A 121,413-nucleotide genomic window follows, 5' to 3' on the forward strand; every position below is an offset into this window, starting at 1 on the left:
GAGCAAAACATTGGTATGAACATTAACGGAGAGTTAATTAACAATATACGATACGCTGATGACACGCTAATAGTAACAGATAACCTAGCAAATTTACAGTTTTTGATGGAAAACAAACACCCATACCAAAAAGTATGGTCTAAAACTGAACATCAAAAAGATTAAATTCATGATTGTAACAAAGAAGCTATACACCAATGTGAATTTAACCATAAATAATCAGCCAGTTGAAAGAGTTACGTCCTACAAATATTTAGGGGTTTGCTTCACTGATACTAATGACCAGACAAGAGAAACAAGAGGCGAATAGAGATAGCGAGACAATCGTTTGTCAAAATGAAAAAGTTCCTATGCAGCCGGGACATAAATATAAACTAAGAACGAGAATGTTAAGGTGCTATGTTTTCTCAGTTCTGCTGTACGGCATGGAAGCCTGGACACTGAAAAAGATAAACATCAAAATCATTGAGGCATTCGAGATGTGGTGTTACAGAAGAATGTGGAAAATACCATGGACAGAAAGAGTAACAAATCAAGATGTTCTGCTGAAGATGGGGAAGGAATGCGAAGTCATAAAAACTATACAAACGAAAAAACTGGAATATCTTGGCCACATAATGAGAGGAGAAAAGTACTCTCTGCTTAGACTCATAATCCAAGGAAAAATCTCGGGAAAGAGAAATGTGGGACGTGGGAGGATTTCCTGGTTGCGAAATTTAAGGGAGTGGTATGGGTGCAGTTCAATACAGTTGTTCAGAGCTGCAGCCAACAAAGTAAAGATTGCTGTGATGGTAGCCAACCTCCGATAGGAGACGGTACTGCAAAAAGAAGAAGGTGTCAATCAGCCAGTTACAACATGACTAACCCTTTCGATACTGTTGCCGTAAAAGTACGATTTTCAGCTTTGATGAGCGAGCGCCGTACTATTACGCAAATTAATCTCCATCGTTCAGGTTCTGTCACCATACATTTTTAAGTATTTACATCTTTTTACATCATAAAACGAATATAAACAAACTGCCAACAAACGAAAAACGAATTAACCACTTCAATATAAAGAATGTAAATTACTGAGTGGCTGTCTCCTTACTTGCCAAGATAGCCAAGGATATCTTGATTAGATTGAGGTGCGATACACAGTAGTGGAGAATTTTTCTTCGATCAATATTTATTTGTCAGATCTTGTTCATTTAATACTACTATATTTGAATATAGATTACTGTTGGTTCTGGATATTTTAAGAAGAAATTTGTCTGCAAGGAACTGCCTTGATGATTTAAATGAGGCTCAATAGCTTCTACATGAAGAGGTTCGACTGGGGTTGTTTTCATGGCACCAAGACATACAGGTAAGACTGAGTTCTGCAAGATATCTATTTTGTTTAAAATCTGTGAACTAGCAGAGTCGTACAAGATACATCCATAATCCAATATGGACCTGATATAGGCACGATAGAATAGTAAGGCGGTATTAACGCCAGCTCCCCACCAAGTCTTAAGCCCGCCACTCACGTTCCAACGGCGCAGTACGATTTTGTCGAATGCAATTGCAGTACAATAATGTTGAAAATCGGATGGGAACACACACGTACCGATTTTGCAGTATGAGTTTTACTTTCAAATCAGAAACATGTCAGATAACGATATACTTTTAGCGGCTTTTGCTTTTTGTAAAAACGAAAAAAATACAAGAAACGTAGGTGGTCGTACAAAGATTGGTTGCTGAAAAGTTATACATACTGTCACGTACATTTATTAGAAGAATTGTCATTATATCAAGATAATTTTAATTCCCTTTTGTAACATGTTAGAAAATTATTAATTTTCTTTTTTATCAACTCTTATCCGCTTTCACTTCTTAAAATTTAGCAATCAAAATATTCACAGTTTTTTTTCTAGCGGTTTTATCATGATATGATGTCGGTTTTATTTTCCAAATATACTTTGTTCTTTATAAATGTCAAAGAAATCTCTTAAAAACCTCTAGCTATAAGCCTTTTTCAAAATTTACCAGCAAATAATTTTTTACTTTTATTAATGGTGCAAATACACGATCAAATTACGTTCAATTTTGTAGCATTCCACAAAATCCGTACTGCGGCGTGAAACGTGAGTGGCGGGCATTAGTAACAATTTTTAAAAAATTTAAACCTTTTATACATCGGTCTAAAATGTAATTAGTATGCATTCTTCATGTCAATTTCCTATCAAGTACCATGCCAAGATATTTGACGGAGTCTTTAATGGAAAAATTATAAGAACCTAGGACAATGTGACTTAATTTAGGTATGTTGTGTCTACTGAAAACACAAACTTCAGACTTGGAGTAGAAAATCTGAAAACCATTTAATGTTAACCATTCATGAACAACACCAAAGATGTCTTTGAGAGAAGCCATAGTGGTATTAAATTTCTTATTTTCAGTATATATGCAGAGGTGATCTGCATACTGTACTATTTTAAACGGAAAGTGATTAAAACTTAATTGATGAAAATCAGCGGTATACAAATTAAAGAGAAAAGGGCTTAAAACTGAGCCTTGTGGAAGTCCGTTGTTGTTCTTTCTTGGACCTACAATTGTGTTATCAAAATTTCTTAAAAATATTTTTCTATTAGTATAGAATTTAATAGTCATGTTAACTACCTGATTTGAAATATGAAATAATTTCAACATCGTATCTCTTAAAATTGGGAGGCATATATTATCATACGCAGTTTCTACGGCTATAAAAAGCGCAGAAAGGTAATTGTTTCTTCCAAAATTATTGTTTATTTCTACCACAAGAGTACTAAGAGCATCTAGAGAACCAACCCATTTTTAAAAGAGAATTTATTTTGACAAGCTAATTTATTATAAGTTATCCACCATTCTAGTCTAACTTTGATAATTCTTTCCAAAGTCTTCAGAACACACGACATCAAAGAGGTTGGTCTATATGATTGTACCAAGATGAGATATTTATTTAGTTTAAGGATTGGTATGACAATAACAGTTCTTAATATATCAATTTCTGCATCTTTAAAAAGAATATCATTAAAAATATCAAGTAATAGGTTTTTGCTATATTTGGAAGTTTTTTAAGCATATGATATTTAATATTATCTTAGCCTGGAGCGGTGTTAGACCTATTAGTTAGCGCAAAGTCAAATTCTTCCCGTGTAAATGGATTTAGAAGAAAGTGACTTGAAGTTATAGGATTATTTTGAATTTCTATAGCAGTATTAACTGATAGAGGTGCTATTTTGTCAAAAAATTCTTCAATCAATTCATCATTAAAATGATTAATACTTGGAGTATACTTCCTTTCCATTTTCCTTGCTTCATTCCAAACATTTTTAATAGGCATATTTTTATTTAAGGATGAACACCAGTTTTTCCAACTTTCTTTGGCTTTTTGTTTTAGCCCTTACTTCCTGACATTGTATGTAATTAGAAACAACTTGTTCACATTCGACCTCCCACCACGGAGGAGGTGGTCGTTTAATAATTTTAAAGGGTTTATATGTCGAAATGGATTGAGAAGATGCATTATTAATACTTTCCATTAGGAAGTCATATTTCTCTGAGGTAAACAAGCTGTCCGAATAGTTAAGAAAATTTTGTTCAATCAGATCAAAATATTGGGTCCAATTAGCTTTATTAACATTTCATTTGGACTTTGGAAGAATGTATTCATTACGAAAATTAACAGAAGAAAGATTCATTTGAACTACATAAAAGACGTCCCAAATAATTTCTTTTGCTAAATCAGGAGAGCACAACGTAATATCAACACTAGATTGTGTCACATCCGGGCGGGTCAGACAGGTTGCTTTGCCATTATTAAAAACAACTAAATCAGAGTATCAATGGCATTAATAAGTTGGTGCCCAATGCCATCATTTTTAAGTGAACCCCACAAGCTGTTATGCGCATTCATATCACCACCACATATAATGCAAGGAAAATTAAATTGTTCCAATATTTTACACCAATCTGTGGAAGTCGATCGATTATCTGGAGGTCTATAAATTGAAGCAAAAGTAATATCAGAGTTATTATATTTTAAAGTGATTCCACAAACAAGAATATCGTTATTAAAATATTGTTTAATACAAATTTCTTCAAAATAATGAATAGATTTTATAAGTATAGCCACTCCCGCGTAACCATCACATCGGTCGCGACGAGCAATCTTATAAGCCTTAAAATTATATTGTTTATCTGGTTTAAACCATGTCTCACTCAACAAGGCAACATCAATATCCTTTTTATTTAAAAAATGTGTTAAACTGTTTTTGTTGGCGACAGCAGACCTACAATTCCATTACATGATTTTAAATCTATTTAAGAAAGAGAAAATTATATTGTTCTGAAGCTATTTTCTTGTGGCATTTTAAATTAATTTATATTTAAATGGGAATAAGCCACAATTAAAGGTTAAAATACGTTTATTGACGTTTCAATTTCCACTTCGGAAATCGTTCTCAAAATACAAACATTAGTAAATTTACTAATGTTTGTATTTTGAGAACGATTTCCGAAGTGGAAATTGAAACGTCAATAAACGTATTTTAACCTTTAATTGTGGCTTATTCCCATTTAAATATAAATTAGAGAAAATTATGTTACCTTTTTTGTACCCTCCAATACAGAAGTAATTTCATGATTTATTATTTCATTATTTAAAGATTTTAAATCATCCAATGTACATATATTTTTTTAAAAACTAATTACAAAGTTAGTCATAGCTCGAACAATATCTTGGTTCTTCCTTTCTCCACTGTGAGAAGCGGAACGGGGTGGATTAGCAGGTAGAGGTTGAGATGGTCCAAATCTAAAGTTAAACATGGGAGGTGGCTGAACAGAGTTAGAAGATACAGCAGGAGAAGAATTAGCTTTCCTCTTTTTGTTAGGAACTGAGTAATTGTTCGAGTTTTGGTGAAAAGTTGGATTAAAATTAGTACTCGTAGCTGCATTAGAAGTTGATTGTGCAGATGTTAGGGACATTTTATTTTGTGTAATATTAGGAAAATTTTTATCGTAGTTGGATAAAATTGAAAACTTATTTTGGCTTAGAGCCTCTGAATACGAGTTTTCATTAATTTCCTTGGCCTCTATAAAAGAAATTTTATTTTTAATCATAATATTTTTAATTTTTTGTTGTTTTTGGTAAGAAGGACAATTTTTTGAAACCGAAACATGTTCAGTACTCTTACAATTTACAATGAATGCAACTAATGTCTGAATTTTCGCAAGAGTGATTTTCATCTTTATTCTCTCCACATCGAATACATAGATTTTGAGAACTTCTACACTGTTTTGAAATGTGACCGTATCTCAAACACCTGTAACACTGAATAACCCTACCTACAAATTGTTCGACTTGATTTTTGTTTCGCTACTTTCAGCATATTTTCAAAAAAGAAATTATTTTTATTTTATAAGCACAATATTCACAATCACAAGATGCTTTGCCAGCTGGTAAAGGGAATTTAAAAACGAATTTAGTGTATAATACCTACCTGCATGTTGGCCCTATTCTTCTGATAAATAATTCCCAGATGGGTTTTCCCAAACAATAAAACTTGTAGATTTAGTAGATATTTGTAATGAAATTATTTCGTAGTTACCTTACCTAGTACCTGCTATGAATAATTTCAAGAAACTATTATCTAAATATGTATAGAAAACCATTTTATTTATGTGATATTTTCAAATATGTGGCAATATGCTCTTAATCAAGTAAATATGAATAGCATATGCATTTATAAAGAAATCCACAAATACGCTGCATATATATGCACCTGCATTTTGTATATAATCCAGTCTCTACTCATGACATAGCAGAATCTTTCAGTCAACATTTTTCGAATTCCGTAAAAAATTTAATTTGACTAATTCACCTGACTATAATCCTAAAAATCTTTCTTCGCCTACACACTTCCTTTTCCTTTATCCTGTTAGTGATGAAGAAATAAAAAGTATAATTAAATATTGGAAGGAAGGATATCTCAAAAAAATCCTCGGCTGGACCGGATAAGATCCCGTATTCTATGTTAACACATGTATCTCATAAAATATATAAACAATTAACATTTCTAGTAAACCTTTCATTTCAGGAAGGGATTTTTCAGAAGAGACAAATCAAAATTTGATAACTATCGAGGCCTATCAATTTTATCTGTGTTTTCAAAAATATATGAGAAGGTATTTCATACACGTCTCTCGTGTATTAACAAGCACAACATTATAGAAAAATCTCAATTTGGTTTCCGTGAAGGTATAAGTGTGCAAGATGCACTACTAGCGCTGTTCAATCATATTTTATCTAACTTTGATAGGGGTAATAAAGTTATTTGTTTGTTTTTTGACTTAGCACCAGCTTTTGAAACTGTAAATCATCCAATACTACTGGAAAAACTTTTCATAGTGGTGTTGGAGGAACTGCGTTAAAGTGGATCCACGCCTTTTTATCGAAAAAGTTTCAAAAAATTAAGGTCATGTGAATGGGAATATAATATTTTCTTCAGAAGAAAGTGTCCTCTCCGGAGTTCCACAGGGAAGTATCATACCTCTTTTATATTTTTGATTTTCGTCAATGATTTAAATCAACTGATAAACGATAGCTTAACATGTTTGGTTCGGAATCCATTAGATAATTTTTCTGATGCAATAAGTGTTCGAGTAGAAAACGTGGAACAGCAATCGGGCTATGTCACTCAATTTGCTGACGATACCAAAGTTGCACTAAATTCCAATAATTTTTTTCATGTAGTACAAAAAGCAAACTGTCTTGTAAAAAGTATGACTCATTACTGTTTAATAATGCCCTAATCTTAAATGGATCAAAGACCAATATGGTAACCTTTTCACCTTCTATTATGCAGATGAGTCCATTAGTAAAACTTGACAATGGATCAGTGGTAAATAGCCACTCCATTAAGTTGTTAGGTGTTTACCTGGATTCTAATTTGTCTTGGAGCTCTCACGTTGATTATGTAGTGGGAAGATTGTCTGTGCACTGTTATGTTCTATGGCAACTTAGGAATTTTATCTCCCTAGATATCTTAAAACTTTACTATTTTGCTCATGTATAGTCAATTTTGCAATATTGCTTAGTTTGTTGGGGAAATTGCTCGCGAATTAATGAGGTGCTTGTTCTTCAAAAAAAAAAAAAAATTATGCGTACCATGACGTTTAGAAGGCGCTTGGATTCCTATAGACCAGTTTTTAAACTGTTAAATATTTTACCTGTAATTTCGCTGTATATTTTCAGTTGTGTTGTTTATGTAAAGTCACATAGATGCAATTTTATTTGCAGAAATGATGTTTTCTTAATGAGTGGCTACAATTTTCGTTACAGAAATGATATGGTGACCCCTGTTCGTCACTTGACCGTTGTGGGCAAGGGTCCTTACCCAACATGCGTCCGTTTGTATAATAAATTACCTAATCATGTTAAATAGTCAAATATTTATGTATTTAAGAGAACAGTTAAAGACTTACTTCTGGTAAACACTTTCTATTCGTTAGAGGAATACTTGCAGACATCTTTTTAACAATTTGTACGTTTTTGTGTATAATCTGTTTTTATGTACTTAGTTTAGTTTTAGTTTTTACTGACCATAGATTGTATTTGACGCATTTCAATACTTGTAAAAGTTAGATGAAATAAAGAATATTGATTGATTGATTAAATCTAAACCAGTAATAGTCACTACTTATAATAATACAAAAGGGATGTAGACGTTGTAGATAAGATGTGCGCTAGTTATGCTCCCGGAATAGCAGATGATCCATGGTGATATTGTACACATTATTAAATATTGCAGGAATAAATACTGAGGTGATATTGGTTTATCCACATTTGAAAAGGAGGGCAGCTCTTAGAAATCTTTCGAGGACGCTGAAGCTGAGACATATGAAAGTAACTCGAAGTGATGCACCGGAAAATCAAGAAATGCCATTACCTGCCGAAAGTTTTTCCTGCTAAAAATGCAATGCATTTATGTGTTTAAAGATCACAGGTGTATGTCAGAACTGTCGGGAACTATAATAAAAGTATATCGTTTTGTTTTTTACAGCTCTTTGTTGCATTTATGTTTATTTAACATTTTTTAAGTATGTTTGTTGCGTTACGGTTTTTTTATAAGAAAAAATTAATACACATGACATTTTTTTTCAATAACTATTCAAATCATTGTTCTGTTTAGTGTAATAAAATTTAAATTATGTTTTTTACTAAAACGTCTTAATATATTTACTATTACTATAAATTCCTATAAAATAAAAAAAAAAAACACCTCATTTTCTATTTTTTAGACCCACCCGGTCTATGACACAGGGGGGACTAAACTTGTAAGAAACTATAATACAGCGCCACTACCCGAAGAACTTCATCACTTTCTATGAAAGATATGGTTAGCCTTTTTGGAATATTTACCTTGTTGAATCATCCTGCAGGCTTTCAAGTTTTATTTTTGTGATGTATGTATTCTGCTTTTTCTTTCTATCATAGGCCGACGCTGACGCCGGTCATCTTACATCCATAACTTGGGAAGGGTGTAACTCTCTGTTCGACAAAATATAATCTATCATCAATTTTTGCACTGGACTATTTTCAACATATATTTGTAATGTTCATTGTGAGGGAAAAAAGTATTTTTCTTCTCAGTTGGTCTCATACTACATAATGAAATCAATAGCAACCACATTTATAGGACATCTAATTTAATTTTGACGTTAACTGTATACTGGAGATATTATATTTCCGGTTTCTTGAGTTAAATAATTATTTGGCGAATAAATCAAAACCACAACAAAAAAATGTGTTTTAACCTAAAATATATATTTTTAAATGCTACAAATTATACATTCAGGCTGTACTCATTTATCATTAAATACTTATATAATAATTACATAAAAACTTCCACAAAGCAATACGTACAGGTTTTTAATTAATAATGTGCTACCATTATGTTGAAACTGAAGTGATTTCGTCATAATTAACTCTAAGATATACACATTTAATTAGTTACCTGTGGTAAGGCACATCAAAAAACTATTTAAATAGAAATACAATTAATTAAATGGATACAAGAAAAAAGCGTTACAGAATAAAGATATACTAAATCCTATACCAAAATGACAAAAAAATGCAGGATGGTAATGTAAAACACAAAAATATATTCTATAAGTTATTACCTCGTAAAATATTAAGTTGACAAAATAAAGATATTTTGAACGCTAAAAAAAACTTAAACTTACTAAAATATAATACATGTTTAAAACGTCTGCAGTTAAACTAAAGATTGTATTTTTATCGCTATCTCAAAGTTGTTGTTTTAGTTAATTTCCCGAAATAAACATGATTACCCATAAAACAGTTTATATATATATATATATATATATATATATATATATATATATATATATATATATATATATATACAACATAATAAATGTTCTTCCACATGAATCAGTATTCAGAACCAGCCTTTTCCATATCCTTATTAGCAGTATCTGTAGATCTGCTTCCACATCGTCCAGGAAGAGTTTTTTGTCTTGAGCGTTGTCTCCGCCTTACTGGTTGTACAAACACTGATTTTTAGATCGGGTCTTCATCTCTCATCCTTAGCGATATGCCACACCCACCTCAATATATTGATTTTAAATTAGGTCAATTAGAAAAAGAAACTACAAGAAGAATATACCAAGGCTGGCCTAGATATTAACCTTGCGAAAACAGAGTGAAGTGAAGAAGACATAGAAGATCTACAGATTGATGACAACGTATCAATCAAAGGAAAGGATAAATTCAAATATTTGGGGTTTATAATAACGAAAAAAGCAACAGCAGAGGAAGAAATTACACAAAGATTAGGACAAACAAGGACAGCAATTCGACAACTTAACTCAGTATGGTGGGATAGACACCTAAATATGAAGACAAAAACATTAGTGCGAAGTATTATGACATATTGGGCTGAAAATTGGATCATAAACAAGAAAAACAGCAGTAAGATAGTAGCAACAGAGATGGAATGCCTGCGAAGATGCTGCAGAATAACAAGAATGTATAGGAGAAGTAATGACGAAATAAAGCAAAGCACATCAATAGAAACAGACATACTATCATATATTGAACAAAAAAGACTAAAGTGGTATGGACATGTAAGAAGAACTAGCGACAGCAGATGGATAAAGAGAATAACCGAATGGAGCCCCATAGGAAGGAGAAAAAGAGAACGACCCCGAAAATCCTGGAGGAAAGAAGTAGACGACGCCATGAGTAAGAGAGGCCTAAACGATGGAGAATGGGACAACAGAGAGAGATGGAAACGGTTAAGCGAGGGAAGGCAGTGAATAGTGTAGAATCCCTGAATATATAGAAAAAGAAATTGTATACAGTTTTCTCAAAACAGCGTGATTAGGAACTACTTTCCGGTGATGCAGAAAATAGTAAACAGTGAATTATACAAAATGCTCGAATAGGATCTTGTAGAACTGTATACCCATCTAGTACTTCGTTTACCGATTGTTTTGGTTAAAAAGAGAATAAATACCAGTTTTCCATCGATTTTGTGGTGACGAGTACTTTCCTAGAGATACTTTTGCCTAGCTCCAGTTCTCATTTGTCCAGGCTTTCCAAATATTTTATCTACAAAGTATGCACATCTTTAATACAAAAATGTGTATGGTCACAACAGAATGATAGTTTATGCCAATCGGTCGTTATTCACTGTACAGAAAATAACTACAGATGAAAAATAACATGCAATAATAAAAATGAGATAATATCCAGTTACCGTTTTGTGGAAATTTTTTGTATCCTGATAAAACAGTTTTGGTATAAAAAAAGTTTTTTGTTAAGACACAATGAATGTCCACTTCAGAGACTTCGATGGGCTGGTCATGTAGTGAGAAGATTGCCAAAACGAGCCCTAGATAGTAAAATACAGAGCGTAAGACCAAAAGAAAAGTCACGGAACAGGTGGGAGGATGAAACGGCAGCGGACGCGCAAAAAATTAGCTAGACGTGAGAACCTGGACGAGAGAGATAGAGACATATATCTAAGATAATCCCTATCTAAGAGATATATAACTACATAACCATTAGTGAGCGTTACATGAATGCAGTAAAATCTGTAAAAGCTTTTCCGGTGCCGATGTTACGGTTAAGCTGAAGCTTAAAAGGATAAAACAACAGCGATCTTCTAACAAAGTGGATATGGATTTTATTAAAAACAACAGTCAGGTGATTGCAGACAATCTAGAGAGCAATATTGACAATAACGAACAACAAGAAACAAATCAAAATGATTATAAACAGGTTAACTTCGAACTTAAAAGCAACAGTTGATGAATGATGAGATTTTGAATCTAATGGACAAAAGACGTAAATTTACGAATCAAAACATTGAAATAAATAAACGAATTAATAAGGAGATAAAGAATAAATTAAATAAAAGAAGTATCGGTTCAGTACAAAAACCTGAAAATAACATCATTAATAGAGATGGCAAACTGATTATCACAAATATGGATAACATAGACAGATGGAAAGAGTACAATTGAGGAATTGTTTAAAGATGAAAAGACCGATCTTAAAATTAAAGAAGTAGAAAACACTCACAAATGTTATTGTTTTCAGTAAAACGATAATACAACCAGAAGCGGTAAAAGCTTATGGAGAACAACTGGAGAGAACCAACAGTATCACTTATCTTGGTTGTAATCTAAATGAGAACTGGGACATGAGCAAAGAAATTAGAATACGTATAGAAAGCCCGACCTGCATTTTCTAAGATGAAGAGAATCTTATGTGGAAACAATATTACTTTGAGACTGAAAATTAGATTAGTAAGATGTTGTATCCTCTATTCTTTTCTATGGTGTCGAAGATTGGACTTTACGGATACACTTCTAAGACAACTTGAAGCCTTTGAAATCTGGGTGTATCGGAGAATTCTGCGAATAAACTGGGTAGGTAGAGTTCGTAACGAGGTTGTTTTGCAGCGGACGGAAGGGGTCAGAACAGTTAAAAATCGTAAAGTGGAATATTTTGGCCATGTTATGTCTCACCCAGGGAGATATAATTTACTTAATTTAATAATACAAAGCAAGATAGACGGAAACGTCATGACGTAGAAGAGAAGGGAACAGGAAGAATAAAAAGAATATACTGAAAACTACCACAGAAAATGAGATCTAACTTCACCTAATCCAAATTTGAAAAGCGAGTTGATAATTCCTAATATGCTGAACGATTTGTGTCATCCATAATGGTAAAACTACTGCTCTACCATTAACACCAAAGAGATCGATGCCAAATTGTTGGTCTACCGTTATAAGGACATAAGACGCTGAAAAGTATGTAATAGCTGATTAAGGTTTAAACTCTCTATTTTCATTTAGACCGAGATTGGTTCTCAAGGACCCTGATACATCAAATGTGGTCGTTTGAATCTGTCGATTTCATAATTTATCATTATTATTACATTACCTTAACACAATAATAAATAACACAAAGTTTAAATCAACATAAAAAGGTGATAAGGTGAACTGCTTCAGTTACATATCTACCACCAAAAATGGTTGGTGGTTATAAAGGAAAAATAATTGAGGAAAAAAAATTGTCAGGAAAAGATTCCTATTGATAAGAAAATTGAATAAGCGTATAAGAAACTCATTAATACTAATGACATCAAATGCATGGAAAATATGGAAGAGTGTCAGATAATGCTTTCAGTATCCACTGAGATTATTATCTAAAAGGAAGACCACCACCGGTTAATAAACAATAATACATATATATATATATATATATATATATATATATATATATATATATATATATATATATATATATATATATATATATATATATATATATATATATATATATATATATATATACATCGTGCTATCATTTTAGCATCGACAAATTTTACGTTTTTTTCTATTTAGCATCGTCTTGCAAAGTAGCTATAGATGACACTTAATAAATTTACCTTAATAAGAAAAAATATCTAGGTTAAATAAATATAACAGCTGAATTAAGATAAAAAAAACTGTTGACCCCAATTAGGCGGCGCGACAGGTAGTCTCAATGTCGTGATTTGAACTTGACTCAAACCGATCAATATTTATGTATCGAAATATTACTATAACTATTAACATCGGCAACATCTATTGAAATACAGTGATTTTACCTCCAGAGGTTAAAATGTATGTTTGATGTAAAAAATTTAATATATAAAAAAATCGGAATATTGAAAAACCGTCAACGGTGCAAAGCCTACAAAGGTGCACTAAACGAACATACACGACTTATACATAGAAAATGATAGCTAAATTGCTTTTCTAGCATTTCTTGTTGATGCTAAATTACTGCAACGTGAAAAGAGTTCAAAATGATAGCGGGATGTATATATTAATTTTTTTAAAGAAATTATCTTAACACGTTCACTGTCCTACCGATATTTTTTCGTTTCGATATTTGTATGCCCCATATGTGGTTCATAGGACGATACGATATTATTATATTACCTATGTCCTACGTGGGTCGCAAATTAAAAATTCAAAATTGGGTAGAAAGATAAGATGAATATTGGTCCTGTTTTCTGGTCATCAACTGTACTGAACACTTTTTCAAGATTTACATTTAGTGCAACAGGTAGAGCAGTTATTCAAATTACTCAAGATATGAAACCGATAGATATATTTTTAGTGGATATTTAACTGATGAAATACTTATTTAAGCTTTTATTTCATTTACAATAATTCTTTCATTTTATCCAGTCCAGTTTTGGTGAACTATCTGTTATTTTTTAACTGAATAAATTTCTGAAAAAACCAAATGCAGCATTTTTATCCTTTAAAGTCATGTTCGAAAAAGCAACACTTTACCGTAACGTTCTTTTTAATACTAGAATAGACTAAACCAAGCCTTTGCGACCCACTTATGGTTCGAGGACAGTGAAGATCAATCAATATACACAATCAAAATGATTCAGCATATCATTAAGCACTCATTATAAACTATATAAGTAACAATATGTCATCTAAAAACTTTGAAGTAGAAAGACGCAACTACACTAAGAAAAATGGGGATTGATCAAACGAAGATTCATGATATTTGAAAATATACTTGTACCAGTTTAGTATAGATACTAACATAAGTATAAAATGAGAGTTATTTTTAGAGGAAATCAATCAGTTCCAAAGAAACCTGGTTTTCTTTTTCCAGGAACTTTTTAAATAAAATTTCAGAATCATTGACTTTAATCAGAAGCATATTCGGTAAAAAGCGACTTCAGAACTTCGTGCTTTAATAGTTTTATCAACTTGTACTTGAGTGGTTTATTATTTATATAAAATAAACATATATAAAAGTATATAAATACTTTTTAAAACATAATCGTTGTTCGGAAATCCCCATACAGAAAATCCAAATATATTTTTCTGGTAAATGTGCACTTTGCATACTCGTTTCTGGAATAATTTCTTTCAACTTATAAAAACACAAGCAGTTCTGTAATAGATTTCATACTTTTCAGTAATAATAATTATAAACTTAGTCAAAATACGTTTATAATTATTATGTACAAAAAATATGCAATAAGCAACCTCCAATCGTCAAAAATGAGCGAGCATAAGAGCACTTTTGCCATTTTTCTCTTAATACTAAAAAATATTGACAAAAACCTGACTTTCAGCAATTCTTGTTGTCGAGCGCTTTAGAGAACAAGAAACTGGCTGAACCACAAAACATGAAAGCACTAATTAAATTAACTTTTTAATTGCTTAGAAGGGAACATCCATACTACTACGTCGTAGAGAAGAGGTGGGGCTTTGCTTATTACGGTGGACTACGATAGGTGGGAGGGAGATATAAGTGCACATCCAACGTCGTTTGGTGTATTCCAATTTGTCACTATTGTCTCCATAAATATAATTTTTTACTAGCTTCTACCAAACGGGAGCATTATTCAAAGTATCAGATAATCATAAAAAAATAAAGTTTTAATACTATATAATATATATTATACAGGGTTAGCCACTCAAAAGTCCGCCCTGATATTTGGAAATATTCATTGAATTCTATAAAAATGCTAAAACAGGTAGATTTTTATTCTAAAAGGGCCATGTTTTAAGGATACAGATACCTGTCCAGTGTAAACTCCCCCCCTTCCAGCAGCCCAACCCTTAAATTTCAAATAAGAAATATAATATGTGGGGCATGTTGTTAAGACATCCATATTTTTTTATTTCAAAAACCGAATTCATAAATTCAAATTTATTAAAGTCGCAATATATCCGGTTCTAATCAACGAAAATTATTTTTTTTAATTCGGGGTACCTCTTGGCATAGATAATAAAATGCGATTAGTTAATTTGGGAATTGTTTATGTATTTAATCGAGTAATTTGTTAAAAAATTTAAAATAAATATTTATTTTATAAAATTTTACCTTTTTATTATTATTATTAGAAGAGGTTATTTCTCCTAATATTAAATTTAAGCAACAAATTAGCAGAAATAACTTTACAAACTCATTTTAAAGGATTTTCTCAGTAAAACTGTGTGACTTTTCCATATAATTTACCGGTCTTCGCCTTTAGTACTTAAAATCAAATACAGTCCGAAAAATGAAAGATTATCCATGAACGATCATATCAATCACTTATTTTGTATAATTTGCCGTCTTTTTATATAAATAACAAACATTTGTTATAGAAAAACACAGCAAATACAAAATAAGTGATTGATGTGATCGTTCATCGGTAATATTTCATTTTTCCGTCTGTAGTGATCTTACTTTGTTTATAGGCTAAAAAACCCCGTTTAATCTTTTGCACATTTTGTTTATTAGATATTGTTATCACCAAATCTATTACAACCAGTTGTTGGATACCTCTATCAAAGAGTGTCATGAAAAAGGCTTTTTATTTGCTAATTTCTCTGGCCTATTAGATGATGGATTAATACTACAGTTATAATTTGAATTATTTGTAGATGTCTTAAAATGGTGTTTGTAAATATTTAGTTGTAAAACAAAATTTTGAGATAGAATGAACATCATTTTTATTCAAAATAGTTATATAAATCGAACACAAATTGAGAATCTAGTGACATAAAAAAGATTAGACAAATTCGAATGTGTTAGTTTTATTATATCAGATAAATACTTGTAAATATTACACACATTACTGTAAGATTCTTGTAAATAAATAATATGTTTAAGTTTCGATGATCCAGAATAAAGATATACAATAAAATATAAACTAAAGCCAAATCTAGATTTTTATTCCTATAGGTTTTGTAGCACCTGTCCAACACTATATTTTACCATATAATTAAAAAAGCATTAACAACTTATTCAAAAACAAAAGAACCACCATTAATATAAAAAGTTTATTATTTTTTTAAATAAATGCAAGAACACTTTAATGTTTTGGGGACAACAGTACATAATTTTTCAATTATAAATATACTTATAAACAATGTTAGTGAAAAGAAAACTTATTGAAATGGCAGTTTGTTATCTATCTTAAAAAACTATCAACAGGATGAAGTATTAATGCATTAATAAAATAATGTATTTTTCAGTTGACTCCACTAAATTTATAAAAACGTGAACTAATTCAAAACTTGTATGTAAGATATTTAACAGAAATATAAAACTCTTTTTAAGACAGTTTATAAACAATAATTCTTACTTCATCCTGTATTCTTCGTATTACTTACTACTGTTGTCTAATTGCAATTTTAAGTGAGTTTTTTGTCAATAACAGAATAAGTTGTGTTCCTCGTGTCCTAGAAAATTATATTAAGAACATCACTTAAAAAACAGTTTAAAAAGCGTCCTAAGGAGCACAACCTATTTCTGTAACATTCCAACCTTAACTGTAAATAAAAAATTAAATGAGATGTTAACTTTACATAAGCCTACATCTCTCATCTACTTGTGGATCACCTTGTTGATGGTGGAGTTCTTCTGATAGGTAACCAGCTGCTAATTCTCTGTGTCTCAGATGGGAGCTTGTTAATTGTCTTTTAACCCTAAAAATAAAAAAAAAATCAAAAGTTACAATTTAAAATTATCATCAAAATGGAAAATAACAATATTCCAAAAATTAATTTAATTAGTCAATTATTACGGCTTTCATTCATAATCCTATTCTTGGATGAGGTGGATTATTTCTCCATGTCATTTACACCTTACTGTGTGTCTTTGCCGCTGTCGTGACTCTTTTCTATTTCTTCCTGTCTTTCCACTGAACTTTCCCGTCTTTAACATTAATTGTTCTTATATCATCTTCTACATCATCTAGCCATCTTCTTCTGGGCCTTCTACACCTGGGTCATAGTGGTGACAGTTAGTTATAGTTCTCAACATATCTTACTGAGTGTGGGCGTCTCTGTATAACCCTATTTTCTCCCTTTAATTCTTCTTTAATTCTGACATTTGTTTTCATTCTTCTTTCTCCAATTTACATGCATTTCCGCTTTTTTTCAAGATCAGCAAAAAGAACTATCATGCTGGACGACACAGTGAAAAAAAAAAGATATTTCGGCAGCACCAGCAATAAGATGAAAATTTAACGAACTGTAAGAAACATTTTTGAAAACAAAGAGCTTCTAAAAAATTGCCCAGAGAGTATATTAGAGAGCAGCGAGAATAATTTTACCACAATAAACCAAGCAGCGGCGTTGCTGGGATATTTAATTAAATAATGCAAGTTTCATTTATTGGCTTACATCTTTCGCTCAAATAATTCCCTACTGTGAAATTGTTTTTAAAGAATTTCAATCTCGGTCTTTGGATGTCGTTAAAATGAACAGATTTTTAAACAGTTTTGACAAAGCCATTTCAAATATTCGTAACTTAGACCGTCCTCCTTCATCACCGAAGAAGCGCCATCCTTCAATATGATATTCTGCACAAAAAAAGAGGTGTGTGATATCCTGATTAATCAGGCCAAAGATAGGTTTCATTTTACAGAACATTTCTTGGCTTCAAAACTTTTTTTTTCAGAAAGAAAAACTTAAGTTAGAAATTATTATTTATGGCAAAAAAGATTTTCACCATGCGGAAGTGCATGGCAATCTTACAACCTCTTTCTATGATAGAATCTCTCTGTGATAGAAACCTGACCGAATATTTTAGTGAAATTGTCATGTTATTAAAATTAATCTGTACAATTCCAATGACCAGTGTCGAAAGTGTACCATTCTACATTGAAAAGGATTAAATGTTTACTGAGAAATACAATGCACCAGAACATATTAAATTCACTTGCTATGTTAAGAATAGAAAAGGAGTTGATTTCCACAATTGCAGACTTTAATGCCTGTGTTATCGATGTTTTTACAAAGACAACAATCGAAGAATGGATTTTTTGTATGCATAAAATGAATAAATTCAATAAATTGAGTATATAAACACCCATACATGGTGAATAGCATTTTTTCATATTCCTCCCATATTCTGCTGATCTGTTTATCTTCAAATACGGTTTCTCGTTTTTGGTTTTCTAGACCTCTTGTTTTGTTGTAGAACGTATTTTGTGTTGTTGTTGTTCAATTTTTTCTGTTATTCAGTCTCTTCCAACGCCTCTATGGTCCATTTGTTAGAGTTTGCTTTAGTTTGATATCATTTTTTTTATCCGAGCACACTCATTTTTATTACTACCAGAAAGTGGTCCGTGTTCACGTTTGTCCTTTTGTAAGATCTCGTGTCTAGTGTTTTGTGTTTTAACTCTTTGGTTGCTACGATGTGGTCGATTTGATTCTCACTGCCAGATTGGTGTCTCCAGGTTGCCTTATATGTTTTCTTGGATGCTCAAATTTTGTCGATAGGAAAGTCATATTTAGTGTTGCTGTGAATTGACACATTCTGTGTCATTTGTTTTTTCGTGTAAAGTTTCTTTTCTGTTTCCGACTAGGTCTTTCAAGTATCCCTCTTTCCCCAGTTATACGTTTGCGTCTCCCAGTATTAATAGCATGTCTTTTTTTGATATTTTGTCTCATGCTTTATTTAGGTTTTCATACAATTCATCTTTTTCTATTGGAACGAATGTTTTAGTTCTAGGATATATATTTATTAATGTTATACGTAGTGTTTTCCCATTATTAGTTTCAGTGTGGCGATCCTCCCGTCTATCGGATTGAACTTTTTTATGCTGTTTGTGAGTTTTTTTATTCTTGTAAAATCCCACTCAATTCTTGCCTTGTTTGTCAACTCAGCTGTACATAAATACACATTCTCCTTATGTGATTTATCATGTTTTTTTTTCAACTTACTTCTTGTATCGCACCGATGTCTATTATGTATTTTTTTAACTCTCTTTCTACTTTTTCGATCTCTCCAGTCAGTAATACCGTCTTAATATTTCGTGTTGCTATTTTTATTATATTTTTTGCTTCCTATATATTTTTTCTTTTTTGTTCCCTGATCTTTGGACGTTATGCTACCTTTTGTTGTTTTTCCTTGTTATCATCATCAAATTTAATTTTTGCTGTTCATCGCTGTTTTGTCTTCCTTATTGAATAGATCGTGTAAATTACAAGTTTAGATGGACAACATCGTTTAGGATGAGGTAGAAGCAAATAAAGCTGATAATGTAACTGCGAAATTTAATGCAGTAAATTATCTACATTATTAAAACTTTTAATAGGATTTTGAACAAATTAAATACAACAGCAATGGCATGAGATAAAAAGGGGATTCAGATTGAATTAAGCAACATCCGGACAATTAAGGTGCATATTAAAAAAAATTATATCTCAAAAAATATTCATTGGTTATAGCTCACAAAATAAAAAACAAAAAATATAATGTATATTCATTGGTTATAGTTGACAAGTCTGAACACTTGAACAAAATAAATAAAATCGTAAGGGCACAAAATGAATGAAACAGCAAATAATCTTAAAGTTAAGAGATTGACAAATAAATCAAAGGATTATATACGTGAAAAAAAGAGAGAGGTGTAGAGAGATTTGTAAGTACAGTAGAACCCCTCTCGTCCGCTCTCGGATAGTCCGACGCTCCGGGTAATCCGACCTGCTTGGCTTCGCGGAAATCCCCGGCGGTCGATTTGTTTACGACGAAAATTTCTCCGAAAATCACAATCCATTCTGTCAGTATTATTTCGAAATTTGTGAGTTAAAGTGTGTACATTATTTTCAACATGTCAGGAGCAAAACGTAAACACGTTACGCGTTCGTTAAGTGAAAAACTTGCTGTGCTTCAAAGGCTGGACAAAGGTGAATCACTACAAAAAATTGCCAAAGAACTGAATGTAGGCGTTACGACTATTAAGGATTGGAGAAAAAATCGAAAAGAAATTGAATCACATACAATGACGATAGTAGATGGAGAAAACGCTCTTAAAAAGCGAAAAACATTAAAAAAGCTTAAACTTGAACTGCTTGATAGTGCTCTATGGATGTGGTTCAGTCAAGAAAGAAGGAAGGGAACTCCGATATCTGGCCCAATTATAAAAGAAAAGGCAATAATTTTGCACAAAAAACTAGAAGTCGGAAGTGAATTTAAAGCCAGTGAAGGCTGGATTGATCGTTGGAAAACCCGTCATGGTATCCGGTTTGTCTCAATTTGTGGTGAAAAATTATCTGCTGACGTCGAGGCGGCTAAGGAGTTTTCTGTGAAGTTTCAACAAATTGTAAAAGAAAATGAACTGTTACCTTGCCAAGTCTATAACATAGACGAGACAGGCCTAAACTATAAAATGCTTCCAAACAAAACCTTAAGTGCGTCAAATGAAACCGTAGCGGGAACGAAACTCATGAAAGATAGGCTAACTGTTGCTCCTTGTAGCAATGCTGATGGAACACACAAGCTTTCGCTGTTTGTCATAGGCAAATCTAAGAAGCCCAGGGCTTTCAAAAACATAAACTTATCATCCGTGCCGGTTTATTATCGCAACCAAAAATCTGCTTGGATGGACTGCAATCTTTTCAAATCTTGGTTTTTTGACGAGTTTGTGCCATGTGTTGAGAAGGACTTGACGAAAAAAAATCTTCCTGTTCGAGCTCTACTGCTATTAGACAACGCACCATCGCACCCTTCTGAGGAAGATTTAGTAAAAGGGGATATAAAAGCTATCTTCCTCCCACCAAATGTCACATCACTTATCCAGCCTATAGACCAGGGCGTGATAGAATGTTTTAAAAGGCGTTATCGCCGAAAATACATAAGCTCGATTTTAGAAAAATCCGAAGAAGGATGTGATATTTTCCAAGCCATGAAATCACTCAACATTAAAGATGCTATCTATACAATGGCTGAGTTTTGGGCAGAACTAAATCCTGACACGCTAAGAAAATCTTGGCGTAAGCTTTGGCCAGAAGTTATGATCGAAATTGACCAGGTCGAAGATGAGCAAAACGACGTGCAGGAAATCGTTACCAATCTTCAGACCCTGGATGCAAATATACCTGCTAGTGAAGTTGAGGAGTGGATTGAACAATGTGACAAAAACTGCGAAACCAGTGAAGTGCTGAACGATAACGAAATTGTTGCCGCTGTTATGGAACGTGACGGTGACGGAATCGTGAACTCAGAATCCGACAGTGATGATGATGACGAGCCTCCTGTCCGGATTTCACACACCGATGCCAAGAATGCTTTTGAAATTGGCCTTCAGTACATTGAGCAGAACTCAGCATCAACACCGATGGACATCGTGTGGATGAAAAAATGGAGGAACATTGCAGCTAAATCCAGAATTTCACCTTGTAAACAAAAATCTATTACTGATTTTTTTACTAAGTAGGCCTACATAGGTAAGCACTAATTTTTATGCTACCTTTTTTGACATTATATATTTACATACATATTTAATAAATAATGTACAAACAAAAGCTTTCTTGTATTTTATTGAAATATAATTATTTATTATATCACTGTAGAGAATAATACAGTCGTTTTTTAAAAACACATACATACGTCATACACAATGACTTTTTCTGATAATCCGACCTTTCTTGCGTTCCGACCATACTGCTAGTCCCGAGGGTGACGGATTAGAGGGGTTCTACTGTAATATTATTTGATAAAATGATGAAACATGGAATAAGGATGATAATAATATATTCGCGACCATGCAATATAATGAAAGCAAGAAGGTGACAGGTTCTATTCCATTTGTTTCATGAGTTTAAAATATGATTTTAGATCTGTACATATGGGTTATATAGTAGCTACAACTGTTACGGGCCCATTGCTGTTACAACTACAATTTCATTTTTAAGAATTTAAAACATTTTTAATTTTAAAGAATTTCTTACCTTTCAGAGATCGCCACTTCATCGCCGTTATTATTCAATATTGTGGTGACCATGTTATCACCTACAACCCATTTTTGACCCTTCATAACTAAATTATTTGGAGGTTCGTGATCTTTGTTGAGGTCAGAGCTCCATATTGTTACATAACCATTAGCCTCCAGTTTTAATGACCTAGAAATGTACAAAATATTATTAAAAACAAGAAAATACAGTATATAAAGTTTGTGATCTTGCCTAAATCTGTATTTCAAATATAAATTTTATTTTGACGAATGGAATACGATTATTATATAAGTACCGTTATAACGTAAATTTTTGTGCTAATTTAAGAAAATATATTAAATAAATACTATTTTAACAGGTTGAGTGCCACAACAGACACGGGTGTCTTACTCAGAGGTATCTGATTAGTATTTTCAGAGCAGACACCCGTGTATAATATGACGCCTTACACATTTTTGACTATACTTTCACAGTATCTACAAATCCTCTGTATTTAACACATCGGTCGGCTAAGGCAATGGTTTATAAGTGACAACTATAAACTCTTTAAATTTTCTTACTGGATTGCTTTTTCTGAAGGTTACAAAAATACTAGTTTTGAAGACAAATATTTACTTTCATAAAAAATAGTACACATAGGCACTAATTATGTTTTATTTAAAAAAAAAAGAGAATGACACTTGGGGAATACTTCTTATGAATATCTGTAGGTTAATGAAATTTTGTGTCCACTTATAACTGAATTTTTAATATTATTTATAATAACACTACACATTTCAGTTCTTTAAAATTTTAAAAATTTAAAAGTTTATGTAATTTTAATTAATATTAATTATAGTTACTTAATTTTATTTTGTTTAACTTTAGTTTTATTTATTTTTATTTAATTTTGTTTTATTTAAGTCGATTAAACTTTATATAATCTTCTTATAATATTATATAATTTTCATTAAAAATTTTGTTGAATGATTTTAGCAATTTTCAAAATTTGTTAAATATAATATAAAATGATTTCATTTTGATTATCATTATATTCTAAAAATAATCATAAATAATAAGTGGGTATATTAATAATTTTCAATGAAAACTTTTGTTTATTTTAAGTAATTTTATTTAATTTTACTTTTAATTTTTATAATTTTTTATAATTTCTTATATTTATTTTTATATTTTTTTATAATTTTTAAAATTTATGATTTTTAATAATTTTAGAGAACAAAATATAAATATAAGCGATGTAGCTACATTGAGTAGTATTTTGACAAAATTTTCCGAAGCTAGTGTGTGCAGAGTAATTAAAACAGACGATGAAACCAACGATAATAATGCAGTGAAGGTTGAGACAAGAGAAAGGAAACAAATAAAATTGGATAATACAACCAAACAGACCATTCGTCATCAGTACATAAATTTTATTTCAAAAAGGAATTACCAACAAATACCAAATACATGTTTTGATACGTACTTTACGTGAAATGAACTTCAGGTATTTAAAGAGAAAGAGGAATAGTACTCTTATTGAAAAAGAATAAATCATTTTATGGCGCAGAAAGTATCTGAAACAAATAGCAGAATTTCGAAGAGATGGGAAAAAATATACAGATGTAACATGGTTAAATGAAGAACATATTGTGACAAAAATGTGTGACTACTATTGACTTAAAATAAGAGTACCTTTTATTACTAGAATACCTGAAAATCTAATAATCTAGTATCACGAATACCTAAAAATTGAACACAAAAAAGTTATGCGGTAAAATAACCGTTGACCCACCCAAAACCGACACCTATGACCGGTACTAGAAATTGGCAATTAATGGAATCGATTCAACTCTAGGGGATAAATAATCGCACCAGTTTTCGTTTTTCTAAATAGAAGCGTTCTAGAGGCATTTAAGACAAACTAATTACAAACAGTCATCTTCAAAGAGCTCTAGCTCCCATAGGAAGCATTTTCGGACTAGGTGAATTGGGTTAAATTGTCTTAAAATTATCTAAGGAATCTCCGGTCAACGTTTGTCAGGAGAGTTTCTGGACACCCGGTATAGTGTATATAAGATTACATAATATGTATTTTTTCAATGTAATACAAAATATCTCAAAGTACCTGTGAAATTTAAATGTGGTTTCCTCATCACCAACACGTCTAATCACTTGCCATCCTCCAAGTGCGACTTCTTGATTACTTTTATTGTGCAACTTAACATAGTGTCCTTCTGGATCGACATCTGTGACTTCAATGTCACCTTTTGAAGAACTGTTTACAGAATAGTCATTTAAGCTTGATTCTTGGCTTTCTTCAAGTAGTGTTCGTTTTCTTTTGGCTCCCAATCTGACTGGAGTGCGACGTTGGGACGAGCTGCGTTGACTTCTGTGAGTTACTTCATGAACTTCACTACCTAATATAAAATAATATTAATTATTGAATGTTACACACGATGAGCCGTTATAAACAACGTAAAAATATCAATTTTAAAATACACCTATTAGGAAAATTAGTTGGAATATACTTCTTTTGTATACTTGAAAAAATTGGAACATTTAATAAACAAATTAAATATCTCAAACTATTGAGTATTTTTCAACCAATTTTTTTTTTGCTTTATATTGTTAACATGACGCAACTTTTCCTGAAAAATAAAATACTTATATCTTTTGTTTTCATCTAAACTTTGATATAAAATTTGTTTCAACCTGTAACGAATTACATTTTGATTTTATTTTATTTGATCAAGCTATACCTAGGAAATATTATAACATGAAAACCAAAAGAATAGAAATAAACAATAGACTAGTGAAAGCGAGAAAGTATGCTTATGCATTAAATAGGTTACCAGGGAATAGAAGTATATCAAATGGTGCCCAACTAAGAATATAGTGAACGGTAATTAGGCTTAATTACATCAGAAACATGGACGTTAAATAAAAAACAACAAGAAATAGTGCAAACTCTGGGAATGAAAAGCGCTAAGGAAAATATTTGGAGAAAAAAATGGCTAACGGTGACTGGCTCACGAGGGAAAATTAATTTTTTGCACTCAAATGTATTATAAGGATTTAATAACGGCAATTATACGAGAATAAGGAAAGAGAGACCTTCATTTCTTTATAATTTTAAGAAGGAAATTCAAATACTATGAGAAAGTACAACATTTGGAATATATGTATTTTCGTAGACTGTATCAAGTCCATCCTGTTATTTGTCTTGTCGTTCCTTTTTACTTAGTATCTTACATATTTTGTAATTTACTTCAACTAACTAAAACTACCTTAACCTAGCATTAACAGAAAGGTCTAGTCACATCTATACGGACTTATACTATTATTCTACATGATCCTTACCTGTTGGGGTAATATTCAGACGAGCTTCTTCAGATTCGAGAAGTTTACGATAAGCAGCTATCTCTAAATCAAGAGAAACTTTAATATCCATAAGATCCTGGTATTCTTGAAGTTGGTTAGCCATTTCTTCTCGGAGTCTATGTAATTCTCTTTCTAGCATTGCAAGATCTTCCACGTGACGCAAGCGCTCGTTCTAAAAAGTAAGTTTAATTAAATCTTATAAAATAAACTAAAAAATTCCAGATTTATTTAAAAATTAGCTTCATCGGAAGGAGTTACAGCTAAATTATGTCTTTATTATCAGTAGCTATTTTTTAAGGTTGGTAATTCCCAAAATTGTCAACAAATGCATATCCTATCAGCCATAATAGAAAATAGACTATTGAGTAAGTACTTTAAAAAGGAACTGCAACGTTAAATGGGTTTTATTATTTTCCTAGTCAATGGACCCCCAAATATCAAAAAACCGCGGAGTGCTACCATTTAAAGGGGTGCGTTTTTGAGAAATGGGTGAATTTGTCCCTAGGCACTTTGGGTGAATTCTAAGTAGTTTTAGTATATTAACATCTACAAAAAAGTTGTTCAAAATTAAATTTTCTATCGAAATGTCACCTTTTAAAGTTAAAAATATTTTTTTTTTTTTTTGACAAAAATATATTCAAAAAACGAAGCAAAGAAAAACAAGAACACACTTTCAAGAACAAGAACTTTCTTTTCAAAATGACATTTAAGCAAAACTTGTTCTTCAAAGTATTTTAGTTTAGAAGATTTTTGCTATTTACGGCAAAATGCAAAAATTACGTACGAAACACGCACTCTTCATCTTTAAAACCTATTTTAATTTTTGTCGATATGACACTCTGATCAAAAGCTAATGAATTTTTACCGTTGAGTAGATACAAATTTTATCTAAAATATTGATTTCGCACGCGTAACACATTAAATCGCCGGTTGCTTCAAGCGTTGTTTTGAGAAAAGGTTAATTCTACAGAAAAAGTGTTAATAATCATTTTCTCAGCTACATTTCTTGTTTGAAACATTTTTTTCTGCGATTCTTGGTAAACCGATGATTTCAGTTTCCCCTCAGCCCTTTCGAGGGGCGGTTTTCGGGGGAAGCCCGGGATTAGGAGTGACAAACTTTTTTCGGGTCTCAAAATTGACATTCTCCGCAAAATTCAGCTTGTTCGTATGATTTTTAGAAGTTCAATGGCATTTTCAATTGTTGCAAGCATCACAATTTGACGAACCACAGTTCCTTTTTTATGTATCTTTGGAAGACCACATAATCATTGCATTAATGGGTTACTAGGAACTTTGTATAAGGAACTAACTAAAGAAATTAACAAATTTTGTAAGAAAATCTTTAAGTGTCTTGACGAATCTCTTGAACGGATAATTGGAAGAATAGCGAAACCGTTATAATTTAAGAAATTAGAAATTTGTTGAGTTATTGGGTTTGGTTTAAAATGACTTGCTGAACATTTTTAAACTAATACAATTTAGTATAAAACTACTTACCTCTAATAACTTCTCCAAATCTCTAGCTCTCGCTGCTAAACCAGCATTTTGGTTCTCTAATTCACTAATTCGAGAATTCAAACTATCAATTCTGGTTCTAACTTGTCTCAATTCATCAAGAGCACCGGAAGCAGATGTCTGGTGTCTGTCATTAGCCGATTGCAAGTTTTTAATCTTCTGTTCATATAGCAATTCGATTTCGCCACGGTTGTTGGCCATTTGACCTTCATATTGATCTCTGAGATCTTGTAGAGCCTCTTGAAGTTTAGCCTCGTATTTTTCTGCCAGACGACCATCAATTTCGCTAATTTCTACTTGACGACGAGTACGAGTTTCGGTCAACTGTTGTTGATGGATCTGAAAAAAAAAAAAAGGAAATAAATAAATGGAAATGTAAAATTGTCATAAATGGAAATGTAAAATTGTCATAAATGGAAATGTAAAATTGTCATAAAGATTAACGTAACATTATTTTTATTTTATGTGGAAAAAAATATTTTATTTTGTCTTTTTTAATCGGCGCACCTTAACTGGCTCCCGAACTCTATAAAACCACTTTAATCCTATACAAATTGGCTCCCAAACCCATACATGAACTGGCACCCGTCCATTACAAAATTCCCAGAAATTGAATCTCCTTCTGAAACTTGGATTTTGAGGAAAAGAGATATAATATACACATAAAAATTATTGTATGAACTACCGAAAATAAAGCTAGATCTGGTGTTCGACAAGGCTGTGTCATTTCTCCATTGCTCTATAACTTGAACTCTGAATGCATATTCAAACAAGACCCCCAGACGACCAATGGTCAAGGGGGAATAAATGTTTGTTTTAATAGGAGAGCTATTTCTTTAAGCAATTACTGTAATTTAATCTGATATCTTAGAGAATAGATTTTCTCCCTATCTATATTAACTATCCGTTAACGATAATTTTAGAATTATTTTGAACTAGATACATCATATATTATCAATTAAATATCAGTTGTATAAAAAGTTTATTATGTAAAAACAACAATTTACATACCATTCAATTTATGAGAATTAAATCAAAATGTTGAAGTCAAGTCAAGTACATGTGGGAATGAATTAAAGCTTAGAATATTAATAAAAGCTTATATTGTTATCGAAAAAAAAAAGTTAGAGACAGTGTTAATAATGCAAGTAAACACTCAATTATAACAAGCTCACAAATAATTCAAATACTTACGAGTAGTACTAAACGATAAGTAAAAAAATTAATAAAATAATCAAACACAAAATCAAAGAAGCTAAGGAAATCTGACTATCAGTGACTATCAGAAAAGTGTGAAGAAATAGAAAGGTTAGATAAACAACATGACAGTTTTAACATACACCGGAAAATCAAAGAGACAGCAGACGAAATTGAGAAAGCGCTAAAACGTATAAAAAATGAGAAGGCCATGGGACCAGATGAAATCCCTACAGAAATCTTAAGAATATTAACAAAAAATCATATGGGCACACTAATAGAATTATTTAATGACATTTATTATACGGGAGAGATTCCGAAAGAACAGTTAATATCAATATTTATTCCGATACCCAAAAAATCAAACGCAATGAAGTGTGAAGAGCACAGAACAATTAGCTTGATGAACCATATTCTGAAAGTGTTCTTACGAGTGATACACGAACGTATCTATAAAAAGCTAGATGATAGAATAGCTGAAAACCAATTGGGATTCAGAAAAGGCTTTGGCACCAGAGAAGCATTATTTACTGTACAAACACTAATCGGACGACGTCGAAATGTCAATTGCGACGTATTAATATGTCTAGTCGACTTCGAAAAAGCTTTCGACAAAGTACAACACCGAATAATGGCAAAAATACTGCAGAACACAGAATTAGATGACGAAGACGTGAGAATCATTGCCAATCTATACCGATATCAGAAAGCCATAATACGAATAGACCAACAAAAATCGAAAGAAATACCTATAAATCGTGGAGTAAGACAAGGATGCGTGATTTCCCCTTTACTTTTTAATATGTATTTAGAAGAATTGTTTAAAGAGGCATTAGAAGACGTAAATGAAGGCATATTTATTAACGGAGCAATTCTGAATAATCTTAGATACGCAGATGACACAATACTCCTTGCGGAGAGCAGAGACCGACTACAGATCTTGGTTGATCGCATTACCCAATACTGCGAAAGGTATGGAATGACACTGACTACAAATAAAACAAAAATCATGGTGCTATGCAAGAACAAGATTGAGGAAGACAGTGTTTATGCTAAAGGAAAACTTTTAGGCAGGGTGCACAGATATCAGTACTTAGGTTGCGAACTAAGTGAAGAATGGGATAGAAGTACGGAAATAGAACGGCGTATTGAGATAGCTAGAAGTGCTTTTAATAAGATGAAAGCAATATTATGCAATGGAAAACTCAACATCGAAATTAGAACTAGAGTATTGAGATGCTACGTGTTCTGTGCCCTGTTGTATGGAGTTGAGGCCTGGACAATTACAGAGGCGGCAGAGAAAAACTCATGAACTTTGAAATGTGGTGTTATTGAAGAATGTGGAAAATATCTTGGACACAACACATAACAAATGCGGAAACGCTACGAAGAATGAAAAACGATAAAGAAATACTCAACACTTTAAAGAAATGAAAATGAGCTATATTGGTCACATACTAAGAAACGAGAAATACGAATTGATACGGCTGGTCATACACGGAAAGGTGGATGGCAAAAGAGGACCGGGGAGAAGACGCACGTCCTGGCTGAAGAATCTTATATAATGGAGTGGAAAAACGCCAATAGAACTTTTCAGAACGGCTGCAGATACATTATTTTTCATATAAAAATGCGTGCACGTCCCAATTTATATAAAGTGACGTCACTTATATTTAAAATTTCCAGAACGTCAACGTTAGAGTTCAAATTTTCCTAACACAGCTAATAATACGAAACCCATACGAAACTGCTCGATCTTTCATAGGCGTCATCATGGTATAATAATCAGAAACATGTAATCATCATTATATTGGGAATTTTAGAAATATATTAATTAAATAACCAAAAACGTTTGTTATTAATTAATTATTAATAATATAAATTTTATGAAATAACTCTTTAAGTCTAATATTCCACATAATAATAATTTTAATTAAATATATTAGACAATTGTACGCAACTGATACGGGAATACTTCAAATTTTTTGACAGTTCAGCGTGCGGTAAAATTGTTTAAAGTGTTGCCGCTTTTTTAGAGTAAGAATTTTGTTTATGTTTTGATTTCTTACACAATTTGATCATAATACATTATACATTAATAAATTGTATTTATAAATACATAGTAAATTTAGATTAATAGCGTTAAAAACTAATTATTGTTGTGTATTGTGATTGTGCTATGCCAAAACAACTAAATAGTCTGTAGAAAGCTGATAAGCTTTCATATAAGATCGATTATTTTGAACAAGAAATAATGGCGGGACGTTTTTATTATTAATGCTCTAAAAGTGGTAAGTTTCAAATTTAGAATATGTATATAATTTTGTATTAAAATGTTTTCTTATGTGTTTTAGTGTGTTGCAGTAATCTTACAACTAAGTGTATTTACTGTTAATATAATAGTTTGACAAATACATAGTTGACATTTTAAAAATTCCTCACTTACTAACTATTCTGATGTTTTGGCAACGCTGTGGGGTTCTGACGTCGTAAATCTTAAATGACGTGCACGCACTTTTATATGAAAAATACTATAGTCAAATGGGCCATGATGATCGCCAATGTCCTTAGGGATGGGGCACGTTAAGAAGAAGAATAATAACGTTGTAGATAAAATCTTTCTGGGATAAACAATTTCAATTTCGCAATAACGGTTAAGTGAAACTTATTGAAATTTTTATAGCTGGATACATGATATTTTCCCAATTATCATGCGATATAGAAAAGTTAAATTATTTTCAAAAAATCGACTTTTGAAGCTGTTTTTGCAATAAAATCAACAATTTCAAAAATAATTGACTGGTCTTCACCTTTAGTATTTAAAATCAAATAGCGATCTTACATTGTTTAGAAGTAAAAAGTGATGTTTAATCTTTTGAATAGTTTTTTTTTAATACCTTTATTGACGTTTCAATTTCCGAACGAGAACGATTTGGAAATATACCCGTATCAAATAGTGTATCGAATAATTCTTTTTATTTGCTAATTTCTCTGGTCTATAAGCTTAAAGTCAAACTGCATCTAGAGTTTACTGTCAGTGTTTGTCTAAAATGCATTAGCTAACTTACATTATTCAAATTTTACCTGAATAATTTAGAAACAAAAATAAAATATTTAAAAACTCATATGAAGAAAAAATGAAAATAGATAAAACGAAGATATTGGAAATAGTTTTGACCAATATATTTAACGTGAACCAAACATCATAACAAAAACATAATACAAAAATAATTATTGTTACCGAATTACTACGACGCCGACGTCTTTGGTACTATTCATGAAAATTATGAATTCAATGACGAATATTTATTTTTAATATATGCTTTGATAAATGCAAAGATATTCAGCCATCATTTTTATTTAGGTCAGGTTATATTTAGACAATAGAATACATGTTTCAGAAAAGAATCCAAAAATAAAATACCTAAGCGAATTATCCTACTTCATTTCGCCTGAGGGGTATTCCTTAATGATGACACTAAATTTATTGTTTTGCCGATAAAATGTGTTCGGATTTTATTTTGGCTAGAACTATGAAGAGCGAATTCGGTTACGGGGTCAAGGCAAGGATCCAAGTTTGTCCAAATCCAAACTATGAATTTCCACTAACAAGCAAATTTTTTTTTCTTATTCATATAAAATTTATATTCTGTAGGGAATTTTTTACTTTTAACTTATCACATGGAATCAAATAAAATAAGATATTCATTTTCTTTTTAATTTTTAAATAAGTGAAACGAAATAAAATAACAATAAAAATAAAATAAAAGACTATTACATTGACCTACAAATGAGAAAAAATGATCAATGATACGAATAAATTTACTCAACAATTATTGTTAAGCGCGGTCTATCTACAGTATTTTAGATGTAAAACTTGTTAGATTTATTTATATTGGATAATATATCACTTTCTGGGTGTTATTGGGGTAGTGATGCGTCTTAAACAGCCTCCCCTACTCAACAGTCAACCTCACCTTCCCGTTGCTGAACCCTGTTATCACAAACGAGGCTCTGACGACCGAGTATCAGCGGTATAACTGTAACATCCGGAATTAAGGAAATTTAATTCCATTAAGAATGAGTGGTGCCGACCCATCTTTTCCGAGGAGTGTTGGCTGAACTGAGTAGGCCGCTAAGTTCGGTTACAATGGTGGACACGACACATTCTTCTACCCCTCCAACCCGTCTGGCCAGCGTGGTGGGATATGGCCAAAACCTCCAAAACCAAACATGTCGATCGTAACGGAAACACGGAAGGTACCCAAGGTGGGTAGGAATTCTATTCCACAGTCCCACACCGTAACAACGGTCTGCCCCGAGGATTCTGGGAAACAACTCCATATAGCAACATACAACATCCGCTCCATGGCAAAAGATGAAAAACTCTACGAACTAGAAGAAGAATTGGAGAACTTGAATTGGGACATAATGGGACTGTCAGAAGTTAAAAGAAGAGGTGAAGGATATGTGGACTTACATTCAGGCAACAGACTTTATTATATAGACAGGGAAGACTACACATACGGTGGAGTAGGTTTATTAATCAACAAGAAGAAAAAATCTCAAATTCAAATAATTGACAGCATATCAGACAGGGTTACATACATGGTTTTAAAACTAAATCCAAAAACTAAAATAAAGATCGTGCAAGTTTATGCTCCAACTGAAAAAGCAACCGATGAGGAAATAAATTCTTTTTACGAAGACCTTAAAAAAGCTATAGACAACAAAGAATCCAAAATAATAATAATGGGAGACTTTAACGCTAAAATTGGAAGTAAGATTGAAGACTCTGAAAGCAAGATTGGAAATTTTGGATTCGGCACAAGAAACAGAACTAAAACGCGACATACAAAAGTGGAACGAGAACTTAATAGAGCGAGTCATTGAAAACAACAGAGGCTTAAAATGTCTAAGACCATAATAGCAAGATCCCTAAAGACTGGAACGAGAGTCTAGTAATACTCTTACACAAAAAAGGGGACACATGTGATCTACAGAATTATAGACCTATATCGTTGCTCAGTCAAGTATACAAACTATTTATGAGAATTATTAACAACCGGTTAACCTACAAAATGGACAATTACCAACCGGTTGAACAGGCTGGCTTCCGCAAAGGATATAGTACATCAGACCATCTGCTGACAATGAGAACATTGATAGAGAAGGCAAATGAATACCAACTACCCGTATTTCTTGCCTTCGTCGGCTATGAAACGGCGTTTGATAGTATCGAGATGTGGGCCATAGAACAAGCTATTAATAATTGTAGAATAGATTCGAGATATAGGCAACTAATACATAATATATATGAAAATCCAACTACGATAGTACAACTAGACGAAAATACAAATCCCATCCCCATTAAGAGAGGAGTTAGACAAGGAGACGTAATATCGCCAAAGCTTTTCAACGTAGCCCTAGAAGACGTCTTCAAAACTACAAATTGGTCAATCTATGGCATTAACGTTAATGGCAACAAGTTAAACCACCTCAGATGCGCTGACGACATAGTGATTATAGCGAGCGCATTCGAGGAACTGCAAATTATGAAGGGGGAACTAGCAGCCAGCTCCCAATACGTCGGCCTAAAAATGAATATGAAAAAAACAAAAATAATGACAAACACAGATGACCCCCGACGTATAACTATAAATGGCAGTGAGATAGAACAAATCCAGGAATATATCTACCTAGGCCAAATTCTGAGACTTGACAAAGAGAACCAAAGTGCGGAAATTACTAGAAGAGCAAGACTAGCATGGGCAGGATTTGGAAAACTTAGTTGGATACTTAAGAATCGCAAAATACCCCAACACTTGAGGAGCAAAGTGTTCAACCAATGCATCCTATCATGACATATGGATGTCAAACCTGGAACCTAACCAAGGCAAACATGAATAAACTAGCCACAACAGAAAGAACAATGGAAAGAGCAATGTTAGGTATACGACTGTCAGATAAAAAGAGGAACGACTGGGTAAGATCCAAAACAAAAGTCGAGGACATAGCAACAAAAATTGCCAAACTTAAATGGAGCATCGCGGGCCACACTGCTAGACAAAAAGAGCAACGTTGGAATACAACATTGGAGACCTTACGAAAGTAAACCACCAAGAGGAAGACCACAGATGAGATGGGTTGATGACATTAGAAGAATAGCCGGAACAAATTGGAAATATGTTGCTCAGTATAGAGACCGATGGAAGGAGTTGGGAGAGGCCTATGTCCAAACATGGACTACAGAAGGCTAAGAAGAAGAATATATCACTTTCTAATATGAAATTAAAATACGTGGAGGATAGAATAAGAGCAGGAGTCATATCCTAATAATCCCCATACAAGAATCTGCCTCAAAATGACAACATGGCTGCTAATCCACAAGTAATTGCACAAAGTTCGGTTAGACACCTTCTCCGTTGTGCGATTTCTTATCAGTAAAGAGTGATTACTGAACTAATTATCTCAGTTTGCAGGCTTCCGTCAACTGATGTCTGTTTATTGGAAACGTAATATACTTCAAGATGTCTCAATAACTCTAAGTAAACATCACATGGCGATCCTGCAATTAAAGAAGAGAATCTTCCGATGCGCAGAAGGAGAAAATAAAAAGAAGTACCGGAAAAAAACTGGAAATGGAAAAATGGGATAAAGTTTCCATCTCCGAAATACTGAATGTCTTTTCACTAGTTATTGAAGAGGCTGATGTATCGAAATGGGCGCTGTCTCTTTTTACGAAGAAAAATCTTTTTCATCGTCTGTTTTGCATTGCCATTTATAGAAGGTGCAGATTAAAGCAACAATCTGAAGTTTGGTTTCGTCAACCAAGCAATCTTTGGATTTCTACATTATGGTTTTATTCTCAGATGTTGCTGCAGCGTCTCTATTGAAGTTATTTTATTATTGCTTCTCTTGACGGAAAAGATTTGATCTCACTTTTAGAGCTACTGTACCAGTCGCTCTGATGAATCTTGAATATACAGAGGCACTATACGTGAAATCAAATCTTAACTGTCTTTTCTCTTAGATACTTGTTTGAGTAAAAAAATCACGTTTTAAGTAAAATCAATTAAAAAACTAATAATAATCTCTTTATTTTGCTATTTACTTATTAGTTACCATTTATATGCACCTAATCAAAGAAACATACATACTTTATTGATATATCATTGTATAAACCACTTAACAATGATATGCACCTAAAATTCTTAGTAATATTCACTCGACTTAAATAATATCGATAATATTTAACATAGAAAATAGACGACGGATTTTAGACTAGCCCTGTATATATTTTGGCCTTCAGGTACAATCACGTGAGTTTTCTTCGATTACTATAATATTAGAAGAGTCTTTGTGTGACAAATATAGACCATTACGTAATTTTATTGATTATGGTAAAAGCAAATATTACTTCTACTATATCGATTAAACAAATGCGTTAAGTCAACCTAAAAATAAACACAGGATGTCATTGAATCTATATATTAGGAACAAAAAGTTATCAAACTGCCATAAATTCGTTGGTATTGTTTTACGGGAATAATATTCACTTATGATAGTATAATAAACCGCATTCTGAATTTAGTTTTATCTTTTAGTGAACAAATACTGAAATATTACATGTTCAGAGGTTGTTGAAAATAAAGGAAATCATTTCTTTTGATGATTACATAATATTATGTTGTATTGACTCCCAGCGCGAAAGCTTTACTGACAAAGAAATAAAAAAGAAAGATTTATTACATAAATTTGTATTCTGTAACTTACTTTAGAAAAACCCATGCCTTCTTAAAAACAACTTATAATAATTAATACTGTAATACCCTACTTTCTTTTGAAAATTGAATTTGAAGTTAAATTGAAGTCATCCAGTGGCTTTCTTTCATTAGAATTGATATAATAGTTTTAATTTTTATTAATAACTTTTAATTAATTAATTATTATATTCATATTTTAAAATAAGGATTCATATTTTTAAATAGAATAAGAGTTATTCCTTGTATTATGCCACAGACAAAAATAGAGGTAATGTCACGAAATCTAAAAATAGTGATTATGTCATTCCAAAAGTATAAGAACCATGTTGCGACACAATATGGAAATTAAATATATACAGTACATTGCTACAAGAGAAAGACAAATTATTGAAAACTAGTTTTATGTTATTAAATATAAATGCTTAAATAACATTTTTGAAACAGTTAAAAAACTATTCAACCAAAACAATAATGACGCTACAACTTATAACACATACAATAAAGGAGATATTTTAGAATGCTCTAACCACAGATGATTTAAATACAGTAATACAGTATAAAATATTCTCTACTACATTATGCCATCCTAACTATGGTCTCGATATACAGAACAAATATTTGGGAAATGCCAATGGCTAGTTTCATAAGAGTAAATCGTTTTAAAACAAAGAATCCAACGACAAATCTCATAAGACGAAGAGAACTAGAGGAAAAATACGAGGAAAAATACAAAGAAAAAACAAGGAAGTAAAAAAAACGAGCTAGATTGGACAACAGGTTGCACATAGAACATATTGCAGAAAATGCAGAAGCAGTAGTCCAATTATACGACACAAAGACTACATGAAATAACAAAAAGACTGAAAGGAAGTAGCAGAAAGAGGTAAGAAAAGAAGTATCACAAAGATGGACTCAATTTTTTGCAGAATTGTACAATGAGGACATGGAACTGAATATATTTGTAGAAAAAAACAGAAAGAATTACAGTGTTACATAAATGAAGAGGAATTTACGAAAGGCAAATGCAATAAACCACTTAAAAAACGACAAAGTATCGGGAGTAAATGGAATACCAACAGAATTAATGAAGGCGCACTTAACTCTGTCAGTAGATATGTTTTACCTATTACTGAAAAATATATGGACTTATGAAAATATACCTACAGAATGGAACGAAGGAATGATAATAAAATTACTAAAAAAGGAAACCTTGCTTTATGTGAAAATTGGACACCAATCACCATATTAAATAAATGAAAAACTTAGAATAAACCAAGCAGGATTTCGGTCGAAAAACCCTGGTATAGTTCATATAAACACTTTAACAATCATTTTGGAAGAAGAAACGGAAAAAAATGGAGAAATTTTTATTAATTTTATAGACTTTGGAAAAGCCTTTGATTCAATTAACCGCAACATGATGTAGAATATACTGAAACACTATGGGATATCAGACAAATATATTAGGACAATAAGGCACCTTTATGACAAATGTAATGCAAGAGTTGAGCACGAAGGAGAACTATCTGAACAAATATTTATTAAAAAAGGAGTTAGACAGGGATGTCTGTCACCTACGCTGTTCGTAGTAATAATAGATTGGATAATGTAGCAGAAAATTAAAGAACAGTACTACAATGGGGATTATTTAACAAATTAGAGGACCTAGAATTTATTCTTAAGCAAAAAACCAATGACAGATATATATATATATATATATATATATTATATATATATATATATATATATATATATATATATATATATATATATATATATATATATATATATATATACCTGAATCTGAAGGACAAACAAATAGAAGAAGTAAAAGAGTTTTGCTATTTCGGGAGTCTAGTAAATACAACAGGTGGCACGGAAAAAGACATACCAAGGAGAATAGGCACAGCACAAAGCGTCTTCAACACATTACGCAAGGTATGGGCATCGACAAGTATTAGTACAACAACGAAACTGCGCCTTTTCCAGACAAATGTGAAATCAGTCTTAGTATATGGAGCTGAAACATGGAAATATATTAAAAAAAACTTTTTCAAAAAATGCAATCCTTTGTGAACAGATGACTACGAATAATATTAAAAGTATTTTGGTCAAACAAAATCACAAACGAAGAACTATGGCGAATAACGAACGAGGAAAAAATAGAAATTACAACAAAAAAGAGGAAATGAAATAAAAAAAGTAAGAACTAAAAAAGGATACCAAATGGGAGAAAAACATCTTAAATTAAGCTGCTATGCAGACTACACAATACTACTCCCTCAAAGTGAAGATGATTTAAAATGTATACTGCACCAATTTAATATAACCACCAGAAAATTTAACGTGTTAATTTCTCCAAAAAAGACAAAATGCATGGCTATAACAGCAAATTTACTAAGATGTAAATTGGAGCTTGAAGGTCAGACAATAGAACAAGTGATGGAGTTTAAATATCTAGGCATCACACTATATAGCTAAGGAAAGCTCAAAACAGAAGCGGAAGGCCGAGTGAATAGAGCAATAGAGCATTAGACCAGTAATGACATACGCTGTAGAAACATGACCTGACACAGATGTGACAAAAAGAATGTTAGAAACAGCAGAGATGAAAACTCTTGGAAAAATTGATGGCAAGACACTATGGGACAGAGCTACAAGTACAGATATATGACAGGTGCATGGTGGAGAACATCAAGGACTGGGTAAGAAATAGAAGAGTAGAATGGAACGATCATATAAGCCCAATGACAACAAATAGAGTAGGGAAGACGGCGAGAGACGGTTCTCCAATAGGAAGACAATCAGTGCAAAAAACACAAAATCAATGGAACAACAACTTACTGGAGGCACATTGAAAAACACACACAATGAATGTCTACACACAAAGAAGAAATAAGAGTGTTTAATCACATAATATCCTACTACTTTTTGTGATAAAAATATTTGAAGTTAAATTGAATTCATAATAAGTAACCAAAGGCACTATTGTAAGGGATACATTAGTTAAATTTCTTGATAATAATGTAATATTTTATAAAATAAAACACTTCAGAAGTTCTTTTTTATATTATAACACATAAAAATAGAGATGATTTCATCAGATTTAAAAATAGTGATTATGTCATTCCAAAAGTATATGAACCATTGCCCTGTTGCCATGTAATATGGAATTCATGGAATATATTTTTTAAAGAGGAATGGATATAATTTTATTGAAAAAATTTTATATGGCTAAATATAAATTTTTAAATAAGTTTTGAAACGTTTGTTGAAACAAAACATGTAAATGTAAATGATTTAACACATTAGTCTAAATTAATTTTACACTGCCATTCAATTATAATATTGCACACAAAGTTATAGTCACGTTTATGTGAATGCCAGAATGAATTGGACACTTGTATAATAAAAAATTACCCCCCAACGAGAGGTCGACCCCCAACGAGATGGACAGATGCCATAAAAAGAGACTACAAAGTGGATTCAGATGGCGCAAAATCGGACTAAGTGGAAAAGCATGCGAGAGGCCTATGTTCAGCAGTGGACGTTAGAGGCTAGTTGATGATGATGATGATGATAATAAAAAATAAAAGTTCATTGATTATTGGAACAGAATTTTTAAAATCATGTAGTTTAAGGACTATGACTAAATTGACAATTAATTTTGTTTCGTCAACAGGATGACACCAAAACTCTTGAAAGTGTCTTTTTTTTTGTTTTTAATGAAATAAGTTTATTTTATTTATTTTGAAAATATTTAATCAGAAATAAAAAGTAATATTAAAATACTTTAATGGTCGATTTATTCTTACTGGTATATGGGAGAGAAGTAAAAACCAAAACCACCCCGAATTGAAATGAATTATTTGTTAAAAGTTACAGACAAGATCCAAATTCAAGTATGACAATTATAAATATATAGGAGCAAATGTTCGGGGGAAATTTGGTAGAAAAAGTACTTTCTATGTAAAAGTACTATGAAAATATTAGGGGAAATTGTCACAAATTTTTTTCACTTTACAAGTGTCATGTAGCAAAACTTTAGGGAATTATACTCTTAGCAACATGGAATGTCATAAGAAACTTTTATGAAGGAGCGCTAAAGGAACTAATCAATGAGACAAGGAAATATAAAATCGATTTAATGGCTCTGCAAGTCGGACACAGAAGATATGGTGCTCTTTAAAAGTGGATGAAAAGAGAGAATGCTCGGAACTGGTTTTTTGATACGATCAGGTTGTATTTTTTGTTTCCTATATCAGCATTACGCAGAATAATTTTATGATCAAGTATTTTTAACCACATTAGATAATCAATCCAACCCGTTTAACTAATTTTTCATGCTAGACATCAATATACAAAGTTCAATTTAAGGAAGAAACAAACACTTGTAAATAGTTCCTCTGAAACTGAAAGAAATCTGTAGTTATCGGACTCGCCGATAGAGCTATTAGATTATCCGATCCTATCAATAGACCTTAGGCCATTAAAAAGCAAAAACAGCACTAACACTTAATTCATGCCCACACCACCTTATCGACAACACTTTCAAATCTCGACTGCATAAATTTTACAATAATAATAATAACAAGAAAACCAACACGGTAAAGAAAAACTATATGTTTCTCCTCTATATAAAAGAGCTATCAGAACAAATTGCAAATCTTCTGTCTAAACATAACATTACGGTTGCTCATAAAGGGCACAATCTTTTGAAAAATAATTTTACAAGACTAAAAACAAAAACCCCTCTATTAAAAAAATTGCATGTTGTATATGAAATTCCCTGCTCGAATTGTGATGGAGTATATATTGGACAAACCAGTCAGCTACTTAACTCAAGAATATGTCCCCACAAATATGTCAAAAAAAACTCAACTCACAAAACATGAAAACGAAAAGAAACATAAATTTGATTTTGACAAAACCAAGATCCTAAAAAGTGAACAAACAGGAAGAAGAGAGCGCTCCTAGAGTCTATACAAATCAAAAAGAATAATAATGCAATAAATGATAAAAAAAATGTCAAAAATTTAAACAAGATAATATATTTTAATTTAATTTAAAAACACATAAAAAGACAATCTCAGAACGCCTATGATGTTAAAATAACTGATTGTTTAAACGATAAACTAACATCAATAAACAACACATTAGATTTAAAATACATTTTACATGTAGTGACTTAGTGGGTCCGTCCTAAGTTTTTATTATTATTTTAATTGTGACGTTTAATACATACTTGTTAGCGCCGAACCTTTACATGCTCGGTAAGTCAAAAGTTTCTATTTTAAACCTTATTATATCGTTGATAAAATGTTTTTTAGTCAATATTATTTCTTGAAAAAGGCATGGATTACCCGCCGAAATGTGGAAAAAAGAAAATAAAAATGTCTTAGTATCATAACAATCTTTTTTATGAACCTAAGCCCAAGAAAATCTACTAATATATTACAGGTGACCCTCAAAGTTAGCTGATAAAATTCATTTATTTGTATTGTATATTTGATTAAATAATATTTGTTTGTTTAGCTTAATGCTGGAGAACTAAAGTATGTATAAAATTTTTTCTTAAATTGTAAATCTAAAAATGGAAGTAATATTTCAATACTTTTTTAATTTTAAACGAGATTAAACTAATGACTTCACAATCTAATTATTGTTCACAATCTTCATTTTTCTTCATATATTTATTACTAACAAAAACAGCTTTTTTTCTGTAGTTTTACCTAAATTTAATGATCTAATCTACCTTGTGATTATGTAATAAATACTGCTACAGCTTATTTATATTCAAGGTGAATACTTTTACATAATTATTCAATAGGATGGTGCAAAGACCCATAACTTATGGACGATTTCGGTTTATTTATAAATGATGATGATAAAAAAGAAACTTTCAGATATAACATCATAACATAGTGTTAAAATCTATAATATATCCAATTTTAAATATCGTCGGCTTAGAGTGTAAACCTGCATATACATTTTTTGGCGTTATGACGTTTTTGATATGATTGGAAAGTGTTAAACAATACACAATCGAGAAAAGCAGCTACAGTCAGTTTTCTTTTAAAATTGATAAAAACGCGTGATGTTAAAACTGTCAAATTCATCACCACAAAAGTTCCCTGCTAACTCCGTGTAAGCTGCCATTTCGTACAGAGATTTCGAGGCCAGCAAATGTGCTCTTACAAATATGTAATTGGTATTTTCTCTGATAACACTGTAATTAAAGGTTGAAAGTTAAAGGACTAAAAGGTATGTGTTTGTATTGCTATCATATTATTTGTTTGTGCTGATAAATGAGGTCATATTTATTGTAAAACTTAAAATAACCTACGACCCAAATATATGGGAGTTAGCAGTTTTTCTTTAGAATAAATCTTAAATTCATTGTACTTAGCAGGTATTAAGTATGTATCGTCATAAATACCTTTTAATTTGGTTTTCAATAATATCTTATTACTTTAGCTTCTGTTAATTGGTAATAGTCAAGTATTCAATCTGTTTATTCAGGTTGCAAAACCTAATAATTGACGAAATATGAAATGCTTTTACATCGGGACGTTATTTTTCTAGTTTAAACATAGTGTATAATTTTAATTTTATTTCGCCTGCTTCTAAAATTTTATTTTCAAAATTCATGAATTTATACTTTATTTGCAGATGTCATTGAGTGAGCATTGGCTTGGCCGTAAAATCCTGGACTTGTGCGCAAGTAAAGAAGAAAAAATCAACAAAAAGCACCGCAACCGACATCATCTCAAGCACCCAGCCCCAAAGAATGGTCTGTGGTTGAAAATGTCGAAATTTAATTTATTATACCTAAAGAAATATCCGACGACGTAAGCTCAAGTACAAATTGCGACTTCCTCTAAACTACAATTTTGGTTAATGAATGCATAGGAGATATTTCTAATATACTCTCACCACAAAATAATAATATTAAAGATGATTGCGGAACTCTGAACTGAGAAGTAAATGATAATAGTCACATTGAACCTCAAAATGCAGAACAAGTCCAATTTAAAGATCTCAGTATGATTTCCTGTTTAGATGAATTTCCTTTGGTTGAATTAATGACTGATGACCACCACTGTACCAATAGTCTGATTTCTGAAGATACTATCGAGCAGAGCACTTTGCAAGAATTTGAAAAAAGTCCTAGAAATTCTTCTACAGGTACTATCGACCAACCTATTTTCAGTGAGCATCTATTCATATAGACGATTTGATATCAGATGAAAGTACAAACATTAGTAGTATATATATATATATATATATATATATATATATATATATATATATATATATATATATACATTCATACAGATGAAAATATGCAAGAAAGTCGGGTACCATACAAAATTAATTATGACTCTGAGTCTGACTACGAAAACTATCCACAGAAAACAGAAAAGCAATGAAGAAGGAAAAGGAGTCAGATTAAAAAACCTGGTAGGCTGAAAGTAACAAAAAGTTGAGAGTCTGGAAACGAATACTGGAAGAAAAAAAGAAGGAAAGTGGAATTATCAAATTCCAAGGCAACCTATAGTTATAAAGAATAGATGCTCATGTACAGAAACTCAAAAAGGATCTTTGAAATGTTCAATGTTCACAGATACAGATAGGCAGAACATTTTTTAAAAAAATTGGACAATGAGCTGGTCAGAAAAAAAATATTTGTTGATAATTTTGTGACATCTTGGCCTATAAGATGTTAAGAGACCAAGGGGAAAAACTAATGAGGAATCGAAAGAGCACAATCTTTATGTATCATTTAAAAAGAGCAATGAGCCAATCAAAGTCTGCAGAACATAGTTTTTGAATACGCTTAGGATTGGAAGATGGACTGTTTTAAATTGGAAAAATAAAAAAGAGGACTGCTTTTAAAAGGAGTATTTTGATCCAATCAAACAAAAAAACCTTCTAAGCCTTTCGAATCCGAATGCATGGAGCTGAAAAGGTTTTTAGAATCACTGCCAGCGATGGAATCGCACTACTGCCGTGCTACTACACAAAATAAGTACTTGTTGCCAGAGTGGCGTTCAAAACGATCCTCTTATGATTTTTATGTCAATGATTGGTGTAAAACACGGAATGTAATTGTTTTATCCATTTGCAAATTTCATGAAGAAATTGGATCCTTAATCTCGGATTGTTTCATCCTAAAAAAGACTAGTGCGAAATATGTGTTCTCTATAAAGTTGGAAATAAATCCCACGAAGAATATTTGGAACATCTAACGAAGAAACAAGAATCTAGATCTGAGAAGAAAAACATATGTGATGAAAATCTTGTGTTTACTGTTGACTTGCAGGCAGTTCTTATGGCAACTAAATCAAATATTAGTAGTTTACACTATACAATAGTTTATACTATACAACAAAAATATACACAATCTTGGCTTTTTTAATTTAATTCATAAATTGATTAATCCTATTGTTATTGAATTCTAAAGAGTGGAAGAAGTGTTTGGGTAAGCTTAATTGAAAAAAAAGATTGTGCAAAATGAATCAGAAAAACCAAATAAAATAATTTTTTATAGCGATGGTTTTACCTATCAAAACCAAAACTGTATAATGTCTAATGCATTGCTATGCATGGCTATAATCAATAACATGATTATAGAACAAAAATTTCTAGAAGTTGGGCATACACACATGATAAATGCAATATTTTGATTGTGAATAAATTAGCAATTAATTTAAATATCCCGAAAAATAGCTGGCTTAATTCATTGCTGTTATCTGTACAAAGAAAAAAACACTTACCTTTGAAATATGGTGTAGTAATTGTAGCAAGCGGAGTAGAGAAGTAAATGAACGTCGCGACGCAAAGGCCAAGGCACGAAAAGGGACTTTCCGATTAACTCTAGATGATTACAGTACGCTGTCTCGATTTAAAGTGTCTTTTCTTGGTATAAAATAGTCAAACTCTCTGGCCACCCTTCTTATTGTAGGGGGTCCGTAGGTTCGTGGGATAAGTGCATACCCATAAATCAACTTTATTGTACTGCGCTTTTGAATGGCAATAATCTAACTAACTGGTTCACAGAAATATAATATTTTACAGCGTAAATGAAAAAGACAAATGAATTTCTTTGAACTTACAAACAGGTCACCATCTATTAGCCAGTTTAACAATGAGATTTGAATAGAAGAAAAATAATATACTGTAATCTTTTAAAGTAAATAAGTAGTTGGAATATATAATTCAATAAGATCATATTATAATACAGTAATAAAAATATTGAATGTAAAATATGTAAATAAACACTAAATACTTTCCCAAACACCGACAGTATTCATTCTTCTGTCAAATGGGCTCTTAAAAACAAGAATATCAATGTGCCCACGGAGTACATCACCATTTGCAAATCGGCAAGAAAACACCCCAGACCTTATGACGTAACTCACTTGAACCATACTTTTTTTAAAAGCTTTGATGACATTGGGTTTTTCAAAAGCATTTCGACCTGGACGTAGTAAAGGTGACCCTAAAGTTATTGACATTAAAGTTCTTTGGTACCCTCCAGATGGTACTTTATACTTCTAATTAAGATTCACAAAAGAATGGAAAATACTACTGCAACGAAAATCATCGGCAATTACTGCATTGCCTTTTGATTCTCTCCGAAATCAGTACCTTACTAGAAGGAAAATAACTAAAAGAAAATTTGATGATTTATAATATCCCAAAAATACCTTACCCGAAGACTACCATAATTATTATGATAATTTACTTCATGACTAGTTAACAACTAAAGTTGAGACTGAGTAATATTTGCATATTTGCCCACCTCATGTAAATTATATTATGTAGTTAGTTAAAAAATACTTAGCAATTAAAATAAATTTAATTCTTAAATTTTAAGATTGTGAATGAAAATTTCAAAACTTTAATTATAAAAATAAAACACTTCAATTTAGTTTGTTTTAAAAAGAAAATAATGTTTTTTGATTCATAATAAGAAATAATCTATTTTTTTTGTTAATTTCAAAATTTTAGTATCAGTAAGAATTTTGAAGAGTTTTTTTTTATATTAGTAGGAATATTTGTTAAGATCCTGAATGAAAGTTCCTGTCAGTATCAAGAATAGAAAAAAAATCTAAAATGTAAAATGGTGAATTTAACATAAATATAGCTCCAATAACTTATGTGACAATTAAAGAAAGATGTTTTATGAATGTTATTAATATTGTTATAAAATTTTGTTTTTGTTTACAAAATACCTGCTAAGTTGTTTTATAAAAAAAAATATTTTATTACGAAAACCTGCTAAGTCACAAAAGTTAAATAAATAAATACTGAATTAAATTATCTTTCTTTTATTTCAAATTGTACGGAATAAAAATATATGTTTAGAAATATAAAAGTCTTTTCATAAAATATATTCATATATTTTAGGAATGTTTTTTGTCTCTCCTGAAAATTTACCTAATATGGAGTAAGCAGGTTTACACTCTAAGCTGATGATATTATTGATACCTACTAGTATGACTCAATTTACTACTAGGAACAGTATTGATAAACATTGTTTAAAAGAGTCAGACAAAGATTAATATATGATTTGTAACCATTATGCAAATGTTATTATCATAAAAACATGTTAAAATATATTAGAATATAAAGACAATGTGAAAGAAAAACTCAGCTAAAACAGATTTATTGTAGTAGAGATATTTTTTCTAATAGGACTATTAAGACTGAGGAATCACAGACTTAAGTACAAGTACATTTAAGAAATATTTGTGTGGTTTGCAGACAAAAGCAAGACAAGTCAATTTTTGAGAAAAAAAATTTTATTTATTAAAAACAAGGGAAAAAATTACCTACTGAAATACTGCTAAAATAAGTAAAACGGACAAGTCAAATATTATATGTATGGTTCCATATCAAAAATAGTGATCTTTTTCATACACACAATTTTAATCAGTTTAGAGATAACTGAACCAGTCAAGTCTTTTTATGTGTCTTGAAAAAGACTGAGGGAGTCATGAGAAAAGGATATTATGTAATGATAGTTTCATTTAATTTGTAATGTGGGTATTGATTACATTCTGTTTTTCACCTTTATAATGTTTTCGTTAATAGTATATCCTGTGACGTGTGTAGTAACATTCCATCAAAATCTACATTCAAAGCTAAATACATACATACAATCATTAGCTATTCTGAGCCAGCGGTAAACAATGTGTAGAACTCTCAACCAACACGCTTTTAAAGGAAGGTGAGTGATATTTTTTGTCTCTAGCATCTCTTATTCAAGTGAAAGAAACTGTTTCTGAAATCTGAATAAGGTTAAAGGCAGGTCAAGAACTTTGGTTTATTCTCTTTTTATAAATGGAAAAAAGGAACCTATCCGTTGTGGCTGTCTTCTTAATATTTTCGATGAAAGCAATAACTTCATTTCAACTATCATCAGTAAGATACAATATACCATCACAGGTACTGATGTAGAAGATGATAGAAAAAAGACTGTACGGAAAAAGAAAATTGGTGAAGAGAAACGAATATATCTTTATATAGGGCTAGAAAACCTGTCTAATTCGTGTGAATTTGTCTCATAAGAAGTTGGAAATATAACTTTTTTTAATTGTTTGAAGAGTAAATAAAGAATTTTGGTTATGAAAATTCATTCTGTGCATTTGGTATTATTTGTTGTTCGTGAATTTGTGAGGTAAGAATATAAAATTACTAAAATATTTACTCTTAACGTTCATGTTTTAAGGTTATGTTATTGTTTGATTAAACTTAATTTTTTTTACTGTATTTCAAGGTATTTTGTTGTTGTTTTTATGAGAGATATTTCAAAACAAATCAATATATCATTGAATTTATTTATGAAGTTGAGAAATATTTGACTTAATGTTTTATTCATTTTTCACTGCCAGTGATTTTATCTTGTAAAAGACTAAAGATATTCGTTTTCTTGTAGTTTAAGTAGTGAATAAGGACTTTGAGTTGTAATATAACATACTCTGGAAACCTTTCTATTAAATTGCTATAGTGAGCGTTTAAAAAAATATTTTTTGAATGTTGTAATAGTTTTTGTTTATCTTTTAGATCTAGGCATATAATGGCTAGTAAACATGTGTTAAAGATATCCAGTATTACTGAATTTTTCAGAACTACTTAAACTATGAGAAAACGAATATATTTAGTCTTTTACGGAATAAAATCACTAGCAGATAAAAAAGAATAAAACATTAAATTAAATATTTTTCAACTTTGTAAATAAAGTCAACTTTTGAAATAATCCAGATAAAAACCACAACAAAATACCATGAAATACAGTAAAAAATAATTAAATTTTTAATCAAACAGTAACTGTAAAACATGAACATTGATAGTAAATATCTTAATACTTTGATATTCTTACCTCAAAAATTCACAAACAACAAATAATATCAATCAAAATGAATGAATATTCATAACCAGAAGTCCTTATTTATTCTTCAAACAATTAAAAAACCCAATATTTCCAACTTCTTTTGAGACACACGAATTAGAAATGTTTGGAAAATTTTTCTCAGCACCGCCCATTGTGATGTCAAAGCTTAGGTAGTCAATTCATGAAAGCATAATTCAAAAAATTACTTACTGACTCACATAACTTTACAAAAAATTTACAAATTGTTTAAACAAGCCTCACCTGCACCTCCCTCTATCAAAATTTATTCACAGAAATTCAAAAAGCGTAACCTGATTAAAAAAAAAACACAAATCTTACTACATGTTTTAACTGTGAAAAATTTATTATGCAATTAAAAATTGTTATAGATGACTTGAATGAAAAACTCTCTTCAGACCACAGGTCCTACTAAATAGAAGCTGATCAAAGTTATGATGAAAAATTCAAACTCAACAATTCAACTCCAGATTTAAGATCATCAGTTCATCAGATGCATTTTATAAGAGACAGCTGTGGATGTTGAATTTCACGGTTCATCAACAGCACATTGTTACATGTGGTATGGATCTGTTGCAGGTAGAGAGGCAAATCTTGTATGTACGAATACTTATTTACATACTGTACATGATCCTACCACCTGAGACAGAACATATAATTTATTATTCAGACATGGGGAAACAAAACCATAACTTTCATGTGTCTGCCATGTATACATGGGCAATCATAAGTTTATGGTACCAGGCCACATTCATTTGGAAGTAGATACTGATCACAGCATGACAGAAAAAAAGATGAAAACTGATATTCAAATATTTCACCCTCATGACTAGATGGAATTTGTACCTTTCAAGCAACTCTCACATGTGCGTGTGTGTGTTTGGCATCAGACAAAATCTATTTGCAATTATTTGAAATGTTTCATGTTGTCTATTTCTTTAAACTATAACAGTATTTTTGCATTTCTGATCAAATTTATGATGGAATCAAGTAACGATTTACCCGAGGAAGACAGGAGAGCTGTAATATTTAGCAGCAATGGAAATTGATTGTGAATTAGTTCTTGATACAGAAAGAGAACCAAGAGTTCACAGAACATTGGAGGAATATGTGATTTAGATCACCAATAGATACATTGTCACAAATACAGACAGGAGAGTTAAGTATTCAAGTAACTCTACATTCACTGTTATGAAAATGTCACAAAAAGACTTCTTCACAAAATTTTAAACTGTAATGACAATTACAAAATGATAAATATTATTAAAGTCTCAGATTTTAGATAACTATTGTTAATTTTAGTATGTACTTAACATAGCCTTAGCCTTAACATATAGAGTGTTATTTCAATTATTTATTAAACAAAACCTTGAGAATGTTTCTGTGAAGACCCTTAAGGTTGAGACTAATGCATGTACAAGTTGTTCTTAACAAAGTGTGTTTTCATTATAAAACTATTTTCTTTATGGAAAGTTAACTTTAAAACTAATTAATTAGCAAAACTAGAACGACTTAACTCACCTGATCCTTAAATGATAGCTCTTCTCGAAGGCTTTGGTTGGCATTTTCAACTTCCACCCTCGCCAATGATTCTTCTTCTAGCTGTTTACGATGGTTATCAAGAAGTTTACGTAGCTTATCACGTTCTTTTTCAAGTTCTTTAGCATCTGCGATTGCTTTCTTAGCATCAGAAGCTGCTTGATTTGCTTTAAGCTGTAATTCATTACATCTTGTCTCGTATATTCTGGCAGAATTTTCAGCTAGAGCCAAATCTTTATTCTTTTTCGCTAACTCAGACTTGAGTTCGTCATTCTCTTCTAAAAGACGTTTAACATCTATTTCTAAACGTGCTTTTTCACGGTGGGTTTCGTCTAATAGTTTTCTAGCATCTGATAATTCATGGTCGTACATAGATTTTATGTTTGAAACTTCCCTTGTTACCGTTTCCTGAGTGGTTTGTATTTCCCTCGTTAATCTGTTATTTTCACCTTCTAAATATCTTACTCGATCTATATATCCAGCCAAACGGTCATTAAGGTTCTGAAGTTCATGCTTCTCTTGTAATCTAGAATGTCTGGTAGGACTTAAGGGGCTCGCCGGTCGCTGTGAAGCTAACGGTGTTGACCCTTTTTTTGATTTGGATGCCATATTTACCCACTTTTAACAAAAATCACTAGAACGTATACACCACGCCTGCAACTAAATACCTCGAAAAGCGAACAACTCAAAGCAAAGAGATCGGTCGAGGCACAAATTATGTCGAGGTCTACCCGAGGTAATCAAACTATTTTTGGAGATGATACGATGGGAGCGGCGTTTAACGGTTTTTAAGCTTACGTTGGTCAAAATAATGACATAAAATGTAAATAGGTGGGGCAATGTTACAGATTTTTTGATTTTGTGGTTATATACTATATCCCGTAAAAACTAGATGTCACTGTAAAATTATTCTAAGGTATTATCGTATTATTTATTATACTACAAGCAAAGAATAATAGCGTCTTTATTCTTTGTTATAGCTGTGATGTATCTGCAAAGTACTTTTTAAGGTTTTGCCTTAAAGGTTAAAATAACTCTGGCAGATAGTATATAACTTCAGTGAGGATGAGTTATTTCCGAGAGAAAAGACACAGAAAAAAAAACAAAAAGACAGAAAACAGAAGTTAAAAATGAGTATTGTTTTGTCTAACAAAGAGAACCTTATGTAGAAATAGTACAAGTTGGAGCGAAAAAGACATCAAAGACATAAAAACGACGATTAACAATGTTACGATTCAAATTACTGTACTCTCGTGACGTAATTTCGGGCTTAATGTTCATTGGTAAATCGAAAGAAGCAACCGTAGTAAGTCTACGAACCGTGGTCAGAGACTCTCTCCCAAAAATTTTTTCTATGAGAGTTACCCAGAGATATGTAAGAGAGTGGAGTTACCTTACATATCTCTGGAGTTACCTTACTACCAAAGAATATAGACGCTTAGTCTATATTCTTTGTTACTACTGTCTAAGCACAGAATACACCAGGGATGGTGTATTCTGTGGTCGTGGTCTAAGGACGACATAGTCCATAGTTTCCCGTGACTAATTTCACGCCGGTTGTAGATGTAGATTTGATTTTTGATTTGACATTAAATTTTTGTCTTGTCATTCATTTCATTTTCAGTTTTCAGTATATACTACTCTGATTTTTCGTTATAAAGAAAGTAAAGTAAAGAGAACATGGCTGCAGCAGTGGTTCAGCAATCAAATGTAAACGATTATTTATTGAAAAAACAACAAGAAAGTCCAAAAGAATTAGGTTCAGAATGGGCTGAACTTGAAGAACTTCATAATAAAAAGTAAGTCGGTGTTTTGTACCGATAAAATTCTAGTTTTCTCTTTGTTTTTAGATTATGGCATCAGTTGACTCTGAAATTGATGAATTTTATTAAGAAACCAGAACTACAAACAAATGATAACCTTATACAACTTTACAATAACTTTATTCAAAGTTTTGAAAATAAGTAAGTGATTAAGTCTCTATGTTGTTATCATTTATTCAGACTTTTAGTTTGATCCTCACACTAAGTATCTATATCCATTGCATTAAATGGATGTGGATAGTTCTTTTATATTTAGAATGACCTACAGCATTTTGCCAAAAAACTGTTTTTTTAAAAGTACTTTATTATAAGCTGCTTAGTTGCAACTTTCTTTAATTGTAATAGAGCCCTAACAACTATATATTGGAACAAGCAGTTATTTTGCAAATAAAATACCAACTTACCGAAATTCTTTTATTTTAATTTTTTTTTTAATTGTAAATATGAAATTAACAACATTTTTTATGATGTATGGAATTATTTTTACAGTTTAAATATATATTTTATGTTGATTACTATTTAATTAATTGTTTGATAATCAAAACTGACAACTGATGCTGACAACTAAATATTGGAAAAGAGGTTTTTAACAAATTAAAATAAAAATTAATAAGGCATGACATCGCCCTTAGCTTGAGTAACAGCCTGAACTCTATTTGTCATTGTATCTACTAGGCCTTCACAGAATTCAGGGGTGAAATTATTCCATATTTCTTACAATTTAGCACATAGTTGTGGCAAAATACGCTGAGGGTTATTTCTTAGGCATTGTTTTATTTGGTAGCTAAAAATCTGGGCTGCTAGAAGGATGTGACAAAACTTTAATGTCATGTTCTCCCATCCATTTTTGATAGATTTAGCTGTATGGCATGAGGCTCCATCCTGCTAAAAGATAAAATCTCCGGATTTTATCTTTTAGCAGGTTCCCAACCCGAAAGTTCCCAACCCTTGGTCGACATACAACTCTACACAATGGTGCCTTGTGGAAACTTTACAGTCCTTTTTAGACAATCCTTATGGAATGCTTCTGTTTTTTCACAAATCACACGCTTTCGATAATCTTTCTCTTCGAAAGTTTTGATTTAGCCCAAATGTAACGATTCCTTTTTTGAGCTTCCTTCAACAATGGTTTTTCTTTGGCTACGCAAGTAAATCAAAAAATAAAAAAATTAAATCACAATGAAGAGCTTATCAAACATACCTTATAAAAACTAAGACAGCTCATGTGGTTATATTTGTGACAGGATTCTCTAGAAATATTCATCCTTTTTTTTTATTCCTCCTAGCAGTTACTTCTCGTAGTGTATTTCTTCTTCCCAACTTACATATTCTAATCAAATGCCTTACACTCCTTTGAGAAACAGCTTTTGGGCGACCTGAGCTTTTGCCGCGAACATCAATCACTGGCAGTTCCACCATATTTCTTAATTATATTTAACACAGTAGTTGTTGCTACAGTCAATTCACTGGAAATTTCACTCATTGTTTTCCCTTTATGGTACTGATAAATAATAATTTCTCGAACTTTTTGAATCAGTAGATTTTTCATCTGCGATTATTATATCTTGCTGATAATAAAATGGAAGGTTGTCTTTATTCATACACAAATGGCACGTGACAGTTGTTATTGACAACGCACTACCTACGTATATATACGTAGTAATATCATTTGATAGTAAATTTAATTAATATCTTATATACTAAAACGCTAAGCCCATTTCTTGTCCACCACTTTACTCAAAAACCATATTAGATAATTAAAATATTTTTTCGGAATATTATTAGTATTACGTATGAGATTGTCAAGATATACTTTTGGTACAAAAATTCACTTCCGGTTTTGAGATGACCGGAAGTTAAAATTAACTTTAAGTTTTAGACCCCACAATGTATATATGGATCGAAAGGTCTCGTCGAGACTAATCTAAATATGTACTTCCGGTTGCGATCCGACACCGGCAGTGACCCGAAACGCGCATAAAACGTCAAGATAGAGCAAATCTGACACCTGATTCGTGATCAGCATGCAAAATTAACTGCTAAATGATATCCATGGCGACATTTGATGAACTAAAAATTGCATTCCGGTTTTGAGGTCGACTTCCGGTTTCGTTTTTATTAGTCAAATTTCATTTAAAAAACTCGATGTCGAGTTGGTTCGCTAGAATAAACTAAATGATGAGTAAAAGATGTTTAAAAATAAAATAAATCTCATTTTTCATTGTTTGTTATACGTCATTTTATGTTTAGATATTTTTTAAATGCAAATATGGTTGTGTAAATTAATAGATACATTTTCCACTTCCTGTTTCGAAATCGATAATATGAGACAGACACAACTCAAGAGTCAACCAATACACACATCTTCAAATTCGTTTGTTCGTGGTTTCGTAAAATAGTGTAAAAACACATTGAAGTTATCGGTAAGTCCACCCATAGTTTTACCGTAACCTATACAATGTTTTGATTGTTTATTGCAACCATTTAAAAGTTGATGATTGTTTGCACCTATGAGTAAAAGTTCATTTATCTCACCAGAGTTATTGAAGGAAATATAGTTGATGTTAATTTAATTGTTATTAATTATCCCGTAATGGACCATTGTTTATTTAATTCGCCACATATATGGATTAAATGAACTGAAACTGTAGAGGTGGAGTCGTATAAAACATTTTAAATTTAGAATTAAAAAAAAATAAGTGTCATTCATTGAGATAAAAAAATATCCTATCTCCTAAGTTGTACCAAAAACTACACTTTCACAAAATTTTATTAGAATAGGTTCACTGGTTTCGGATATTAGCGTGGATAAAGACCGTGACACGGATTATATATATATATATATATATATATATATATATATATATATATATATATAAAATAGTTTATTTATGTGGAAAAGCTGAGGTGTTACAAAGAACTTTGGAACTTTTAATTTAATTTAGTTATATTAATTTCAAATAGTTTATAAAGCTTTTAATTATCTAATCTAATTTGTAGAATTAATCCTCTGTCTTTGGTTGAAATTGTGGCTATAGTCGTTCAACAATTTAAAAATCCGAAAGATGCTGTTGCTTTTCTTGAAAAGACTGAACCTAAGGTTAAAATTAATGCAGATGCACAAAACCTGTGCAAAGTTTTAGCTGGTCAGATATATATTGAAAAGTTAAACGATTTAGATGCCACCAAAAAGATAATTGAAGAAGTGGAATCTACATTGGATAATGCCGATGGTGTTACTCCAGTTCATGGAAGATTTTATTTACTTGCTTCACAATATTATAGGTTTGTATAATTTTTTTGTAACTGTAAAGTGTACATACTGTTAGTGTACAATGTACAAAGTGTATTGTATTACATAGGTAATATACATTGAGGTAATTGTGGCAACTGCGCTTTTTTAGCCTACTGCTGTAATCAAGGCTGTCTGTTGGAAAATCATACAATTCCAGAGGTGTGGAAAATCATACAATTCCAATTTCATTATTTTTTTTAAATTGAATTATTTTATTAAAAATTAATTCTATCATTATGTCTCCGTTAGTGCCTTTGTCGTCGGCTGCAGTCGGCTGAGTATGGCTGCGACGGCGAAGATAGTACTACCATGAAATTCATACTTATCATTGTATTAAATTTTTGTTGATTATTGAAAATTAAATGGTCTGAATAATATCTTAGTGGGAATTGCTTAATCAGTAAATGATCAATCAATCGGCAAACATGTTAAAACATGCGAACAATTTTTGCAATCCGTGTTTATCGTTGTTGTTGTAGTATCAGCTGTTAAATTTGTGTTCGATTGCTTTGTCGTTAATAGTTTTCATACTTATTTTGTTACATTCGTACTTATTAGTTTTTTATTTTTATTTGAAGTAAGATAAAATATTTGGTTAAAGTAATATGATTTCCCGTATATTCCATCAGTTTTTCGTAGAATAAAAATAGATATAACCAGTGGTATAAGTTCACGACATTCACGCCATAGACCCGTGTCATAAGATAAAAAACAAATTATCTGGAAGGTATATTGGCAGCGATACTGGTTTACTGCAAAATGGTGTTCTTGTTTTTATATCGAAGAAAACTGGGGACTATCATGAAGACATGAACTCCATATGATTCGATAACATTCTCCAGCGTGCAGACAGCAACACTGTTATAGTATTGGATAATGCATCTTATCACAGCCGCCTTGTTAAACGTATTCTAACGACGGCTGATAGAAAATCCATCATGCAGAGCTAGCTACGAGAAAAATGTATTTCATTTACAGAAGATGTAGTCAAAGCAGAATTAATGACAATAATTAAGGAGCATCGTGGTAGATATCATCAATATACAGCAGCAATGACAGAACAATTAACAAAATTAATTAACAAAGTTACAAAACACAATTAAATACCGGAAGAATGGAGAACGAGCGAACTAATTCCACTATTCAAAAAAGGAGATAAAAAACAGCCAGAAAACCACAGAGATATAAACATGTTAAATACTACGCTAAAACTTGCAACTAAAATTTTACAACTGCTAATAAATTAGAGGATAAGTTTAGCAGATGAACAACAGGGTTTTCGTAGTGGAAGATCGTGTACAGATGCAATATTCGTTATAAAGCAAATTACTGAGAAATCACTAGAGTATAATAGACCAGCATTTCTGTGTCTGATTGACCTAAAGATTCAGAAAAAGACAAAGATGATATAACATCTGAGATGTTATATCAAAGATGTTATCATCAATCTTCTGTATAATAGAGAAGTTCCCCTAAATATTACAAAAACTATCGAAAACGTCTATCAAAACAACAAAATGGAAGTCAGAATTGATGGACAACTTACAGAATCTATAGAAATAGGCAGGATAAGACAAGGGGATTCATTGATCCCCATGTTCTTCAATTTGATCATGGATGAAATCATCAAAAGCGTTAACAAAGGAAGAGGATACATAATGGGAAACAAAGAAATAAAAATACTCTGTTACGCAGACGACGCAATATTGATAGCCCAAGATAGCCCACCTGGACAAAAATGTGAGTGATCAAGTACAAAAAGCAAATAGACTGTCATACTTAACACGTTCAGCCCCGGGTGGCATCAATATGATGCCTCACTAAATAGTACTCTTGGGACAGTGAGGCATCACTCTAATGCCACATTACAGTTTTGTATTCGGGACACCGTGGCATCAGCTGTGTCCCGAATAAAGCACAGCTATATGTGTCACAGCTATATAAATTACATTGTTAGTTGGACAGGGTGGTCTAAGTAGCAAAATAATATTTCCTGATCGGATGTGAGACGGTTTTTACAAAAGATATGGAAATTATAAAATTTTTTGGAAAAAAAAAAGATTTTATTCAGAATGTGCAAAAATAATTATAATAATATAACACCTTATTATTTTAAAACAGCATTATGTGTTTAGAAAAAACAAGAAATACAATAATGTTTTTTGCATTGGTTGCACAAAAATTTAGAACGAGAACACTTGTTTTGAGTTTACTTCCGCCCCAATTCGTTCTTCATTCTGACGTAGCAAACCACATCTGTTTTTTCTTCCTTCTACAAGCTCATGACTGACATCGGTGTTATCGTTGATATTCGTTTCGATAGCGGACATTTCACCCAGTAGTTCTATAGCGACTTCTGTTTTGAACTCTGATATAGTCAATTTAGTTTGTGTAACCTGTGTATATACATACAATATGAGCATTCACCAAGGCATTACCGAACAATAATTCTGTGGCTAATTTCCTGTACCATTTATTCCCTCGTCTCAAGCAATGTGAATACGCTTTTTTCTGATCTGAGAGATCAATAAATTGAGTCGGAATTGCGAACATGAATGTAATGTTCATAATCCTAATTTGGATTCTACGATTTGTTTGGCCTATATAGGATCGGGGGTAGTATGCACAAGGAATTTTATAAACTCCTTGTTGTTCATTTGGAATGTTGTCTTTGATTGATCGGACATGAGATGAAAGTTTTAGTTTGGGGGAAATATTGACTTTATTCCTCTTGATTTAAGAATTTTGTTCATTTTGTCAGTGCCACCTTTGATGTAAGTAAGGAAGTAAAGCTTTCGTATGATAAGGGTCTTTGATTTGAAATTAAGTGGGAGATTGATGTCTGTGGGTGGTCCTATTGATGTGATTTTTGCAGTAACCGTTTCGGATGAGGGCTTGTTTTAAACTCATCGAAAAGGCGTATTGATTTAGAGACAAGCGTATTAATGACTGAATTAATTATTTGTGAAGAAGGATGATAAGAGTTGGCATGCAAGTAATTATTGGTATGTGTGGGTTTTCGATAAACACAGTGATGAAATCCTTGGGATTGGTTTTTCTTTATGATAACATCGAGAAACGGTAGGGATTAATCAGTTTTCACCTCCGTAGTGAACTGGGTACTAGGATGTATACCATTCAGATGGGTTTGAAAAGACACCAAAGCATCCCTGCCATGGGGCCAAATGACGAATGTATCGTCAACATATCGTAGCCAACTTGTGGGTTTGAGCATTGATATAGATAGTGCTCGGGTCTCGAAGACTTCCATAAATATATTGGCAATTACAGAAGACTGTTGAGTTTAATATTAATTCCTGTAACAGTGTTAAATTTAGTAAGACATATACAGGATGTTCCAATTTAAAGAAAAGTTCTATAAAAAAAAATAAAGTAATCTGCCAAATATTCTCTATACCTATCATTATAGGTTTCTATTTATTGGCGTTTTTCTGCACATGCAGTATCTTTGAAATTAATTCTTTGTATTAGAATAATTAATGTTTTGTATAATTACTACGTTTCAGCTTAAATGTAATCAACTTTGCCAACCAATTTGGTCTTTGCAAGCTTGGTTGTGGGATTTATTAAATCTCGTGTATAAGAAACACTACCGTTTCACGAACTTGGTGAACTTCTTAAATCTTTTAAATTTTTCACTTAATGTAATGCACTGTTTTGAAAACATTCCTTTTTTTAACGTTTTGAAAAACTATTAAAAATAGATATAGGAATGTTTACTGAAGTTAATTTATTTTAATGCATTTTGTGGTGTCGGGCTCTCGCTGCGTTCTTCTTCTTCTTAGCCTTCTGTCGTCCATGTTTGGACATAGGCCTCTCCCAACTCCTTCCATCGGTCTCTATCCTGATCAACATATTTCCAATTTCTTCCGGCTATTCTTTTAATATCATCAACCCATCTCATCTGTGGTCTTCCTCTTGGTCGTTTACTTTCGTAAGGTCTCCAATGTTGTATTGTAGTATTCCAACGTTGGTCTTTCTGTCTAGCAGTGTGGCCCGCGAAGCTCCATTTAATTTTGGCAATTTTTGTTGCTATGTCCTCGACTTTTGTTTTGGATCTTACCCAGTCGTTCCTCTTTTTATCTGACAGTCGTATACCTAACATTGCTCTTTCCATTGTTCTTTCGGTTGTGGCTAGTTTATTCATGTTTGCCTTGGTTAGGATCCAGGTTTGACATCCATATGTCATGATAGGAAGGATGTATTGGTTGAACACTTTGCTCCTTAAGTATTGGGGTATTTTGCGGTTCTTAAGTATACAACTAAGTTTTCCAAATCCTGCCCATGCTAGTCTTGTTCTTCTAGTAATTTCCGCACTTTGGTTCTCTTTGTCAAGTCTCAGGATTTGGTCTAGGTAGATATATTCCTGGATTTGTTCTATCTCACTGCCATTTATAGTTATACGTCTGGGGTCATCTGTTTGTCATTATTTTTGTGTTTTTCATATTCATTTTTAGGCCGACGTATTGGGAGCTGGCTGCTAGCTCCCCCATCATAATTTGCAGTTCCTCGAATGTGCTCGCTATAATCACTATGTCGTCAGCCAATCTGAGGTGGTTTAACTTGTTGCCATTAACGTTAATACCATAGGTTGACCAATTTGTAGTTTTGAAGACGTCTTCTAGGGCGTCAAGTCGTTGCGTTAGCCTAACTGATTTTCCATGTTCACTTTCCAAAAGAAATACATATTGTTTTTTTCTGAAGTTCTTGAATAACTTAACAATTTCAATTGTTATCCAGTTCGGGTTGCTCACTATATTACAAACGTGTCACAGCGATACTACCTAATTTATTCATTGTATATTTACATTTATGCTTTAAATACGTGAATTGTGTTGTTATAATTTAATTGTATTTCTAGAATCCAAGGAAATCATGCTCAATATTATAGGACAGCGTTGAGATATCTGGGATGCATAGAGTTGGATACACTAACAGCAGAAGTGAAAGTACAACATGCTTTCTTCTTGGGTTTGGCAGCTCTATTAGGTGAAGGTGTCTATAATTTAGGTGAATTACTTGCACATCCTGTTTTGGAATCACTAAAATCAACAGAGAATGCATGGTTGGTAGAATTGCTATATGCCTTTAATTCTGGTAATATTAAAAAGTTCGAGGCTATGAAACCGCAGTGGGAAGCTATAGCAGATCTTGCAGCTGAAGAATTATTTTTACGACAAAAAATATCGCTGTTGTGTCTCATGGAGGTACGTTTATATTTAATTTAAAATTCAATAAAATGTAAATATAATTTGAATAGTGTCAATATCCTATCAATATTTTTCTTTTAATTATAGATGACATTTAATAGACCATCCCACAACAGGCAATTAACATTTGCAGAAATAGCGAAAGAAACAAAATTACCTTTGAATGAAATTGAATTGTTGATTATGAAAGCATTGTCCCAAGGACTAGTTAAAGGAGCCATCGATCAGGTAATTCATTACTATCAGAAAATAAAAAAAGGCGCGTGGCACTTTGAGAGTGCCGACATAAGTGAATACTTCCTATAGCGCGTTAATACTATGTGTGTTATGAAATTGTATGTCTGCTTATTACTGAATTGTTAATATTTTTTATAATACTGTAACATAACGTATCTGGATGGTAAGTGGGGATTAAAAGAGAATTCCAGGAACAAGTATGTTCATCTGGCAAACCAGCGCTCAGGTATTTTGAACGACACACGATCTAGTATGGGGTATATTTGGATAAAGATAAATAGATTGAAACGTACCGATGGAAGTAGACAAAATTTGGTGTAAAAAGAAAGGGGAAAATAAAGGGAGAGACAAGGAAAACTCGACACTTAAAATATGAAAAGAATGGTTTAAGAAAGATTAAAAAAAATGACAAATTACTTTGACTTTTTTTTAAAACCAAAATGCATATACAGTACGGACGCGTTAATCCGAACGGAATCGGAGAAACGGGTTATTCGGATGACCGCATCGTTCGGATTACATAGATACAATATATTTAATAAATACATATTTATTATCTATATAAATTTCAGTGGAGAGCAGTAAAAAATCTGCTTTTTTTTCTGGACGCCAGTCTCGACGTGCTGATCAAACGCTGTCTCTTATACGCCTCAGCATTATGATCTCCTCGCTGCTGTTGAGATTGTCTTCTGTCCAACTGATGGCTGTGTTCAGGGCTTTTTGAAGAAGATGGTTCCTAATCGACATCCTTCTCTTCTGTTTCTTCATTTTGAATGGCCCTTACAATTTCTTCATCCGTGAGCATTTCTTGGTGGAGCCACCTGATGCCCATTCTCGAACCTCAGATTCAGTAATTATTGTCGTGTTGTCTTGAGCCAGCTGAGCGACAAGGGGCTTAAAATGATGTCTTTTTCGTTGGATGAAGAGTCGTCAACAGCCGCTAAGTTTGGACTAAAGTTTTTTCAAGAAAGTTGAATCGAACGTTGTGAAACGGATGACCAACAATTTGCTAAATTGAAAATGACGTCCTTGAGATTAACTTTCGCCAAAGCTACTACCAGATCCGTTCTACTTTGCTCGTCAGCAATAATGTTCGGGATGACATTCTGGACCATTGGTTGAATCACAGCTGTCGTGTTGGGTGGTAAAAACATGTCAAACGTTTTACCATCTTCACTACAAAGTTCATCAGCAGATGGATGACCAGGGCAGTTGTCCAACAACAACACTGCCTGAGGGAACATCAGGGACGAATTCAGTTTTGAACGAATCCAAGAACAAATCTCTTGTCACCTATTCACTTTTTTGCTGTCGATACCATAAGGGAAGATCAACAGATTTGAATTCACGAGGCTTGTGAGCCAAGCAAACGAAGTTTGTGAGTCCCTGAAGCATTTGCACAAGGCATAAAGGTGATTCTTTCTTTCATAATTTTTCGACCAGAAAGGAGCGTTCTTTTTCTTGAGATGATATCAATGTGTGGTCTGGTAAGATGCGCCAAAATAACGCACTTTCATCTGCATTGTAAATTTGCTCAGGTGTCAAATTGTTTTTAATCAAAAGTTCTTTCAATTGCCGTTCGAAAGGGTTCGATGCCTTCAGCATTACTCGAAAGTTTCTCACCAGTAATTTTGAGATTTCTAACTCCATGACATCGATCGTTTGAAGTTGTCCAACCAACCCTTACATGCGCTAAAAGCTTGGTGATTTGGTGACATTTCACGATAGAAATGACGGGCATTTTCACACATTTCACCACTCACCGGAACATGCTTTCTCCGCTGTTGTAGGAACCATATGAACAACGCACTTTCTACCTTCGGATATTCGGGGGGTTTGATGGTTTTCCTCTTCCCTGGACCGCTTTCTGTTTCGCTGACGAACTTTTCATCTTTTCTTTGTTCTTCTTAATGTCAATAATGGTAGATTTGCCAATACCGAACTGTTTTGAAATAAAACTGTAGCTAGTTCCTTGCTGTTGTATCAACTTGAGAATTTTGGTCTTTTTTCGATAGTCAAAGTCACGTGTTTACGTGGAGCTATCGTGATACGAAAGCACTAACAGATCTAAATAATATGTAGGTAGGCAAGGAAAGTAAAAAATCGATGTTCGTCATGTTGATTCAATCGTGAGGGAGGCAGAGGGAGTCGCACGAGAAAGTTCGGACTACCGCGTCATACGAACGACCTTGGGTTTGGACTAACGCGACCGTAATGTATATTGTTTCTAAAAAACAAACACGCTTATCTTATACGTCGCTCTACATTTCTATTAGAATTATTTTCCAAAAGAAAGGACGATTATATTAAAATATTATATATAAATAAATAAATAATTGCTACTAATTAACAATTTTTATTTCTAATATGGTAGAAAGCTCAGCCAAGTAAAAGTTAATATTGAAATCTCAACATATTAACAAAATAGACATAAACCAAACATGTAAATTAAAACAAAACAGGTTCTAAATAAATATTTTTAGAATTACATATGTGGAATACCTTTATAACTGGGTAAAGTTAGAAGTATGCATAATGCATTTCGTTTTAAATAAAATAGTGAAAATAAACACAATGTCAAGACATTACCTCAGTTATGAGCATATCATGATATGTAGGTATGATATCTTAATATCTAGTAAAATCCACAAGGAATCTAAGTTCCTGTAGTTTGGCTATATCATATATAACAAAAAATTTTATTAAAAAATCCTTTATAAAAGGTATATAATTTAAAAGACCCAATCGGGCTATATCACAAAACGTTTTCGGAATCCATGTTCCATCATCAGTGCACCTAAAAAGTATATAACCACTTAATTAAAAAAAAACGTGAAAATTAAATTTTACCAAGGTTAATACAAAATGTGGTTAATACTTACTAGGTGGGTATACATGTATTGAGCCACTTAATATGTGGGTAAACCCCCGTTAAAGTTTGTTTTATAAATTTGGTTTACATTCTGTTGTAATAAATTCTAAGATGTTAAAGTTACCAGTCGATTTGGTAACATGGCGACGTATGACTCCACGTGAAGTTGCTGGTCCTGAGACGATGTGTCTACGAGTTGCTTTCAATCAATTGCTTTCATTAGGTTCTCACTTTCCTCCATATATCTCACTTTTTATTTCTTTGCGTTAATATTTAAATTAAACTTTATCTGTTTTTTTAGGTTGCTAATACCGTGAATATGACCTGGGTTCAACCTAGAGTTTTGGATTGCACGCAGATTTCCAACATGATTACTAGACTTAATGATTGGTGTAAACATGTTGATACCATGGAACAATTACTAGAAGAAAAAGCTAGTGAAATATTAACATTGTAATTTCTAATCATTAATAATTTATAAATTTTGTTCTTAAAATTGTTTTAAAACATTTCTCACTGATAATAAAATATTATATATAATTTGTAGTATTAATAGCTAAACACATTATATTAACATAGTTAGAGTATAACACAAATTAACTCTATTTCTGTAACTCGCTATAATTTTTCGGGTTATAATTAACTCGACAAGAGGACTTCGAACAGCAAATGATTTTAGCTTTTTAGAAAGAGTAAGAAGAGTAAGAGAAAAGAGTAAAATCAACTCATCGCTGTAGCTCAGAGATGATTTTATGCTTCTTCACAGAGCTATGGCTGTGGAGGCTCTACTAGGCGTGCCTCCCTTGCATTTGATAATACAAGGAGAAGCAAGATTGGGAGCCTACAGCGTAAAACAATCACTGAAACTTTGCAGTAAAGAAACAGGGCATATGAGTATCACAAGGACTATGACGAAGGACATTTTTAATGAGAAGACAGATCGTATGACAAAATTCATTTAGCGTGTCTATTCCAGACAGGAATGTATGGAGAAACAAGGAGTACCATAACCAACAGGATAAGATCTGGTATTACAGGTGGATCCAAAACTACAGAGGGTGTGGGGACAGGAGTATACTCCAATAATGCAAAAATTAGCAAAAGCTTTGCCTTGGGAGGAACTGCGCCGTTTTTCAAGCAGAGATATATGCGATACTGCAATGTGCAAAAGGAAATAATGAGAGAGCTCTTGAAAAACAGCAGATCCATATATTTTCTGACAGTCAAGCGGCACTAAAGTGTTAGGAAGTGACGTCTAGGCTGGTATAGGTCTGAGCTTGTCTGGGTACCAGGACATCGGAGGCAACGAAAAAGCAGATTAACTTGCAAAAAGAGGATCGAACGAATCAAACGCTGTAACTCTGTAACGAGTCATGGGCGATATTGGGAGAGAATCCTAAAACAAACACATGGAGAAATCTTTATGGGAGGACCATATGCTTCACATAAGCAGCAACAAATTGAGAATAGTAACAGGAATATTGACCAGGCCTGCACCAGTATAAAACAGGCATTTACAATGGCGACCTTAACTGCAGGCTCTATGATAAGGAACTAGAAACTGTAAAACATGTATTATGCGATTGTGAAGCGCTGGACCGTAAAAGACAAAAACTGTACGGGCAACCAAGAGGAGATCCTGGTATATTTAGGACACACCAAGCAGAAGACCTGTACAAACTTTTACAGGATAAAACAATTCTAGACTGGGTGTAGGAAACAACGTTGTTTGGGCAGCAAACAGAATAAGCTTCAGCTTCAGTGATAACGGAGATCATTTTCATCAGACGGGCCCAGGGAGAAAAAAAAGTTGCTTGACAAATATGAGTAAAACAAAAATATGACCGCTTGCTTTATTTAAAACGCATATAAAATGTGACCGCTTGTCACATATAAAAACGATCATCGTATAAATCGAGATAATGTACAGAGATGACCAAAATACAAATAACTATACTTAATTAAAAAAAAAATATTGTTTTAAGTGCTTTAAATTAAGGAAATGCAAAAATGGAGATTGTCACAATCCTCCACTTATTTCTTCTTTCAGCTTTATCTCGTAATAACCTCTGTAATATTTTCTCACAAAACTTGCTGATCCATCTTTCTTTTGAAATGTATGATTTTTTATACTTGTAGTGGGAGTATTTACAATTACAATTTACTTATTGTAATTGGCTCATCAAAGAGACACTTGAAAACAATGTATGCATTTACAATAGTCTTACCAAGCGACAGTTCTGTTCGTATTACAATTCTTCTTGCAATCTGCCAAATGCCTCTGAGTCCCTGTTTGGCAAGTACAGTTCTTTAAATAATCGTTCTCTGGGATAAACAAATTGAATAACTCATAAAACTATTTGGTCGATCTAGCGGAGATTTAGCACATTTCAATAACTCATTTATTATCATAATTTCAGGTAGCTGTATTACATGTCATTATTCAAAAAACAAAGTTAATAACATTTATAAATTACTGCAAACATTAAGTTTTTTTGCATTTATCTCAGTCAAGTCTTTATATTTTAATTTGGATTAGAAGATTAGGAAAAGAATTAAAATGAAAGATTTTTAATATCTACAACTCTTATTTGAACTAATTTTCTATAAAATATATGTTTTATAGGCAAACAATGACTTTTTCACTTTTAATGATTATTTAAAAAAAACAAAGCAAAATCAGCTGTACGTTTTCAAGGATTTGTCATCAGCTATCCTTCATAACAATATTCCGTTTAGAACCTTTACACACCTGTATAAGATTTTTCCGTGAAATCGATTATTTTTTCACAGATTGGCTGGAGTGCCGTTCATATCTAATTCCAGTGTATCACATTGTTTCATCTTTATAACATCTCGCAGTGACGGAGGATGTTACAAACTATTTAGTTACTTTTAATCTTACCAGTTATCGTATTCTTGCTATATTCATATAAGGTGCTTAATATTTTAATTATAATGTAATCAATTAGATTTTTCTTTTGGCAAAAAGCGATTTAGCTTTTGCAAATTTATAAAAAGGGTGTTATAAGTTACACATTAACTTTAATTACTTCTACAATATATATATATATATATATATATATATATATATATATATATATATATATATATATATATATATATTATATATATATATATATATATTATATATTTATATATTTATATATATATATTTATATATATATATTTATATATATATATATATATATATATATATATATATATATATATATATATATATATATATATATATATATATATATATTATATTGTAGAAGTAATTAAAGTTAATGGGTAACTTATAACACCCTTTTTAAAAATTTGCAAAAGCTAAATCGCTTTTTGCCAAAAGAAAAATCTATTTAAATAAAGTTTTGCAAATCTCCGTGTTTCATCAATTAAACAAATTAATCACAAGTGCTTCTTAGTGATTTCCAAAGCCACCGTAGATTTTCAAATAACTTAAAAACATCTCTAAAAACCCTAAGACAAAATTTTGAAGCAAATGTCATCGAAAGCGATAACATTAAAAAAGTCTACAAATACATACGTTCCTCCATGACGTCTAAAGTTTCCATTCCTCTACTTCAAAAATCCAACCAGACTTTATGCTCTTCTGACAAAGAATCTTCCGAAACTCTCTCTTTAACATTTTCACAGGTTTTTACTAAAGAATCGAATGATGGTTATCTACCTGCTATTAACTATAATCGTGTCGGCGCATCCTTACAGCAAGTTAAATTCACAGTGGATCATGTCAAACAACACTTAATTAAACTTCGCACAGCCGCTTCACCCGGTTTAGATGGTGTAACACCAAAACTGTTAAAAAGGTGCGCAGACACGTTTGCATTACCCTTAACGTTAATTATGCAAACTTCTTTCATCCAGAACTCCTTACCCCCTAGTTGGAAATTAGCTTCCGTTACCCCTATTTTTCAAAAAGGCAACAAACTCGACCCCAACAATTATCGTCCAATTAGCTTGCTGCCAGTAGTTGCCAAAGGTATGGAAGCCATTATCTCCGAGGAGATGACCAAATTCCTTCTCCAGGAACATGTTATTCCAACACAACAACATGGATTTGTCTCTGGTCGCTCTACTTGAACCAATCTCTTACATTGTCTTAACGACTGGACGTCATCCTTTAACAGTTCGCAGCCTGTCGACGTTGTTTATCTAGATTTCTCTAAAGCATTTGACCGTGTACCTAAGCGCAGACTTCTACATAGCTAGAACATTTCGGAGTTCGCGGTACTTTACTTCGTTGGATAGATGATTTTCTGACAGATCGATATTACAAAGTTAGAGTTGGCGAATCTTTCTCACAGGACAGGTTAGTGGAAAGTGGAGTGCCTCAGGGTTCCGTCCTTGGACCTCTGCTGTTTACGGTTTACACCAGCGATGTTCCTTATTATGTTTTAAGTAAAATATCGTTCTACGCTGATGACACAAAAATATATGCCAATCTAATCACAAACCAGCTAACCCTCCAAATGGACTTGGACTCTATTTTACCTTGGTGTTCCCAGTGGTTACTACCCTTAAACGCGGAAAAATGTGTAGTGTTTCGAATTGGTAAAAATAACCCACTTGTGCCGTACTTTGTTAACGGGCAGCCATTAGATTCTGTGTTTTCGTATAACGATCTTGGTGTTATCATAAACAGCAGCCTAACTTGGTCCGACCATATTACCTCTATTTGTAAACGTGCGAACTCCAGACTGTATCTTATTCGGAGGTGTTTTTCGAGAGTTTCAATGCAATCATTCTGTAAACTTTACACTCTGTACGTAAGACCCATACTTAAATACGCTGGACCAACGTGGTATCCTGATCTGGTTCGAGACAAGACTATGTTGGAAAACGTCCAAAGGAAAGCCACCCGAATTTCTTTGGGACCGAGAAGACCTTCTTATACAGAAAGACTTAGTATGGCTAACCTAATTTCTTTTGAACTTCGCCGACAACGTGGAGACTTAATTACAACTTTTAAAATATTAAAATTCAATTTTGGTAATCTCGATGAAATGTTTATCATTAATCAGATGGGGATGAACGCCTCAGAGGTCATCAGTTCAAACTGAAGAAAGAAAATTTGTCTACAAGATCAAGGCAGAACTTTTTACCAAATAGAGTTTTTGAGTGCTGGAATAACCTTAACGATAACATTGTCTCTGCCCCCTCTACCAACTCGTTCAAAAACAGACTTGACTATAATTTACATTATAGTTAAAATATTGTTTTTCTTTTAAACCAAAAATTGTAATTTTATTTCTTTTATTTGTAATTTTTTGTTTTTTTACTAGTAGGTTATTAATGAAATTTCTTTGTTTTTGGGCATAATAGGGACTTAGTTCCTCTGCCCTCGCTTATGTATAACAATAATAAATAATAATAATAATTCTGAGGTTGCCAACCAATGTTTTAACCTGTCGCGTATATACACATAGGTACACAATCTAATTTTTGGATTTGTCTTCTTGGTTGACTGATTATATAACCACAAATATTCTCATATTTGGTATAAATAACCTATTATAGCAACCTTGTTTGTTTTATACTTGAGTACAAAAAAACAAATGAATTAGGTATCTTGATTATTGGTATTAATATTTCAAGAACAATATTTGAATTTACTGGAAAATGCTTTTGTAAAATACATTACTTTTTATTATAAAAAGTTTATAATAAAATTATTATAAAAAGTTTTACATTAAAGTCTAAAGATGATTGCCTTATGCTGAGTAATTGAAATTTTAGAGGTCGAAGGTAGTAATTGTTTGTATCACGAATACTATTTCTTGTTAAAGGTTGTGTATTTATGCTGGGAACTAAACATCTATACATGTTTCTTAGAAATTAAATGAATATTAGCAATGAGACACATACTTACTAATGCTATTGTTTAAACTTGACCTTCACCATTCATGTACATTGTTAATTAAAGATATAGGTATTAACACTACATCTTGCCCGTAATATCATAATATTATTGCTGTTATATATTATTATTAAATAAGTTGTAAAACTAACGTCATGAAATAAACGTATGTATATTTTTAATCAAACACTTTTTGTAGATACGATTTTATTCATAAATGCCAATGGATTTATAAACTTAAAACTAAGATGAAAATAAAGTATAACAATAAAACACTGAAAAGCTTTGTTTTCAAAATTTCCACAAAATATTTTACCACTACAGCTGTTTCGGCAGAGTTTTTGAAAACAAAGTTTTTCAGTGTTTTATTGTTATATAAAATGAATTTCCACCAAGTAACGGTCGAATCCATCACTTATGAAAATAAAGCTGTCAATTGCACTAGTTTACTCGTTTAAGAAAAAAAAGAGCGACTCTTTGTTAGGTTAATTGCTTTACAGTATAACATTGTAAAGACAAAGCAGTGGCGGCTCGTGGCTTGAAAGACAAGGTCGGCAAGGTATTTTTTGTCATAATTTTTTTTTCTGTTTTTTTTTGTTCTTTCCTATAAATTTAGAACCTAAACATGTTTATAAATTCACTCTAGTCTACGTTGTTTGGAAGTAGCAAAATGGGTTATAACGTCATCGTAAAATTTATTAGAGTTTTGGAGAGATTTTAAAAGTTTTTTTTCTGTTGACATTTGAGACAAGCTTGGCATTCTCTCTTGTTTGATGGTGTTTCGACAATACGTTTTGATTCTTTTGAGACAAGTGAAATCTCGTTCATTTGAGGCAGACGGTGGTAATGAGATAATTAATGACAATAATTTATTAATTTCGGTAACAGTTTGTTGTAATGAATTGCAGTATATAAAATTATACATATCTTATAAGTTATCCCACCTTCCGAAAATATTTGGATTAACATATAAAACTTTTAATTGATTTTCTAATTTTATTTTATTAAAGAATGATGGATAATTTAATTAATTTAATAAATTTAATTAACCTGTCTAATAAATATCTTGGAAATTCTTTGGCGTAACTTTTAAATTTTGAATCGTCAAAGAGGTCAAAAATTTGCAAATCTTCAAAATTCGAAAAACGAGTATCTATTTGTATAATAATAGTATCCAAAATTTCAAAATATACTCGTTTTTCGAGATCTGTTTCTGTGTCATGCCTTTGTTTTTTTTGGGGGGTTCGGAAATATCAAGCGAGTCCAAAACGTTACTGCGTATATACTGGAAATTACTATCATTACGAAAATCTCTGAGATTTTGCACCAGTTTTGTTATTATATTTTTGGAATGCATATAATGTCAGTTAACTGATTTTGAACAACATTGAATATCAAATCGGTTTGGGTAAACACTTTCTTAAAAATATTTAAAAGTACCTATGTTAAAAGAGTAATCATTTAATAATGTTTTCAAATCGATTGCTTCACTGATCAAGATATCATCACTTTCAAAATCGTCGCATTCAATAATAAAATCAAAAACTTCCAAAAGCTGTTCACGAAAATCTGCTACAGTGAAAACTAACCGAGATTTAAAATTCCATCCCATCTGATAAACTGTTGTTATTTTTTTCGAAACAAACCGTTCTAAAACATTAGTCTGTTTAGGCGAGCTTGAGACAAATGAAGCAAATCTGCTTAAACTGGCAAAAAAAGACGACATTCTTTAATTTTTTTACATGTATCCTGCAAAAACTAAATTCATTCTATGCGCATGACAGTGAGTAAATAAAGCTTGCGGTGCAATAGTTTTAACTTTTGCCTGGAGACCATTCAATTCACCAGACATCACGGCAGCGCCGTCATAAGTTTGCCCACCAATTTATTTTTGATATTAAAAAATTTTAATCTGTCCTTTAAAACACCAAAAATATATTCTGCCTTATGGCTTTTACTCACGTCTGTAAAACCTAAAAAACTCTCATAAATATTTATATTACCATGTAACGCCTATCGCACAACAATTGATAATTGTGAATGACATGATATTGATTCTATTAATTCATTCTGGATTGTTTTAGATACATCGCTAAATGTCTTCGAATCAGAAAGTAAATTAGAAAATTCCAAATCGTATTTCTTAAACATTTTTATTAGTTGTCTATAATTACCTTGATTTAACGAATGCTTCGATTCGTCGTGTCCCCTAAAAAATAATTCATGACAAAATAAAAAAATTACAATATCAATTAAACGACGTAAAACTGCGTGACTATTTTTTACAATATCGTTATGTTTAATAGCATTTTCACGTTGGGCATTATCTAATGAAACAGATATTTTGTTTTCCAAATAAATCTAATTTAATCTGGCTTTATGTGTGTTATGATTTTGATGTTTGTCCCTATTTGTCGAAAATAAAATGCAAGGCCAACAGAAAAGTTTGTTTTTTATTTCACTCTCGGTAAGCCAAGTGTACTTGCTGTACCAATTATCTGAAAATGACCCCCCTCACTAATATTTATAAGCCGGGACATTTTAGGCATAGTTGCAATTGGCCAGCAGTTTTAACAGTTTTATTAGAAGTGAAAGATTAGCAGAATTTCAATTCCATCATCGTATTTAAATACAGATTTTTTAACAACCTATGTTTTCCAATCCTATCACATAATGTTAAGTTGTACATTGACGACCGCTTTGTCATTTTATAACATTACCGAGTTGTTTACATCGATGCTACTAAAGCTGTAAAGATGTCAAAATTATGTGTAATATCAGTTTGTTAAAGACTAAACTAAATCATATTTATAGCACTTACCCTTTAAAAACCTACTAAAGTAATTACCGTATTTTTAACAATTTTAGTACAATTTTAAAGATGCTACAGCTTATTTGAAGTACTTTGTCTCAGTGGTGGCCGGTCAGGGTGGACAGGGTCGGCAGTGCCGACCCACACCTTTGTAGATATTATAGATTTTTTTTAATATTTAATTTAATCAGTATTTCAATAATTATTTAACCCTTATTTTTAATGACAATTTGTTCTTCGTATGGAATACATGAAAACCCATTTTGCAAAATGTAATTTACAATATCATATTAATCAATACTTACAGTTTCTCCCGTAGCTTGCATTTTTTAGGTTAATTTACCTGAATTAGTTTACACTTTAATTAAAAAAAAACTTCTAATATATCAAAAAACCATTTAACCTTTAACTATTTACGGCAGACGTAACATATCACAGTATTACTTTAGAAAATAAAAATAAATCACAGAAATAAAAGCTTGTTCGTGCACTCAATATCACTTCACTTCACTACTTAAGTTCTTAAGTACTTATCCATCCCGAAATAACATTTCATCCCGCGCTCGCAAGGTACAGTGCGCGACCAAACACCAATCCAAATGAAACATCGGCAAATTTAAATTTGCCGTACTTGGTAATTAAATTCATATGGAAAGAACTGTATGTTTGGTTGCTCATCAACTAATATTCCTTTGATGTTTACATGTAAATCGCCAAGCTTAGGATCGTCTTGCCGAACTCCCGAAACGTGTCTTTTTAGGAATTCACAGGTGGATGGATGTCTCCGATTTCGGATCATTAATTTGAAACGTGTCTTGCGCAGGGATCACTTAACGCTCAGATTGGACGAATTCATTTAAAAACCATGAATAAAATTTAGTCTTTATTGTCTCACAGATATTTTTTTTTCACAGAAACAAATGACATCAACTAATTACCTGCCACAATTAATGATTGAAATACTGATTAAATTATTTATTAAAAAAAATCTATATCTATAAAAGTGTGGGTCGGCACTGCCTGACCTGCCCTGACCGTCCGCCACTGAGACAAAGTACTTCAAATAAGCTGTAGCATCTTTAAAATTGTACTAAAATTGTTAAAAGTACGGTAATTATTTTAGTAGGGTTTTAAAGGGTAAGTGCTATAAATATGATTTAGTTTAGTCTTTAGCAAACTGATATTACACATAATTTTGACATCTTTACAGCTTTAATCGATGTGAACAACTCGGTAATGTTATAAAATGACATAGCGGTCGTCAACTTAACATATGTGATAGGATTGGAAAATATAGGTTGTTAAAAAATCTGTATTTAAATACGATGATGGAATTTAAATTCTGCTAATCTCTCTCTTCTAATAAAACTGTTAAAATTGCTGGCCAATTGCAACTATGCATGACTAATATCTCAAATTTAACTAATATTAAACAGAAAATTAAGCTAGACGGAAAAAACCTCCGCATAATTCAAAACCTTTATTGGAACCAAGAAGCAACCATGAAAAATCTTTCAACCACTATACTAGAAGCGTATACCGAAATTGGTATAAAAATAAAGAGTAAATATATTAACAATAACAGATATGCAGAATATACCTTTCTGAAAGCGGAAAGAGTAGGAGACTTACATTATACTAGACAGAGTTAATAATGTAAGTGAAGCAATGGGACTGACGATAAATCATAAATCTTCAAAAAACTAAAGTAATGGTACAGTGAAACTTCTCCATAACGGAAACCAACGGGGGAAATAATTGTCCGTTTTGTAGAGTTACCGCTTAATCAATTGAAATAAAAAAGAGGTTTAGAGTTGCTGGATTTTTATGATAGAAAAACTGAAGGCAAATTTTGTTAGGAGTCGATGGGAAGAGGGTTCATTGTTCGGATGTGTCTTCCTATTTACTCACATCTCAAATGTTCGGTGACCTAAAACTGTCCGTTCAGCAGAGATTTCCATGGTAGAAAGGTGCCCGTTAACAGAAGTTTTGCTGTAATTAGCAAAACCGAGGAAAACTGTCGCATTGACCTAAATAACATCCAGTTAAAACGAGTTCACAATTTTAGATACTTAGAAGTAGTACTGTGTTAGATTGTATTTTTCCTATTGTTTTTTTTTGAGTGGCTGGTAGCAGGCCCGGCACCTCAAACCCAAAAGCATGTCAAAAAGGCCTTAGTGATATAGGCACAAAAGAATTTCAAGGCTTCATGTATCGACAATATCCCCTCTAAACTTATAAATTAGGTGGCGAACACATAATAGCATAAATGCATATGCTCATAAACGAGATTTAAAATGACGAAAAGATTCATATCGACTAGAAAACTGGGATTATATACCTAATCTATAAAAAGGTAATGAACTGAAATGTGAAAATTATCGCAGTTTAATCCTCTTGTGCACAGCGTACAAAGTTTTTACTCAAAAGTTCGGAGGGATTTAGGGCTTCACACCCCCTTAAAATTTTTCTGTGCGCTTAGATTTTGTTGTTTCTTTTGTACGAAAAATGCTTTCAGAACAAGAAAGTAACGTGTCCATTTTTATTAAAAAAAATGTCAAGTAGTTTAGGAGATAATGCAAAAAACAATTTTTATTTTGTAACTTCAAAGGGCTGTAACTTCTTTTGTGTACACTTTTGTACTAGCGTAAGTTGGATTCAATCAATTTATTTTTGTCCCCGGAGTGCGTGATTTAATTTATGACATACCTTTTTGAAACACCCTGTATATATATTAGATATTTTCTGATTTTGTGTATAATTTATCACATCAGATACTTTACTTCAGATATTTAAATTTGTAATATCAAAGTTTTCTGCTGTTCTTATCATCACTTACCTGTTACATAAACAAAATTGACCAAACGACTATTCTAATATACGATCACCTTGTTCCTACTTTAAATTCATTGCGATTTCAACTTCACCGTGTGGTTATAATCGGTGGGAGAGAAACTGAAATGAATACAGAATCTTTGCTTAATCACCACACAAATTCGTTGAGCGCAAGGTACCTAACACAGCCAGAAGTAGGTTTCTTACGGTAGAGGTCAAAGTAGTTCTATATGTTTATAATAGTACCTACTACTTTCGGATTTTAACCGCGCAATTTAGTGTTTGTTTGGTGTTGGAAAATGAAGTTTGTTATCAGTACCGTGATTTTTATTGCTATTTTCCAAAAAGGTAATTTTTTCTCTTTATTGCTTCATTAGAACTTATTTAATTTTAAAGTTGGTTAATTGAGTTGTTTAATTTTTATATTTAAAACAAATACAAACAAAATAGCTTTTTTGATAGAGTTAACTGTAACTATTTTTTAATTTTACAAATTTATAACTAATTTTAACGATAATATAAATCATTTTGAATATTTCATAATTTTTGTACAATAATAGGTACATATCATACTGAGCGAAAAGGACGGTTCATACTGTTGATATTTTTGGGCGTTTAGTGCAGTTTCAAGGCCATTGTTTTTTGTTTGGCTATCCATTTTTCTTGAGTGTTTCGGTTTTCCATCATTTGGTTACTTTACATGTTTTTGTTACTTTTTTTATTGAATTCTACTGTAGGTATCATCATTTTTCTTATGTTTTTTTATGAATCTCGTAAACTTATACTTATTGTAGGGTAGGGTGGGGTAGTTTGGTACACTTTTTTTTTGGGAGCTTATATTTTGGTACTGTTTGTATTAGTAAGTCCAGCAAACACGGGAATAGTTAGTATGATGATTCACGATACTATTTTTTTTTTTGAACTATAAAATAATAAATAATAAATTTATAAATAATTCATGAAAAAAATAAAAATAAAATTACATACCTCATTTTCCCAATGTGCCCCATGGTGGGGCAGTTTGGTATCGTCGAGGGGTACTTTGGAACACATAGTCTCTAGCTGCCCCAATGGTCATAAACATGAAACTAATAACGAAATTGATCTTTTTGATGCATTTATTTATGATTTTCATAAAACAACATACACACAAAGTTTATAAAACATAGTTCATAAATGAAACAGGAAAGTTAATATAAGATGCCAGCCTTCTGGTACTCCCTGACACTTCATCGGGTTTTGGCAGTTTAGCTACAATATCGCGTTTTAGAATAGAGCTAATATCATCCTGTATCGGGTAAAAAAATCCATAATTTTGCTTTCTTCTCATAAATTTGACCACTGGTTCAGCTGGGTCGGTGATATCTTGAACACAGCCTACATAATGATATGTTGATCTTTTTGTCGCAAATTTTACAAGAATAAAATACCCTACAGAAATGTTGGTATCGTCAAGTAAACCATCCATTTCATAATCTTCCGTCATGTCTATATCTGAATCAGATGAATTTTTCAATTCCAATGAGGCATCTGAATCACTTGATGAAGAACTAAGTTTCCTTTTTGGAGGTTTAGGTCTTACAATAGACCTCTTTTTTTTACTATCACTAATACCTTGACCAAATGAAATTGAGTTGCCTCCTCGGTTTTTGTGTTCTACTTCTACACTTTTAAAATCATCGTTCACCACATTACTCGGTTTTTTTTCGTTTAACTACTTTCAATTTCTTTTCTTCTCTTGAGATTGAGTTGAATGAAATTGAATTGCGTCCTCGGTTTTTGTGTTCTACTTCTACACTTTTAAAATCATCTTTCACCTTATTACCTGGTATTTTTCGTTTCACTACTTTTAATTTCTTTTCTTCTCTTCTTTTTGTTTCTATTTCAATTTCATTCTTTTCAGGTGTACTGGTATAGATTTTGGATCTACCTTGTTTGCGATTTGACTTTTTTCGGTTTAGTGAAAGTGTTGGATAGGGCCTTATATCTTGCAGGCTGACAAACTGTTTTTTTGAGGCTTTGGAGGAACTTGTAACATTATGTAATACAGTATTCACAATATCAGTAATGAGTGAAGTCACAAACTCCTTAACATTCTCGTTTGTATTGCTGGCAGGAACTAAACGAACATTGCTTATAATATTAATTTTCAGTGAACTTTCGGGAGTTGTGTTAAGCAAAGTTGAAGCTTCTGCGATTGTGTTATCTTCTATGGAATTAGAAGACTTATTTACTTCTGAAGTGGAATTTTCTTTATTCTCGTCCAAAAGATTTTGCTCTTCGTGCAAAACACCAATAAAATCCGAATCATTAAAAATTTGTGAATTAATGGGCCAGATACCACACTTACGGAAAGCATTAATTATATTGACCGGATTAAATGATAGCAATGATGGATTGGCGGTTAAATGAGCAATATCGTATATTGTGATTCCTTTGCCAGGGTGGCTCAGAATGTAGTCGTTAAAAGCCACCTTGCATCGACTTTTAAATGGGTCCATATACTCCCACGTCTAGGGGCTGCATTCTATGGGTGCAGTGTGGTGGGAATGATAACATAACTAGTCCATTTGCTCTGAAATAATTTATAGCAGCCAAAGAAACATGAGTTTCATGGTTATCGACAATTAACAGTACTTTGTTATCAATGGAGCAATTCATATGTTTTTGTATGTGTTCCAGCACCTTTACAAATATGTCCGCCGTCATCCACCCACTTTTAGATGCAAACCCCATTGAACCAGGTACCGATCCAAACATAAACGCATCCTTCATATGCACCCTCGGAAATATATACACAGGAGGGACAGTTGAACCAGTCGCTGTAATAATACCACAGAACGTTACTAAGTTTCCTCTTTCAGCAGATACGCATTGGCCAATTTGCTTTAGTCCACTCTGACAAATAATTTTTGGTGTCTGCAATACTGTTGTTATTGCTGTTTCGTCCAGGTTTACTATTCGATCTGGAGAAAATTTATATTTTGCTTGAACCACAGTATAATTTTCAAAAAATACTCTTACATTTGCTGGATTAAAGGCAGATATCCTAGAAATACTAACGTTTTCGGGTTTCCTGTAAGATAAGTTAGGATGACGTTTCATAAATCCTCTCATCCATTCCTTACCTGCTTGCTGATGTTCAGACCAGTTTGGAGGAAAGTTGGTTTTTAGGGCTACAGCATACTGATAGGTCAGTGACCTGGCGTTAGAATACGTTAAGCCGAAATGCATTGCTGACGACTTTGAAAAATACTTTTCCAATTCAGCTTCTTCTTTTGCTGTGAAGACTTGTCTGGATGCATATTTTGACGTATGTGGGGAATCGCCTTCACTAAGTGATTCATTTGCTGAATCATCAATTTGTAAATGTTGTGTTTTAGACCTTAATTTTTTCACATGTCTATGAAGAGTGGTTTTAGATATGTTGAACGTTAAAGCGGCATTTCTAATTGTTGTTTTATTTTTAATTACTTCCCAATCCGCTTTCTTTATATCTCCAGAATTTATATCTGCACGATTTGTTTTTCGTTTGTAATTTCTTACCATCTGTAAAAAAAAACAAAACCTGTACCTACCAACATTTTTACTAGAGTTTTAACTTAATAAATGGAACAGATTCTTACAATGTACCACACTCTGCAATCTATCTCTACAATCTGCCCCCGTCTATTTGGTCCAATCTGCCCCAACCGACCCTGGCGTCGAAAAAATTACGTCGTCAGTTTACAATGCACTCTAACCTTGTAACTAAATATGGCATTTAGCCTATAAACATCTTAGATTATTACATTAAATCACGAATAGCAACACTCTTTGTTTTGAGGGTTAAATTACCATATGATGAAATGTTAAAAAACTTACTTTTGACGCCTAAAATTTTCAACTGGCCACAAAATGTTTATATGCACTTCTACACATATAAGAGCTATGATGGCTTCTTATCGACTGACAGCGCGCCTATAACTGAAATACTGGAAATATTCGATTGTATTAAGGCGGTAAATTCGAATTGTCCCTTGATGCCCCACGTATCAATGTACCCCACCCTACACCAATCGCAGTTGGTTATTATATCTTATGATTTTTATATCATGTGAAACGACAAGCCATAAATCTAAGATATTTATTGTCTAAAACAGATTTTCCATTGTTTAAAACATCTTTTCACTTTTACAAAATAATCTTCTTTTAATAATCAATTTTGTAATAACTCTAGAAAAAGAAACACAAAAATACGCTTAAAGTACATAGTAAACACAGCTTTTTCTTTTTTAAACATATGTTATCACAATAATATTGTTCAATAATTCGATAGTTCAATAATATCATATCAAGATAAATGACCAAAAAACGATATAAGGTAAGTGCATCCATTTCTGACATTCCCCTAATACCTGACATTTTTTGTAAAAATATGGGAAAATAAGAAAAATGTACACATTTTGACAACGTCGAACCAACGAATTACTACCTTTAGTCGTTTTAAACACGTGGTTGATGAACCTGCTTTCTGTTTTTCATCATCATTTTCATAAGGTAGAACTGGGGTGTAAGCTGTAGGTACATAAAAAAAGTTCTACACCTATTAGCTGACATTCCCCACGTCTATCTGGGCCATATAAGTATTACCTCGAGTCATCTGTGAACGTGCTCCCAGTCATCAAAGTTCCAGTCAGTGTGTTCTCTGGAAAATTTCAATCTAATTCTACGATCATTTACGTTTAAAGCTAGTGCTCTGACTGGCATGCTTACATGCACATCTTCTTCAGCGAGGCGCCTTTCTATAGTATTTCTACTAATTTGTGAAATTATTTTTATAATATGATTACAATTCCAATTAATTGGAAACATAACAAGACCCCCTCTACAGAAGAACCGTTGAACACTATAAGAGAAAAACAATACAATATAGAACTAGTCCAAGAACAATCAATAAGAGAACTATACCAACAACGTCTAGACCAAAAATTAATAGAATTTAGATACGGCAACATCGAAGAAATATACGAGCATATAAAGGCAAGTATAAAACAAGCAGCATTCGAAGCCCTTGGAGAAAAAAAAAACATATAACAAATAAACAGCACTGTTATGAAATAAATGAACCAACAAAAAGAATAATTGAAGAAAAAAAGCAACTATACAGAAAATAGCTGACTACAAACAACGATGAAGTTTATAAAGAATATAGAGAAAAAAATAGGGAAGTGAAAAAACAAACAACACAACAAAAGAATGAAGAATGCAAAAGAACCTGCTTAAATATTGAAATATACATAGGAGGTACAAGAACTTCGGAGTCATGGAAAGTACTGAAGAGGATTGAAACAAAACTCAAAAGAAAAAATTAAATTGGGAAATATACAGGACAAAGAATGGAAGGTCTATTACAAGGAACTGTTAACAGAACAAAGACCACAATTCATTGGAAAAGAAAACAGGCGAAGACGAAGCAGATCCCCACAACAAGAAATAGAAATAACAGATAGGGAAATGAGAACGGCCAAAAAAGCAATCAAAAATAAGAAAGCACCGGGACCTGGAGGCATCTCACCTGAGCTTATAAAATACAGATCAAAAAGATTACACCGGATGATACAATGAATATTTCAGAATGCCATAAATGGAGAACAGCTCCCAAAGGAATGGACGGAGGCATATATGACATCTATATTTAAGAAAGGAGATAGAAAACGATGCGAAAACTACAGAGGAATAGGCGTAATATCATCAATAGGAAGATTATATGGAAAGATACTGCGAGAAAAGATAGAGCAAGCGATAAAAGGCAAAATCGGGGAGGATCAGGCAAGCTTCATGGCAGGAAGATCATGCATAGACCACATATACACAATGGAACAACTGTTAGAAAAGAAACAACCAAAAAATAGAGATATACATTTCGCATTTGTGGACCTGAGAAAACCTCAACGGAGCTGTTTCGAGCCGCAGCGAGCAAGGTCATGATTGCCAATATGATTTCCAACATCCGAAACGGATAGGAACCAGAAGAAGAAGAAGAAGAAGGACCTGAGAAAGGCGTATGAGAGAGGCGTATGGGAGGCAATGTATAAACTAGAAATACTACTAATAATAAAAGAACTCATAGAAGCTACAAAAGCTCTGTATAAAGAAAATAAAGTGTCCATTAAAATGGGAACAAGAATCATAGGAGACTTCACCACAACAAAAGGGCTCCTGCAGGGTTGTTCCACATCTCCAACCCCATTCAAAATATACTTAGAGAAAGCCTTAATATACCTTTTATACAATTACATTTTTATCACTAGATGTTTCGAGTAGCATACTCTGGTAATTATTTTTTCTATAATTGCCAGAGTAGTCGGTTGGTTTTGATTTGGTTTGAGTCTTCTTACAAACTCTTTCTGATGACGGGTAGACCCTGAAACACGTGTAAGGGAGTGGTAAGAGATTCAAATTAAATCGAAACGCAACCATTTTCGTATATTTATCGTCCTTACTCGACGCAATGAGTACAAGAATGATGGTAATTTATATGGGTAAATTGTTGATGCATAGTGGAATATAAATATTCCCAGCATCGCTCTTAACGGCTTGATTAAGCGTGAGTATACAATTTACTTTAATTGCTATCGACACATTTAACTCCAATCATAGATTCGTCGATATAAATTTGATTTTCAATGGGTACAAACCTTAAAAACTTTGTATTTAATTTGTCGATGAAAAGTCTAATCTTGGCTAATTTATCATTTTCGGCAAGGTGGTTGTTGTCTGCAGCATGAAAAAATCAAAATATCTCTTCAAATCTATTGCGTCTCATAGACTTCGTTACTAAAATATTATGTGTATCATCGGAGTTTTCCCAATACATTCTTCGCCTTGGCAATGGAATCTAACCACTTAAAATTAAAATTCCCAAGAATACATAAAATTCGTCAATTTCAATTGAAATATTTTGATTTTTCAAGGCAGCATAATTGGTTGTTTCTGTAATTAAATACTCTATTATTTCTAAGGAAAAAGGCAGTTAAGATTTTGGTTTCGAATTTGGTTTCGAAAATTAGTTTACGAATTTTACTCTATTATTTCTCTGCTCATGAAAAATTCAAAAAATTCAACTGGGTTACTTTCAGAAGTACGTGTTAAAACTGGTAATCTCGGTAGATTGGAATCGGGATGTAATGTTGACAAATTTATTATGTTCGACCATTTGCGTGGCATTTTCTTTATTTTTTTTTGTTCGATGTTTTACATTAAAATCAGATGATTCTTGAAGAACTTCATTTTCTATGTTTTTCTCATCATTCTGAAATTGTACTTCAGCATGGGCATTTAATTGACCTCTATGTCTATCCAGATCATTACATTCCTCGTCTCCAGAATCCGAATCGGTTAACCATCCATTATTATCTGTAGGCAAAATATATGTTATCATCCGGTATATCCTCACCATTTTCAATTTTTTCTATTTCCTCCAGAATTTCTGCAGTAGATAATGGTTTCTTACTAAAACAAAATTTTCTCATTATGATATGTCATGTACCCAACGGGTCGTTAACGACCCATCAAAATATAATATTATATTTATGACATATATAAAATTATTTTCATACTAGTAATATTATAATGTGACAACACAACTAGTGTTTAACTATATAAAATGAATTTAATTAATAAAATGATTTATTTAAATGTACTTTTTACATTTAAATTACATTTTTGAATGAAGCCATGCTGCGAACTTTATTCAAGGTTTATTTTGATGGACACTATATGTAAATAAACCGTTTGCAATAAATAAACTGCTTACTTGCATAGTCAGGAATGAACTTGTAAACAAATGGCCACTGGTAAATTCGACATATTTGCTTGGAACATATTTTTGTTAGTTGGGTCGTTAACGACCCGTTTGGCATAAAAGACGTGTAGCTTGTTGAGAATTACCATTTGCCATAACATACACAAAATGCATGTCGGCCATTTCAGCGTTTGTATACATGTTATAAAATAAACAATAGACTGATAACGCAAAAATAACAAGCTACAAACTTACAAGTAAACTTCGATTGGTATCTAGCAACAAAAGTGCTTGACATCAGCCTATTAAAATTGGAATAAACATTGGGTAAATACGGTAAATGAATTGTCAAAGTGACAGCAGCCTACTATTCTAAAACTTTGTAATTAAAAATATTAAGGTATAAGTGGTCATTTCCAGCATGAATCTTATTACATTTTACATTTTTACTGTTAATTAAAAAATTATAAATTATGATGTTTATTTTTTTGCAGCTATTCATTTTGGGAAAAAAATCTAAGAATAAAAAAAGTTTTAAATAAAATAAAGATGTTAAGTTAAATTTTGTTTCATTCAACTTCATCTCGATAAAAGGTTTTGATACGAAATAAACGTTGCTAATTTCATCACCGTATAATGTAATAAGAATATTGAAAAAATACCCGTGGTTAGTCCTTTGCGAGTGCACGAAAATTACAGATAAAAAAAAAATAATAACAATAAAAACTCAATTTTAGTCACCACCTTTTAAGGGTGATATCACCCTTAAGGAGTGGGCTGAGGAAGTTTTGTTATGGGAACGACTCATCTTAATTTCATCTTATTGCAATCATCTCAAGCAATCATCTCCTGAATTTGTCGCATGACTTAGAAAGACCCTGTATATTATTTATTCACTCAATTCTCACGTCTGTCACATATTCTTACTTAGCTAGATATAATTTATTTGTTTTTTTTATAAAAAGTTTGTTCATGGACTTTATTTTGCGTATGTGTGTCGGATATATTTACCTAAAAAATACATTTTTATTAATATTATTATTACAAATTTGTTTTTCATATTTAATGAAAAAAAAAACCAACATTTCGTGATTATAAGTTCCAGCGCCTAGAATTTTCAAGATACATTTTAAACAGACTTTGTACTTATAAATAATTAAGTAGTTATGAATTCGTAGTTCTCTTAGAATATAAAAACTTTGTTAATGATGATTTTCCGGTTGTATTGACACTGTACTGTTTTTAAATAAAACGAGTGGTTTTAATTTATATATACATGTATATATTATAACATACCATGCGGTCCATATGTATGGAATAAATTCATTTTTGGCGTTATTATGTACTATCTGAAAAAACCTGAAACAGGTCGATTTTTATTCTTAAATTGACAATTTACAGTATGAAAATATTATCCCCTTCCAGCACCCCCTTTGAATTATAAGCACCCCCTCGAAAATTTTAAATAACAAAGGGGGTCGTGTGGTACCTTGTTAGAAAGGGATTTTAGTCCTAGGTTTATAAATATAAAGTTTTTTAAGTTTGGTGCAATATTGTTTGGTCTATTAAAATATACTTTAGATTTTAAATAACCCTATAAGAAGTAATCGAGAGGACTCAAATCTGGGATCTAGCCGGCCATTCGATCGTTACACGTCTTCCAATCCACCTATTGGGAAAAACCTCGTTTAAATAATTTCTAACTATACGTGCAAAATGCGGAAGAGCTCTGTCTTGTTGGTAGTAAATAGATCCATCTATCTGATTTGTATGATTGACATCAGGAAAAAATCTTCGTAATGTAGGCACTAAAAATCTAAGATAATTACTGCTAATTAAAAAATCTAGATAAACCTCACCATCAACTGTACCCTCAAAAAAATAAGGACCAATAATTTTATTGTTAATGATACCAGCCCAAATGTTAATTTTTTTAGGAAATTGCGTGAGTCTCACACACCAAGTGAGGATTTTCACTGTGTTTGTTAACCGTTCCGTTTAAATGAAACGTCGCTTCATCAGAACTTCCACAGATTTTTCTCAATCTCTAGAAGTACATCTAACTTTTTTTTTATCACTATATTTAACATTTCTACCTGGTTTTTCAATATTTTTTACATGTCCAGTATAACGAAACTTCTTTTCAATTTTTCTAACTGTAGACTGTGAAACTTGTTGACCAGGGTATTTATTATTAAACATTTCATAAACCTCCTTTTGAGTTCTTGTTTTATTACCAAAACCAATTATAATTAAAATGTCTATTCTTTGAGTCTCGGACAAATAATGAGCCATAATTAAATTTAATAAGCGCACAAATATTATACTGACGTCTTTTAATAACTTTAAATACCCAACTGACAGCAGCCTACTAGCAATATCAATTGTTTATTTGGCTTTTTGACTAATATTTTATTATCTTCAAAGTTTTTTCCCTAATGTTTAGCAGAATAGATACGAAAAGACCTGATTATTTCTAAAGTATATTTTAAGAGACCCGGCAATATTGCTGATTTAAAAGTTAGGATTACGATAGAAACTAACAAAATAACCCCCGAGGTCATACAAAATGTTGTACGAGAATTCCAAAATCGCCTCGGTTATTGCCAAGAAGTGAATAATGGTGGTCAAGTTGAACGTTTAATTTAATTGTAAAGATCAATTTGCTCAGTTATGATTGCACAAACCCAAAAAAACTTTATATTGTTGATTAGAGGACTAAAATCCCTTTCTAACAAGGTGCCACACGACTCCCTTTGTTATATAAAATTTTCGAGGGGGTGCTTATAATTCAAAGGGGGTTATTATGTACTAGAATATTCTAAAGTAGTCCACTTCTATCCTTCACATCGAAAGCCCATCGAGAATGCCAACGATCGAATATTCTAGATCCATACTTCTAAGAAGTGTGACACGTACCACGCATTGGAGATGGGCTATTTCGTTACAATACTTATAAACAATACAGTAGTTTTTTGGAGTATTTTTTAAATCTAAAACAGGGAATTATTTGGTGGACTCCAGTTCTGCATGAACCCCTCAGAAAGAAATAACAGTCTACTGTCTTTGAAGGACACGATATCTTCGGATTAATGCAACACACAGTAATTCGTATGCCGGTTTCTCGGGAGATCACTTCAAGCATGCTTCTGACAATCTTCCAATCTAGATTTTCTAGTGCATCTTGGGTAAGGCCAAATTCTTGATGTCATAATTGCACACGATTTTCTTCAGATTAGTTAGAGCATACCATATATCCTCCTGGTTCTAAATACCGCGCCTCAACTCATTCGACCAGAAACCTTAAGTAATAATGTGGCTAATCAATGTCATTATTTGTCAAGATTATGTCAGTTTTTTGGTTGTATTTTGTGTTTGTGTTTATTTATTTATTGTATTCCAAAAATGGAAAGGTTATTACGAATCATAGAAGTTCCAGGAAGAATATTTATTTGCAAAAGACTTTGGCCAAATGTATATATCTACCGAATTATTATAAAATAATAATAATAATCAATAAATATTAAATATATTTACAAAAGGAAAATTTTTATTCTCGAAAGAGAAAATATATCTTCTGTCTCTCTCTTACCTATATCTTAGATATGTAATGGTTTTGCCAATTCACTCCCGTACAAATTTAAAGCGTCGAGCGCGCGTATAGACGTATAACTTAATATACACAAAAATGTGTAGCAAACCCATCATCAGAATGTAGCAGACTTTGGTTGCCAATACTAAAATAAGAAGTCAACAACAAGAACATACACAATACATATGCAACACACAATACACAAACTCATGTTCTACTTTAAACACATTATATAGGCAAATAAAACAATAAAACATACAAAACAGTCAGAATTTGAGATTCCGAGGGTAAAAACACCACCCTTAGTTTTTTTTTATCAACCAAAAGAATATACAGCAGATTATAAAAGAAATATGGACACAGAAATCCCTCCCCAATGATTGGAATATTGGAATACTTTGCACCATTCTTAAACAACGGGATATCTTTGAATGCTCTAACCACAGAGGAATTACGCTTCTAAATGTAGCGTATAAAATATTTTCCACAGTACTATGTCACCGTATGGCACCATAGTATGCAGAACGAATAGTAGAAAAATACCAAGCTGGTTTCAGAGGTTTCAGAATCTATAATTCATCAGATTGCAACCCTAAAACAAATTTTGGAAAAAACACTGGAATATGGGATTGATACTCATCACATATTTATAGACTACAAAGCAGCCTATGACTGTGGCTGAATAGAAGAGAAATGTTCAAAGCAATGAAAGAGCTAGGAATACCAAATCAGTTGGTAAATTTAACAAAACTAACTCTTAAAAAAGTGTAATGTAGAGTACGAATTCAGGGGGAACTGTCCGAACCTTTTAAAACAAATAATTGGCTGCGCCAGGGAAGACTCTCTCTCCTGTATACTGTTCAATCTGGCTCTGGAAAAAGTAATACGTATGTCACAAATCACAACCATCATCATCAGTGTCATTACAGCTCGTTATGAGCCAAAGCCTTCTTCAGAACAATCTTCCATTCGCCCCTGTCTCTGGCAACTCTCCTCCATGCTTTAACTCCGATGGATTTTAGATCATCGTCTATGTTATCTTAATACCTAAGTTTTGGTCTTCCTCTGGCTCGTCTTCCCACTGGTCCTCTTCGGTCGAAAATTTTTCTGATCGTTGCATCTTCATCTCGCCTAATTACATGTCAAAACTTCTATATAACTCAAAGTTGTAGCGCCTACGCCACAAACCCTGTTCTTGGATTCCTCCATATATTTTTCTTAGAATTTTTCTCTCGAAACGTTTAAGCAATTCTTGGTCGTTCTGTGTAAGTAACCACGTTTCAGACCCGTATGTTAACATTGGCCTTATTAGTGTTTTATATATGGTAACTTTAATTTTTCTGGGTAGTTTTGGGGCCATATGTTTCCTCAAGCCATAATAGCACTTATTGGCAAGCACTATTCTTCTTTTAATTTCTTCGCTGTCATTGTTGTCTTTGATCAGCAGCGAGCCCAGGTAGACGAAGGTGTCCACACCTTCCAGTTCCAGATCATCAATTAATAGTCTAGGTATCTGGTTGCCTGATCTAGTACAATACATATACTTGGTTTTCTGTGCGTTTATTTTTAATCCCATTCCAAGTGCAGACGCCCTATAATAATACGCCCAGTCCTAACATATGGTCCAGAGACCTGGACTTTAACAAAAAATAAATAAAACATGATAGGATGTTTCGAAAGAAAAGTACTAAGGCGAATCTATGGAGCAAAGAATGACAATGGAGTGTGGAGAAGACGATACAACTTCGAGCTTTATAGAATATACCAGAAACCTGATATCGTAAAACATATTAAGATAGGACGTTTGAGGTGGATAGGACATGTAATGCGGATAGAACAAAATGACTCAGTTAGAAAAACGCTCCTTGATAGACCAGTTGGTCAGAGAAGAAGAGGAAGACCCAGAACAAGGTTCCTTGATAATGTTACGATAAATATGACTAATATTTGACCTTTAAATATGTTATTATTCTAAATAAGAATTCTTTCGTAGGTTTTTGTGAGCCTCTATAAAACCGGTTCTCTTTCCATGGCATTCTAGTATATTCTCCGACCCGCTAGAAACCTGTCTGGCGCCCCCTTCTGTTCGAGAAAGGTGAACACAGGTCGCCAAGGGGATTCCAGAATAACGGATATCTTATATAAATAGAGGACCTTTTCATTTTAAAGGGAGTCAAAAATTAATATCGGGTCGAGTTTCGAATTGTAACGCGGAAATAAATATTGTAAATAAATAATATAAATTAAAGTAGTTGTGATAAGTGTAAGAATATTGTGTATATAAATTAAATAAAGACTTTAATAAACTAAGTGTTAGAATATTTTTTATAATAAATTAGACTAATAAACTCAGCTCAATAACATCGATGAAGTCATGAGAAATATGGGATTACGTGCTTGGCGGAGAAAGGCGATGGATAGGGCTGACTGAAAAGAAATTCTTGAGGAGGCTAGGACCCACGCAGGGTTGTAAAGCCATGATGATGAAAGAATGCTATTGCCTACAAGATAGAGTCCAAGTAACTCAACAGTCAGTTAAAACATATCCCAACTTTACAACCTGATGGTTATACCTTTTATCACAATTTTTTAAAATAACATTTTTTGAAAACTGTTTCCGGAGTAGAAATCGAAACGTCAAACATGAATTAAAAATGAAGTTTTCATTAAAGTTAATAATCGTGGCTAAACCTTATATAAACATTATATTTAACTTAGACATGCCACATAAAAGAAACAGGAATTAACAATCAAGATCTGAAAATAATTAGAAGACTCTACTGGAATCAGACAGCAAATCTCAGAGTTGAAGGTGAACACACTGACTATGTGAAAATCATGCGTGGAGTGAGGCAAGGCTGTATTTTGTCTCCTGTAATCTTCAATCTGTAATCTGAAGGAATATTTATCGAAGCTTTGCACGAAACTGAAAAAGTTATTCTACTAAATGGTTACCGGCTAAACAACATCAGATATGCAGATGACACGATAGTATTTGCGGACAACTTACTTAGAAGACCTACAAGTTCTTATGAACAAAATCACGTATTACAGTCAACAATATGGACTCAATATAATCGTTAAGAAGACAAAGCTTATGATAATTAGCAAGAAAAGAATAACAGAAGGTCAACTCTACGTCAACCAATCCCCTGTAGAAAGAGTGACGCACTACAACTACCTCGGCACCATAATAAATAAAGAATGGACCAACAACCAGGAGATTAGAGCACGCATCGGAAAAGCTAGATCCACCTTCAATCGGATGGAGGCCTTCTTCAAGAGTCATAACCTCTCTCTTGATACAAAAGTAAGAATGCTGCGATGCCACGTCTTCTCTGTCCTTTTTTATGGAGTTGAATCGTGGACCTTGAACGAAGATATGTGCAGAAAACTGAAAGCATTTGAGATGTGGCTATATCGGAGAATATTAAGATCCCGTCTACTGACCGAGTGACAAATACGGAGGTCCTCAGAAGAATGAATAAGAACCGAGAGGTACCGACTACAGTTCTTCGGACATATTATGCGAAATGAATCCAGATATGCTCTCCTTCAAGCCATCCTGCAAGGAAAAATATTTGGAAAACGGGGTCCAGGAAGAAGAAGAACATCTTATTTAAAGAACCTCAGAATCTGGTTAAATACAACATCTGTGCAGCTTTTCCGCGCTGCTGCAGATAAGATAAAGATTGCCATGATGATCGCCAACATTCGTAACGGATAGGCACATCAAGAAGAAGAAGACATGCCACAAGGAATAAGTTTAAAAACCTATAATAGTTTCTCTCAAGCAAAGACTATTGTTGGAACAGACATATGTACCAGGCAAATCAAATCAGATATTACATTTTATTTTAAATTTGCTACCAAAAAATAGGTACATGGAACATTTCAGCATTAGTACATATTTATCAACTGAAGATGAGAATAATATTCTAATCTATAAATATAGATTCATTGATGGCGCTTGGGCAATGACTGGATGGACCGAATTTATATAATTTTATTTATATTATGTATAAACTACATTATACTTGACTTATATATAATCTTATTATTTTATTACTTCTCGCGCCATTTTAGATGTGTAATAATAAGTTTTTATTGTGTATTGTATAATTGACCTTAAAATGAATTACATAATTTAAATGACATTGATGAACTGATTCATAAGTTAGTTTTTTGGGAATGGTTGGAAGGTGCGTCACGTATAGTTAGATCACTAAATTGTGATTATGGGTCAATAAAGTAAGGAGTAAATTCCTTGCCGGTTACTGGTTTGTTCCTCTTCAGAAATTGTACATTTAATAATAATATCTTATTAACCAAAACGCAAACTTAAATTTTCACAATTATTTTAAAATTATGTCTTTCTTTGTACACTTTTCTTTCTTTTCTTTTATTGAACAAAAAACGGGAGATAAAACGTAGTGTGAAACCTAACAGTGGTTAAGTGAAAAAAAAAAGTGAAAACGGACATAGGGTAGTACTTAGAATTAGCATTAGGAATTAATAGTTTTAAAACTTTTCTTTAAACGATTTTTTTTTTATTTTTGTGGTTTGTGAATATTAACAATGTGATGATAACGTAACTATGAGCAGTTGGGAGATGAAATGCAATGTTAGCTCATTGCTTTCATTTTTTTAGTGGGAGATGTGTCAGGGGAGCAAAACCCTTAAATTAGTTAGTATATAGCTTATAACATACATAATTTGAATTTAGATGTTTATTTTCGTTGTAAGTGGGTCAGTATGACATACGTTGGTTTCCATTAGTAATTTTATAATAAGTTTTAAACATGAGACACTCACGTGTTATAATGGTATATTAACTATTTGTAAACAGACGTGGAGGGTCATGTTTGTTGTCATTTTATAGATTTTTCAAAAATAATAAACACGTGTTTTTTGGTTTTTCATGTAGAAGTTTTTTTCTCAAGATATTAGACCGTTTCCATAATTTTTCTAGTGCATCAGGATAAATTGTTTTTTACGATTATAGGGCCATATATCACCAATTTGACAAAGATATTTTAAATACAAGTTCTTTATTTTTTTATGAGGAATCCAAATCTGCAATAAAAAATGGGGGTTCCCATTTAAGAGTTTAAATTTCCCACACCCAGAGGGAGAGGATCTGGGGGGTTGTATTTGGTGTAATTCGATAGATTTTTGTAAAGTATTGATTGAACACTATGTTGTATGTTTTTCGATCTGATGTAAATATTTCGCGAAACATTCGACCATCCCGCTTCTTTTCGCACACCCTATATATATTAATATATTTTAATTTTTAAAAAATTAATCAAATAATTAATTTATGTATTTTTGTAGCCTTTACTCTTCGTTGCTGGAGATGCTCGAGTGACATTGATTCATCATGTAGAGATCCATTTAATGACTATACTTCTCGTAGCAGATCAAATTCATATGATTCGCAACAAAGCTATCAACAAAGACCGTACGATCAAAGGCAAATTGATTACAACAGACAGTATGACAATAATTATAATAGGCAATATGACCCTAATTCCAATAGACAGTACGACCAGAACTACAATCCCTCATATAATGGAGGATATCGAAATGATATAAATAGTAGACCCAACTTGGAGATTTGTGATGAAAACGAAGCAAGAAATAGGCGAATGAAAAATGTTTGTCTTAAAGAAATTGTAAAAGGTTAGTACATGCACATTTTATAATAATATACAAAATTTAAATACATCTTGTAGACTTGTAAGTATAGTTTTAGTATATATATATATATATATATATATATATATATATATATATATATATATATATATATATATATATATATATATATTAAATGGCCAAATATATGACCTAGGAAGACAAATTCGTTAAACTTCCCGTGCTCGAATCGGTATCAATAAAGTGTTATGATCATTTCGGCCTATCCCAGCCTCATCAGACACTTGGGCTGATACAAATTCAAACTCGGAAAGTCCAACGAATGTCTCCCAAAACTTCACTACAACAGTAGTTAGCTTACAAAGGCGCCACCTACTTTGGCGGCCGTGAACGAAAACGATATGATAATATCGTTTTCTGTATCCTTTGCGCTATGCGAAATGTGTAAAAGATAAAATCTTTTAGCGAAAGCCGCTATCGCTTTATTAAATTAAATGGCCAAATATATGACCTAGGAGGACAAATTCGTTAAACTTTCCGTGCTCAAATCGGTATCAATAAAGTGTTATGATCATTTCGGCCTATCCCAGCCTCATCAGACACTTGGGCTGATACAAATTCAAACTCGGAAAGTCCAACGAATGTCTCCTAAAACTTCACTACAACAGTAGTTAGCTTACAAAGGAGTCCTTTGTAAGCTAAGGACTCTTTAAGGAGTTATTTCATAAAATTTATATTATTAATAATAACAAATGTTTTTGGTCATTTAATCAATATAATTCTAAAGTTCCCAATATAATGATGATTACATTTTTCTGATCATTATACCATGTTGACGAATATGAAAAATCGAGCAGTTCCGTATGGGTTTCGTATTATTAGCTGTGTTAGGAAAATTTGAACTCTAAGGAAATTTTAAATATAAGTGACGTCACTTTATATAAATTGTGACGTGCAACGTTTTTACTTTGAAAAATGATATAACTTGAAATCTTTTAAATATTATGTTAACACTGTTGAGATTTTTTTGGTGAGAACTGTTTTAAGATCCTCGTCTGTGATTCCGTGGGATTTTATTTCTTCCATGAATATTGCGGTATTGCGGACAATCAAGCAGGATTATGTTTAACGGTCAGTGGATCAGAGAAGCAGGAGCAGATTGCTAATGCTTATTTTGTTATTAAGTATATATTTGTGGGTTAGGGCAGTAAGACCAATTCTTAGATGGTTAATAATAACTTGGTTTATTCTGTTTGAAGCATTTTTCAAGAACAGCATTTATTTTTGGAAAGATTACATTTAATTTTGTATATAATTTTTCCCAATGATTTTGTCATGTATTAGTACAGTGGATTTTATCAGGTTCTTTAGATCGGTGTAAGGATATGTTTTCAACTTGACAATGTGATTTAAGCTCATTCGATTTTTGTTCGTCAGTTGATCTGCTTTTTCATTTTCGTAGATACCTATATGTCAAGGTAGCCAAATAAAAGCCGCTTCCTTTCCTAATTATCGAAATGTTTCTAGTTAGATTTTTATTCTTTGTAAAATAAGGTTAGTGGCATTTAATGAGTCTGTTATAATGCACGTCATCGTTCTATTTTTTTTTTTTGAAGACGATTGGGGCTTTTAAAATAGATGTGGCCTCGCCTGTAAGTATACTGCAGTTTGTAGGTATCGATATGCTATAATAATTTTTATTACGAATGCGAAAATTATAAATATATAAGATATAATTTTTATAGTTTCAAGGTTTGAGAATATTCAAGTAGGTAATTATAAAATGCATTCATCGTAAAATCCGCCGCAAAATAAAAATTATTACATATAATTATAATGCGCTTTACAATAAATAAGTTAATGTTGATGGACTCAATAATTTTTACCACTTTGACAAATGTGGTCAAATTACAAAAAAAATATGATTAATAAGCGAGCGGTTTAGTCCCTCATGCTTCCTTTTTGAGTTATTTGCAGTGTTTTGTCTGAAAAATGCCTTAATTAGTGATTTCTGGGATTTTTTTAAACTACCTACTAAAGAATTAGAATTCTACAAAAAGCTTTATAATCTTTGAACCTTCAAATACAAGTTAGAATATTTTGAAAAGGAAAAATTACTTATCTTGATGAAAACAAGAACCCAAATATTTCGAATATGCCCTTCGAGCAGTATACCGTTAAGCGTGATCTTTTCGACATTACGAATAATGTAATATATATATATATATATATATATATATATATATATATATATATATATATATATATATATATATATATATATATATATATATATGTATATATAATGGAATTGTAATTTTATTTAACACTACTCAGGTAAGTAAATATTTGGCTGCAATTACATTTTTTAGATAATTCTAAATGAACGCCAACGATATAGACTTATTTTAACTTATTATTGTGTGCGTATTATAACAATATCATGCCAACTAGGTCAAATTTTTTTGAGAATGCAAATGATTTTCATTGCCTTCGCAAGTCAAAGAAAGATTCTTATCGTTATGTAAAAAATTTGTCTTACAAAAAAATAATTGTGATGTTGGGAATTATTAACTTTCAAGTATGGATTGTGTCGAAGAAAAGGAAATCAGCTTCTAAACGAGTCAAAATTTTGGAAAATAAAAAAAAAATTATGATCCAAAGTAGCAAGTTTTGGGAAAATTTGTGCTTTATTTGTAGTAGTGGAAAAAATAATAGTATTAAGAAGTTAACAAAAGCAAGTTTAAACAGTGATGTTAAGCAATGACATTTTAATGCTGCCATTTTTCTGAATTGTCTGATGATTTGTCTGAAATAGGCGCTTGTTTACTTACATAGGTATTTAATGCTATACGAAAGTTGAGTTTTTTTTCCGTTTCAATGGAAAATGGCACAAATTATTCCAATACCGAAACCAAATAAAGATCCACACGAACCATCATCCTGTCATCCAATCAATTTGCTTCCCATAATCTCTAATATGGCAGCAATATGTAGGAAAACATTAACAGGCAAATAAAAGCAAAAATAAGAATAGCAAAAAATGAATGGGTTAAGCAACAATGTTTGGATCTAGAACATTTACAACGACAGCACGACGACCGTAATTTACATAAAAAGCTTAAGGAGACTGCTGGAATATACAGAAAACGAAGACCAACTACCATAGTTAATCAGGATAACCAGATAGTGCTGGGTGAAAAGGAGAAAATTGATATATGGGGAAAATTATATCCAGGAGCTCTTCCATGACGAAAGACCCATGAGTGAAGTTTATACAGACGACCAGCTGACTGGCCCTTCAATCACCAAAGAGGAGATAGAAAAGGCAATATTAAATTCAAAAAACAATAAGGCACCTGGACCAGATGAAATCCTGGCAGAAATACTCAAATTACTGGATGAAAGGGGAATTTCAGCACTACACAAAATATTTAACTTAATTTATGAAAGTGGCTGCTATCCTCAACAGTGGTTACGCTCTACCTTTATTCCCCTGCCCAAAAAAGTCAATGCAAAAAGATGTGAGGATCACAGACTCATTAGCCTGATGAGTCACACTTTAAAGATATTCTTAAAAATACTACATCAAAGATTATACAAAAAATGTGAATGGGACATCAGTGACTCCCAGTTCGGGTTTAGGCAAGGTTTAGGAACACGAGAAGCAATAGTAGCAACACAGGTGCTGGTCCAAAATTGTTACAATCAGAAGAAGGATGTGTTCCTATGCTTTTTAGATTACCAAAAAGCGTTTGATCGTGTCCAACACCACAAGTTAATGCAGATCCTCAAGAAAGTTGATATAGACCAAAAAGACATAAGATGCATTGAAAACTTGTACTGGCATCAAACGGCACAGTTAAAAATAGACAATTCTATATCCGAACCCATACATATAAGAAGGGGCGTTCGACAGGGATGTGTGCTTTCCCCTCTTTTATTTAACATTTATTCGGAAGCCATATTTCAAGTGTCTTTGGAGGATGCAAAGATGGGAATCAAAGTGAATGGAGTATTGATCAACAACATACGATATGCTGATGATGGTGTCTTAATCTGTGACAACATAGTCGATCTTCAACAACTTGTCACTATAATCGGAGAATACAGCAAGCGAATGGGGTTAGAGATTAATACCAAAAAAAACCAAATTTATGATCATCTCCAGAAACTTGGATGAACTTGAAAACTCCACCATAACACTGAATACTAAGTCCATTGAAAGAGTGAGTAAATTTAAATACCTGGGATCGTGGCTTTTTGAAGACTGGGCATCGGACAGGGAAGTAAAATGTCGCATTGAGCAAGCTCGACAAGCTTTCGTAAAATTCAAGAAGGTACTGACTTGTTCAGAGTTCGATCTTCAACTGAGACTAAGGTTTACTAAGTGCTACGTGTGGTCAGTGCTGTTATATGGCGTAGAGGGCTGGACACTCAAAACGAGGGCTATAAACAGATTAGAAGCTTTCGAAATACGGCTCTATCGCCGTATCCTAAAAATACCATGGACAACGAAAATCACAAATATAGATGTCCTTAAAAGAATAAACCAAGAACGCCAATTTTTCGAAACCATCAAGAAAAGGAAAACGGCGTATCTAGGTCACATCATGCGAAATGAAAAATACCAGTTCCTCCAACTTATAATCGAGGGTAAAATTGAAGGCAAGAGGGGAATGGGACGCAAGAAAATGTCCTGGCTCCGAAACATAAGGCAATGGACAGGGATTACCGACATACAATCTCTAATACATATTGCAAGAAATAGAGAATTAATGGAAAATGTGATCGATAACATCCATTAGTGGATTTGCATCTGAAGAAGAAGAAGAAGAATCTCTAATATATTTGAAAGGATACTATTTCAAATAATGATTTTTAAAACCGACGGAAAAATGTTAATACCGGTTTATTAGTTTGGATTCAGGCAACAATATGGAACAATTGAGCAGGTACATGGGTTGTCAAAGTAGCAAGAGATGCAATTGAAAAGAAAGAATATTACACTGCAGCCTTTTTAGATGTCTCACAAGTATTTGATAAAGTATGGCATGAGGGGCTGTTATTTAAACTAAAAACTCACTTTCCTCATTCTCTTTATGGACTTCTGAGATCCTATCTTACCAATCGATACAATGAAGCATTATCAAACATATCTCCAATTCTATCGGGAGTACCTCAAGGTAGTATATTGGGATCAACCTTATACTTACTCTATACGGCAGATATTTCCACAAGAGTAAACGGCATAATTGCCACCTATGTAGACGAAACTGCCATAATGGCTTCTAGCTCGGTTCCTGTTACAGCCTGTCAAAATTTACAAATTCATTTAAATGATCTAGACAAATGGTTAAAACTGTGGCAAGTTAAAGTAAATGGCAGTAAATCAGCACATATAATATTTACTTTACGCAGGGAGAGTGTACCATCTATACATATAAACAATATCATAATACATAAAAGAAATGATGTTAAAAATTTGGGAGTACATTTTGACAGCTGACTAAATTGCGGAAAGCACATCTGGACAAAGCGACTGCAACTAGGATTAATATACAGGAAAATGTTTTGGTTCATGAACCAAAAATCCGAATTAAGTCTGCATAATAAATTATTAATGTATAAATGTATTCTAAAGAAAGTTTGGACTTACAGTATACAGATATGGGGTACAGCATCTAATTCCCACTTACTGAAACTTCATCGTTTAGAATCTAAAGTTTTGAGACTTATTACCAATGCACCGTAGTATGTGCTCAATTATGTTATACATCGAGAGCTTCAGATCCAAAACACCGTTGTCTCACTCAGTGGTACTTACAAAAATAGACTACTGAATCATGTAAGACCTACTGAAGCGACCGAGCAGAGGAAGACAACGCCGTGATCCCTTAGACCTTCCTATACCTGTAAATACATAAACATATGCTCTATCATTTTATACCTAACTGTGTGTATATGTATTTTAGCTATTGCTATTTTTTGATATGTTACTAAATGTCTTTGTAAAGTGTTATTTATATTTCAAATATTTATATGTATTAGAAATTTATCTCAAAGGATTTTTGTCACTGAACGGATCTTCCCTGTGTTAACCCTTCAACGGAGAAATTTATTTTTTGCAAAAAAGGAAAGGAAAAATCATAAATATTGGTCAAAACACTTTATTAAACATATTGGTACAAGTATTTTTCTCAAAATATATGTAATTTTAAAAAAAATAGTCGTTACGTTTTGGTAACGCTAGCCGGTTAGGGTATACAAAAAATTTTTGGACAAGAAAATTATCACTTTGGGCTGTGAAACATTATATTGCACTCTAGACATAATCCTACATCACATTTGACACAAATAGTACGAATACTTGAGCTACAACCTTCTCCAGCACATCGACGCCTCTTATTATTGGGGATGTTTATCAAAAAATGGTCTGTTCTGTCATATCTCAAGTTATCCGAAACCCTATTAAAAGATAAACTTGATTTAGCAGCCGCAGGTCTTCCAGCACCTTTTGAAGCCATGCCATATTTTATCAGATAGGCTTGAGCAATCTCTCGTCTGAATTCTAGTTGGGTAAGCTGTGTTTGATGTTTACACTTCTTAGATATACACCAAGCATTGACTATAGCAGCTTCTAGTAGCCAAGTAAAAATTGACCACCACCACTTCTTTCTAGGAATTGAAATCCTGTATCTGGATATCTGCCATGAAGTCAGTGCCTCCCATAAATCGATTATATTCAGAAATCAGATAAGGTTGTGGTACTTGAATAATTTTTTTTTCGGCTCGAGAGTAGTGTTTTACTTGAGTGACTGGATTGACGCCATGACATGTAGATGCTACTGTCACTACATTATTATCCATCCACTTGACTAATATTATTGCATCTTCTTTGTCGATGACAGATATCGTGTCTCCTCTTTTTTTCGATTTCGAAATAATACTTTTTTTAGGTAACTCACAACTTGTAGGAATTCTATTTTCCCTCATAGTTCCCGTACCATCATACCCTCTTTGTTTCAAGGAATATAACAAATTAAAGCTTGTGAAGAGATTGTCGAAGTAAAATGTGAACGGGAGCTTTTTTATATCATCCGAAAATTCATCTATCATGCAAAGTAGAGGAGCAGCACATTTTCCAAAATTGCTTTCGTAACTAGTGTTTGACTTTGGGTTTTTTCCTTGATATATATCAAAGTTCACCAAATAACCAGAAGCAGAGTTTAGGCACCACATTTTATACCCAAATCTGATGGGCTTACCCCGAATAAACTGTTTACATGAATGCTTCCCAAAGTATTTGATCATAGCCTCATCGTAATTCAAGTTCTGTTCAGGTATCCAGTTGTCAATAAAGCGGCGTTTCAAAAGGCCCATCAGTGGGCGTAGCTTCCACATTTTGTCACCATGTACAGGCTGTGTGTTGTCGGCGCAGTGCAAATATTTTAAAATTTGGCGAAACCGATCTCTTCACATAGATTCAGTGACTAAAATATTTTTCATATCTTGTTTGGAATCCCAGTAAAAGTCCCTTCCAGGTAACTCATTATATCCTGTAACAATCATAATCCCAATTACACATTTCATTTCTTCGTTAGAAATGTTTGGATCCGGTTTATTGCAGAAAAGTGCGTATTTTCTTGATTCGGTCACAAGTAGTTCAATTATTTCGCTATCAACAAACATCTCGAATATATCTAAATAGTCCATATCACTATATTTACTATAATCTGGTTTAGGAAAATACCTGCTCACACGTTCAAAGTCACCTTCAATCCAGGATATTTTTTCTGACCCAGTTCGGACGATATTTGACACTGGCTCCGATTCAGGTACATCGATAAAAGCTCTGACAGTACGAGGAGGGACGATTTCAGCTCCTGGTGTCAACTGTCGACCGCTTAAATTATCTAGAAATCCGCCACCATCTTCATCACCAGAATCCTCATCGGTAAGGACATTCGCATCAGGAGGCTCGATGAATATTTCATGAACGTCCAGGTCTTCTTCATAAACCATTTGCAATGCTTCTTCCAGCGTAAACCCACGCCTAAAAGTAACAAATGAATATACTAGACAATTATTAATACATAAACAAGAGTCCTAGCTTTTCTGATCGCATATATACCACATACTCAACACGCAAGACATTTATACACGTACAATATTTTTTGAACTAGAACTGAAGAATAACTATCTATAAATACTCTTTTGTAAGTATTTTTCATAACAATTCAAAAAAGAAGTTTTAGTAATACTTACTCTAGACGGATGTCCATCTTTGGAAGCTCGTAACTGTTACCACAATTTTTAAAATTTGAATAAAACTGCCAAAAAGATTTTACGTTGACGTTGTACCCAACAATGTGTTCATTCACATACTAAAAGCGTGTTGACAAATAACCAACGCATTCCGATGGAACCAAAAGCTGTGTTGCCACTTCTAAAATGAGGTTGTCTACCGTTACGATATGGTAACGCTAGCCGTTTAAGGGTTAATTGCAGATAGAGTTTTTTTTTTATTTGTAGCAAGAGATTACAATAAATAAAGGATATAAAAAAATGCTTATTGTTTATAAACAAAGCACCGATGAATTTTGAAAGAAAAGGACTCACTTGCCAACATGGCGAATAAAAAAATTAACTTCCTACATGCTATTGCGTTTAATGAGCTATTTTAATTGTTTACTAGCGGACCAACTCGACATCGAGTTTTTTAAATGAAATTTTTATTTTGCGAGAAAAATTAAGAGATCAATACAAACAATATAAGCAAAAATATACATAACATTCATCAATAATAATGCAAGTAACAATTGTATTAAATATCACGAAATATTTCGTCGAAAACAATGTTTTTTGTTACAATGTTATCATTTAGCAGTTAATTTTGCATGCTGATCACGAATCCGGTGTCAGATTTGCTCTATCTTTACGTTTTATGCGCGGTTCGGGTCACTTCCGGTGTCGGATCGCAACCGGAAGTACATATTTAGATTCGTCTCGACGAGACCTTTCGATCCATATATACATTGTGGGGTCTAAAAGTTAAAGTAAATTTTAACTTCCGGTCATCTCAAAACCGGAAGTGAATTTTTGTACCAAAAGTATATCTTGAGAATCTCATACGTAATACTAATAATATGGTTTTTGAGTAAAGTGGTGGACAAGAAAAGGGCTTAGCGTTTTAGTATATAAGATAAGATTACAATCACAGTGCTTTTGCAAACCTATTTTACAATATTTAATATAAACTTTTTATTCGGTAAATGATTTAATTTGATAAAATAAGCCTTTTTCTTTAATTTGGTGCTTTCAAAATTCATCTAGACCCAATAATAACATTGTAGATAAAAGTTTTTTGGCATAAACAATTTCAATTTTGCATTAAATATTAACTAAAATTTCTTGAATTCTTTAAAGGTAAATCAAAGTTATTGTGCCTTTTTAGAAAAGTTAATAATAGTTTTCAAAAAATCGACTTTTGAAGCAATTTTTGCAATAATTACAATAATAACAAATTAAGAAAAATAACTTTACAAACCCTGATTTTAAAGGATTTTTTATGTTTTTTCAGTAAAATTGTGTCATTTTCCATATAATTTACCGGTCTTTAATAGTGACCTTACATTTTTTATACATTTAATGATATTTTATAACATATTTTTAGTAAAAAAATACGTTTAATCGTGTGAATATTTTGTTTTATTTACATATTGTTATTACCAAATTACCAAGTGTCATGGGAAAATCGTTAGCTCCCTGGTCTATCTGTTAGATCAACAATTTGAATTAGAGAAAATGATTCATGTGACATAGTGACTCTCACCTCTTTCAATAAAAGAATTTAGGTATAAATATTTACCAAATATTAGTAATTATTTATGTAAAGGACTTATAAGATTTTAAATAGATGAAACGTTGGACACGTTTACATTTACAGTGGTGTAAAAAAGTAGAAGTTTAAGGCATTTACCTTAAATATTTTTTAACCATTTACTATCTACATCAAACAAGCACTGAAACACTACTACTACTATCGGTTCACAGCGTTCTCCGACGCCTTCCGACTCCTAACCGCCATTCCTCTCTATTTAACCATAGGCCTGGAGGGATTTCTCTTTCCTCTAGTTCTTTTTCAATTCCCTCTCTCCAGCTTCTTCTCGGCCTTCCTCTTTTTCTTCTTCCTTGTGGTGTCCACGTCAAAATCTGTTTCGGAATCCTGTCATCTAGCATTCTCTGTACATGGTCATACCATATTAACTGTTTTGTTTTTATTTCATCAACTATTGTATGCTTGACTCCCATCATTTCTCGTATTCTCTCATTTGGTATCCGATCTCTTCTTGATTTGCCTGCTGCTCTTCTTCAGAAGTCTATTTCTGTTGCTATTAACAGTTTCTCTGTTCTTTGTTTCATTGGCCAAACTTCATTGCCATATGTGATTACACTTTTAAGTATGGTATTGTATATGAGTTGTTTGTTCGCTTTATATATTGTTTGGTCCCACAGAATGCCGTTCATCATGGATATGGCTTTTCTACCCTGTATGTTTCTGTCTTTTATAGCAGCATCGAGTGTTCCATCTTGAGTTATCTTCATAATAAGCTTAAACACAATATTATAAAATGGAAACACAGCAAAAATTTTGATTAATAAAAAAATGTAGTTCGGAAATTTTTTTATTCAATATTACAAAAATTAGGCTATTTACATAAAGACGATGTTTTACATCACATTGAAGTAATTTAAACTAATTTTAATATTTAATTGACCAGCCCTTGTTTTTAATAACTAGTTCACATCTTTTGGGCATGAAATTTATTAATTTTTGCAGTTCCTCCATGGAAATACAGTGATGCCAAGCGTAGATTAGAGATTCGATTAATTTCGTTTTATTTGTGGGTTTGCTTTTGGAAATGATGTTTGATATCCTTTGCCACAAATTCTCCATGGGATTGAGGTCCGGGGATTGCGCTGGCCAGTCCATCCTATCAATTTCATTACTCTCCATCCAAGCTTTAACCAATTTTGCTCTATGGCAAGGACCATTATCATCCTGAAAAATAAATTTTTCTTCGCCAAACAGGTCTTTTCCACTACGCAGCATCTTATTTTGTAGTATCTCAATGTACTTGGTAGTGTTCATCATCCCAGAGACAACGTGTATACGACCATTTCCTCGAGCGGACATGCAATCCCATATCATAACGGAGGTTGGATGTTTAATTATGGTAAGAACACATTTTGGAGAAAATTCTTCACCAGGAAATCTTCTGGCGTAGGCATTTCCAGCATGATTATTAATATTGAAAGTGGATTCATCACTAAACAGTACACTCTGACACTGCTCTGCTGTCCAGATTCGATGTTCCTTGGCCCATTTCAAACGGTGCAATCTTTGCTTTTCTGAAAGCAGTGGTTTCTTTCGTGCCTTACATCCTCTAAGTCCAAAACTAAGCAGTCTTTTTCTCACAGTGGAATTGCACACGCTTACACCAGTAGATTCAGACCACAGCTTCGTCAATTAAGACTACTGTCTGCCAGACTTGTTCTTCTTAATGCAGCGTCATCTCGAACAGAAGTTTTCTTTGGTCGGCCACTACGCGGTCTGTCGTCAATTTTTCCTTGTTTAGCATACTTCTCAATGACTCTAATTACTGTATACTGATTACAGTTTACTGCGGATGTTATTTCGCGAATAGATTTGTCGTTTTTATGGTGAAAAATAATTTCATAACGCTTTTCGTCCGATAATTTAGTTTGTTTGGTCTGGGATGACATTTTGACCTTTTTATCAAAAATCAAAGAGTGAATAAATGTGTTAGGGTAACTACAGTGTTTATATAGTCAAAATATGTGGCAAATTTGTCATTAAGATTCAATTTAATAGTACTTTAACGACTTAATAATCACCTCATAATTTTCTCGGATTATGGGATATCCCTTCAATCAGATTATTTTAATCTTTTCTGTAGAATTTTGAGCTAGTAATTAAAAAAACATTAATAAGTATACCGATAATGCTAATTACAAGAAAATATACAAACAACTTGTGTTAAACCTCAAAAACTATAAGGCGCTTAGGTGATGCAGGACTTGTTAACACCACTGTATTGTTGTGTAACATAATGTAAGTTTACATTATGTTTTGAATTGATCCATTGATTTTATTAGGTATCTATGTTTTTATTTCATATGTTATCTGGTGATTTGTTTTGTTTCTATCACATATTTTATACAATTAATAGGAGTTAATAGTTTAAATTATTAAAATTATATCAAGTAAAATAGTTACGCCGAGTAAGTAATAGTCGTTTTAGCGTAAAATAGAAGATTAGTGTGTTCTCTAATGGTATAAAGTGAAAGTTAAAATATAAGTTGTTTCGGTATAATCTACGTAAAAGTAGTTGTCGTTTTTATAACTAAAACTTAAGTCGAGACTAAGTACTACAAAGAAGTACTTAGTCTCGACTCAAAATTAATATCGTTTGTATAGTGAATAATATGTAATGAATAGTGTTGGTCTTTTAATTTGTTTTAATTACTTCGGTGGCGTTTACCTAGTCACCCATTTGAGTCAGCGTCGTAATAGCATTATAATTTATAGTGTTGGCGAACATAGTCGTACATTGGCTTAAAAACCGTGTTGTACATGTTTTGAAACAAAAAAAACTACGAAACTATATACATATGTCTATTGATTTTATGAATATTTTATCCATATCTTATGAAGAAAATAATTTTACTTAGCATAAGGAAAAACACATAAAAATCTTTATTAAACAACAACGAATATATCGATATAAAATTGCACGATTCAATAATGACGATCGTGTAGATGACAACAAAATCAATTCAAACGAAGCACTTATTTTAAAGATTTAAAAATTTTCTTTTCATAGAAAAGAAAATTTTTTTGATCCTTTTTCTTTCCGAGTTGGCCGGCTTCCTCATAGAAGGCTTCAACAAGTTTATCTTCGTAATCTCTGGTGGGGGCGTATGCATGGATTATTTTTAGTTTATTTTTTTATATTTTAGTTATTTTTTAGGTCAGTTTTTCGTAAAGCTTGTTACTTTCATATTTTAGTAGTTCCCCTTGTATATTTCCCTGTCCAAGCGTTTTTGCTCCATTTTTCAAGAATTTACATTGTTTTTTTCCTTCTTCTTTTGATACTCTTGCTTCTTCTTCTTCTTCACTGGCTTTACAACTCGGGGTGAGTCGTCGCCGCATCCACTATCGCCCTCCATCCTCTACGATCTTGTGCTTCTATTTCACATTGTTGTACCCCAATTCTAGATAAATCGGCTTCAACATTATCCTTCCATCTTTTTCTCGGTCGGCCTACTGATCTTCTACCATCTGGTCTTTCAAAAAACACTGTCTTTAACATTCTGTCATCCTTTGATCGTATCACGTGACCTGCCCATCTTATTCGGTTTGCTTTGATATGTCTAACTATGTTTTCAGTTTCACACAGAGTCACCAATACAGCATTACGACGTCTTCTTCAATCCCCTGTGAATTCATCTCTTTGAGGGCGAAATATTATTCTGAGAACCTTTCTTTCAAATACTAGAAGCTTATTGATTTCCCGCTGGTTGGGAGTCCATGTTTCACTGCCATATGTAATAATTGGGCGAATAATCGACTTGTACAGTGAGTGTTAATTTGGATTTTCTTTTTAGCAGCTTCGATCTTAATAATGTTGAAAGGGAGTATAAAGCTCTATTTCCCGCAGCTATCCTTGCTGAGACCTGTTTTTCTATGTGGTTGTCCGCTGTGATTATCGCCCCTAGGTATTTAAACTCCTTTAGTACTTCGAAGTTGTAATCATTAATATTGATGTTCTGCCTAACTCTTGGTCTTGGATTTTAGGTTACTACCATGTATTTCGTCTTTTCTTCATTTATTCGGAGACCCAGACTACCTGTTTCCTTCTCGAGCTGTGAAAACACCTCTTTCACGTCTCTTGTAGAATGCGTGACTGCATCTATATCATCAGCAAAGGCCAGCAACAGTTTTGATACTTGATCAGTAAATCCTCCTGTCAGCTTAGACGATATTTTACTTATTGCATATTCTAAAGCAAAATTTAACAGCGACCGTGACAAGAGGTCCCCCTGCCTAAGTCTGAATTTATTACAGAATTGCAAGGCAAAACAGACGTTGATAAAGATGTTGTTAGATTCTTAGAAGGCACAGATTAAAGCAAAAATCTGAATTTGGTTTCGAAAGTTAGTTTACGGATTTTAATATCAGATGTCGCTATTTGCGTCCATACGAAGCCATATTAGAGTTGCTTCCTAAGACAGAAAAGATTTATTTTCACGTTCAGAGCGACTGTGAATAGCCGTTCTGAAGAGCCCTCCTAGTGCGACATACGTATAAGCGGATACACAGACGCACTATACGTGAAATCAAATCTTAACTGTATTTTTCCATATATATATATATATATATATATATATATATATATATATATATAGTAGACTCCCTCTATAACGAGAACTGAAATGACAGACAAATTACCTCGTTATAAGCCGATCTCGTTATATCAGACAATAATAATACTGTGCATACATATGAATCTCTAGTTTTCTAAACCATTAACTTCCTATAGTGAAGCCATTCGGAGCAATATAAGATGCTAATAAATATTGTTTGAATGGCGTTTTTGAAAAAAAGTTATTTACTTTTATTGTCAATGAAATATATTAAAACATAAAAGAGTTGTTTACTTTTATTATCAATGATATACGTTAAAACAAAAAATCTGTACTTATATTTTTTTCCAACTACATAATATATAAAGCGTATTTTCAAGGATAAAATAAACTATTGTTTCTGCAATTTTAAGAACTCTGTCATTTTTAACTGCTTTAATTGGTATTGGTAAGATGTGAAACAGTTGTATTTATTCATTGTAAAGAAGTTTATTGCGGGCTGCAGTTAAGTTTATTGAGGGGCTGTTTGAAAAGGTATTTATTTATAGCCACGACCGGACCAAAAACGTAAAAAACGCGTTTTTGGATCTTATTTTCTGTCGTTATAACCAAATTTGCCTCGCTATAGACGGTTATAGTTCAATAGAAATTTCACGGGAAATGTAATGTATCTCGTTATAAGCGAAACCTCGTAATAACCGTGTTCGTTATAGAGGGAGTATACTGTATATATATATATATATATATATATATATATATATATATATATATATATATATATATATTGTTATGATGTGTTGTTTGTTTGAATGATGAGCAATGAGTATTTTAATAATATAGGGTTTTTATCGCGGTTCTCAAAGAATTAGCTTGTAAGTACTTTTTTAAATTATCTTTATTATAACTATTATGAAACACACATATATATATCTAACCTAGCCAATGTAAATTTAAAATAAACTATCTTTAAATTGATATTCTTATAAAACTAATTAAATTCTATAGACAATGTAAAATTTAAACAAACTATCTTCAAAATTGAAATTGTTATGACACTAACTAAATTATATTAACAAAATTTTGTACCTTTCTTTCACTGAATGCCTAAATGAACTGTTTTCTACTATATAGATTCTAATCACCACTGAATGTCTTCGTACTTCAGTTATCCTTGTTTTTTGTGAAATTACTTTTTCCAATTATCAGCTTCTACCAATTTAAGATATAGTTTTCTTCACCAGCATTTATACACCACCAACCAAACCAGCAAACAGCATTTATATTTATTCTTCTTTTCAATATACCAATATCCAATTATTATAAGTTGATTTATACTAATCTCCAATCATAATATAATTTTAATTCCTTCCAATGTCCATCCAATATTCTTCTAATATACTTTTATAATCTTCAATAATTATTTGTGTATAATTATAAATGTGCATTAAATATATGCATAATTTTTAATCTTCATTTAACTCACTATATTAAACAATTGGACTATCTCCAACTAACTTTCATATTTCTTATTAAACTGCTTGACTGACTTACTAAAACTGTGAACTACTAACTTTCATAATAAACTGCTTGACTTCTGACTAAAAAACTGCAATCTTGAATCCAAATCACGGGTATTTATATCCTTTTGGATATTCCAGAACCATCTGGTAAGAGATCATGTTCCAATTTGTTCTATCACTTCTATATAGATGTTCTCGAAAAAAATATCTGTTCGATCCACCGCCATAATCATTATTTCGAGAATGTTCGACTGTAAACAATGGTCACACTCTGCACTCTGGAGAATTCGTTAATGTTCCATTGATAATTTTGTTGACATTTAGGCTTTTCAGATCAGAATAAACATTCAAATTAGTAACTAACACTCTAATTTAATAAAATACACATTTCAAACAATATAACCCCACTTATATTCGTAAAATTCTTAAAATGACACTTAGGAATGGAGGGTATAGTGTGTTGCCTAGTCACATGGCTCACTTAAAAATATCTACAAAATCATAACTACTAAAATACAACTTTTTACAATTATTATATGCTAATTTCTTAAAATGCCCTCACATAAATAATTTTTATAAAATTCTCTAGTATATAACTTATTTAAAACAACCAAATATCTAATATTATGTAGTATATAACATAAATTATTTTCTATAAACCCTAATCGTATCAATATATATATATATATATATATATATATATATATATATATATATATATATATATATATATATATATATATATATATATATATGAATTTTGCATATAATTCAGTCTCTACATATATAAGTAACGTATTATTTTTAGTTTAACTTTTTAAGATATAGAATAATTTAAAAATAAGTAGTGTAATGTTTGTTAATTATGTTTAACACATATTATATTTTTTAGGAAGTAACTATGTAAGTGTTGTCCGAAGGTGCGAATTGGTTCCGTTTGAACAAACAGTGGGAACATGCTCCCAGGGCGTAAGCCGAGGATTACTCCTAGAGTTCTGTGAATATTGTGATTACGACGGCTGCAACTCTGCCACTGGACACAAAACTAACCTCTTAGCTGTAATGATATCTTTAATTGCTCTCTTTTTATATCATTAGATCTGTAGATTAATTACAGTAATGAATTAAGCAGTGATGGTACAAAAACTACGCGGTGGGAGTCTTAAATCATCACAAACCATCGTTATAGATGTAATAAATAAGTACATTAGTTGTTTTGATTCAAAATATGTATAAACACTTTATTAAAAATTTTATTTAATTCTAACTCAATTATAGATATTTGTAAAGCACTTAATATTTAATATATAATATACTAATTTCGTTTTAGTAATAATACCAATAGTTATTTTATTATATATATGTTCTTTTTTAGACATACCTTTATATTTTAAAAAAGTCTCTCTTCGTTTACACTATGACTATGTCAAACTTGGGATAGTTGAATGTCAGCGGCAGTAGTAGAGGTCAAAGAAAGACTTTTAGAGAAATACATAATTCTTAAGCGTCTTAAATTCTTTTACGTCTTAAGCAAGACTTAAGACGTACAAGAATAGTCACGATTTATCATCTAGTTTGAATGACAGAAAATAGACACATGAATATCATCCACAGGACATGCAACTACTCCCTTCCTTAGTAAACGTGCTTAAGAATCGTGTCTTTTTCTCTGCGAGTCTCTATTCAATTGGAATATTCAATTTAAAGACAGACTTTGTGAGAGAAAATATAAACATTTATGTCTTCTGGTGAATAAGCCGCTCTTTATAAATCTTGTAAATTTTTCTGGTCTTTTATAGCAAATATCAATTAAAATACTGTTGAATTTTTTTGAGTTTGATCTGTTGTAACCATAACCAAAACAACTTAAAATAAATATAAATAATAATAGTCCTAGACATACACACACACACACACACACACATATATATATATATATATATATATATATATATATATATATATATATATATATATATATATATATATATATATATAATTGATGGATTCGACCGTTACTTGATGGAAATTCGTTTTATGTAACAATAAAACACTGAAAACTTTGTTTTCAAAACTTCCACAAATTTTTATTTTAAATTATTATCACTACAGCTGTTTCGGCTCATTGCCTTTCTCAAGTGATCTGTTTTTGGCATGGGTTTACACTTTATAGTCTCTAATGAAATAAGTTGAGGAGGGGAGAACTGTTTGTCTCAAGCTGGTCATTCAGAATTATATCTGTGTTTTTTAATTTGTTGATTTCCATAGATTCTAACAAAGATAGCTTAAGGCCTTTATTTTGAATGTGTAGAATTTTAAATTCGTCATCAAAAGAATGATTATGATCTAGAAGGTGAAGTGCGTATGTAGAATCTGTTTTTCTATTATTGAAAGCCCTTTTATGTTCTGCTATTCGTTTATTAAAATTTCTACCTGTTTGACCAATGTAAGTTTTTGGGCAGTCGCCACATTTAAGTTTGTACACACCACTGTGTAAGTGTTTTTTATGTTGGCTCTTATTGTTTGTAATATATTTGCCTAGGTTATTATTTGTTCTGAAAGCTGGTGTTATTCCTTTCTTTTTTATGTGTTTGGCTATTTTTGTTGATATTTTGCCTGTATATGTAATCGAGCAGAAGGTACTGGGTTTTTTCTCTGGTGGTGGAAATACTAAGTTCAGGGCTTTCTTGTGTAGTTTTTGATTTAACATTTTATTAATTGTTTGTTCGTTGTATCCATTGTTTACTGCTATTTGTTTAATGATATTTAATTCTGTCTCAAAATTGTATTTTGACATAGGAATTGCTGTTAATCTATGTAACATACTATGATAGGCTGCCAGTTTATGTTGTGTGGGATGGGATGATGAATTGTGAATAGTCGTGTCAGTATGGGTAGGTTTATGAAATATGGAGAAGTCATGTTTGTTTTTAAGTCTGGTAATTTTTAAATCTAAAAAATTTATGGATTGATTTTGTTCTGTTTCTATTGTAAATTCAATATGACTATGAAGAGAATTAATATAAGATAGAAATTGGTCGAGTTGCCTGTTAGTTCCTGTGAAACATACCAGTACGTCGTCTACGTATCTCCACCAATATAAAAAACTGTTTGAATATGGGATGTTTTGAAATCTTTGTCTCTAGATGATCCATAAAAATATCTGATAGCAATGGGCTTAGAGGATTGTCCATTATAAGTCCTGCACTGTTATTTGTATATAATTCATTATTAAATTCAAAGTAGTCCTGGTTTATGCAAACTTCAAGAAGATGTAAAATTTCAGTTGTAATGATTGGATTTGTATTATTTTGGTCTAAAAGGTTTTTTACTAGAATACAAGTTTCTGTTGGAGGGATACTAGGAAAAAGATTTTTTACGTCAAATGAAATTAATCTGGAGTTGTTAGGTAACTGAAAATGTATTTTATTAACTAGTTCTATTGTATTTTTTATGGTAAATTTAGGTGAAAATTTAGTGTGTTCTAAAATAATCTCTAACAGTTTTTTTGAAAGTTTATATGACGGAGCTGTATAAAAAGACACTACAGGTCTTATTGGGTGATGCGGTTTGTGTAGTTTAATGAAAGAGTATAATTTAGGAGGCTGTGGGTTCATGATACTGAGGTATTTCTGTTCTATTGGATTTACTATTGATTTTGAATTTTCTAACGCTAGCTTAATTTGTTTTTGATACTTTTCTGTTGGATCTTTGTGTAACGTTTTAATGTTTTGATTATTTAAAAATTCTATTGTTTTGTTATTATATTCTATTTTATCTATAGCAATAGTAGTGTTACCTTTGTCTGCTTTTGTAAACACTATGTTGTTTTCTAATGATTTATTTTTAATTGAAATGGCTGTTTTATTCTCTTTATAACAGGAATTTTTGGTTTCACTACACACATCTGTAATAGATTTTGCAATTATACTTTTTTCGATATTGTTAGCAGTTTTGTTTAATGCTACTTCACATTCTACACCTAAATATTCTAAAGTTTTCTGATTATTATGTTGGGGCAAGTTGTGTTTAAATCCTTTCTCTAAAAGTTGTATCTCGCTATTACTAAATTTAGTATCTGTTAAATTTATAAATCTATTGAAAAAATTATGGTTCGAAAAACTTCTTGTATAATGAATATTGGGTTTTTTACTATTGCAAGAAACAGTTGTAGTGATAATAATTTAAAATAAAAATTTGTGGAAGTTTTGAAAACAAAGTTTTCAGTGTTTTATTGTTACATATATATATATATATATATATATATATATATATATATATATATATATATATATATATATATATATATATATATATATATATATATATATATTGTTATGATTGTTTATTTTGAGTTCAAACTTAGTTTATTGAGCCAATAAAAAAAAGAATTATAACTTATTTGTTATCAAAAGTAAAATAATCCTTATATTTCCTGTGTTCGATGGATTCAAAAGATTTTCTAGTTGTCTTTTATCGGGTAGAGAAGAAAAGGATAAGAATACAAATATATTATATTACAAAGATTTACGTTTCTTTATTTTATATGAACGAATAAAACAATTATTAAATTCTGTCGTTATCTTATCAATCAGCATACAAGAAAATAAATCAAATTACTATGATAATAAGATTATAAAGCTACATACATTTATATTACGTGAAAAACCAATTTTACTTAAAATTTTCTTTACTTAAAAAAAGAAACCACAAAACTTTAAACTTTTGATTAGCCTAACAAAACCTCAGTTCTTAAATTTGAATGCTAATGACCATGATGTCGAAACGATCCTTCACAGATATAAAATTCAATTGTACAAACACTTACAGTTTATTTTCTTCTTGAGTTGTATGTTGGAACATACCCAGAAAAGTCCAGTCTCCTCAAAGATGTGATCTCCCCTTTTTGGCACCTCGGCTCCTTCTTTACGTCTCTGCAAACCTCCTGCAGACTACACAAAAAACACCTGATTCACTTCTCCAAACTCCGCTACTTATTTATGACACCAGGACCTCCTTTTGTCAACTTGATGCCGTAAGAATACTTTCACATATACTTTATAAAAATGCCCACGGTAGATACAAGGACCTCTTTTAATCTACTTGTTATCTCCTTCTTCAAACTATTCACTTCTTTTCGTTACGCCGGTATCCAAACTCACGAACCACACCCTATCTTGAGAAAAACGACTGTTTCCTTTCGATGACCAAAATATGACTAACTTCTCCTCTCTCATGATCGACTCACCAAATTCCCATTTAAAAACGACCGTCCAATCAATAAGCTTAAATTGTGTTTACCATGATTTTGGAAAAGCCTAATTTCGGTTCCAGAGAAAACTAAATAGCTTACTTTAAAATTGGTTTTTTTTCAATACATCATTTATACATATTTCAAAAGATTAAAATATGGTCATTTAATACTCGACTATACAAACAATGAAAAGATTAACTTACAGGTAAAATGTCTTCTAATTCTAAACAAAGGTTTTTTGTTAATTTTGTTTGAAACGGAAAAGGTCGTTTGCCAAACAAATTTCTATTCTTATCTACACTAAATCTTATCTTAAATTACTATATACAATTTGTTTATATTGATATCTTGAAATTTTATTTCGATGGATTTTTTTATTTATTTTTCTTTGGTTGGGAAAGAAGAAACATAACAATATATATATATATATATATATATATATATATATATATATATATATATATATATATATATATATATATTTATATATATATATATATAATATATACACACATATATATATATATATATATATATATATATATATAAATATATAAATATAAATAAATAAATAAATATAAATATATAAATGTGTGTATATGTCATTGTATCGTCAATTTTAAAACTTACAATGGGCTATATCTCACGAACAAAAGCTGACATCAAAAAATGCTTCAAAGCGTTTCTAAGAGAGTAAGGGGGAACTAAAATGATATGAAAGAGAACTTACCCCCATCAACCCCCTAGGCCCTACCCACCACAACCAAAAAAGTTTATATTGCAAACACCTACTTGTGATACATCATTGAAAAGACTATAAAAAATGCAATCCAATAGTATAAATAATAATTATATAGGGTGAAGCAATAATTGTGAAACTTTGGCTTAAATGGTGATTATAATTATTTGCCTCCTGATTATTACCATTTATTCGATCAATCAACCGATTTAATTGTTGGTTGGGACTAGGGCTATCAGGATTTTCTCACAGTTCCGAACAAGAACCACTCACCAGACTATGCCAGTTTAACCCTTTGAGACCCTGTGTAAATGTGTATGTACATAGCTTTTATTGTTTTGTTAAATACCAACTACTCGCTTATCTATACCGAAATAGCATTCAGTCACTCAAATATACATTTACGATCCACATTTTTAACTTCTGCTTCCATCTAGTGGTCAACAGGTAAAGTTGTCAGCGATTTTGTTGTAAAGTGTCAGCTGTTTAGTTGGTAACCGATACTGCTAGTTTTATTTTTCGAGAAACTGTTATCTTTTGTGAAACGAAATCGATCCAACTTTTTAAGTGTGATTTATAAGGTAAGTAGTTTTTTATAAAGTACAAAACATTGCCATAAAAACGATAGTTTTGAAATAAACAAACATTTTTTAGATGCACATGAGCATGTACACGTGGTCTGAAAGCATATTTCTGATTGTACATCTGTATGTACATATGGTCTAAACTTGGGTTTTAACTTAGTATTGTTGATTGCAGATAACATGGATTACAAAAGAAAAAAATATGATTTCGACAACCCAAAACATCTCCAAGAGTTAATTGACCTGATAGAGGACGGTAACGTATCAGAAATAGACAATTTGGAAGTTCCCGGAGGAGAGAGTTCTGACGAGGAGGATGGAATTCTGGATAACTGTGAGAATAAATCTATTATAAGACCAGGGGTTGATGCTTTGACCAGACGTGACACTGAGACACTGGAAGAAGGCGATGGCAGCGAAAATGATAATGAGGAGTTAGGGAGAACTTATGATTCAGACGACGAATATATACCAGATGAAGTTGCAGGTTACTCGGGTACAAAAAAATTAGGAAGTAAAGTATGTTTCTCAGAAAAGGAATGTTCTAAAAAACCAAAACAAAGAGAAATTAAAACAAAAAAGAGAACCGTAGAGTGGACTAAGGCATCGATAGAGACTCCTACATTTACATGGCATCCTACTTCCCCAAATACAAGTCTTACAGAGCCACTGTACCCAATTAAGTATTTTTCGAAGTTTATTTCAAATGATTTGTTTGAAAATATAGCAACATTTACAAATGTATATGCCTTACAGAACGGAAAAAATTTTAGACCAACTAATGAGAGAGAAATTAAAATTTTATTTGCACTTCATATAATGATTGGAAATTTAAACAAATTTCCCAAAATTAGGATGTACTGGGAAAGAAGCTTTGGTATTAGAATGTTCCTAGATAACATGTCTAGGGATAGATTTTTCCAGCTTAGAACATGTTTACATCTAGTGAACAATTTGGAAAGATCAGCAGGTGATACAGATAAATTTTATAAGGTTCGTCCTATCATCGACGCTGTCAGAAAGATATGTTTACAGCTTGAACATGAGGAAGTACTTAGTGTTGACGAGCAAATGATTCCTTACACAGGAAAACTTTCCGTAAAACAATATGTGAAGGGGAAGCCCTGTCCTTGGGGAATAAAATTATTCGTCTTGTGCGGAAAAAGTGGTCAGGCTTTTGATTTTGTTTTTTATCAGGGTAAATCTACAGAACTGAATGCAGATAATAAAACAAAACATGGATTAGGGGCATCTATCGTTCTTCAACTAGCCGAAAGAATTTCCACCAGTGAAGGCCACAAATTATATTATGACAATTATTTCTCATCCTATGAACTACTTGAAATATTATTGACCAAAAAAATATATGCTGGAGGGACTATTCGAATAGATAGATTTTACAAACCTCCTGTGTTACTAGACAATGAAATGCTGAAACTACCGAGAGGTTCCGTAGATGAAGTCGTCAATAAAGAAAAAAATGTGGTGCTAGTCAAATGGTTAGATACAAAGACTGTGAAATTAGCCTCCAATTATGTTGGTGCAGGTAATTTAGACATAGTTAGAAGATGGGACAAAAAAGGCTGTTGTTACGTAGATGTTAACCGACCTGAAATTGTCAAAGATTATAATTATGGAATGGGCGGAGTTGATCTAATGGACCAGATGATTATTTATTATCGAATATTTATTAGATCGCGAAAGTGGACATTGCGTGTTATTATGCACATGATAGACTTCGCTCTCACCATCAGCTGGCTGGAATACAGGAAGGACTGCGACAAATGTAATACAACCAATAAGGATCGAATGAAATTTCTAGACTTCAGAGTCAGAGCTACCGAAAGCCTAATAAATATGGGCAATTCAGTAAGTAGAAAACGAGGAAGACCAGCATCTTCATCTCCTAAGCCTTCTATTTCAACATTTAAAAGGCGAGGAGAGACGAGACCATTTTTGGAAATACAAACGGACAATTTTGGTCACATACCGGAGTTTGATTCTAAGAAGGAGGCTACTAGGTGTACAAACACAGATTGTAATGGACGTAGTCATGTGTTCTGTACAAAACGTAAAATACATCTGTGTTTAATGAAGGCTAGAAACTGTTTTGCAGCTTTTCATGAACAATAAATATGTAATAATAATTACTTTGTAGTAAATATATTTTTAGTGTTTAGTGTAAATTTTTTTTTTAAAAAGCGTACACAAGTTTTTTTCATTTTATCTTACTAATTGAAGACTTTTGAAATATAAAAACACACAAGATTTTTTTTTTGAAAATAAAAAAGTCAGGTCTCAAAGGGTTAATGAACGAATCTTTATCTCAAATACAGAATCAGATCCAAATTCTAAATTTAGATGACATGAACCCATCTCTAAACTTTCCACAACAGAATTTTTATTGAGCTCACTTACTGAGCAAAAATATATCGAAATATTTCACGCAACCCTAAGCAAAATGATAAGAGCTAATCAACCTGAAAATCCCAATTAACATCCGTTCAATGTTCTGCCTTATGCAGTTATTTGCTATAATAACACAAAAAAGAAAACCCAAGGATTTACACCGTACAAACTCATTTTTGGACATACTTCTTTTAGACCAGCTGAAATACTTTACAATGAGAAAAACCTTATACCAAAGTACGTTAGTAATCATATGCAATACTTCTATAAAATGGCACGAGTTACGACAGAAAGACAAAAAGAAAAGGCCAAAGAAAGATTCAATCAGTACTTATCATCAAACCCTCCAGAATATGATAATAGGCGATAAGGTTGACGTCAATGAATTGCAAATTAAAGACAAAGTCCAAAATATGTTTAATAGCCCTTTCGAACTCCAAGAAATCCACGTAAATTCTGCTACTTCGAACTACCTCGAATGCCGGCATTCAAATCCGAAGTGCAAACTCATATAAGTCTCCCCAAACAAATCTCTTGTTCTGTTAATCTCAAATATACAGAAATAATGGCTGATACGATACCATACGCTTTCCCAGACAAACGTGCGCTTATTAACGGAATAGGTCCGATATGAAAATCAATAACCGGAAACTTAGACTTAGATGGTGAATATTTCAGTGAATGTGTAACTAAGATAAACTGCAATGGAAATCAAATTGAAAACCTATTAAAAAATCAATCGGTTACCATTTATCTCATTAAGAACTTCAATGCCACAATCCGGAAATTACAAATAGACGAGGAAACATTTAACAATAATATTAAAGAAATTCGAAAGTCAATAATGGATATCTTTGACCAATTAAAATTCTATTAATCTCAAATTGATATGCTAAACTTGTGTGAATTACTAATGGAAAGCTATTTATTTATCGGAGACTCGTTAATTGATATAGTAAATACCATTGCCTCTGCTCGATTAAAAATATTAAATAGCTCAAACATCACCCCGTTTGATTTAATTCAATCGCGTAGGCATGTATCACAATTATTACAGAAAAATAATCTTCCATTATCACTCTATGCTTCGAATTTAGCTCAATATCTTGATATTATCGAATTTCAAGACTATCAAATAGACACAAGAATTGTGTTTGTCGGCAATATTTTTTTAACTGATGCAGAACAATATACTTTATATCATCTCTATCCAATACCAATACTGGATAATCGAACAGGTCTTTAGTCAGTATTAACAACAACACATAAATACATTGAGCGAAACGAAGATTCATTGTTATAACTTACAATAAATAGTCTCGAGTAATGCAAAATATTAAGAGCTCGAACCAAGATCTGTTACAAAACACTTCCATACTCGATCGACAGCGATGTTATATGCGAAGCCCAGCTTCTTAAGCGACAAGAACGCTTTTCCAGAATGTTCCAGACTTCCGTAGTATTGGCCAAAGATTACAACGTCTGAAAGATCACATGGACATTTGGCTCATAATAGTTTCTGACCCACTGCCTATTACCATCAAATGCGAGTCCAGAGACGTCAAATCGGAGATCATCCACACCAACCATGTGGTCAAACTACACCCCATGTGCGATGCCTTTATTGATAGTACAGAGTACACTCCCAGAAATTGATCGACGCCCATGACAATGTTACTTACCGAAGTCAGCCAATCCAAATACCATTAAATTTCTGCAATCATTTCCCAGATAAGATCTACCTTCCTGACTAAAGCTTAGCAAGATCAATACTGAAAACCTCGAGATAGCCCATCACAAACTCAATCAATATTCTGAAGAACTCGGCAAACTAATTAATGAATCATTCGACAATAAAAATCCGAGCTGCTTCATGATCTTAACAATATACGACATTGTTGGCTCTTGTTGTTCTTTACACCACATGTAAATGCAGATCTAAGAGAAGAAACAAGATAGGAATTGGCAATACTAATGTAGTGACCATCCGCTTTCTACACCAAGATACCCAGAGACGAAGACCCAATATCCACCTAAGCGACTCCATAGACGAAGAAGGGCAGATCCAACTGAATACCCACAAACAAACAGTCTAAAAGTTGCTCCCACGCACTAACTCTCATCTAAAAAGGGGAGCTGTTATATGCACTGTACCAGCAATGATGAGTTATAACGACAATTCTCAGGATATCAGGTTTTAAGTTTTAACTGCAAGAGCCGATAAGGATTCGTGCACATGCAGTCAGCAGTCACCAATATTATAAAATAATTTGTCGTTATGTATATTCATCCAACGTTGCTTGGCTCTTTGTATTTTCAAAATAAAATTGTTTTTTAAAAGACAAAAAAGTGTTTCGAGATCTAATATATATATATATATATATATATATATATATATATATATATATATATATATATATATATGTATATATATATATGTATATATATATATATATATATATATATATATATATATATATATATATATATGTATATAGAGGAATGGAAAAAAATATCTAGGGCATTACGAGACAATGTAACGAAGAAAATAATCGAGAGAATAACATGTAACCACTTGTCTGTGATAGACCTGTAAGCACTATGTTAAATCAATATCAAGGAGTTCATCGGCTGTATCAGTGCTTGACATTTTTGTTATTCTATTTATCTTCAATAACTTAATGTAGTTAGTTGATTGAGAGAATGTCAAAATAGTCCAGGGAAAAATATTATGTATTGTAATAAAACCAGCATCATCGAAAATATAGGTACAGTTATGAAAGTGCATTCTGTATACTTTTTCAAGTCCAGAAATATTCCATTCACTCACGATAAAACCTCCCCAAAGAACAGCTTGGATTGACATGACATTTGGCATACACAAATACACGTAGCTAACATGTTAAATAAAAAAAGTTATATTGTGCCGATGTGTGCTTTTGCCCTAGGGGTGAGTTTAACCCATTCTCAGCGGTGAAAAAACATACTTTCAAAATAATTGGAATTGGATAAACTGACTAATTCTAAGCAACCTTTGTTCTATAGAGTTTTTTCACTGTCAATACTTTTACGAGAGGCTAATTCGCCCAAGTGATGCCGACGTTACCAAATGGTGAGGTGTTGGTCTTTTGTCAGTGACAACCACAAGGCATGTGAAATGTGAAGGTGTGTAATTTAATTTGAAAAAGAAACAGACTTTGAAAAGTGAAAATGAGAAATCGAAATTGCAAACAATTGCTCTGACATTTTAAAAAGTAAATGTAATAGTACCACTGTAGAAATACTTTATTTTAATTGTAATAGAAGTAAATCAAATAATAATGTTAAAATATTTAACTGAATAATTAAATATTCATAGATTTATTCTTTATAGGTTATGTCCCAAAAAATACAACAAAGATCTAGTTTACAAAAGAGTCAAGGATCACTTAAGATAGCAATTCATGTACAAGTACAATTAAAGTAATTATAGAAAACAACACAATTCTTGTAGAATTTCAAAAACATCATTATGGTCATACCAAAGAATTTCTTTAGTCATACTTTTGATTCACAACATATCAATTTAAAAAAGGAAGATAAGAACATAATAGGTTCAAAGCTAATAATCGGAGTCCTACAGCAAAGGTAAAAAAATTGTCTTTCTTTTTTTTTGACCTACAAAATTCTCTCTGATTGTATTAAACATTTATTGGTCACAACTATCTGGTCATTTTAGAATTCTAGAAACTAAAAAGACATATTGATTCACAAATCAGATTTTTTCCATAAAAAAGAAGAGAATGCAAGTAAACTCCTTCTTCTTCTTCTTATGGTGCCGTGCACCTATAGTGCGTTGGCGAATTATCTTAAGCTCAGACGTCTGTCTTTTGCGGCATGCAAAAGTTCGCCAGTGTTAGTTACGCCTGTCCAGTTCTTTATATTTCGCAGCCACGACATTTGTTTGCGACCTACTCCTCTCTTGCCCTCAATCTTTCCTTGTATAATTAGTTGAGGCATTGCGTATTTTTCCCCTCTCAGGATATGGCCCAGGTATCCAATCTTTCGTGCCTTGATCAAGCTGAGCAATTCTCTCAGTATTTGCTCTTCTTAGGACTTCCTCGTTTCTCACCCTATCTTTCCATGGTATGCGGAACATTCTTCGCAAGGTCCACATTTCGAAGGCTTCCAACTTGTTAATGGAAGATATTTTCAACGTCCATGTCTCCATGCCGTATAACAATATGGACCATACATAGCACTTAACCATTCTGTAACGGAGATTGAAGGAAAGATTGCGGTTACAAAGTAGCGGTTTAAATTTAAGAAAAGCTTGT

The 121,413-nt window shown here is 32.1% G+C and overlaps 3 protein-coding genes across 3 annotated transcripts; 2 read left to right on the plus strand and 1 right to left on the minus strand.

The window, feature by feature from the left end:
• Nucleotides 1-16,135: 16,135 nt before the first annotated feature.
• LOC140445055 (lamin Dm0-like) lies at nt 16,136-50,905 on the minus strand. Its single transcript, XM_072536847.1, has 6 exons — nt 50,089-50,905; nt 27,166-27,522; nt 25,648-25,840; nt 24,413-24,704; nt 22,303-22,473; nt 16,136-17,049 (listed from the first exon to the last, which is right to left on the minus strand). The coding sequence occupies exons 1-6, from the start codon at nt 50,713-50,715 to the stop codon at nt 16,926-16,928; spliced, it is 1,764 nt and encodes a 587-aa protein (XP_072392948.1). The 5' UTR covers nt 50,716-50,905; the 3' UTR covers nt 16,136-16,925.
• Nucleotides 50,906-51,677: 772 nt separating this feature from the next.
• Rpn9 (regulatory particle non-ATPase 9) lies at nt 51,678-64,104 on the plus strand. The gene is made up of 6 exons (XM_072536848.1): nt 51,678-51,905; nt 51,957-52,070; nt 54,930-55,214; nt 60,107-60,452; nt 60,543-60,683; nt 63,866-64,104. Exons 1-6 carry the CDS (start codon nt 51,787-51,789, stop codon nt 64,019-64,021), a joined length of 1,161 nt encoding a protein of 386 aa, XP_072392949.1. The 5' UTR covers nt 51,678-51,786; the 3' UTR covers nt 64,022-64,104.
• An 11,135-nt stretch (nt 64,105-75,239) lies between these two features.
• LOC140445057 (uncharacterized) lies at nt 75,240-109,940 on the plus strand. The gene is made up of 3 exons (XM_072536849.1): nt 75,240-75,446; nt 91,814-92,161; nt 109,004-109,940. The coding sequence occupies exons 1-3, from the start codon at nt 75,398-75,400 to the stop codon at nt 109,207-109,209; spliced, it is 603 nt and encodes a 200-aa protein (XP_072392950.1). The 5' UTR covers nt 75,240-75,397; the 3' UTR covers nt 109,210-109,940.
• Nucleotides 109,941-121,413: the final 11,473 nt, after the last annotated feature.

This window comes from Diabrotica undecimpunctata, chromosome 7, assembly GCF_040954645.1.
Source record: "Diabrotica undecimpunctata isolate CICGRU chromosome 7, icDiaUnde3, whole genome shotgun sequence".
Classification (NCBI taxonomy): domain Eukaryota; kingdom Metazoa; phylum Arthropoda; class Insecta; order Coleoptera; family Chrysomelidae; genus Diabrotica; species Diabrotica undecimpunctata.

Coding starts and splice junctions, on each gene's coding strand:
- LOC140445055 (XM_072536847.1), bottom strand. CDS start 50,715: ATGGCATCCAAATCAAAAAAAGGGTCAACACCGTTAGCTTCACAGCGA. Junction 25,841..27,165: donor ATTTGGAGAAGTTATTAGAG/GTAAGTAGTTTT, acceptor CTTACTTTTTAG/AACGAGCGCTTGCGTCACGT. Junction 22,474..24,412: donor ACCACATTTAAATTTCACAG/GTACTTTGAGAT, acceptor GTACATTTCTAG/GTCATTAAAACTGGAGGCTA.
- Rpn9 (XM_072536848.1), top strand. CDS start 51,787: ATGGCTGCAGCAGTGGTTCAGCAATCAAATGTAAACGATTATTTATTG. Junction 52,071..54,929: donor ATTCAAAGTTTTGAAAATAA/GTAAGTGATTAA, acceptor TCTAATTTGTAG/AATTAATCCTCTGTCTTTGG. Junction 60,453..60,542: donor CGCTGTTGTGTCTCATGGAG/GTACGTTTATAT, acceptor TTTTAATTATAG/ATGACATTTAATAGACCATC.
- LOC140445057 (XM_072536849.1), top strand. CDS start 75,398: ATGAAGTTTGTTATCAGTACCGTGATTTTTATTGCTATTTTCCAAAAA. Junction 75,447..91,813: donor TATTGCTATTTTCCAAAAAG/GTAATTTTTTCT, acceptor GTATTTTTGTAG/CCTTTACTCTTCGTTGCTGG. Junction 92,162..109,003: donor TCTTAAAGAAATTGTAAAAG/GTTAGTACATGC, acceptor TATATTTTTTAG/GAAGTAACTATGTAAGTGTT.